Genomic DNA, 144,179 nt, shown 5'->3' on the forward strand with positions numbered 1-144,179 from the left:
ATCGTCAGTCGATCGCGGGAAAATGTGTTGTTAAAGGTATTAATTGTACATGACACATAATGAAGTTAATGAAGTAATTCTAGTCAAAATATTAAACTTTTTGCTGCTTAAAATGGCTCAATTAGTTCAGTATCCATTTAAATTTGGTTTTACAGCTTTCACACTTTCCTACTGGTTACTGAAAGTTCAACATACCTCATGGCAAAGAACTCTCTGAAGCTCTGGGGAGGAAGAAAAATGCTTGACAGGTGGAGCAAACCATTTTTGAGGCAAAAGTATGTGGGTTGTATTTTTTTCCTTGATAAATTATACTAAGTAGGACTACTGTATGGTTAGCTAGCTTGGTTAGCTAGCTTAGTTAGCTAGCTTGTTAAATAAGGAACTTCAGGAAATAAATCTTTCCATCTCTCAAATTTGGGTGGTGCTTGGATGAATTTTAGGCCTCAACACACGCTGGTATAAAATTTAAACATTGAAAACCCCATTTTTATTATCCAATTACACCAAGTACAGACATACATCAGGTCAAGGATGCCCAACGTTTTTTTTTTCCTATAGAAAATGTTTAAAATCATAACCAGAGACCGCACTGCCTGACATTTTCGTCGCGGCATAATGAGCGAAGATTGAGGTCAGGGTAAACCCCAGCATAAAGTGGATGCACGAGTAAAAATCCCAAGATACGGAACTGAGCGCGATTGCGGAGCTACGCTAAGTGGTTCATAATCAGCACGTTGCAGCTTCTGATCTCGTATTACAGCGACAAATTGCATCGATGATAGAGGAAATGAAGGTGGGATTTATGACAGCGGAGTCAACGGCCAAAGCAAATGACTTCAATCTTTCCCGGGAGAATGACTGAGCTCACATTTGTAGATGTGGCGATAACAGTGGAAATAAAGGCGTAATTTACGACGTCGGGCTATTTCGTCCTGGATGCTGTTGGCTGCGCGCACAGGCTCTTACGTTTCAAACAGTGCAAAGAATTATTGAAGCTCTGAAAAAAATCAAATAAAAAAACGCATTCGGGTTTGATTGCAAAATGAGAAATGAAGAAATAAGTGAGTGGAGTTTTGTTAAGCTCAGACAGCAGATAAAGTGATTTAAATGTTTTTTTTTGTTGTATTCCGGGTTAATGTCACTGGTTTGTTTACTACAATGTCTGAGTGTTTCCGTGATGACTGCGCCAGAGTGGACAGAGCGTCTGACCCAGCGTCCCGGAGCCACGTACAATGCCAATGTGAATGAAGCGCACTGTCGAAAGGGGACAAGACAGGATTTCCAGTCTGAAAAACAGTGATTGTTCCTGCTTTGCAAGGTCTTGGAGGAGCTGGGAACTATTCACCTTGAAAAATGTAGCATGATGTACTTTTACAATTTTGGTTCTCAATAGTCACTCAAACAGGCAAAAATAAAAGGCAGAACTTGAGATACAACTAGTTATTTGGTGTTGAAACTTGCTCCATTATTTAACCCAGGGGTCTGCAACCTGCAGCTCTGGACCCACAAGTGGCTCTTTAGTCCCTCTCCATTGGATCTCTAAAAAAATATTTTAGAAATTAATATATTTTTTAACCTATTTCATTTTTTGATAAAATATTCTTCGAATGAATTAACGATTTAAACAAAAAATAATAAATATTCAAAAAATGTCAGTCCAAATTTATGTTGTCAGAGAGATGAAAGGTAGATGAAGTTTTTAAAAACATCTAAAAATGTCCAAAAAGTGACCAAAAAAAGTCCAAAAAGATCCAAAATGAGTAGAAAATGACCATATAATGTACACAAAATTGCCCCCCCAAAAAGTTAGAAAATTAATCAAATAAAATACAATGAACTAAAGTAAAGAAAAGCAGACTCACAAAGTAACCATAAAATGCCCAAAAACAAAAGGAAGTCAGAAAATTAACATAAAACGTCTTTAGAATTGCCCGTCAAAAAAAATAAAAATAAAAAATCAAAATAAAAAAAATCTAAAATCCCCCCCCCCCCAAAAAAAACAAAGATTGTCATATATCATTATATCATACACAAAATTGCCAAAAAATAGTAAAAGATAAATAAAAAAAAAACATGAAAAAAATTAGCACAAAAAAAGAAGTCCAAAAAGGAGAGAGGCAATTTTTATTTATTTTTTTAAGAATATTCCCTAGCCTAAAATGGCTCTGTTGCCAATAACAGACCCAACTGTATGCGCTGCCATCTCTCAGTTGTCTTTTTCCGAAGAGGAGGAAATTAGCTACGCAGTGTGACAGTGGCACTATTCAGGACATATGTGGATTAGGTGGTGCTGCTGAGAGTTGCTGGGAAGTCAGCTTGCAGAACGGAGTGTGTCATGTGCAACTCAACACATTGCCAAGTGCACTGGGCCACTATTATGGCAGCCAGAACCAACAGGAACCTTCCTCGCTGCCAGGCAAGAAGGAAATAACACCATGGAGGAGGAAAGTGCTGCCTTACAGTACAGCAGTTAGCAAAACAACCAAAGAGTTATGCCCGTTTATGGTTGAGGTAATGGAGAAAATACACCTTACAAGTTCATCAAAGCGCTTTACATTTTGACTACCCATTCACCTACTGCTGACGCATCATGTCACATGATGATGTAACCACCATGCCGCCCCAGACGTACATCATGACTTCAATGCAAATCTAAAAGCAAACACATTAGCATCACATTGACAGCACAGATAAGGAGACTTTCAGTACAATCAGTTGCACCCATGGATGAATCACTGGTAGACCAGAAGTGGATGTAAACAAAAGCTACACCTCGACAGTGTTCTTATGAAATGAATGCTCCGTCACCACAACAGAGTTAAAGTGTTTAATTTGTAATAAAATCAACATACATAACATACTTAAGTTTTTGTGTTATATGTAATAGCTGACCTCTCACCATGTTTACACACCGATAAGCATGCATCAGCAATAACAATTCTTAATAAAATGAGAACAAGGCACTTAAAATGTGGACTTTTTCCATCTTATTAAAAAAAAAAAAAAAAAAAAAAAAGAGCACCGGCAATTCGTCTTTGAACGCATTTAAGTCGGGTGATGACTGTAAAACTGTACAATATAAAATTAGTTTTTTTTGTTTGTTTGTTTTTTTAATAAGTGGGCAAAACAACTGATGGAATAAACCATTTCACGTACACCAGACTACATGTTTAGGTTTTGAAGGGGGGGGGGGGGGGGGGGGGGGGATACTTCATTCATAGTGAAATGTATCTAACCACAACATAATGACATCAATTACTTTCAAACCACCAGCAACACACATCACAGCAAAGACGAGTTTTCAAACGAGTCGGATTGTTTTGCACATTACGGCGTGAATTCTAAATTCTTTGGAAATTATGACATATGCGTGAACACGGGGGGAGCCCCGCGCACGTCACGTGAGGGCGGCACGCTGCCAAAGATCAATACGTTTCCCTGCCTTGCCGCTAATGCAGGTACAGATGGTTGCGCATGGCTGAACAAAGCCAGACACAGTCAGACATGGCCAAGGTGTTGCATCAGGGAAGTGTGACCTTGACCAGACCACAAAGATTGGAGATTAAAACGTGTGGTTTACTTCTCCGGCTGCGCAAGCATGCGCTTGTGCGTACGTTGCGAAAGGGAACCCTCGTCACCATCTGCGGGGTGTGCCATTTTATTCTTATCTCCTTTTCGCACTCCTCTCTCGCGGGGGCTCCGGAGGAGGTTTCCCCACATTGCCCCCAGCACTGAAATAGGCCTCGAAATAATCAAAAGGGAGGGAAATCCAGACGTGCTTAACAGGAAGTCTGGTCTTCAGCGTGACATCGAAAAATGAAACATTTGTGGTATTGCGAAAGTGCCCGTGTGATAGCCCGGTAACGAAAGTTCAGCAGAAAGATAACAGCTCGCACAGTCACACCATATCAGGTGATAGGAAGAAGCTGAACAAGGTGAGTCATGGGAAAATAGAAAAACATTTTGTGGCTCAAGCTCCCATTAACCTGGCCCATTAATATCTGCACTTGATTATCACACAGCATCTTCAAACAAGCAGAATGTCAAAGGCAAAAACAACATTTCAACACATTCCTTGTATTATTTCCACCCCATTTGTGGTTTGCCGCACTTGAAATGGCAAGAGCCAGCCTCGAAAACAAATGACAAGAAAAGACCTGCTGAGGCTCAGCTGAAATCCCTGTCAGGGAAGATGAGGGGGGCGACGAGGGTCCACAGATACAGGCTGAGACCCAGCCAGCTGGAGCACACCTTCAACCACACGGCCGGCATGCTGCTCCGCATGGCTTGGGTGCTGGTGTCGGGGCTGTGAGAGGTAAAAGCACCGTTAAGTGAAAAGCTATCAAATTCATGCATAAACACACTTATTATATAAGCATAGTGGAGAGGAGGCCTTTATCTGAAATGGGAATGCCTTTGCAAACCAAGCTGCTTGTGCGCCCTCTGGTGGACAACATTTTAGCTACAATTCTCTTGGTTGTAAAATGTGGCATCACCTTCTCGCAATTTACATAGTTTTACAATTTTTCAAACAACATTAAAGTGTTTTAGGATCATAGTTTGTTGTCGAATCCTACTTACAAGTACCAGTTGGTGAGAGTCATCATGATGTATAGCGACGCCAGAGCCAGGTGAAAGTGGAAGGCCGAGTAGCTGTAAGTCACCCCATCCTCCTCATTATCTACAGCCCTGCGCACGCCGTCCTCTCCCACAACGCCCTCTCCGGCCTCGCCGCCGCTTTCCTCCGTTTGCAGCAGCTTGTTGACCTGAGTGTTGCTGGACGAGCGAATACTGGGACACAAAGAAGGAAGATAAAGCGGGGTCAAATATACGACAAATGTAACAAAACAGCCTATCTGGAGACGCAAACCTGGCGTAGAGGGTGCAGAAGAAAAAGATGAGCAAGCCAACAATGCTCTGAGCATCCCACCACTGCAAGTGGCCCGGTGTGCTCTCATTGGCTGTGGGCGTGCTGACATTCGAAACTAGACTCAATAGGCTGGGGTTACACTTGCGATCTAAAACATCAGACCAAACACAAACACACGATGGATTAAAAGATTGTGGGAATTAACACATGTGCTACCTTATGAATCTGCAGAAGTGCATTGGTGGGCTTTTTAGCTCCAATTCAAGCAGACATATTAACGCAGAAGTCACATCAAAAATTCTTATTTGCTATACCATAACCGGTACAATATGCCCCACTAGTCTAAACACAATGTTTTGATTTATATTGCTTTTGTGGAATAAAAATTAAGACTGAATCCAGCATTTTTCATACAACCAAGGAGGTGGACATTTTATGCAGCACTGCCACCTGCTGTCGACTTGAACTGACATCCAAGCGCCCACAGGTGAACATCATCGGACCAAAACCTGGAAAAATGTCTTATTCCACAAACGCAACATTAATCAGAGCCGTGTTTAGACCAGTAGTGGTACATGGAGAATATTTATGCAAAGAAAAAACTTGACCAACTACTTTGGCATGACATCAAATAAGGCAAATAAATTTAAATGGCACAAAAAGGTCTGTACAGCTAAAATCACACAGAAATCCAACATTGATTTTATGAACTTTTATAAACGCATATTGGTGGTGTGGTCTGATTCTGAACCACTGCTGAGCCCAATCTCAATTAAAAAAAAAAAAAAAAAAAAAAAAAAAACGGACTGGTTGCATTCGGAAGGGCATTCGGCAAAAAAACTGTGCCAAAAAATATCATGAGTGACTTGCTGTGGCACCACTAATGGGACACAAGCTTTAAGTCACAACGACACTTTTGTAAATGCAACTGCCCTCTGCATATGTTCTAGTTTTTTTTTTTTTTTTTTTTAGCTGTATTTATTTATATTGTGAAGTCTTATTTTATTGACCCTAACATAAGCAACTCTTATGTTTCTTCTCGGAATGCAGAAAACCCCAATCGGGTCTAATTTAATTTTGTAAAACAATATTTCAGTTTTATCCCTCAGTTCCTTGAGTTTTGAAATGCACTTTGCACATGTAACAAGTATTTCCATTTATCTAAATAGGTCACGACTTAATGACTATGGCACCACTCATTGATTACCCCTGCTTTAGAATTTTTATCTTCAGCCTGCTGAACAATTTCCAGAGCTTTATAAACATATACAACCATTAGGATGTTTGCTGTGGGGGGAGTCAACTGCTGAGTATCCGAAATCGCCAGGAATCCACTGAATTTAATTAGCCACTGTGCGAGACTCACTTGGATTGTTGGTCAGTGCGGACCAAGTGACGTACATGGTGTAGAGAGAGATGAGAGAAGCCTGCAGCAGGCCAGAGTAAGGTTGGGCTTCCTGCAAGCAACACAGTAAACATTAACTCTGTACAACAACAGGACATTTTATGAGCCATGCAAATTTTAATCTGAAACCTGTTTTCCTCACAGTTATGTACACAAAGGTTTTGACTAAAAATGGGAAATAATTTTATGTTGTGCCTTGAGATAAATGATTTAGCTAAAAAAAAAAATTGGAAAACAAAAATATATATATGTTTTCAGAAATGAGTTACCTGAACTTTGGGCAGGATGGAGACAATAGAGACGATGACACAGAAGATAAGGTTGAGGCTGATGACAACCTTGTGCTCTGTGCAGTCGTCCGGCTGCGTGTAGTAAACATAAAACAACACGACGGCGGTGAAAGCCAGGGCGTAGTTCAGGAAGGTGAAAGACAGCAGGCCTGGCAATCACATGAAAATGTGGGTCAATTCATGTTTATGGAACATTTACGGCGCTTGATTCCAGTTAAGGAAGTAATCAGAAATTGAATTGCTATACCTGCATACCAGCACTTGTTGTCATTATTTTCAGCATTTTCTACCCACGATTGGTTCCAGGAGTAGGCAAAGTCGATGAGGAGAATGAGCTGAATGATAATGAATAAGAGCGAGCCCACTAGTCCAAAATAGTACCACACTGTAAAGCAAGAAACAAACAGCTGATAACAACACAACTGTTTAAAATATATATGAAAGGAGGCTGTTACTAAATCAAGGAATTTTGTTCGCACCCGTATTGAATGTTGGATCCGAGATGAAAAAGGCTCCCACTGTAATTCCAACTAGGATCAGAAATTTAAAGAACCAGAAACTGAAAAATAAACAGTTAAAAACGCACAGTCAATGGTGCAAATTCACATTTTACCACACTGCTAGTCTATTGTAAACATTTGATATATTTCTACAAAAAAAAAAAAAAAAGCAAGGAGTGCCCAAACCGCCAACAAGGGGTAGCGATGTAACATTTAAATTTAAAGTCATTTCTTTTTACACTGTTTACAGTGGAAGGAGGAGCGCTTTACTGTCATGGCGCGCGGAGGCACTCAACAAACTTTTAGTCAGACAATCTGAAACATACACTCCAACACCAACACAGAATATAGAATTCACCAAGTATGTGTTGTGAAAGTTAGCAGAAGTATGTATGTCATAAAGGAATCAACGTACAACGATCTTGGGAATGTGTTGAGGATGACAACTCGGGGTTGTCTTTTGACCAGCAACTGACAACTGACATGCCATTCTGGTAAGGAGTGCTTGTATATCACTCCATAGATTATTATTTTACAAAAAGCCATTCCTAAATGTTGTGTTATCTGCTTTTTAAGAGTAAAACCACTGTTCAGATGTTTGAGGTGTCCCAAAAGCAAACATATTTGCATCAAAGTCACTTTTTTGCTTGATACATTTTACACAAAGTTTTTTTTTCTCCCCAGATAAAGTGAAAAGGGGCTGAATTCTGTATTTTTGTTATTGGTGAAAGAGGAGATTCGATACATAAATAATCATAGGCCATAGTATTTTGTGGGTCTTTGAAAAAAAATGCTCTTAAATGACCATTCTGATGACTGAAAATATCCGGCAACATTTACCCGTTTTGAATAGACGCACGCGGGTCTTTGCTGCTCTTGACACGAATCATGATGATGAAGAAGAGAAAGAAGAAGCAGGTCATGGCAAAGCAAATGCGATAGACAGATTTGTAGCCCACGATGACATCACAGTTGAACTGGTTTTCAATGCCAGGTATAGTGCTTCCACCCAAGCAAAAGCCTGGGATCTGGAAAAAACAAAAAACAAAAATCAAATCAACAAGAATAATTGTGCTCCAACAACGGCTCTCACTTTGCGCAGCTGCGTTTCCATTCCGGGAAGGATCATGATGGCTGACACGAAGGTCCCAAGCAGCAAAAAGAAGCTGAAAACCAGCCGTGTGACGGTGGAGTTATTGGAGGAGGGACAGCAGCCACACAGAAGACATGGTGCGGAGCCACACAGACAGGAAGCCTGTAAGATTGCAGAAAACACCAAGTGTGAGAAAACATTCTTGTAATTTGACAATTCAGGTCAAACGTCATCCAAAATACAGTAAAGCTTGCATTTAAAGAATTGTATTAGTATTGACATACAAGAAGGTGCTGCTAATTTCTGTAAAACCAGGGCATATCCGTAAAGCTAATTTGATTGACAGATTAATGTGACGATGAATAATTTGACGTGACTACAACCGCTAAGATCGCCACCTGTTGGTCATTGGTCAGAAGGGCGTTTTACAAGTATTTCTCTATCGTCATTCAAGAAAATTATGTTGTTGTTTTTTAAACCGTAAACGAGACATGGGTATGCAGACTCTGCTAAAATCCCAATAACGTACTGGTCAAAACATATATTATAAGCGCTTTAAATTGAACTCAAAATCGTGCAAATTGATGGCGACGGCTAGCTTGTTAAGCTAACTTCCTGGAAATATGAGAAGTCAAATTTGCGTTTTCCCCTCCCTAAATTTCATAAACTATCTCACGTTCATTATCTTGATAAACGCGAACAAATTATTACTTGAAAAAAACTCAGTGCTCACACTACATACGAATGAGTCGTTTTTCGGTGGCGTCGTGTGTTCCGAAGCCTCGACTGAGTTTGGGCTAAAACATTCAAGAAAGACTACAAAATTGAAACGAAATACTTACACAGCTGGCTAAAGAACATAGTGCCAAACAGGCTCCCATGATGCCGTCAAAATGCTGAGGTTAGCTGTATATTCTCGCCGCCTTCGGTAAACAGCTGTCTGAAGACAAACAGGGTGAATGTCGTTTTTGTTTCTATCTGGAGGAAGGAAGGCACACAAGTGTTCTGTTCACTGTTCAGTAAAATGTCGCCACCTACTGGCTGGAAAATTAAATAACGGGTCGTACATCACCAATGTAAAGCAAATGTTTTTAGTATGGTACAAGACCTCGCTATTTTTAATACATTTATTTTAATTTTTGTATGTATTAAAATTTAAACAGTAGTACTCGCTCGCTCACTCATATGGAGGACCAAAACTGCCAAAATTCAAAATAAATAAATTACTAAATAAATAGATAAATAAATGACTAAATAAAAAAAAAAACCCACACACACTAAATAAATAAAGAAATAAATAAAGAAATAAATTCCTTTTTAACACAGTTTTGTTAAAACGGGTGATGTCAGGCATGTGGAAAAAGTTAAAGCGTTTAATTTTGTGTTTAAAAGTTAAGAAGTGAGGCTTTTCCTGTGACGTCTCTTCACATTGCTGTTTATTACGGCTTCACAGCTCGCTCCGATTGGTCGATTTGGACCAATCAACGTTAAGAGGCCAGTAAACGTCACGGATCCGATTGTGGGCGCGAGGCTGCTCATTTGGCGGGTTGAACAGAGACAATAACCTGAAAGAAGAACCTCCTTGGAGTACTTCAAAGTTACACGGGTAGGTGACAACAATACGTGACCGTTAAAATAAGCTCTCAGACCGCTCGCTTTTTGTGTTGAGAGGCTACAAGTGTATACTGAAAAAGTTTGTGACTCTTAAAATGAAGTCAACTTCAGGTAACGTATGGAATGGACCGTGTTGGCATGGCAGCCGTGCACGAGACGACAATGGAACGTTAACACCTGGACCAAAACGCCATATTTGATTCGATTTGCTCGGCTTACTACATATCGGTCAAACCTTTAGTAGTCAAAATTCGTTCACATGTGTTTGTGAAAATGAGCCTTGCATTTCAATTGCCCGCATTTGCAAGCAACCGTTGTTGTTTGTCTCCAACGTACAGACAAGTTGGGGCGCCGTTGAAATGGAGGACTATGTTTTGACTTGTTCCAAACAACACAGTGATTTGAGTAGTCTTCGTAACAGTCGTCATAGTAAAACTTGGCTATATGATGCCATGTTTGGATTCAGTAGGCCACAACGAGACTTATTTGAAGGCATGCGTGACTACATTTTCGTTAAAACACGAGGTCTTTGAGCACACTTGCTACACGGCTACGCCAGCAGAAAGGCAATGGAGAACTAGATAGTCGTTATTGTAGAACTTGTAGAAAGTTATATCTATGACTTGTTTTAATTTCCATGTGTTTATTCTTTTCACCAGTGGTTCCATACCGGCAATTTCTCATCTGAAATGGCACAAATTGAAGGTGAGTGCAATATAATGGATTGGACTACACTGCCATGTTGTTTGAAAGCAATACCTTTTACAAATGTTTTTTTGTAGAATATCTACAGCAACCTTGAATTATTTATCTGATTTCTACCCCTCTGGAGTCACTTGTTGGTCTGTTAGGTTTCTCACATGGCAAAAATAAAAAATACTATCCAAAACAAACTTTACTGTAATTTAGTTTTTACTTTAACTAGAAAACTGCTTTGGCACAGCTGAGTAGGTTGTTTTTTGACCTCTCTTGCAAATCACTGACCCATGACTGATAGCCAAAAGCCAACTTAACCCCTTAATCATGGCCAGTTGGTCACTTGGAATCAATGGCTGCTCTGTCTTCTCCAGCAGTGTACCGTAGTTCATGTTTCTTTCTAGTAAAAGTCAAGGCATGAAATATCCCAAGGAGTTGCCATTGTATTGATGTCAGCTCCAACACTTGTTTTGCAGACATCCAAGTTAAGGAGCTGAACAAGCGTGCGTCGGGTCACGCGTTTGAGCTCATTCTGAGACCAACCTCCCCTGATGCAAAAGCGCAATTTCCGCTGTCCCCTGTCAACAAGAAGGAAACCTCGCTGGATGAGATTATGAAGAAGCTGGAGGCTGCTGAAGAGAGACGCAAGGTATATTCATTCAACATGAGTGGTTCAAAGAACTGGATGCACATTTGACTATATTCACTGGATCAAATATTGGGGAAAATGATCCAATAATGTTTAATTATTTTACAGCTTAACATAGTGGTAGGAAAAAAAAAAGACATTGGATCTGCAAGAGTTGTCTTTGGTTATGCTGGTAAAATATGAATGGAGGTAAAAACAAACACTTGCCTTGCACTTGATGGACTCAATAGTACTTTGGATCTCTTTCTCAGAATCATGAGGCTGAATTGCTGAAAAACCTTGCGGAGAAACGAGAGCATGAGAAGGAAGTGATCCGGAGGGCCATAGACGAATGCTCCAACTTCAGCAAGAATACTCTGGAGAAGCTGACCCAAAAAATGGTGGCTGCACAAGAGAGACACAAGGTATGTTCACAACACAAATTGATAAGTCAACCAAATACTGTACAAGTTAAACAAAAATATCATTTTGTCTTTTTGCCAGGTCCATGAGGCTGAAGTGCTGAAAAATCTCGCCGAAAAAAGAGAGCGTGAGAAGGAAGTGCTCCAGAGGGCGATGGATGAAGGCTGCAACTTCAGCAAGACCACTCAGGAGAAGCTTACTCAGAAGATGCTTGCTGCAGAGGAGAGATACAAGGCAAGTTCAGAAACCACACAAATTGATTCACATAACAAAATCTCCGTCTAACACGGACATCTGTCTTTGTTAGAGCCACGAGGCTGAAGTGCTGAAGCAGTTGGCTGAGAAACGAGAGCACGAGAGAGAAGTGCTCCAGCGGGCCTTGGACGATTGTTGCAACTTCAGCAAGAGCACTCAGGAGAAGCTGAATCAGAAGATGGAGGCCAACAAAGACAACCGCGATGCGCGATTGGCTGCTCTCGATAAGAAGCTCAAGGATAAGGTACGTGCTGGTGAGGTCACTCTTTAAAGTTGCAAATAAAATGAGGCACAAGAAGACATCTAAATTTTGTTTTGAAACAGGACAAGAAGATTGAGGAATTGAAGAAGACAAGGGAGTGAATGAAGACGGAAGAAAAAAATGTTTTCGTACAATTTCAAAAATAAGCTTTGCATTACATTTATTGTAATAGTTCCTGCTTAACATTTTGTGCCTGTTTTTACGCAATTAGTTCCTGTTGGCAGCTGATAACACTGTATTTTGGTGTAAACTGTTTTTCTATTGGTGGGCATTCCAATTAGTAAACTGGGCCATATAATCAGCACTTCTGATATGTTTTATATTTAAAGTTGCAGGTACTGTTCATGTCTTTCTTTTTGTACCTTGAGACTTTTTTTTTTTTTTTTTTGGTAATCACACTAATAAAGTTGATATGACCATAATATTGTGATGATTTTTATTTTTAAGCTCTGAGCTATTTTCCTCAAGCTCAATAGTTTCACACTGCTGACACCTAGTGGCAGCAGCACAGGGGAGGATTTACCTTCCCTTTCAAGAAAAGTCATGAGTTGGTTGAACTTCTTAGTATTTTCATTACTTTTCCCTCTTTTTTTTTATTACTTTTTTTTTTTAATTTATTGAGCATGATTTATATATTTAACTATTGTTCCAGGGAAGAGGCAGGAAAAAAGGAAGATAAATGTGTGGGCCAAAAAAAGACCACATTGAAACATGAAAGTCTTGTGGTTCTTAGTAACAAAACTGAAAAATACCCAATGATTTTGAACGGTAACACGTACTTTTATTGTAGTCTTTTACAGGTATTAGTGGCAGTTATGTAATTTAATTAAACTACAGGATATCGTTAGGATGTACACCCATCTTGTAGTCTAGCTCTGTGCAGACATGCACAGCTTTTAGTGATTTTTTATTTTTTTTTAAAGATCATTAAGGATCGCAGAAAATAGTGGCACATAAACCTTGTTCAGAACATAACCTGTGTCAAGAAAGAAGTCAGTTAAAATCTGGTCACCCTGTGGGCAACTTGCAGAATATTGGATTCCGGAACATCAGATCAATCTTTTTAGAGAAACCGAACCGTTGACACCCAACCTGCCAAACAGCACTGTTGAGTGAGTACTTAAATCTTGCAAGTGCTCACAAGTTTAAGGCATGTAGACTTGACGTTTAATTTGCCCCAGGGCAACTGCAGCTGGCTGTTAAGTCAATATGTCTGATGCGTGTCTTGTTATAATAAATGGTTATTGCGGAATTTAAGATGAGTCATTATTTCTGACTTGCCCATTTTGCCCCCAAATTTCCACTTAATATTACCGGTAAGTGTTATTAACACTTTTCTTTTTTTAAATATGTAAACTGACTGCAAGCAGACATATGCATACAGATAGCCTAGCTGACATAGTGGACAATGACAGGGTGGACATTTTTGGCTAAGTTAGCATTTAATGAGCGAATATGGACCTTCACCTAGCAAAATGATTTATGGTAGTTAGCAAGCTAACCTTAACAAATATATTTCAGTTTTCTGAGGGATCTTTACTGTATTTCAATTGATGCGTCACTACGATAGAGTGGACGCGTTATCGCTCTAACTACATCCAGCTACATGTATAATATAAAAAAAATCCAAAACATAAGTCTAAATATTCTGCAACTATCCACTATTTCAGCTTCAAATGAAGAGAGACAAAGTGCTGATCTCTTGACAGGGTGGACAGCAATTTCAGGGAAATGCAAAAAATGACTCACTAAATAAAATGTGGACAATAAAACAAAGTAAAAAAAAAACAAAAAAAAACTATTACTTAAACACTAATTACACACACATGATGGGACATGCCAAAAACATATCCAATGAAAAAAGGTATACATTTATGGAAAAAAAAAATTGAAGGGACTCATTGTATTTGTACGTGTGCAAATATTTGACCACAGCTTCATGATTCTGTGACAGTTGCATGTTGACTAAATAATTGTGATGAGAAGAACAGGAAAGACAACTTATAATATTGACTCATATTAATGTGCTAGTAATCCAGCTTTTTATATGCAATGCTAATTTCACTTTACTGTTTGACTTCTCCTTGTGGTGGACAATCATTGAAGCATTATCAGCCTATATGTTCCAGTTTTGCCTGTTGCATACCAGTCATGCTTGCATGCCTTATTTTCATAGTTAAGTCACTGGTCACACTAAATGCTTAGAAATCCACAATGTTAACAGAAAAACAGTTTCCCTGACTTGAGCGAGGACAATGCTGACCTCTGACAGAGACAGACAAAAGAGACATTGTTACTGAATGCCAAGCGCAAGAATGACAGAACGAGATCTTGTTGGCATCCAATGTCACCAAGACGGCTTGTTACATTTCTTGTTGAGCAAACATTATGTCTCCAATTTTGAATTTGGCTGCATTTCCAATTTCATGACAAGTCTTATTAAAACAATTTGAAACCTTGAGGGATATTTGCATGTCGCTACTTTGCCATTTTTCTATATAATTAAGATTTGTCAGAACTATATTTTTCAATCACATTTGGCACATTTTTTTTTAAAATAACTGCATATTTAAATTAATTTTAAAAACATCTTCAAGCCTTTACACAGCATCCCTAGCATCAACATGCAAACTCCTATGGGGATGCTGCAACATGCAACCTCCCCAGTATAGCGGCTAATTGTAGCTATAGGCAGATGTGCGAACCACAAGGTCAAAATAAAATCTTGACTTTGAACATTACATTAGTTGGTACACTTGATGACTTCACATGATTGTAAATGTGTCATCGAAGTGCAACAAATCATTATGCCTGTGGTGAAATGTCCCTGTGGTGTGTTGTGGGCGGGTTGATTATCCGCACAGCAGCTCTCATTGGCAGAAATGGAACATACCGCGAAAGGAGGTCTGAGCTTGTCTTCTGATTGGTTGTATGAGCCGTCTGTCAGAAGACCTTGACATCCTCTTGGAGTCTGCGCCCTACCGCCAAGCACTGTTCCAGCCACGGCCATCCTCCATCCGTGTAACTCGTCGCACAATGTTTTTAATAATTTATCAGGCTGTCAGCCCTTCGTCGTCGGCAAATTCGAAGACTTTGGATTGATACCACCATCTACAGGTATGTGGGTCTTTTGTGGTTTGCTTCCACCGGTTTCGGATGATAAAAAGCAATATTTCCGCCTCGAGCACTAAAACCCCACAAGTGAGGGGTTATCTCAGTAATTCCACGCTAAACGCCCTATCGCCATCGTGGGATGCGCGCGGGGAGCAGAATTAGACCTCCCTACTGTGATAAAGTGTAGATTAAAAAAAGAAAGAAAGAAAAAAGAATGGATTTTGAATTTGCGGGCGTCTATCAGGTGCACGATTTGCCGAATAGAATTTAATGAGTGCAACAGGCCCGCCTCGTTGCACGGTGCAACACTAATGTATGCTTAATTTCTGTCTATTATATACACCATGTTTCCTTTATTAGAAATCAGAGGCGTGCACGTACACAACCTTTTGTTGGGAGAAAAGGGTGTGGACGTCGGATGCTTATTGTTACGTAATCTCTCATTCACTACTGTACGCGCTTCCCACTCAAACGGGACTCACGCACACATACAAGCATGCACAGGAAATTCATGAGACAGTGTTGTCCGATTAACAGGTCCGCTAGCAATAAACAGCCATTGATCTAATGAGATCCCACTTCGCTAGCTGCATCGTAATAATGAGTTTGGATCAGAACCAAATTCTACACCTACATACTGTAAAGTCCATTACATTACCCACCTCATGTGATTGACTGGATTTTGTCATTTAAAGAAACTGTAAATTCAGACTTGCTTCTAAATACATGTTTGAAGATAATTGCTACAAACGTGAAAATACTGAGAAATATGTAGAACTAAAATTGTGCGGATATAGCATTTCTGTGCTTTCGTTTATTTATTTTCGTTAGTGTAAATCAAAATGGCTGGCCAGCGGGTGTCAACTGGTGTCTGTTGGATCAGAATTGGATTTGGCTATGGTGACCGTCGGGATGTGAATGCATAATAAAGTTTCTAGACAAACTAGCATCCATTTTTTCAGGTCTTAGTCATGGAATTTGTGACCTGGCTTAGTAAAATGAGTCACACTGAGATTCACATTTTAGAAATGAGGTGTTGGCATAATTAAAAAGTGAATGTTCTCACCCGTTGTGCTATGCTACTCATAGGGCTTATTTTTCATTACATCATAACAACAAATGTGAATAGGGTGATAAGTCAGGCCCTCTTTGGGGTACATGCCCACCAATGCCCTAAGCTAGCATGTTGAATGTCATCAGTGAATGTGTGCGGATGCCAAGAAAACAAAAAAAAAACAAAAAAACAGGGATGCCGGTATATTGTGCTACATATGTACAACACCGTAAATTACTGCTAGGGAACTGGGAGTAAGCTTTTACAATTAATTCCCCCCCCCCCCCCCCCCCCCCCTTTTCAACCAGTATATATTGCTAGCATACGCTTTGGCATTAACAAAAGCATAAACCTCATGAAAATCGGTTGAGAAATGAGCAAGTTGACGTATTTTCATTATCCATGAATGGCTTTTGATGAAAAAGCTGCCCCTCCCAACATGGTGCACACGTGCCACAGAGGCACAGGCATTAGCCATTTTGCTACAACGTGCTGGGTGAAAGCAGCAGAGGTTTGACCTACTGAACACGTTGTGATTATCAATTTATTCATTTATTCATGCTGTACAGTTCAGCAACTTATTATTTATCATGAGGTAAAAATGTCCATCTATGTACAGGGGCATTTTTGTCTGTAGATAATGTAGATGTTTTATGTAAATGTTGACATCCCAATTCACAAAATTCAAAACTGCTTGCTCGGGCACATTTTCAGAACACTTTACCAGCTTGACATATACTGTGACTCCCAGGCAGGTTGAGCAGGAACCATGTCAGCTGTGTGGCAATACTTTACCTGGTAAACACGAATGGCATCATTTTGTTAGCTGGCTGCCAATTAGGAGCTGCAAACTAGTTGAGGAACCCTACTTGGGTGATAAAGCAGCTGCCTATGTGGCGGCGAGCTGTCCGGTAAGCATCAAGGAAATTTTTTTGAGACCTTTCGCTGGCTCCTGTAACGACACCGCAGCATGGCATGACGAATAAAGAGACAAAAGCATCGATCTCCTATCACAATAATCATTGTCTGATTATATAACATCCATTGTATTCAATGACAATTGACAATATTGTTGGAGTAAAGCATTCAACATGCATTCGAATATTAGCATTCAGCTTTCAGCATTCACACGCAATTTCTCTAGAAATTGCACATTGTCTAATTGTGGGAATGCTGAAAGCATCCCACATATTGTTATTCAGATTTTTATTTTCCTCACTTTTTTGCCGAGAAACAACTCCCATATTATACTTCCGATTTACAGCATTCAAATTTCAACTTGCTTCAAAACGTCACGCCTTCCGGGGGTATATATGGCCTGATTCCACGTTACTTACAGTTCTCGCACAATTTAAAGTTAAAGATCAAGTTTTCCACATTCATTTTCAATGGGACTTACATTGAACTTTGCCCACTTACATACATATAACTGATCATCATTACTAGCTCTCAGTGGCGCACTTGGTTAAGTGTGCTGTCCACTAATCAGCAGGTCCTGGGTTCGAATCCCACCGCCGACTGTACATTGCAAATATGTAAAATGGCAACTGAAATGATTGGCTTTCATCAGATGCCTATTTTTAAAATACGCCATTAGCCATTGAATTTGTACAGGGCAATTGAGCTCAGCCATGGAGAACTTGGGTTCAAACCCCGCTTGGACCTCATTTTAGGACATTCGATGGTTTGGTACCAACTGAGTATCATATCAGGAAATGGATGATAATTTCTCTGAAAATGATTAAATCCAACCTTAGACAGATTGCAGTTCCAAGTTTTCCTTTTTATTAATTTATCTTTCAACTTCAATGAAAACGTAATTTTCACATAATTTATCTTTCAATTTACTTCACAAGCATTCAGCTTTCAGCATTCCCATGCAATTTCTCCAGAAATTGCACTTAGTCTAGTTATAATGAAAAGTTTGCCACTTTCTAACCCGCTGTGCCCTTCCTTCCCCCTCGTCTCTCTGCTCGCAGATTTCCATGGCGACGGTGGTGATGGAGCAGATCGGCCGCCTGTTCATCAACGCCCAGCAGCTGCGCCAGATCCCTCAGCTGCTGGAGTCGGCCTTCCCCACGCTGCCTTGCACCGTCAAGGTGTCCGACGTTCCCTGGGTCTTCCAAGAGCGTCACATCCTCACCGGCTACAGGCAGCCGGACCACAGCTGGCGCTACTACTTCCTCACCCTCTTCCAAAGGCACAACGAGACCATCAACGTATGGACCCATCTGCTGGCCGCCCTCATCATCCTGGTCAAGTGGCAGGAGGTCTCGCAGACGGTCGATTTTTTGCGAGACCCTCACGCTCAGCCCCTCTTCATCATCCTCCTCACCGCCTTCACCTACCTCTCCTTCAGCGCCCTCGCTCACCTGTTGTCCGCCAAATCCGAGCTCTCGCACTACACCTTCTACTTCCTCGACTACGTGGGGGTGGCCGTCTACCAGTACGGCTGCGCGTTGACGCACTACTACTACGCCATCGAGGAGGCTTGGCACGCCAGGGTGCAAGGGCTGTTTCTGCCCGCCGCCGCCTTCCTGGCGTGGCTCACGTGCTTCGGCTGCTGCTACGGCAAATACGCCAGTCCCACGCTGCCCAAGATGACCCACAAGCTTTTCCAAGTGGTGCCCTCGGCCTTGGCTTACTGTTTGGACATCAGTCCCGTGGTTCACCGCATCTACGCCAGCTACCAGGAAGGCTCCTCCGACCTGGTGGTGGTCTACCACCTCTACCAAGTGCTCTTTTTCCTCATCGGCGCCTACTTTTTTTCCTGCCCGCACCCGGAGAGCTGGTTCCCGGGGAAGTGTGACTTCATCGGGCAGGGCCACCAGATCTTTCACGTGTTCGTCGTGTTCAGCACGCTGCTGCAGATCGAAGCGCTGCGGATAGACTTCAGCGAGCGCCGGCCGCTCTACGAGCGACTCCACGGCGACCTCGCTCACGACGCCGTGGCGCTCTTCATCTTCACCGCCTGCTGCAGTGCTCTCACTGCTTTTTACGTGCGCAAGCGTGTGCACGCTTCTCTCCATGAAAAATACACTTAAATGCAAAGTTACAGGGCCTTGCCAAAGTATTGGCCCCACCATTGAACTTTTTGACCTTTTGCCACATTCAAACATAAACATGAGTTAGGACTGGGTTAAAAAAATAAAAAAAATAATTTAATAATTGATAATTAAGGATTTTTCCCATTTATATGTCCAATTATTGAATTATGAAAATATTTTAATTTTAATATATATTTTAAAAAATTGAATAATTGATATTGAATCGATTTTCATTTTCGAGCCTGATATTGATACATAAAGCCATGAATCGATTATTTTAATATCTCTTTTCCCCATAAATTAATTAAAAAAAAGAATTTTAAAGGCCAAATTTTTTTTGTATCTTACAATTTTCTTGAAATTTACTGTTCACATGAATTTAAATGTATTTTCTTGACAATTAAGAATTTTTTCCCATTTTATATGTCCAATTATTGTATTATGAAAATATTTTCATCTCATCCTTGCTAATGTCAATGTTTGTGTAACACTTAAGTGATTATATCACGTTTAACCAGTTAATGCATCCACAAAATTTTATTTGGAATATGTTTGTGGAGTTTTTATCATGTTCTTGATATTTAAGAAGAATTGGTGTTCTAGAATGAATCAATATTCTTTTAACATACCTCTGAGACCATTTTTACTGAGACTAGATTACACACAGGTGGCCTATCAGTCATTTAGGTCAACATTGGATCATTCAGAAATCATCAGGGAACTTCTGGAGTCAATTGGCTGCACTGAGTGAAAAAGGGGTGAATAATTTTACACACTACTGTACTTTTCAGTTATTGAAAATAAAAGTTTAAAATATGCATACATTTTGTTCCACTTTGTGATAATTCGTCACAAAAACAAAACAAATATATCGTTATGGCTGAAGCCTGAAATGTGGCAGGAGTTCACAAAGTTAAAGGGGGTTAAGACTTTTGCAAGGTACTGTACATCTCAAGTCTCTCAACAGTAACCAGTAATTTTACTGTTATATATTATTTTGTAATAGTGACTCTGCCAAACTACAGTGAACAGTTTACAGGCCGTTTATTAGTCAGCAAGGGGTTAGTTGAATCCCACAGGCGCACATATTATAATTTCACATTTATTTGGATCACGTTGACTTTGTGTGTGCTTGTAACCGTTCTTGATATGACGTCTCAACATGTGCTTATGACATTTGTTTTTCTCAGAGATTCAATGTCATTCAAGAGACTGATTTAAGGAACCTAACTGTTTTGCTTACGGAACTCTTTTGGCCCCGTTTATGTATCATAATGGACATATGTTGGTTGTCTACAACCATGTATTTTTTAGTTGAAGGTGTTTCCCCCCCCGATCCAAAAATGCACGTTTTCTCCAGCTGTACAGAAAAAAAAAAAGTGTAATGGACTCACAGTGATAGTTTATTGCAAACAAACATCACATTTGAAAGTTTATGAACAAGGTTAATTATTAAATTAATTGTTCTTCCTATCCCGTATTAATGTGCCCTTGACACTTGCCTCTTCTATGCGAAAAACACTTATGTCCATTTTTGTCATTTTTTTTTTTACATTTTTGGGATGAAACTGAATGTAGACATCCCAAAAATGTATTTAAAAAAAAGAAAATTTGACGTGTTTTTCACATAGCAGCGACGATATGCTTCTTTTCATATTTTCTATTAACAGTCCAAAAGTACTGGAGGCAAGGTCAATAAGAGCTCCTGATGTCATGTGACTTTCTCTGAACACGCCCCCCTGCGGTGGGAAATTATTGTTAATGGGCTACAATGTCGTGAAGGGCAAAAACTAGCGTTTGTCAACTTTCCGCCCAAGAGCAATGACAGTTCTTGGCCACACCGCTAATGTGGAATTACCTCCTCTTACTGGTGAGTGCTTTCAAATCGGATCATGCAAATGCTTTACTAGTTTGTAACAGCACAAATGAACGAAACAGATTATTTCCCTTACATTTTGCGTGTGCTAACAGTTAGCATCTGCTGATTTAGCCACCAAGTACAAAGTGTAACATTGGCTAGCATTGGTTCCTCTTTTGGTAGCCTGGACTGGAGCATGCTCGATCTTCTCGATGTGGCAGCTGGTCCACAGCAGCTGGCAATCATTGTTCAAATGTGGCGTGTGCCGTTTAGTTAAAGTGGCGGATTCGTTTTCTATCATGCCAAAATGGCATTTGGGACGCGTGACGTCAACGTCAGGATCTCTATTACTTGGGTTTTGATGTCCAGTATACTAAAGATATTTGTACGTCAGATCAAAAGATGAGGATGAGACAAAAGTTCAGAGTTCCAGCTTTTATGTCATGGTGTTTATTTACGTCTCGATGTGTTTAACAACTCAGGACATAGCACCTTTTGTTTGAAGCCACTCACTTTTCTCTTTCAGTTCTTGTTCTTTCTGGGGGTTTTATTCCTAAAGCGGCCTCTTCAAGAAGTAAAATGTATGCTCTATTGGGTTAAGGTCTGGTGATTGACTTGGCCAGTCCAACACATTTCACCCCTGATGAAGTCCTTTGTTTTGTTGGCTGTGTTTTGGGTCATTAGCTTCTCTTCTCTTGCCCTAGTTTGGATTCATTTTTCAATAAACTGCCAGACAAGATGGTTTTGTAGACTTCCAAATTCATTCTTCTGCGTCCATTATGAGTTGATATGAATGAATAGCATGACATAAAAGCAGGATTTCTGCTATTTATCTTTTGATCTGAAATGGCAAACGTCTTCAGTATGCAACAAAAACAACGGAATTGACCTTGCCGTTCCAATACTTTTGGTGGCGACCGTACGTCACAGCAGAGCAAACCTATTTCCGAAACAAAACATCGTACCTCTTAAAAGCTACATTTAATGTGATGTTTGGTGTTGTGAGGTTTTTATTCTAGCAAATACATACACAAAGGGCTGCAAGTTCAGCTTTTGCCTTTTCACATTCCATGGCATCGAGGCTTGTATGTGCACTATGCTCTACTTTTGATATGATTTTCTTTTTGTATGATGACATTGTACGTGCCTCTTCGCATGTCTATCTCGATGTAATGTGGCCGTTATGGTGTGATAGCTTTCCCTGCACTGTAAGCATTACGCGTTCCTCCCGAAAATCTGCCATTTATCACTTTGCTCTGCGCCGAGCAGCACTCGGAGATGAATGCCTATTTTTTTCAGACGGAACGCAGCACATTTCTATTTTGCTTCGTGCTTTCAAACATTTCATGTATGAAGAGATCACTATGACTACAATTTTTGTTTCGTGTTGCTCCGAAGCATCCATTTGTTTTGGCTTTTGCCGCAGATATGATTCACTGATAATGTTTTAGCTTGCAAAATGTTACATGTAATCTCAGAAAATGAGTTTCATTTCATTCAGCGCAGCACTCTGCTCTTGATGGTGTTTAATGAATGTGTTTTTTTTCAACACTGATGGCACTACTGAACGGTAATTTCAGAGATGACTTAAATGTCTTGAGAGAAGCGCATATGGTGGGTTGAACTGAGAATCAGTTGACTCGTCATGCACTGCCCGAATCAACACTGTACATACTGTGGCTGACCACGTTGGCTATGTTTACATGCATGATGTTTTTTTTTTTAAATACAGTTATTGTGGTGTTCTACTATTTGTGTTAACATTTTAACACATTGAGTAACCTGAGGGGGTTAAAAAAAAGCCCCAAAAGATATTTCTTTTGATGCCTCTAAGTCATACATGGGAATATTTTATATGTTGGAACCAGTTATTTATTTCAAGTTAAAATACTCAATCCACGAAATTACCATTGACTTCACATTGTTTTTGTACCAGTGTTTTGAGTAATGAGCAGATTTGTGAGCAGTATTTTCTGCTGCAATTGACACATTGTCACCTATTATGTAAATTGCATGTTGTGAAAATAAGAACTGGAACATGGGCGGTACTGTGTAAAAGTGAATGTGTTAACAAAGCCTCTAATGACGCCACCCAGGTTTGCCTTCATGATAGAAAGCAGGGTGAGAGAGAGCAGAATGTCTTCTGCCTCTTGACTGTGTGACTGACTGTACTAATGTTTAAGAAAAGTAAAGTATTGCATTAACCTCCATCTTCCCAGGTGTCGTTGTATTTTGTTTTTAAAAACTATCAAGATATCCAACAAGAAACGTGAAACTAAGAAGTAATAATTATACAGAGGAAACGCAGGACTCCTGTTGTAAAAGTCGGGATCACGTGAGCGAAAGCGTGGAGCTGATTGGCCGAATGAAAGCCAAGATCTTATTGGCCGAAAGACAAGACCAAATGCGTCAAGACGTAAATACGACAAAGGACCAAAAAATAAATAAAAAATTGCGGACTCTTGTAAATCTGTATATTTTATAAAATTACATATCAATAAATGTAAATTATAAATTCAATGCCTTTCTTCAAATTATTTTTGATTGGAATCGACACATTTTATGGTTCTTAAATTGATAAATAAATGTCAATCAATAATTGCTTTTCATGCAAACACACACACACACACACATACACACACACACACACACATATATATATATATATATATATATATATATATATATATATATATATATATATATATATAAACAATAACCCATGGATTGCTTTGGAATGTATTTTTTTCCATTATTTTTTCTTTCCCCCTTATTTTAATTGTTATATAACTTACATGTATTTCATCGTTGCATAAGTTTGTAAGACATGTTCATTGGACTTACTAATCTTTGTATAACTGTTTTATTTAAAAAATAAAATAAAATAGCATGTCCCTCAAAAAGGGAAAGCAAACTTATAGATAGAAATTTTCAGGCGATAACACGAGTTAAGTTATGTACTGAATTGTTACCTTAATTGTTTAGGTGTCAAGAAATGTGAGGCTTACTCCGAGCAAGCAAAATAAATAAACAAGGTCAAAATTTTCTTAATCATTTACGTGTCCATTCTATATATGCGAGTTTGAACAAGAGCAAGCTATTTTGTCAATCTTATCACTTTCAAAAAGGCCTGTGAATGTATTGTGGCCAATCGCCTCACTACCACCAGAGGGCAGCCTTGTAATTTGGTGTAATTTAAGACGACGAAATCTGAAAAAAAAACAAACGTTTTTCAACACGCCCCCCCCCCCCCCCTTTTTTTGTTTTTTTTCAAAATATTACTCAAAGGTAATTGTTTTTAAGTCATCATTATTAATCCCAAAACCTGTCGCCTGGGTGGGTTGAATCATGAATACCCTACAGACAGCATTAATTTGCCCCATTTAAAGCTTAGGAGACTGGCCCTCAATGTATCCCCATTGAATGTGATTAGTTTACAATATTCTACACTCAGGCAGTGCCAACTATACTAACAGATAGTGATAATTGCCTTACAGCCTGTTTCCTGTCCTTTATCAATTGCTTCCACCAGAATCCATCAATTTTCGTATGCCTGCTTCTGCCGCAGCTCCATTTTCACTCTTTTGTGGCTCCACTTTCACCCACTTTTCCAGCGAGCAAAGCCGTTGCTCCTCATGTATCTATGTGCGTTGCACGGTGCCTTTTTTTCAAGGTTTCCAGGATCAACATTGGCAGGTCTGCATTTCATGTGCCCCCATTCAGTCTGAGGTCAGGCCTGTGTTAATTTAAGGGCTGGTAGTTAGGGTCCATCGTTATATATATACTGTACTCTTGCATATTCCCTTAGGGGCTGAATTTACAAAAAGATAACCTCCCTTTTTCATCTTCGCCCCCGCGCTACTAGCTTCACCAATCAGCCCGCCCGCCAGTGGAGTCCATTTATCATGAGCTGGTTGTGGAGATACTGGAGGAAGGTGGAGGTGAGGAGGGAGGCACGTAGACCCTATCTCAATATGTCTCTCCTGACAAAACCTGCAGCCTCTCAAGGATAATGAATTCCCTCTTCCTGTCCTTTAACCTCTTCTTGGAGAACATGGCTAAGTCTCGCAACATTCTCGGATAACCACGTAGAGAGAAACTTTTGGGATTTGTGTGATCGCAGCAGCCTCAGAGCGAAAACATGATTTTTTTAAAAAAATTTTTGGTTTAGCACAGTACATTTAAATGTTGATAAAATTATGATACAAATTCAGTTTTTCTCAAAACAAATTCAGTTTGCTGGGTACTTTAGATAGAGCTATTGATCGCAGTTACGCAGATCTCCTCTTTGACCAATCAGCAACTTCGTTTATAGGCATGTGACACGTGTGCTCTCCAGAAAGTTTCTGAAAGTTTCATCTTTCTTTAGAGAAGAAGTCAACCCCCAAAAAATTTCTTCACAATATGTTCTATGGGGTCTCACTAGTCACTAGTGAAATTTGCAGATGCCGCTGATAGTAGCTTGCTGCCGTACAACGGTGAGTCTGCCCAGAAACATCCCGGACAGGCCAAAATAAATCTTTCGGACTATAACTTTAATTTTCAGTGAGGATCAAATACAATTTCAGAGAAATTGATTTCATAATTTTGAATTCATTTTCAAGTGGACTGCACCTCAGTTCCAAATGACTAAATTCAAATTCAAACTGTACAAATCAGATTAAGTTTTTTAATGCAATAATTCAAAGTGAACTATACAAATAAATGATTCAAATTCAGTTTCTGGGGGCGCTACCCACGGGGGGGGGGGGGGGGGGGGGGGGATAGAAGCATAGAATGATCAAAAATGTCTTTGGTCAGATGGCAAATTAATTTCAAAACAAACAAAGTAGTCTCACCCAAACCTTTCAGGCTGTCCAACACCTACAATATTTTTAGGCTCCCATTCCAAAATCCATCACCTGTAAAGAATTCCCCTCCTTCCTCCTGTTTGTGCCACGTTAAAAGCTTTCTCAAAGGCACCAGATGGCTCAATATTCTTCTGTTGAAGTCTCGATACACTTCCTTGGCTCATTCCTCTCCCTTGATACACACCATTTAATTACTCAAGCGGCTGCTACACTGCTTTCAAATGAAATTGTTTTGACTTCACATATATAATTTAAGATATGTTTTCACAGTACTCCCAACTCACATCCTGAACGATCAAAAAGGAACAGAAGAAAAACATACTTATTTCCTCCTCGCGTGCCTATCACTCGGAAACAATGCAAACAATGTGACAAGTCTATCTTGACGAAATCTAAATGGAAGTGTCCGAATGTGTGCAGAGGCCACTGCCATAGTTTGGAGCTCACATCTGGCTGGATCGACACAACATGATGGATGGTGCTCAGAAGAGCGGCGGTCTAGGCCTGATAAAAAAATGCAGTTTTTGCCAAACTGTTTCTGATTTTAGTTTTATGCCATTAATTTGTTGGAGTAATGCTTTTGCCTGTTTTGAGCATCGTGGTGACAATTCAACATTTGGAAAATATATATACTGTATAGTGCAGAAGTTGCCAACTTGTATAAATAAGTCAAATATATTCTGATAGTTTGGGCAGTGAAAACAAATACATATCTTGTCATGACTAGGGTCATGCAAGGGTTATGTTTGATACTGTCATGACTAGGGTCATGCAAGGGTTATGCTTACTGTCAAGACTAGGGTCATGCAAGGGTTATTTTTACTGTCATGACTAGGGTCATGCAAGGGTTATGCTTACTGTCAAGACTAGGGTCATGCAAGGGTTATGTTTACTGTCATGACTAGGGTCATGCAAGGGTTATGTTTGGGTCATGACCGTGAGGTCAAGTGCCTGTTACCCACATGTCTGGCCACAACCAATCAGATTGATTCGCTGTCTATATAAGCCTGTCTGAGAAGTATGAGTTTTTGTCGGATTATTACCTCTGTTCCTCTGTGCAACTCCACAGCCCAAGTTAGCTTAGTGTCTTGTGATTCTTGATACCTTTTCGTTGTTTCTCGTCTCGTCAAGTTGGCAAGGTGTGATAACCACCGCAGTGGCCAAAACATTCCTAATTAAAATTAAAGCACACTAATAAACCACAGGGTTCTAGAACTGCACACATGGAATACCACCTTGTCATTCTAACAGATGTGCCATGACGACGACTATTTTTGTGGCAATTCTAGTATCGTGATATGATCACAATATTGCCGTTATCGTTACGTCCCGATCAGACTAAGTTTCCCTAGTGGATGTTTACCTTTACTGAACATTGATATTAGCATTACATCGCCACTGACAAAATTATATTCACAGTAATGCCTTGAGGTACATTTTAGATATAGGACTGACTTACTTTTTGTAAACAGCAAATAAATGTCAACCAAAACAGCAGATTAAAGTATATTCTGTTCTCAATTTAAGTTGGATACATGTAAATATTTGATTCATATTTAACATAGTGGCATGGTGGTCGATTGGTTAAAACTTTACAACTGTAGAACAAGAAAACTTAACTTGCAACTCTTTACTATACTTTTCCATTACATCTGATACCATAACACATCCGCACACCCCAATGCACTTTGTTTGTGATGCTCAAGGAAGTCATTGCCTAAAAAAAAAACATGGATCAGCACAGATGGCAAAATATTCATGATGCACCTTTAAAAAGTCCACATAAACATCTTTTCATCCAGGTGTACAGATGCGGTTTTAATTTGCTTTCTATTAATCCGATGGTCTCCTCAGTGGCAGGCCACAAACTGCTCGCTTGCCTTTGGCATGAAGGTCTGCTGACAAAGTATTGGTATTCTTCTGTGGGCGCAGCTCTCTGGGCTAAATATTTATGCAGGAGACTGGCATTCGCTGATAAGGAATATGGCTCCATTTATGATAACACAGTGGAATTCAGACAGAATATTTAATCAAACAGTAGAGTTTGTACATCTGGAAATGAAAGGTTTAAAAAAAAAAAAAAAACATAAAGCCAAAGCCTTTTCATCCAGGCAGGAGAGGAATCGCAAGCGTTTACTGACCATTGAGCAGTTGGTGTAATAATTACACAAAACATGGTGAATTATACCACAATAAAGCTTTTCAAAAAGATATTGGATACAAGAATGAAATATGTGCAGTATTTCTTTGGCTGCTACACAAAAAGTGAGCAAAACCATGCATGCTTTCAAACCTCTATTCAAACATTTCGCTGCTGCTGGACTTCTTTTGAAAAATGTTCAAAAAAAAATCTTTTTATTTACTGTGGTCCAGCTTGGTTTTATGCTTCCGGCTGAACATACTACATGATTTCTGTCTTTTTTCCAATTGAGTGTGTGCTGTAAAATGTCTTATTTGGGTATGTTTTGGTCTTGTAAGTGACCATGGAAAAAAAAAAAAAAACAGCCATTTTTTTGGTTGTAATTGCAGAAAAGATCAATATGTGAGCATGTAGGTAGAGAAGGTGCATACAGGTTGATAGATTATTTTTAATTAAAAGGTCTAACTGGCAGCAAAAAACTAGATAAACTTATGTTTTGAATGAATCATTCATGATTCAGTCAAAAATAGATGTAGAGGATGAAATGTTTGGTTTTCATTTTGTGATGAGAAATGTGTACGAGTAATAACTATGGTAGACTGTGTTTAATCATGTTCATCCATTTCCGATCTAGTTCGTAAATCTCTGCTTTGTGATACTCAAAATCTCAACATGGAATACCGTCTGTTCTTATATGCACATAGTATTGCGAAATCTTTACGATATTAATAACAATAATAGATTTAGAAGTTTATTTCAAACATACATAAAATAAAAATTGTGAGGTGAAAACTTGGCAAATATAATTATTATTGATAATGATAATAATAATAAGAATATATTAATTTGATAGCTTTCCATCTTCACATGTAAACACCCCTGATTCCGTTTCTGCTGATAAATATTAGAGATGGGCTAGCACCGAAAACTAGATATCGGTATCGGGCCAATACCCGGCCTTATTTCAAGGTACGACTGTGACCATTTCATGATCATAAACTAGAAATTAGTAATTAGAAGGTGAAAAATTGCTATTAATTTTCTATAAAATGCTATATTTGGGAAATGTAGGTCTTTCTTCAAAGTAATTATCATTGTTTTTTGGGGGGAATTTTTATGTATAAAAGTACTTGTGGTATCGGTACTTGGTGTCGGTGACTATTAAGAGTTTATTACTCGTACTAGTATTGGTCTGGGGAAAAAAGAAAGTCCTATCAAACATCAAATTGGCATTTATGATGTTATTCTTCTCTAATGATGTCAAAGTGGATGGTTTAAAAAAAAAAAAAAAAAAAAAAATCACGCCTTACTTTATTTCATTGACAAATTTCTGCCATTACTTCTCAGCCAGACAACGTGGTGTTAGTCAAAATCAGTCAAATTTGGTGTTGACATTATGATAACATCCGTTAAGTCCCTTTCACGACAGGATTGTTTGCACAGATTATAGGTTCTTACCAGCCTTTACTCTAGAATCAGAGCCAAAATCCGGCTGGTGAGCCTCGAGTATGCGTCCGGTGTTACTTTCACTAAGAGGCTGCTGAGAATGTGAGCCTTCAAATCTTGGCACCTCGAGCCCTCTTGAGACAGATGGCTGAGGGAGTTAAGGGAACGGTAGAGAGTATCAGATCAGACGTGACTGTGAATTAAAGCATTGGTGATTGACACTTTTGGGAAGGATTCATTTCACTGCTCATAAAAGTGGCAGAGGCCTGATTTACATCCTTTTGCCTTGTGAAAACGGGCATCATCAGAAAACGCTGCACAGCTGGAAATAAAGCAGATGAAAATCACAAACCGGTGATCCGATGAGACTTGCTGTGTTTGAACTACAAATTCAGGCTTAATAAGTCAGCTGTTTAAAATTCAATGCTGGTGGACTCTGTAGGGTTTACCTCATTCTTTAGCCAATCCCTTTTCATCTCCCCTGGGAGTCAGAGGAAAGGGCATCAAGATCATTAGGGAATTATCTCGGACTTTGTTTGATCATCACTGCAGTCTCGTTTGTTGTTGTTTTTACAATTATATTACTGCATGGTTCAGTTTTAATATGACTGCGACCGTGACAAAAGTTCAGGTACATCAAAGGAGGAGCAAGAAAAACAGAAGTACAGAATTAAGCAGTGCTTGCTACATCTCCTGAATGAGGCAAATATCACTTGAACATGGTATCATACAAATTTACACTAATGTCAAATAAACAGATTGAAAGCTTGAGCTTGGTTCATTTTTATTCCACCTGGCAGCTGCTTTTTATTGTGTGAGTAACTCATGACAACAACAACAAAACATGCATCCATCATTTATGCACAAACCTTCTGTTGTACTTATTCTCATTTTCCAGGTTAATGGATTAGTGAAAGTCCAAGTCTGGCACAAGGCGTGATGTAACTCTGCACAGGGGCAGACTAGACATTGTTTTGGTATTTTTGCAGATACAGTACATGCAGCTTTTTTTTCTTTTAACAGCTTTGAGCAGTTTAAAACATGCAACAAGTGAACTTGATTCACCACCAACTGAAGCATGCACATATGTGTCAAGTCACATTTGAACATCACTAAGATTTTAAAAAAAAGTTGTTTGAAATTACTAGACAACAGAAGGCGACACTGTCAAGAAAGCCGGGGCACACCCATATTGACAAATGTCAGTATACTCACTTAAAATGTTTGCTTTGTTCTTGTTTTTCTTTATCTTATTCTGTTTTGCACGACCGATTTCTGTTTCATGTACAGCACTTTGTATACAGCAATGTTTCTTTTAAAGTGCTTTATAAATAAAGTTGAGTTGAGTTTTTCGAATAATTTGTCTCGCAAATCATTCGCTGCAATAAAAAAAATAAATGGAGAAGAATTTTCAAATGCGGTGTACATACCAGATATGCTAACAGTTAGCTTAGCTTCTATTACTAGTCTTTCTGCTTTGTATTTTTTCTTGTCATATGTGGGCTCTCTCACATTATTGTAGGTTAATCGTTCCTAAAACTCAGGTAACATTTTAAAAGTTTTAGGTGTGTAGCACATTTAAGAAAGTGTACTTTCACTCTAAAAAGCAAATAATATATTTTGTTCCTCAAGTGCCTTTTCTTTCTCCAAGGACTGTCCACTTGTTAAAACTTTTACTAATACAGTGCTGCATTGTTGAGCAGCGATTCAAAAAATAAAAATAAATAAATCTTTGGAATTGTCAGTATTTTATTGTGTGTCTCTCTCAATTGCAGAGTTTATTTCAGAAAAAGCAGCAGAAACATTGATTGAAAACCGTTTAAAGAGGATAACAGCTTCCCAGGCTGCCTCGGAGGTTTTTTGTTTCAGTTTTGATATTACACAGGAGGAAGGTCAGGCCTGTGGGTCACCGTCCCTCAAATCACTGAAGCGCTGCTTATCACACACTGTAAAGTCTTGAGTGTTTGCTCAACAGTACAAGAAGGCTCTTGAAAAAAAGATGAGGGATCAGAGAGATGGTCAACAAAGAGAGAGTTGAAAAGTTGTCTGACACTTATGTATTCACTGCAACAAAAACCTTACTTTGAAATGCAAACAACTTATGTGGGAAAGTTTACCTGACTATCCACCATAAAGTTATACATCTTGCAGTATTCATTTCTATTATACAGTCTATGGAAAAATGTCATAGTAACCCTTGCCATAAAAAAGAAAAAAAGTCACTCTTGGGCCCTCCACGTCACCTCCACATATCGAAAAGACCATTTGCTAATGCTAATGCGACTTAATCCTGTCATCTTGTCCTCCAGCAGAATAACACCTGCCAAAAATAGAGCGCGCACCTGAGCTGCGGGGCTTCTCGACGGCAAGACGAGCGGCTGATGACACTTGATTTCCTGCCATGAACGCGAGTTGTTTTGTTTATCAGATCGGCACGACTGGTTTGCTTGTTACTCGCGATATTGAATTCTTTAACAGCTGCTTGCAGACAAAAGGGGCAAAACAACGCTCAAGTGTTGGGCTTGTTCACACTGCATACATAATTTATATTTACTTTGCGTCTGTGCTGCTGTTTGTACATCGTCTGCTCTGTGTGCTTTTCCATGCGCACGATTGCATCACTTTTTTTTTATTGTGAGCAAAAGTTCAAACAGTAATCAGTCTGATGGTGAGTATGGCCTTCGTTACCATGACGACCAGGGGAGGAGCTTTTCGTGACTTTGCAATTTTGGCAATATAGTGACTTTTCTGACTTTTTCTTTTTTTTAAATCAATATCAGAAGGCGGCCATTTTGTTACCTGCTGTCGAGTAAAAATGACATTACAGATGCTAGGTAACAACCAATCACAGCTCAGCTTAAAAAACAAACAAAAACAAAACAAAACAAAACAGGTGAGCTGTGATTGGTTGTTGCCTGAACCCTGAGTAATTGTGATGTCATCTTCAGTCGACAGAAAGTGGTAATATGGCCGCCACTTGAGATGGATAAAACTGCTGGTTTTTGCTTCGTAACTCATATTCCATAAATGTAATATTAATCATAATGTCATGTTTAGACTAGTGAGGTCATGTATAACATATTATTGTCAAGAAATGTTGAAGGTTTACTTCCCCTTTAAGGTTTTAATAACAAGTGCCTCCTAAAAAAATAGTTGCTCTCCAACTACCATAATGACCAAAATTAAAATATATTAAAATTGTAATCCATTATACATTAGATTTTCTCCCCCAAAAAAGTATTATTTAAAAAGTATTTTGAACCCACTGTTACATGCAGTTTTAACATTAGCACGGCATTCAACTACTACTTTCCTTTTCATGGCAATACAGCAATTACAGTGACATAAAGATACAAAACAATCAAAACAAACCACAAATAAGAAAAACTGTAGCGCTCATTTGACATGTCATATGACATCCTGTCAACCTGTATATATATATGCATCTGAGGGCCAGGGCCAATGTAACAACCTTCAAGCTTGTGATGCCTCCGAGGCAATTTTGTGAGGATTTCATTCTTCACTCTGAGAAAGGTTTTTTTTTTTTTTTTTCAGACTCCAAAAGGCCCGTTTGGTTCAGCAGGCATTTGAGAGACGTAGCCTGAAAATGCACAAGCCAGTGGAAGGATAAGAAAAATGTCCACACTCACCGCCTCAACTCTCCTAAAGCTAAATCGCAAGTTCCATTTATCCAATGCCCGCTGTGGCATACCTTTTTATAACTTTTAATGTGTGTGTGCATTGATTGATTGAATATGCTAACATCCTGGAAGTGCTCTGATGCTGATATTATGACATTTTCCATGAAAATTTTATATAGTCACAGGAGTGCCAAAATTAATAGGAATAAATGTTCTCTTTTATTGAATGTCTTTGTATGTCTGCATTTGTAAATGTTCTCTTTTATTGATTGCGTTTGTATTTCCTATTAATTTTAGCACTCCTATGACTCCATACTGTATGTGTGAAGACCTAGACACTCCTGAAATAACTAATTTGCTCAAAATTATTATTATTAAATGTTATTAGAGTTTGGGGGTATCTTAATATGACCACAAAACTTGGTTGACAAAATGTACAGGGGGGCGGGGCAGTTACCTGAGTAATCAATGAAAAAAAATCAATAGTATAATTGTTACATTTAAAGTGTACCTAAATTATTATATATTTGATAAAATGCTTCACAGAAAGTATGAAAAAATTGCCTGTTGAGTTGAAAAACGTTTTATGATGGTGTGCTCAGTACAGGTGTGATACCGTTGTCACAAGAGGCTTTCTGCAGGATCTCTTATCTCACTTTTGCATTGTCCTCACTCTTTGTGTCAGAGAGTGTTCCAGACAGTGGCTGCGATCATCACATGGTGATTGCATCTAATAAAGCTGCACATGCCCTCACGAGCATTCATCTTTAACCTGCCACACTTGTGGGCGACAACATTCATTTTGTCTGCGTGATGAGGCGGTGCGGGGCGCAATATGACTCAACTATGACTGCGGCGGGGCGCTCAATCGCCCGGCAAGGACAAGAGGAAATACTGTGTAAACAACATTGCTGCTTTGAGCTGCGTTGTTGTGGGGACCCGAACAGGAACACAAATAACAGCAATTCTAAATGGATATGGCGACTCTGTATTAAGCACCCACCAGATGGCAATGTTTTCCATTCTTTGTAATATTAACAATATCATCATATATTCCTTTTGCCGTTTTTATTTTGTTCATGAAAGTCTACAGTTATGATTGAACCCTATGAACTCCGCCTTAGCAACAAGTGGCATACGCTATATTTTTAATGTGACAATTGATCATTTATTTCGAGTCTGCAAGCATGTAGAGACCTAAATAAACCCTAAATCCCAGTTGATTTTCAAAGAGCAGAGGCAATCACGCGAGAAACCCGCCCCTTCACAATGACATTTCTCCCCATAAGCTCAACAAATCTGTTTCAAAATCCTTCCAAACACTGGCCTCTCAGACTTACAGGCACTGTTGCCATGGAAGCCAAAGCAATATCTTGTCTCCCCCCCCCAATTGAATTACGGGCCTAATGAACAGCACATTTCATTACGGCCTCCAAACCAGATCAGATCCGCTCAGCCCTGAAAGAATCAAGGGCCTTAAAGGTTGACAATGTTGGCAAAGGTATTGGGACACCTGCTTGTTGCAGTTGCCCTCCGACTGTTAGAACCAGTGACGCCGCTAACACGCAAACTAACGCATTAATATTCCTATTCAAGTAATCGCACAGCAAATTGGTGAGTGTTAAATGTCCAGTGTTTGATCAAATATGCAGTAAGCAGTGTTATTTTAACACCGTCAGAATAAATTTCCTTTACTACACACTAGCTTCAACAACACTATACTAAAACATAAGAGATAAAACTGTCAATAATCCTTCTTTTATCCAGCAAAATCCAAACTGGTCCATAGTCTCATTTTCATTTAGTTGCCAATATCACCACGATGACATTGCACCTTTCTTAGTCATACTTAATACGTTGTGCTTACTTACACTTTTTTTTTTTTTTTTTTTTGGACCAGCTTTCCCTTTGATAACACATAAAACGTTACAGCACTGCCAAAATAAGCTCCCACACATGCGGTATATCTCAAACTATGAATGCTGCTGTATAGACACGCATGCTACACACAAGGCCAGTGCGTGGGTGAAGTACAAGAAGCTGTAGTGGGCGGCTATTATGGAATTGAAATATTTCATAGCATGCGGATTGCCACTGGAGGCTGCTCAATAACCACGACACAGGACTCAGCATCCACTTGCCAAAAATTCAAAGTGGGAGGACTACTTGCATACAAAAACGGTAATTATCGTCTTCTACTGTCTTAGTGGGCCTTCTCGTGTTACTTGGCACACAGCACTGCCGCTTAGTCACAACCACATCCTTTTTACTTAAAGGGATGCTTGACTCATTTAGCCATTTTCAGCAGTAAAAAGTTAATATTTTGTCCAAAATTATTTGATAACATTTTTCATGAACATTTAATACCTTTAAAAACTAATTTTGCCACTTGCTGTCGACTGAAAATGACATCACCTGTGCTGAGGAAGTAGGTAACGACCAATCATTGCTCAGTTTGCTGAACAAACCCAGAAAACGGGTGAGCCATGTTTGGTTATCTTCAGTCGACAGCAAGTACAAAAATTAGATTTTAAAGGCATTAATTGTTTATGAAAAATACTGGTTATCAAATTAATCCTGGACAAAATAATTTTTTACTGTTGATAATGGCTCAATGAGTCAAGTATCCCTTTAAATTATATTTAAATGACCCGGAAGCGTAATCATGGCGGAGTAATTTACACATGCTGTGAGTGTCTGACAGCTTGTCTTACTTGACGCTGCTACAACAGAAAAAAATATTCTCCACACAGGCAGCAGGGGGCGCTAGTAGGCCAGAAACTGTGAAAGGAAGTTGGTTGTTTCCACAGAGAGCAGAAGTTGCGGTCCTCTTTTATAACCCCCTTTTTTCTCAAAATGCACACACACGGGTAGGCATACGCACGCACACACACACGAAGACTAATGGGGTGAAAGGAACTCATCCTCAATGGGTTTTTTTTTTGGGTGTGTGTGTGCAGACCAGTCAAAATGTCCACACAAAAAAAGATGGAAGTCAGTGGGGCTCCACACACACACAAAAACAGAACGTATGCTGAAACCCAAACACCGCATGAGCATCTGTTGTGCAGTTGCTGTCACAAACCCGCAAATTATTTTTTGCCGATAGCCGACGAGTCCGTTTCTGAGTGCACTCTAAAGTGGGCCACCATTTGCCGGGATGAAAAACATTTCCTTTCCCCACTAGTACGTCTCCTAACTGAACAAGGAATGGATGCGTGTCCACTCTTGTTAGAAGTTGAGCTTGAATTGTTGAGTATTGAATGGAACAACAACAGATTCTCACCGCTTTCTGAATTATTATCGCACCTTGAGGGTTCTGTTTATCATTCTCTTTCGTCCTCTCAAGATATCTCCTTGAGAAGTTCAGTGATTATATAAATGACGTGGGCTTTGAATGGAATTATTACTGTGCAACATCTTAATAGCGCCTCATCTATTCTTAATTGATCTCCAGGAAGGTATCATTTTGATGAAAAGGTCAGGAAAGAACATAAAGAACATGCCATCATTTATAAAGATGAAACCAAAGCGGGTTAACCTTTTTTGGGCATGAGTGATAATAACACAGCAACACTTTAATTGTTGAGTGCTTTGTTGAAAATGTTATCTTACAGAAAGGGTAGTGACTCAAATACAAGGAAAATGGATATGTCTTGTCGACTGAAAACATTTGCGCTTGACACCAAAAGATGAATAAAAGACTAGAGATCAACATTGAAATTATAATTCCATGTCTTAGCTGTGCTCCTTTTGTTTGCGCGCACCAAATTTTTATGTAAACAAAAGTCGTTATTCATGTCTTTATTGACAGACTCAAGGTCCAGATAAAAAACGCACACACAATAAATAGTTAGAAACTGAAATAAAAAAAAAATGCACAGAGATGTGAGCTCAGTGATTACGATACATACAAAAGTTTGCTTCAATCTTATATATATATTAAAAAAAATAAAATAAAAATGGAGTACTATCTTGCCTCACTTACATCATGACATATCTAAACTCCATCAGCCGGAACATAAATTTATACATAAAATTCCAAAGCAAAGCTGGAAAGGTGGGAACATCGCAATTCACAAACATTTGGCCTGCACTTTCCCACCTTGGATTCCTTAAGAGTAACCAACATGAAAACAATAGACAATACTTTACACAATCATCTCGCGGGCCGGATTAAACCCCTTTGCGGGCCCGTTCCGGCCCCCGGGCCTTATGTTTGACACCACTCCTTTAAGCAATGGTTATTTCAACACAAATGGTGAAGCACATAGAAATTAGTCTTTAATATATTCTAATAATAATATAAAATACTAATATTACTGCATCTACGTCTGTATTATACCTTCTATTTAATTATTTAATGTATGTTTTCATAAAGTAAATTATGGTTGGTTCCTATTTAAAAACACATTACAAACATTTTTTGTTTGTTTTTTAATTGCGTTTTTGTTCATTTCAATGGGGAAAGATGTACTTTAAAAGGCATAATGTGAATTATATTTTCCTCCTTTCTCTTTCAATACATTTTTGGGGGATAAGAAATGGTGCTTTGCATAGATAGACAAGGTTGGGAATCACTGGTGTATGACATATGATACAACAATTTGCTCCAAGTATTTTCATATAAATACTTCTGACATCATTTGCATTTTAAAGCGGGAATCATAATCAATCAGTTGTAGCATTGTAATTTTGTACAAATGACCTCTGTTGAATGCAATTTGTAGTAGCGGTGTGGCGGGATTTTAAACATCGCCATGCCTACACGCACACACACACAAGCGCACTCCTGAAACGAGCAGCTTTACGAGGCAGGAAGTTTGCGCCTTTCTTGTCATGACTGTTGGAGAAAGAGCGGGTATCATAATGAGGCACGTCATTAAAAGCGGGCTAATGGCTGATCTTTAACGCCAAGCCTGGGATGTCTCGGCAGGCATCTGCGCTCTGCCCTGATTGCTATCTCAGCTTCGGCTTCACTTAACTTCACATTAAATTGTCTTCGCTTCTGTCGTCTTTCAGCTGGCCAGGAAGGAGAAGACAGCTCGCATATTAACCGAGGCAAAGGGATGTGTTCACTTTCCCTTCCCGCTGTGCCTTTATATGAGATTTTATAGGCTTGTTTGCGATTGGCTCCCATATCTTTCACATTGTAAGAGCAACACAAGTGTGCACATAAAGCAACAGGCGCATAAAACCTAAATATGCATCAAGACAAACTTCTCTAGCGAGGAGAACGTAATGTGAAATGAGCATGCCGAGTAATGAGAAGATGAAAAAAAAGGACTCCATGCATAACGTACCCTTTGAAAAAAGATGAGAATATTTACTCTGGGAAATTCTCCAGCAATCCAGGGCTGTAATTCAACGGCAAACAGAACAAAAGGAATCGTGAGTCACATTTCTTATCCCTGAGAACAGGAACGGAGGCTGGATGATGGCACGTAATCCTTCCATACTTGCCATTGTTTCACTCACTCGTTTAGCCATGCTTCCATTGTGACTTAGTGGTACTCGGAGGTTTTTGCTTGGGGTCGCAACACTGTCCTATTCAATATGGATGATTGCATGGACTGGATTTCTGTGGAAATATTGGAATTTTATAGCGTGACCTGTTTCGAGCCTCGGAAGACATTTTGAAAGTGTTCGTTCGTGACCCTGTCCCTGCCTGTCTGCTCATAATTAGTTTTGGAATCAGTCAATATAGAAGGAAATATTATCCAAGGATGCTGCTCTTTTGGTCGAACTATCCTTGAGCATGACAGTAGGTATTACAAACTACTTTACTTGGTATTAGTCGTAATATCGCCGGCTGGTAGATAAGGTAGCTTTGGTATGGTGCTAATCTCGTGTCATTCTGATGAAATGTCTTCTTTTGAGTGGCATCGGCTGTCTGGTTGGCCGTCGTCACATATGATAAGGTCACCTATATTAGTCCCACACACACGAAAAATAAACAAAAACAAAAAAAAGTGCTGTGTTATTAAAACACAGAAATGATCATTTCGGTATTTCTTGGATGAAAATGTTGATTGACACTGTCAGGAAGTTTTATTATATATTAACATTTTGAACCTCTCTTACAGCTAATTAGGGGTGTTAAAAGAAATCGATTCTGCAATATATCGCGATATTAAATCGCGCAATTCTCGAATCGATTCAATAGGCGGCTGAATCGATTTTTAAACTTCCATTTTCAATGTAAAAATATTCAACAAAAACTTCATACTTCGGGTTAGGGTTCACACTTTAAGCATGGAAGAATGTTATATTAATGGAAGATTAAACATTAATATTTTATTTCAATGCTGTTCAAACATGAAACAGATTACAACCTGTATAAGACTTAAGTTTCAGATAAATAAAGAATACATTTTCATACAAATCTTACACTGGACAAGAGTACTGATTAGTATTTTCTAAATTTGAAGTAAAAAAAAAAAATTGCAACAATCGACTTATAAATTCGCATCGGGATTAATCGGTATCGAATCGAATCGTGACCTGTGAATCGTGATACGAATCGAATCGTCAGTTACTAGGCAATTCACACCCCTACAGCTAATAATATTAATGATACATGATGGAATCAAAGAAAGAAGAAAGAAATAGTACGAAATCCAAACCAATGCTTCCCATAGGAAATAATGTAAATCAAATGAATCCATTCCAGAACCACAAAATATTAACACATCATACATTTTAGCTTTACATACAAAAACAATGTGGACCAAATATAAATTACTGATGCAGTGGATAAATCAAGATTTATTGAAGACTCCTGATATCGTATACAAGAGGGAAGCGATTTTATGTGGAATGAAATTTCACTTTTCTTTGAAAAAGCTGAAAATATTTACTCTGGGAGTAAATATTCCGAGTTCTTTCTTGAATTCTGAAGTGATTCTTTCTCAAATGGCTAGCATTTGGTGCTTACTTTCACGTTGCATAAAAAGGGTTCAAGGACAGCGATGTGTTCCAACTCCATTTAATAACAAGCGTGTCAGTCTGCCCGCCAACATGCTGGTTGGTGCAACATCGTGCTGTCAAAGGTCAGGCTTTGAAAATGAAAGTACGTCAGGATAATAACAGTTTCAGCACAGTTTCTTTGTCCACATGTTGGCCTATTTAGCAGTACACTCAAACCATTTTGTGCTTGTTTATCACGTGCAACTGCTAAATATGCCCAAGAAATTACGGTGAAAATTGTGTCACGAAACGGCAAGCTTTTATTTTGAAGGGCTGACTTTTAAAAGCATGTTACACTGGTGTTGCCTAAGTGTTGCAGGGCAGACTGGGAGGCTTATGGCCTTGAGTTATAAGCTTCGACTTGTTGCACCTTATGAAATTCTTGGGATGAACATGCATTTCCCAGATTTCAGGAAATGAATGGACGAGTCATGTTTTTTTTGTACGAAAACTGAACAGGCAAAATTTAGGTGAAAAAAAAAAAAAATCCTATGAACCACGTCATATGAAAACTGAGAATCTAGCTTTTAATCACTACATATTGTTTTTTCACCCGTGACTTCAAGAGTTGATTCAAGAGTAAACTTCCATTTTTTGATAAAGCCTTCACAGTCGGGGATGACGCAGGCATGCCCTGGCTCATCTCTTATTTCGGCTGCCATGGGCTTTGGCATCTCCCTTGATGCACTGAGCTTCCCTTCCTCTCCTCTCTTATTCTTCTTAGCTCTATAATGACATCACAGCTATTTTGACAGCAATTCTTAGGTGTGCTGTTGGCTCATCACCATCCTTGTATCATGTTCACATTTATCACATTTTAGTTACTTTACTTCAAGATTAGTGTGACATTTGTCTAAAAGTGTCTTTCTTATTTAATCCTCTAAAATATCTCTTAATTTTCCTGTTTTGTCAGAGCTTGAAAACACTGCTTGAGTTATCCTTTTAGTGATCTTGTAGCTCTCATGGATGCAGCAGGAAAAAAAAAAGAAGATAAAATATAGATGCAATGAGAGTAAATCAAGTGTCCAGCCATGTTAACTGTGCACTAACAAGTTATCCCCCTCTCATTTTGTCATGCAAGTCCGGGCTACTGTGCGACTTCATGCTGTTAAAACACATCAGGATTGGACTCGGAGGCGCACAGTGATGCTCACATAAGGAACCGCCCACACATGATATGAAATTGTCTATGACTTGGTGTAAAACTGCAGGAAAGGAAGAAAAGGATGAGGATGAGCGATGGAGGAAGCAGAGATGCATACAGGCGAGACGGAGAGATGTATGGAACAACACTGCCAGAAGGGGTGTTTTTATGTTTGTAGAACAGTCAAACACTTTTTCCATGCAATTATCAAGCATGTCCTGCAGCAACACACTGGCTTGGTTAACTGGCCAAGATAGCGCTTGGTATGTAGTACACTGACAGCACAATGATTCAGTGCTACAATGTATCTCGCTAATTTCTTTTCCAGAAAGGAAAACATCCCCTTCGCTGGAAGTTGTCTGCTGTACAAACATTCATATCAATTTCATCTGTCAGTCATTACAGTACTGTGACATTTTCTGACACATTTGCCTTTGCTGTGTCTCATATTAAAGCTGTAACATCAACTCCCTGCTCTCATTAGACGATTTGTTCTGAGACACTTTCCATCGGAACTCGCCTGACACACCTGTCAGCCAAATGAAGACAGACGAACCGTGGGAAAGCCTCAATAATTGGTTTTCTTGCCTGTGAGTGAACACTTATTTTTTACTTGAATAAACTATCCCATGCATTGCATTGTTAGTAGATTGGTACATTTTTCTTTGATAATCAGGTACCTGAGAACCAGGTTTATGCTCATAATGGGCATTTTAGCGGTTTAGAATGTTCAAATAATTCAAGATAATTGGAAAATAGATGCTGCACATGCTAATTAAGTCACAAAATAGAGGGAAAAGCTACTGTGTTACTGCAGTAATGACTTGAAATAGTGACAGGAACAGTCAAAGTATGGACACGGCAGAGTAGTTGGACAATTGATAATAATTCATATGACTGTTTAATAAATATTTCTTGCACACTAGTTGTTGGAAATATATATATATATATATATATATATATATATATATATATATATATATGTAATATCATCTAAACATCACAATATGTTATCACGATATGAATGTCACAATACGATAATTATCACGATATTGTGGGGAGTTTGGTGAAATTTAAAAAAGGTCACAATATTGTAAAAAAAAATGAGCTCATACTAAAAAAAAAAAAAAAAAAAAAAAAAAAAAAAAAAAAACACAATATACTATATAGTGTTTATGTACATAACAGCAATGTATAGAAACCACCTACAATCTCTAATAACACTTAATATTGAGGCCCTTATGCACGCACACGAGCATATTACGTTCCCCTTCATCTGACAATTAGCGTAGATTTTAAAGATAGAAGGGCCAAAACATCCCTAATGAAAATTAAATTACATAAAAAAAACAACTAGCCACGAGAGGGTGCTAGAACTGCACAAATGGAGATCAACTTGACTTTTTTGACTTTCAACAGATATGCTGCTTTTAAATATTGTGGACATGACGGCGACGATATTGCAGCAGTTTTAATATCATGATATTGGACTTATCATTACATCCCTTATATATATATATATATATATATATATATATATATATATATATATATATATATATATATATATATATATATATATATATATTTACCATATTTGCCAAAGGAAACAGTAGTCAAATGGCCACCACTACACTGTAGACTTACGGTAGTTGTGTTTTCAGGCTGCTTGTGCCCCGTCGTGCTATGCAGAATGAAAGTTTCAGTGCTTTCTCTGCCTAGCGAGTAAGCCGAGTGGCACCACCTAAGCCCCGCGTCTTCTAACATTAGCGTGTGCAAAGGGAAATGCGTGTTATTGTGGCTCGGCGTCTGGCGTGGCTTTAATAATGCAGCGATTGCCATATGTAAATGATTCGAGTGAAGCCGGTCGTCACGACGGGGGAAGCAATTTGAAAGATGAAGCCGCTACAGGCGTTTTTAAGATGAACAACAAATTCGGTGCAAGAACAATATGCAGGGGTGCTAAAATATTCAGCATAGCCCGCAAACACTCTTCTCCTTGGGCTACTGTGCTCTAAAAAATGCACCAACTGGTGACAATGGCATATGTGAACTTCACACATTATATACTTGCATGAAAAACTATTATTTTCCCTTTTTGCTTAATTTAAAAACAGACTTTCCAAGAAGTGGAACAAACGCAAGAACACAAATATTTAAAGGGCACATGAGGAGAAATTCAAACGTATAAATGATAGTGTTCTTTTCTTTGCTTTACTGGGCTTTGTAATGAAGCGCAATTGCGAGCCGCTGCGATTTGACGCAAATCGCCTCCGTCAGCACTATCGGCCCCATTTCAATGTGGTTAGAGCCACTGGAAATGAGTTCCAAGCGCACGTTCCACTAGTTCTTTAAAAATGCATAGGATTAAGGAGGAATTGTTTTGCGCTGCATCAATCAAGCGCCAACGAGTGAGTAAAAGGACAGAAGGGACAAGAAAATTGGAGTGAGACAACTTCCAAAGATGGTGCATTAGCATTTTTAGAGTCTCATATGCTTACTTTCTTAAAGTAAAGCCAGCACTGTGTGGAGATCATAGATTCATCTGACAAAAACAATAACGGCGTATCAATATTGCGTCAAACAGACCAAGATGCAATACATCAGATACAACAATTTTATTGTGCATGGACTTTTATAATAAATCACAATGACTATTTGTCTTACATGTTATCCTTGTTGTCATCTGCAGGGTGCGTGCAGAGCATGCTCACATTTGTATGACTTTATGATGATATTTGATGATTAAACACAGCAATTACTACAATTTATTCAGACATCTGTGAGCAAATATTCCATTAGGAGTTTTGTGAAGGCCTTTTTGTAGAGTTAAATCAAATTATGCCCACTGAAGGACCGAGTTTCAAAGACTTCAATTTCAAATTAGCACTTACTAAGCGAATATGCCAGCAATTATGTATGACAATATTTTCAATATCAGAAGGTAGCAATTTGACATCACACTCATAAAGGGTCACAACTGTTGACAAGCAATAAATAAACCTTGTATGCATTGCAAATGACGTTTCATTTCTGAGTTGCCTTTTGCAGCATGTTTACCGTCATTATCAAGCGGCAGTGTGAAACGCCGTCCTCGCAGTTGGGCCGCAACTGGCTGAACGTGAGCAGATTACAGTCTGAAATCTCACAAGTCATCTTTTACTTCTGTCATATCATCAGTGCGATATATGGGCAAAATTTCATATCTCGATAAAGATAATTTTATTTCCTATAATGATATACTGCAGGCGGACTCATTTGCAGGGCCTATTTTAGTTCATAGTTTACTATACCCGCCAACGATATTCAAGTCAAGTCAAGTCAGGTCAGGTCAGGTCAAGTCAAGTCAAGTCAAGTCATCTTTATTTATATAGCACTATTCCTACTGCATTTGATGAAATTTACAATTGAATGTGCTAACAAGAGCACTATCAGTGTTTATTTCAACAAGTATGGGATCATAAATAGTTCAATTGGGCAAAATGACAAAAGTACCAATAGGCAAGTGTATATATAACATTTGATTTTAATACACGCTGTTAAGACAGCAAGCTCCTTAGCACTTCCTGTTAGTACTTTTATTTTGAAACCTATTCACACCACTTCCGGGAGTTTTTTTTTTTTTTTTTAATTAGATGTATTCTGGCAAAGTTTTTTTTTTCTTTTCTGTAATGCAAATCCTGTGAATGTAATCATGAAGGAGTTATGTACAATATGTCAAAACGCTCCATATTATTCTTGACTGTTGGTTTTTACTTCAGCAAGTCGAATTTTATGCAGCTATTCACTTTGTCTTCTATGTAAACCAGACTTTATTTTTATTTATTTATTTATTTTTTTAAGGCATTTACATTTAATAATGTTCTCTGTAATTGGAGTCAAATCACCTGATCCCAAACAGCTTACAGGACTTTTGAACTTATGTTTTTTTTTTTGGTTTGTTTTTTAGTAAGCCTAATTATGCACAAAATAGCTACCTGATTCCCACGACACATTTAGGAAGGTTGGGGCAAGGGCTATAGAAGAACCAATTAAATTTTAAACCAGGGTATTTTTCAACATTCTTCTTTACTCCTCAGTAAATAATTAAAAAGCAGCATTCTACTGAATATCATCCAATTTCAAGTACTACATATCCTGCTCAAGCTTTCAGGTGAGCTGGCCTATCCTGGCGTGAGTGTCAAGGTACACCTGGATTGGTTTATTGGAATATTCACCTGCTGGGACCACATCAGAAGTCGCTAGCTTAGTTTGGATTCAACGAGAGGAGAGGAGACGGTCAAGCAAGTTGGCAGTGTTCACGCCCATAACGGTGCAATTTCTCCACCCCCCCCCCCCCTTTTTTTTTTTTTTTTTTATTCCACAACACAAGTACATAGCAGGACTTGCAAGAATTTTCTGCCTGCTGTTATCCATCTATTCTTTGCCAATCTAACAAACATACCTTTTCAATATTTCATTTTCATTCACACATTTTTTAAACAGTGAGCCATCACTGCTGCAGCCACAGAATATAATTATAACATTCTGAAATGACGTTAGACTGAAAATGTCACAATGTAGATACAATCCAATAGAACACTGAATAATGAATAATGAGTCATGCATTTTGGACAATGAAATAATGTAAGTCAGTGGAAAGATTGCAATCGGGTTCACTGGGAGCAGTCCTGTGGTCACATTCTCACCTTGGGTATTGAAAATACCATTTATATTAATAACATATCTCAGTGCATTAAATCACATCACGCTATGTAATGGGAAATTTTCAATTTGTTATAGTATAGCTTGCAATAATTTCAGCGTGTTCCTTGGCAATCAATAGTGAATTTTTACCGCAACTGGCGTGAAACATCTGAATGCATTTCAACAGCGTTCGACAAGCTAATGGAAAATGTAGTGAGCTAAGCTACAAGCTGTTGTACTTTAAATGTAGCTTAACTACACTGAAGAGAAGTTTGACAAACAAAGCTACAACTAAAAACAAACACACTGACAGCTCTGTGTTACTATTTACATAACAGAATAGTTTGTACTAAACAACTAATGCATTATAGTCAAATCAATTCAACTGTAGCTATTTTACATAAACAACAAACAGTAACAGATGGGGGGAAACCATTCAGTCACATTGTTGAGCTTGAACACGTAAAAGCACATTTTTGATTGTTGTTTTTTTTTTATGCAAGGAATGGCAGTGGCGTTAACATACAAGTGACATTTTTTAAAAGAACAAAGATAGAAGACATGTGGGAAGCTGCAAGAGGAAAGTAACCAATTTCAATTTCCTTCAAACTGTGAGCACAATATTACACTGATAGCATGAATTGAATGGCAAGCTGCTGTTTGACAAGATAAAGCAAATGAGAATTCAGTCCAAAATAAAAAACAAAAATGTGCTTGCTTAATTTCTGATCCTTTGAAGCCGTATTTGTGTTCCCAGCACAAGTCTAAAGCAAAGTAGTTTAATTTTCTGCATGGGTGGAGTAGAAAAAGTTTTTTTGTGCCGTTGTGGGAGAGAACACATTGGACTCACTTGCTGACAAATAAAAACGGCTTCACTCATTACCTTTAAATTCAGCCCACAACGTCTTTGACATTACAGAAGCAAAAATCTTACATTTATAAGGAATTGCAATCATACCTCCACTGGTGGATGATGCAAAGATGTGCAAAACTTTTAAGTCACCTTTTAACTTTGCTGCTTGAAAAATGGAACAATGGAACCGTTTATTTTCCAGAATCATGACACCACCCTTCTGTTAGTCCACCTCCATGACCCAGAAAGTAGCCGCCTGCTAACTACCAAACAGATGGACAACATAATACCACGCATGCCATACATTCGAAACACAATTAGTATGCTTTTTTTTTTCTTTCTTTTTTTACAGTTGGCTTGTGCATTGCAACTTGAAGAGGTTTAGTTTATTTATATTGACAACACATTCACTGCTTCTGCGTTGAAAAATAAAAACTATTATTACTGTCAAAAAGTACATAAGAAAACAATCCACATTGATTTGCTTGAATGGGCAGCTGAAGTTGATATTCATCAAAAATGGTGGTTTAGGTTATGTTGACATAGTCGCCCCCTGCAGGATTAAAACTGCATTCACTATCACATATTTAGTTCCATTGTTTCTGACTGACCTCGTAACAAGGATAAAACGCAGTCTTCAATTATTTGGCTGGAGGAGTACACGTGAATGGACCATGGTAGATATACAGTAGATGAAAGCTTTTGAAGCCACAGAGGCTGATGTGATGAAAACCCACAATTCAAAATGTGAGCACCAGATGAGCTTTTAGGGTAAATGATAATGTGTTTTCTCCCTCACAATATCAGGAAATATTAGCCTCACAAAAGTGAGAGCCACTTTTATCGGCTTCCGCCTTTCACATTGAGTTGCCAGCCAAATAATTCTATCGTGTTTTTTTTTTTTTAATATAGTTGTTTTCCTTTTTTTCTTACTTTGCAGCAAATGTTTACACCGTCTATCCTTTGTTTATCCCATCTTTTTTTTTTTTTTGGCCACCATTCCATTTCTCACATCGTGCTCATCGTCGGAGGAAATTGTGCCAGCCTGCTGCTTTCTACCGTCATCAACAGCATCAATTTGCCTTCCTGTACTTACTTGGCAGACCTTGGGGTCGATAAAATTGTTTTGTAAACCTCTTCTTTTTACCTGCGTCTGCATTAAGGAATCCATTTAGCTTCTGAATAGCCGCGTTTTTAACAGTACAAACTGGCCTATTAAATATGGATTCTGCAAACCCACTGCAGGTCATCAAGGAGACACATAGGGACAATTCGAGTGCAATCTCCCACAACAGGCTTCCAGTGTCCAACTATGCATTTACCCAGTACTTGAAGCACTCTTGGCTAAAAATACAAAATCCAAATTCCTCCTGACTGAACGCTTGGCAAAGTGTTTGGCTGGAGGACACGGTGTCATTTAGCCCCTCTGTTCGTACTCTCAGAGGCACTACCGCAGCTCTGACCCATCTGGCTCCACCTTACCACTGGGAGCTGATTCATTCTTCCTGGCCAAAAGGAATAGCTCCTTATGACCCCGTATTGATGACCGAGGCCTCAAAAAAAAAAAAAAAAAAAAAAAAAAAAAATAGTAGTTGTGGCAGCCTAAGAAAAGTCAATATTTAAACAACAATCATCAGTCACTTCTCTACTCAATATTCAATATTGGACTTGCATATACAGTGAACCACTGTATATTCATGATTGGGTATTTGCAAATTCGGCTATTTGCAGAATTTTTAGAAAATGGAAAAAACTCATAATTGAGATTTTCAGCAATTTGGCTCCAAAAAAATTCCAAATTATTTTTTTAGGACAACTACAACATCAACTACTAATTAATTGTTTTATATAGAGCTTCTTCCATATGCAAAAATGCAAAAAACAATAAAATAGCAACAGTTTTTTGTTTTTTTTAATTCATAAAGTCTCCATGAACAAAATTGAGTTTCAGAAGAAAATCGTGTGACTTGTGATTGCTCCACTTTCTATTTGGTGTCCAAGGTCTTGCTGATTTTTGGTTCTGAATGCGAAAATGGGATTGTGCTGTTGTTCAGTGCAGAGATGGATTTTTTTTTTCTACAGTTGTGCACCACCCCATAAACCTGATAAATCCTAAACTAGTGCAGTTGAAGAAATCTGCGACAATAATAATTTAAAAAAAAAGTCATTATTGTAAATGAATAAAAAATATTGCTAAGCAGATTTTTAAATATACTGACAAATTGATTTTAGCATATTAATAATTCAAAGTTGAAGAGTGTCAAAGTGGCCCTTGAAGTCTTCGTTTTTTTCTTTCTGTATGCTGCCTCGAGAGGAAAACGTTTGGACACCCCTGGTATGCAATATGAATATACTTTGGGAGTCCAGTTTAGAGGTTACAGTGGTTAAAAATCTCCAGCTGCAACAAACGTGTTTATCTACTGTAGCCTATGATGTCATGCAGTGAATCTCGCGCTGTCGTCTTGTTAGCCTGCGGTGGGATTTAAACAGCCAGCATGAACGCAGCACTGAACTCTCTTGGCAGATAAAAACGTCTGCCCTTCACCATCGGCACTTCAATGTGCATCGAGCAGTACTTAGTTCAGGTGATGTCCTGAATATCCGCACACCATCCGCTGTTAACGAAGACTTACACTCCGCCATGTTGGTTTCTACCTGAGGCAGCTGTGCGGTCTTGACCAGAGCGCATCCCTGATTTCACGTTATGTTATCCTGACTTTCAGCTCAAATATCTTGAGAAGAGACTGGACATTAGCAACAGGCTAGCTTGCGGCTGTCATGTAGCACTAGTGTAATCGTTGAATTCCACGTTAGTCAATAAAGTCAAATTCTGAGTTGAATAAACATAATTTGTGTGTGCCTGCCAAAAGAGCTTGATCTTGTACGTTTTTAGTGCACAAGATGGCCATCACCTTCCAATGCTACATTAGCATGTAGCCTGCCTCTCTTCCCACTTCACTTTAGTTGCAATGGCTATTTCACCCACTCGAGCTTTGTGATTTAGCAAAATATTATTTGGCCTTCGTGGAGTCCCAGCGTAGCAGAAAGCTACAGTTCAAAGAGGTCCGAAAGAAGCTCAGTGAGCTTTACTCACCAGCCACCATCAATTCTCTGTCATATCTTATTTTTAAGTGCAAGCACTAAACTCAAGATACACACAACGCCAACAGGAACAACATGAACAAGAATTGGTGTTGGGAAGATGTTGCCATGCAGGGTGCTATTGCAAGACAATAGAGGCGCTTTGCTGTACTGTATTTTTAAGGGTTGTCCCATATTATTAATGTAAGGATATCCAGATACTAACTGTTGGTTGGAATTGGAGCAGAAGGATTGTAATAATCTTAGACTGTTAGATTTACTCTTTATTACAAAATCAATAAAACCACATAATTGTTTTAAAAACCCAATGATAGCCGCCACCCTGACTGGATGTACTGGCTTCTATGGATCTCACTCTGCCTCATCGATCCTTCCCTCCTTCCTCTCTTTAGTTTTTCCTCTGGTCTCTTGAGATCTCGCTAATTTGTTGGAATTTAGAGGCTTCCGGGGTTGGCGTAAGACTTTGATTTTGTAACCATGGGGAAGGCAGGAAGTGTTTGGTCGGTGCTGGATTTCACTTTGATTTATCTTTCTTTTCTCTTTATTTTTTCTGACCTTTTCTCTGGTCTCCTGACCATTTGAACCTCACGACTCTGGCAAGATTCTGAAGTACCTGGTTAAGGCGAAGGGTAATGGGATATTTACAAGGTTTTAGGTGAATTAATGAGTATAAATTTATACGTATTTGCACGCACACGCACGCACGCAAACGCACACACACACAAAAAAAAAAAAAAAAAAAAAAAAAAAGAGCAATGATGATAAGACGTTGAATCGGTAAGACTACCGAATGAACAATTCTGAGCTCTTTAAAAAAAAAAAAAAAACAAAGTAAGGATATCCAAACATCACGATAAGATATTATCATGATATGAAGGTCACAATACGATAATTATCATGATATTTTGGGAGGTAGGTGATATTAAAAGATCACAATATTGTAAAAAAAAACAAAAAAACAAAAAAAAGCTCATACTAAAAAAAGCACAATATTGTGCTTTTGTACATAACAGCAATGCATATAAACCACCTACAATCTCTAATAGGTCGCTTGCACATCGTAATGCATCATGGGAATTTTTCCTTCGGGCGCCATATTGGGTGTCCGCCGGTTCACAAGGTACACTCGCGAGTTACACGGTAGAGCTTATCAACCTGATGTCATTTTCGCAGTATTTTCACGATTTACCGGAAGATCAAAAACAACGATACAGGCAGAAGGTGTCTCTGTGTGGCGGGATTGATCCTAATTACGTCCTGACCAAGGGTGATTTTTTTTTGATGGAGAAAGCTTGCTGGCCAAATGTGACTTCTCTGGACATCTTTCACTACCTCGTGTTGACAACATGCTCCATAACACGCCAACAAATCCCCGGAGGCTTACAATTATTTTGTAAGCGGGTGGATACAGAGTGTAAACTTTAACATCGCATCAGAAGAAACGGTTGCTGTTGCACGTAAGTAAACCACATGGTGTTGGTAATTCTGCACACAAAAATGTTGATTTGTTCTCAGGCTTCCTGTTATCATTGTGTTTACATGCACAGCTGGGTTTACCTGATGTGGTTTTTCTAATAATTTTATAACAGGCAAATATGGCAGAGCGTATAAGAATAAAAAGTAACTATGCACAGCCTCCCCGTGGCTTAATTAAATTTAATGCTACCCTTTCACTAGTTACATGTTACTTAATCAACTTATTCTAAATGGTTAAGGTTAACCACTCTCAGAGGACGTATTTTTAGTTTCAGTTTCCAGTACAATAAAACGTGTTCATGGTAACTACTGAGCATACTGACAGCTTTTCTTATGATCTCACGGTTAAGGAGGCTGTCACAACACCCAATTTCTGTCTGGTGCCGGATGGCAACAATTCCCATCACTTGTCACGACAACACCAATATTATTACCAGGTATGTATGGCTTTACTTTTTGTAGTTTCTTATTTAATTCTATGTTTCATATTTTCATTACAATGTTTGTAATATTTTCAGATTCAGGCACAGATGAGTTTAACTGGACGGACTTCTGCGACTTTGTGGTGTGGACAAAGTGTGATTGAGCGAGTCCACCCAGATCGCTCGTTTTGGCCAGTTGGAAAAGCCAGAGTTTTTTCCCCCAAAATCCCCTCCTTACCTGAACTGCTCGGGAGAGCATTTACTAGATCAGCAGTGGACTTCCAGTGTTCCTGCTCAGCCGCTGTCACCTACCACTTGCTCATGTACTTAAAAGATGCGGAATAAAGTAGCTTTTTGTGCTGCAGCAGATTGTAAAATCAAATGATATCACTTGAAGTGTGCCAATCTAGACTGCCAAAAGGACAGTGGTTTTGTGACAAGTGTGAAACAAGGATTATTGGGAAAACTAACACAGTACTGGTACTTGTCTTACATTAAACAAATTTAAAAGAGAGCAACTTTTTCCTCTGTACATAGCATAATGAAAGTCATTGCGTACCCCATCAACATTACATCATACCGTCATCTCAGGATGGTAGGCACCTGTGCTAAAATAAACTACATTAATTAACAGTTCAATTTTATCCCTGAAATTACTACATCTAATCATTATTCACTTCATTTTTTGTGCTTTTAGAAATAATAAAGATTTATGCCATTACTTTAAGAGGGACCATATTGCACATTGAGTCAAATCCTGTCATTTGTCTTATGTATAGCTTTGTAAACAAACCCAACAATAGAATTTGTATAAACGCTGCCTTTATTAGCGCCAAACAAACAGTCGCATGTTGTCCTCCTCCAATGCTTTGATGCTCGCCTTCGTTTCCATCATGTCATTGGCAATCAAGTCGGTGTGGCATGAGATCCCTAAAGAAAAAAATAAAGAAAAAATCACAAAAAAATACGGTACCAGTAATAGGTTTAATATAGTAAAGTAGTATAGTTTTTTTGTCAGTGTAAAAGAAATGTACACATTTTGTTGCATTTTTTAATGTATGAACATTGCTACAGGCAAATACTTATTTCTATAAACACTTCCAAATGTCTCTAAAATATAAGGTGCGTGTACACACACAAACAAACACATACATTCACTCATGCATACAATATATCATGTAATGAATTCTGAGTGGCATACCAGAGTCAATGATGTCAGCAGTACTTGAGGGTACAGGTTACTGGAGCCATCTGGCTGCATAACTGCAACAATCTCTGCCACTTCGAGTCGTCTTTTCTTTGCTTGTCTCTCCTGTGCACGTTCATATCTTGGCACCGACTGGGCTGAGACATAGATGTTGTAACTTGGGACCCAACTTTAATGTTGGAGCCCAGTCGGGATGATTGGACAGAAAAACGGGCGCAGGGCGACCTGTTAAAATAAACAAATATATAAACAAATAAAATATGGAAAGACTGGTTATTTTGCCGCAGTAGGGTGGCCGTGAATAAGTTCTTTAGCATGATGTGTAGGCTACCGGGGGTCTGTTTACTTGCATCACCCCCTTCTGTCTCTTTTTTTTCCAAGTTTACATTTTGCCACCAAAAAACATGTTATCGGCATTAAGAGCCCAAGACTAATCAATCCAATTTCAGCAGTAAACACTTTGCACTGGCACTACTTGGGTGAAAATGTTCGATGTTAGCTTTCGGCTAACGTCCGCTAGCCAGCTTGTATTACCGAACTTACTTGCTCATGAATCCAAAACATAAGCAACTTGCCCATATATGCGCGGTCGAAACGTTATTAATCCTCATGCATTACATTAAATAAAGGTAAATAATCTTACCGCTCACAAAGTGATCACTGCACACACGAGCCCAAAGTAACGACTTCCCTCCGGAGTCCGCACTCCTCTGTCTCCAGGCCCTGGTTCCTAATTATTTTCGGAATTCGGCAGAAAGGCCGACCATTTTCCCCCTGGGCTTTGTTCGAACAGCCAACGATGCAGCAACAATGTACCATTTTAAACGCAGACAACAAACGTGATAGATACGTGTTAGACCGAATCGCTACGTAAATGGAGGCCACCCAGCATGGCGACTACGAGAAATCCGAGGCGGAAGTGACGACACGTGCAAGCGACCTATAACAATATTGAGGCACTTACTTGCTAATGCAAGCACACATTGATCGCTTCACAAGCAAATTAGGTTCCCCTTCATCTGACAATTAGCATAGATTTTAAACATAAAAGGCCAAAACATCCCTAATGAAAATTAAATTGCACTAATAAACTAGCCACTAGAGGGTGCTAGAACTGCACAAATGGAAAGCAACCTGACTTTTTTAACAGATGTGTTCCTTTTAAATATTGTGAACATGACGACGACGATATTGTGTTTGAATATCACGATATCACGATATTGCCCTTATCGTTACATCCCTAATTATTAAGGGTTCAATCATTAATATAGGCAAACATAATTAATTCCTTTTTAGTAGAGTGTCAATTATTCATCGGAATTCTCTATTGGTGGTGAGGCTCAAATAGTTTATTGTTGCAAATAATGCGTGTAGTGCACAAGTCAAGCACGCGCACACGCTTAGCTCTGATTTGCATTCCCCACATTTCAATTTATTTGGCTTCAATGCAGTTTGTGTCAAAAAGCTCACTTGCATGCTTTTTAAATAAATAAATAAATAAATAAATAATACTAAGACAAGAAGTCTAAATTTGTTTATATTGTTGCTGTAATTATACAGCATGTGACAAATTCTGCAAGTCTGTGTTTATCCTACTAATTGGAGTAGTGGTTATGTGCGCCCACGTGCGTACGTGCGCATTCAGAAATATACAAATGCAAGCAGGAATCAAAGCTTGACAAGTGACTGCTAAAAAAAAAGTTGACCATCTGTGACAAAGAAAACTCTTCCAGTTTTAGTGCAGTTCTGAACTGGTTCTCAATTAGTTGTGGCGCAATTGTACTTTTCATTGAGTTGACAGCTGTGCAGCCCAGCACCATTCACAGTGTCAGCAACAAAAGAGAAATGAATAACCACAGAAGGAACACTCATACATCTTCATACTGCTTATTAGCGTCAGCTTTCACACTCCACATGGCAAACGATGTAAAGTCTGGTTCATACCATGTCAACATAACGTGACCACTCCCCTTCTGTCAACCTTATTGTGGTAATGCCGTTGATGTTATGAAAGTGCTAATCTGTTACCTCTACCAAAGCAAGTTACACTGGTACAGTATAGTAATTGTTGTTTCTTAATTTATTAGTTGACTATAATTATGTACAGTAAAAGCAAAGTCGTATTTGGGTTGGAAAAATTGGTGACTTTCCATTTGGATATTGTCATGACCGTGTTGCCTGTGTATTATTTGGGGCCAGGGTTATGTTTGGGTCATGACCGTGTGGTCAAATGTCTGTTTTGAAGTGATGTAACAGCATCTAGTTTCAACTGGTAATACACGATGTGATGTCAGGAGCTATGTGATGTCAAGAATCTTTAATCTCTTTATCTAGTCAACAGCCAATCAGAGTCCATGTCAGTCCTGTTACCCACATGTCGAGCCACAACCAATCAGGTCGATTCACTGTCTATATAAGCTAACTGACAAGTGTGGTTTTTGTCGGATAATTACCTCTGTTCAACTCTCGTTGTTTCTCGTCTAGTCAAGTTTGTTCCACGTCTCTCAATGTGAATAAATAGTTAAAACCTTATTTGTGTCTGCGCTTTGGGATCCAACCTCAGCACAAAACAGATATTGAATGTAAATTGAAAGCAATGAAAAATGATGGTTGGTCTAAAACTTGAATCCTTAATCCCTTACACACAGCACATTGTTGAGTACACTAAAAAGAGAATAGTTGAACCAATTTAAGATTATACATTGAATTGTTGACCAACTTAAAGCAAATTGCTTCAATTGGTAACACACGATTGAATTAAGTTAATCCAAAAGTTAAACCAAGGTGAATATATTATGTTTAATTAATTATGAGTTCATTAAACTTAATATATTCACTGTAGATTAAGTTGGTCAACAATTCAATTTGTAATATTAAATTGGTTCAACTATTCTCCTCTTTTTTTTTTAAGAGTGTATACAGTACCCAAAGTGCCTAATTTATCCGTAACTTGCGATCACACTCCATTAGAACGCAATAGGAAAATATCATTGACAGGCTGCACAGTGTTCAACATGAAATTGTAATAGCAGATTCTTCCAGAGTGACCATTTTAGTGTATGCCAGCATGTAACGAGATGTTGCATGTGTTATCAAGGGAAAGGCAGAAAAGCCCAACGGGGACCATCAGAGGCGACAAGGTTCAGTCCAGGCTTTCATTTCGATCTATGCAGAAAAATCACGGGGCTTTGAATGGAATATTGTGCGTCCCTCTCACACTATCATACGCTGAGATGAACCCCACCACCTGCTGTGTTTAGATTAACTTCATATTCCCGCTTCTACGGCTGAAGCAAGCCACTCTTATCATCCCACCCGGCATGTTGTTAACTCCTTCAGCTGATAAATGTGACTCGCAGCTTCCAGTCTTCCTAATTCTGCCATGCTTCAAAAGCACCGCCGCGTGAATAAATTAGAATCGGTATCGCAAAAGCAGCACAGAGGAAGAGAAACTGAAGAGCGCAGCTTTGTGAAATAGACTTCGATCACCCGTTATCCCATCTTGGTTTCGCTCTGTTGTGTACTTCAAAAGGGATTTTGGCTTTCCAAAGATGTCTATTATTCTTCTTGTTTGGTTCTTTTGAATAGCTAATGTAAAAGCAGGCTTTCAAACGTGTTATGGGAGTCATACTAAAACAAAGAAACCACTAAGAATGCCGTAGGGAATCATATTCGATTGAAGCGGACGAATTGTTGCCATAAAGTTGTGCAATCAAAGACTTTTATTTATTTGATTCCGGTCCATCAGTATCTGCAATATTGTATTTAATACAACAGGATATTTTGTTCACATGATTGGTTGGCAGTTCTTGTGAATTAAAAACAATATTTTTCAATTTATTGCTGAGGGATACTTAATTAAACATAAATTCTGAATGACAGCCAGTGACATTTTCAAAAACTAGACTGTGAGGTTTACCTGTTTGACATCTACTATTAAACACGACACACAAAGGAGAGAAGACACTCAGTTCAAGGCTCGCATGGAGAGGAACTGACTGATACAATTTACTACTGCACTCTCTGAAGAATCCTCTGCTCACCCTCTCTTTTTATTTGGTTTCCACGTGGCCACGCCCCTAGTTACATGGGTGTTCCAACCCTAAAAATGCAAACGCAAGGCATAGTTGGAACACTTGTTTGTCAATGTGTTGTGCATGTGAATGGGAGATTACTGAGTACATGCGTGGTCAAGTTTGCAATCATTTCTTAACAGAAAACAGGTGACTTCAGCAGACTGGCTCGAACCATTCTGCTGCGTTAGATGTTGTGGTTCTTCAGCTTCTTTACCAAAGTATTCTTCTTTGTAAACAGAAGAAATTCTTCATTGTAGCAAATGTATAATGTATTATTTAAAATGATTCCTACATAGACTAAAATAAAAATAGGACTTGACAATTTCAACAGGATAAAAACTCAATATAATCCAACATTTTCTGCTCCCACTGTTCTTGTTCTGCGACTTTCTCAAACTGAAATAGTGCCGCGAAACATTAAGACTCGTTCATCTCATCGTCTGCCTCCTGTCTATTTATCACATCAAGGCCAGCAATGATTTTCTCCTATTAACTCTTAACTCACAAACTATTAGAGGCTTATGCATTAAACCTCAGCACTTCCTGAGGTGAAGGAGGAAAAGGTTCTTTATGCCCTGTCATTTGTTTAAACGGCCTAAGTCATCCGTCACTGATAATTAGACCTCAGAGAGTCGTATAAAGACCTGCAAAAGAAATGGTGGAGCAGATCATGAGGAAAGTGTTTGTGACATCAGAGGAGCGTGCATATGTGTGTGTGTGTGTGTGTGTGTGTGTGTGTGTGTGTGTGTGTGTGTGTGTGTAAAAGAGGCAGTGCAACCGACCAGACACACAAAATAGAAAAAGAAAGTCATTATCCACTATGAATCTTCATTTTCCTCCTGACAGCATTCTCCTTATCTTCCATGCTGATGAATTTCCCACTAATAAAACAATTACATTAAGGGACAAAACAGTGGATTCAAAGACATTACTCATGTTTGGCACTAACATTTGTCTGCTGTTTCACTATCTTGTTCTAATAGACAAATCTTTAATTATATACTTCATGCACCAATGACAAATAATGATTCGTTTGCTTCCTGTCACTTTTAAGATACTAGTGTACATACAAATCAACAGTTAGTTTGTAAGCTCGTTCCAATGGCTTCTGACAGCTACAAAAATATGCCTCGTTTAAGACCGCGTCACACGCTGTCTGACATGTCCGCTTTGGACGCCATATGGTGTAGATAAAGCGCTATAAAAAATGCCGTCCATTTACCAATGGGGGGGAAGCGGTCTACGCCAAACCATTATAATTGGTGACCAACAGAAAGGCTGCAACTCTGTACCGGTTTTGATGCTATAGGCTTAACCCTATATTGGCAAATGTATCATATTAAATACAAGACATTTTGAGCCCTTTATTTCATGAGTATAGTATTTCCCCCCCATTAAAATCCTGACGTATATAATCTGACACATGCATTGCACGGATAATCCATTAGAGGGCAGTATCACCCAGTTGATGGCTTATCCAGTGACCTTGCAAGATTGCCCCAATTGAGAAAGGAGAGACACCTATACTTATTAATAGTAGGAAATGTTCTTCCTGATTTTTGGAAATACTAATACGTTTGATATGTCAGTTTATTATTAGATTTTTGACAGTTATAAACGTATGAATATGAAGCACTGTGACCGGATCTATCAAATATGACATATCAAAAGTTATATGAGGAAGTTTATTTAAAACAAAAAATGTGTTCTTTGTTCAAAAGGACTGATAAACACTCTATTTACATAGAATCAGAATTTTCTCTCATATATTTCATGGTTCAGGATTTATAGGGTTAATTTGACAAATTAGGTTGAATTTAATCTTCGCCATCACTCTTCCAGAAGTAGACTCAAGGGTCCACAGCCTCCTAATGGCTACAGTTTCAGGCTTTTTCACACCGGGTGACACGGCATGTGATACAAGGCTTGTGCTGCATTTCTGGACAGGTCCTATTTTTCTTGAAAAGGGCATCACAAAGTGCTCAAGCAATGATACATCCATGCTCATTTTGGCCTCCTTGATGTCCATTCCCCAACTGAATATGACATGCACACAATTGTTGTTTGGTCCAAAAGTGCAAAAGAAGAATTCATCCCTTTGAGCTTTATTTTCTACCATTTTAAAAACAGAAGAACACAATTTAGCAATGAATCTGCTGAGGATTTATAATCACTGATTTTTGTCTCGATATGAACGACGAGGAAACATTTGCCGCAATTGTGTAAAAAGAAACATTTTAATGCTAATGAAGGGTGAGTAATTGCAGCATGCGGCAGTTGTTTTATCTGAGGGTGCTAAATGCACAATTGAGTATAATTAAAGTTTAAAGAGGCCAATGAGAGGAAGACCTGACGGTATCAGCGTGAGACCAGCCATGCAGTTTGTCAACTTCCTCACAACAGCAACAAAACGTTGCTGTACAAGCTGTTGGAAGCACAATGGGAGATGATGAAAATAAAAATTTTCATCTTGCGTCCCCACCCACATCACTCCAAGTGCCCCCTGGCACATTGATTCGGAGATGAAGGAGAGCCTCAGCCTCAGCGTGATCTTAAACGCGATGACACAGGACTCGGTGTCTGATTTTTTTGGACAGGTGCATGCTGGGTGATTTATGTGGCATCCTTATGCAGGTCCCCGGGAGCAAATATTGACTGTTTATTTCTCCAAGCTCAAGGCAACGGGGGATGCGGCAATTTCTTTATTTTTGGACCTGAGATAAATTGATCCCTGCAAGATGCAAACAAAGCAACCCCGCCCACCACGTTCTGCTAATCTCACGTTAGAAAGAAAAGACCTAAAAGTGAACAACTGGCAGCTCTTAATCCAGAAAGTCACAATGCACAGGTTGTGTTTAGCCACCACGTCGCCTGTTGAAAGAAACCACATCATGTCCAGTCAGATGGGGTCTGATTATCTTTCTCTATAATTTGCCCTTTTAAAGAGACAATAGCAGCACATCTATGTGGCTGACCAGATTTTGTTTGGTTGTTGGTGATGGGATTTGCAAAAGCTCAATCAGCCAGACCAAACAATTATTATACAAAGGACAGAATCAGGGCTTCAGGCTTGATGAATGATTTCAAAAGTCAAACAATAGAATCAGAACAATGCGGGGTTAGCTAAATCCGCTGTTTGTGTTGAGTATTATTTTACATTGCTAACCCTGCTGGGAAATTGCTACTATAGTGGCACATGTTCTGCTTTTCACGCAGCAATCTGGGGTTGGTTGGTGTGTTTTGAGATGGATTACGCATAATTTACATAACTAATTTCCGTGAAACTACGTTGAGGAATGGCAAGCAGAAACCAATGATGTGATGCTTCAATTTATTTCAACTTTTATTACTATTATTATTGTTATCAGTATTATTACTATTATCTCTCAGTAAAATCACGACGTATGCCGCTATAAACGTTAAATGACGTCAACTACGTTTTTTACTTCATTTGTTTTCTCAGTGCAACGTCTAAGTGCAGCGCTGCCTGGTCAATGTGTTGTGGAATCAAAAACACCAACTATGGCCAGCAGATGGAAGCGTTGTATTTCTTTTCGTGAACGATCAAAGCCTTTGTCATATCAAAGTTTTTTTTTTGATAACGTGTGGCAGTAAAAGAGTTATTATTACTACAGTCTTCATGCATTGGTGCCACGACCAAGCAAATCCATCAGATTGATTGCTCGGACATGTCAATCGGTTTACAGTATGCCAAAAATGTATAGTGACAGGCAGCCTTCCACTAGATGGCAGAAGGTACAGCGAACCTGTGAATCCACCTGTTCCCATTCATATAACAAGCAAAGCATATCAGCAACCTTGACATTTTTCTTATGTGCCTTGGCTGAATAAACGTTGGGAAATTAATGCTGCTTTAGAAAAATACTTAAGTGTTTCAGGCCCATATAACACAGTGTTTAGCTAAACTATCTGGTGTTGACATATGGGTGAAATAAACAAGGCAAATTACACAAATGTACAAGCTGGCCTTCACTAAAACAACCTTTTCTTCTCTGTTTTCTGTTTGTGCATTGCTCCTGTTTTAAGCTGTTCAAAAGCAACACGCAGACTTATGTTCCGGAAGCATTAATATTCGGAGAGACAAGGCGGTGTAGCAAAACTCTGCGTCCGTCTGATGTTTTTGTTATTTCATAATTAAACAGCGGGGCCTATTAGGGAGCAGACAGCAGCACTCAGGAACACAGCCAAACGTACGCAGCATCTTAATGTGAACTTTGATGTGTCAGGAAAACGATATTTCAAACTAATCCCTGTAAATTATCTTTTTTTTTTTTTTAAATAAGTGGTGGGAACTCCATTTGAAGTGACAACAGAATCCTACTTTCAAGGGGATACATTACTGATATGAAAATATATCTATATAAATGCTACAGACAGTTTAATGAAACAATTTAGATTTCTGATCAATTGTGTAAAGTTAAAATTTATTTTGTTTTAAAGTCAACTTCTAAGCAGCCTTACATTCGCATACAATAACTGCCTACATGGAATATCACTCATGATGTGGTATGCTTTGGACTACAAGCTTTTCCTTTCTTTCCTCCCTGATGGTTGTCTCTTCTCATTTTCATATTATTGAAAATATCTTTTGACCCAACTCGACTAACATCTACTGTTACTATATGTCAAGGGTGAATGATAAGGTTTCTTATCAGGGTGTCATCCCGCATTAAGTTAAATCCTCACAGTTTTCCAATAAAACTGTGTAAACAGCAGATTGCCCCCATGCGGCTTCAACAGCAGAATAAGATAAGCATAACGACTCTGCCACACTTCAAAGCAGGCTCATTTAAATATTAAATCAGACCACATCATTAATTAAAAAGTAATGGCACGGCTACAAAATTCTCATCTGTGAGCATTTTAAGTGCCAGCAAATGCAAGGCCAGAAACACTTTCTGTGAGAGAGAGAGCGAGGGGGGGTTCAAAAACATAAACATGATAAATACTAATTAGCCCCTCTTATTGAAGTGCACTCTTAAATGACTGACATGCAGAGGAAGCAGTATTTACATTTATAAATAACTCATCTCCAAGGAGCAGTTAATTTCCTTTGGGCATGCGGAAGTTCTGATCAGAACTTTCGACTTTAGATGGTTTTCTACGAAGACGCAAGTATGTTTGGCCCCCGAAAAAAAACAGTTACCTCTGTCAAGCGCAAATCAAAGACAAGCGGTTATATTTTGGTCGCCATTTGCTGCTAACAGAACATTTTATGAGGCTTTGTAAGGGGAAAATCTACAGTACTACTCTACATTTTGGATGGATTTGAATGAAAGGACCATTATCTTGGTCTCAGGCAAATCACATACAATCCAGACCTCAAAGTCAAACAATCCATTTTGCAGTTGTTTGAAAGTTTTTGCACGACATTCACATGGTGTTGATAAGCATGTCTGCTACTATGCTCGCTCCTCCGAAAACATGCATGTTAGGTTAACTGCAGACTCTAAATTGCTTATAAAAGTGAATGAGTGTGAATGATTGTTGGCTTATATGTGCCCTGCTATTAACTGTCAATGAGTTCAAGGTGTCTTCTGCTTCCTTACCCAGAACCCGAATGTAGTCACTGCACTTTTCTGGAAAAAGTCCAATAAATGAAAAATCCAATTTCATTAAAATCTATCGACACCCGAGACCCTTGTGAGGAATAAGCGGTCAAGAAAATGGATGGATGGATGTATCGATACTAAACGGTGCCCAAAGAATTTTACAATATCTGACATTGATGTATTTGAAAATTGCTGCTGATTATAACTCAGTTTACTGACTTAAAAAGGATTACTTTAACTTATTTGCTGCCAAAAACGTGTAAATACATTCTATTTTAAATGTTTTAAGTGTCCCAAAGACGTATTTATACGTTTTTTTTTATGTTAGAGCATACAGAAGGCTTTGATGCAGCCTCAACTGCAGAAACTGTTGTAGAAATGGTAGTTATTACACAAACGACTAGCAGGTGGCAGCAGAGCAAAGGTGATCAACCAGGGCCATGCTGAAAACAAGCTCAATTACTCACAATTCTAATTAGATTTGTGAAAAATGATTGAACTTAGCTATATTCTAATTCTTGCAAAACGGAGATACAAATTCACTTTTTTTCCTGATGAAAGAAAATACTTTAACCACAATCTAAAAAGAGAATTGTTGAACCAACTTAAGTTTAAAAATAGAATTGTTGGCAAACTTCTAAAAAAAAAATACTTTAAATGGTAACACGATTGAATTAAGTTCATCCAAAGTGAATATATTAAGTTTAATGAACCTTAAACTTATATATTTAGCAATTCTCTTTTTAGAGTGCAGGCACTTGTACGGAAATCAGGATCCGCCCGCATTTGTGCCACACGGCAGGTGCACTGTTCACGAAAATAGAGAAACCTTGTTAATCCTTTAGCACTTCACTCCACGTCAGCGTTGGCACTTGGCAGCATACATTAAACCTCCTTTCCACCAGAGTAAATGTAAGATGGCATGTTTAAGGCTTTTTTTAGGGGCCTTGTATATTCCTGGAAACAAACAGATGGTAATAAAGAAAGAAAAATGACATGGTTGGAAACTGCTAAACCTCCTTGGCCGTAAAGCTCCGTGACTGCTGGTGACAGGATGAGCAAGACACTGAGATAAGTTGGAAAGAGAAGAATAAATGAGGACATTTTGCAATACCACCACTGGCAGACACAGATACTGTATTTACATGCACAATACTAAGCACCCTGGGAAATGTGCTCGGGTCAGACAGAAATGATTGCTGTTAAATGAGACAGACTGAAGATGCTCCGTCCTTCAAATAGCAACAGAGAATCTGAATCTCACACATATTCTTGCCAATTATGATGCTGGGTGACATGCTCGTAGTTGCTTCCTAAGGACCTGGCTTGGCTCTAACATTGGTATTTTTTTATATACCTGTGATTAGGACAAAGAGAAATAGACTGCAGAAAGTTCAGTTACAATCACTGAGCCTTTCAAAATGCCCACTCAGATAAATTCTTTTGGTTTCCTGAAAAGGAATGGTTTTAGAGATGAGAGAATGTTCCTTGGGAATTTATTTTCTTTGATATAAGTCAAAGTGAACGAAAAAACAGAACATCAACCACTAACAGACTGCCTGTCTCTCTCATTTACTTAGCATGTGCGCTGTCCCACGCATTTAAAATCATATTAAGTATTCTAAATGAAATTATTTTCCTAGCTCGACCAAATAGTGTATTCTCTATGAGGTTGGCCTACAGGGAAGGTCCTTGGATAAATGTCAGCCAGTTCAAAAACACTGTGGGTATTAATAATACTTTTTCATCATTAACAAAAAGAATTAAAAAAGGGTCCATGTATCTACATGACACAGGAAGTAAAGCAAATGAAAAATGGTGTCCTGCTGGTGAGATTTAAAAGTCTCTATGACGGGCCATTAAACATTCCCAGATTCACAGAGTTACAAAACAAAGGCGCGTTCAGAATTTAGATTTTTCTATGTCGCATCACTCAGTCAAAAAAAAAAGTTTGATGATACTGGTGAAATGTCGAGAGAATCGAAAAAAAAAAACCTACTTTAAAGTTTAAATATGGTATTAATATGAAACAGTTGAAATGTCATTTCTGATGAACCGCAAGCGAATAATAGTGAAAGTCCAACCATTTGCACCAAAGTAAAGTATGGACTACAGACAGGTCAAAGTGTGACGCAAGAAAAATAACATTGCATTCGATTACATCATTTTTTGAACTGAATCTGAAGCTTGAATGGCCTATTTGATCCACTTTTCATTGGTTTCATTTCATGAGTTAAATCAATCCTTTACCAACAGGATGCTGATTCAAACATGTTCTAAAAAGTTGACTTATCCCTGTATAAGTTTGCAAAATGGTCATTGTGTGACAGCTGGAGACCTGAAATAATGGCAGAAAGTTTAACATTGGCAATTGCTGGATTTTCTTCCATTCATGCATCCAATTGGGAGGGCCCCTGGTGTTGTTTCTGAGCCTGCCTAAAGTGTGATTTAATGCCATATTTGGGTTTGGCTAGAGACCCCGGGTTTGGATCTGAAAAGTCTCTCCATGCCGCAGACCTGGGAATAAAGAATAATGCAAAATGGACCTCTGGCCAAATGGACTGCTTGCAAATTTATTGGGTCCGACCCTGGTGTGGCACATATTACTGGCTAAAAGAGAGTTTCACAATCAATCTCAAAGACGACCAGATTTGGAATGGAGTATTTGGGTCAATATTACTATAAAGTGCCTTTGATGTCCTCACCAGAATCACTCAGCCATCTTGAAAATGTAGCAAAAATAATAAAACCGAGGTCTTTTTATAAGTGGAAAAAGAGATTCACATGCACATACTAGTACAGTAAGTCTCTTAAAAAATGTTTCCTTTATACATATTTTTTTCCATCTGCACAAACTGCACATGATTTTGGAATTTCAGCTCAATACAGATTGTATACAGTGACTAAATGATACTAAATCAAAACATTTTTCATATATGGTAGTTGTTTAATTTTCCACAAGTTAGCTGATAAAATTAGTCTGTTTTTATCATATACTGTATATTCTATTTTTATTCTATTTACATGTTTCATGTGTCTGAAACTGCTGCCCACTCTCACTTATAGTGGACTCCCCCTTAAAAACATAAAAAAAAAATTTTCTTTAAATCAGATATTTTCAGTAATATTACGATGCTGAAATAGTGGATAGTTACAGAATAAACACTTAACATATATTTCATAGTTGCCATATATTATGTGCGTAATTGGATGTTGTTCAGCTTAACATGTCCACTCTGTTATAGAAAAATTTAGTAATATATATATATATATATATATATATATATAAAAACTTCTATATATGTGAAATATATTTGTTAAACAGTACAGTCAGATAACTGAATCACGTTGCTGAGTCAAGTTCCACCATGTTCTAATAAAATGTTAACATTAGCAAAAAATGTCCAACCTGCCATTGTTTACCCTGTCAGCAAGCTTACATAGCTCACTGCTTGCACTTAATTTATTTCCAACTTTCACCCAAAGTCAGCTGAAATGAGCTCAAGTGAACTCGTAACTCAGAACAGGATAGACAGTATAGAAAATGGAAGGATGGAAGGAAAATGTCAACCTTTTTTTTTTTTAATAGAGATGTCTCAAAGGAACCTGATGGGGATATTGACTTACTTTCTGCTGTATACATAATGTAACATAGGTGGAACATAACTCTTAATGTTTTATATTCAAGGCCGGGGCGGGATCACAGACTTATTTGCAATCACAATAGATGAATAATACATTGACCATTATAGGAAGAACAGCAAATTGAATGTTATGCATTATTTATATACTGAGAACCTACACCAAGCCTTGAATAGTCATTATTGTATCTATTGCACGTCTGTTATGTACACTCCAAGAAAAATATGTAACCAAGCAAAAATTGTGCTCAAATACAGTGGTTGACAAGCTTTTTCCACCCTTTGTAGGGAAGGTTTGCTCAGTTACAGAGAATAACAAAAAAACAAAAAAAAAAACGACAAAACGCTCTGTGGTAGTGAGTGAAAACATGAAAAGCAGCTAGCTAGTAAACAGCCTACACTAGAGGCTCCATTTTTTTGCCCTTTGCAAATATAGAGCAAAACACAGTTTACCTGTGTGCAGGTAGAAAGGACCATTAACTCAATTGTGTGCAGTTGTGAGAGGGAACACAACCAACTGCCAGCCCATCTTGGTAGCTCCCTTCATTCAATTTATATCGAGCACAGAGAGAACTGCAAGGCGTAGCACGGTCTGCCAAATTCCCAAAAATGGTCAACTAGATGAGCTTAAACTAGTAAAAACAACAACATGATTCAGCCACCAGTTTTGGGCCTAAAGTTAACGAAATGTTCCCTCTGCAATCGATGAGCTCCGAAATCAATGTTTGATCTTTGTCAAATCTGTTGTATTTTCCGATAGCTACCCTGGCCAGTGATTGATCTCTCACGTCAAGTGGTGTGGAGAGTCAAAATGCAGCTGTGCCCAATTAACGTCGATCCCAGGTTAATATAAACAAAACAAAAACACTCCATGGCGATGAATAGAAATCTATAGGGATGATTAGAGTGTCCCAAACTTGCATAAGGGCCTGAAAAAAATTTGTGAAAAATAACTGGCTCATTGGACTGCCCTTTTTAATCACGTCAAAAATGATATCTTAGGTTAGTAAATCCAGATGGGACCTCTAAACCTGTGTTCTACAAAGTTTCTCAACCTGTTTTCAGTAGCATTTTAATTTAACGGTACAAGTGTGTCTATTCTTATTAACACAAATTCCTTCCTTGCTATCATTGTCACCCTTTTGTATCAGCATAAAAACAAAAGCATAAAAGCCACTTGAGCTAGAAGTGTCACAATATATGATTTACTCATTAGATAAAAAAGATCTTCCTTGAAGACAAGAATGACAGCCATTTGAAGTGCAGGTTTTTGAACAACTTCAGAGTCAAATCAAAGGTAAACAAAATAGCAAATAGCATTTGACTGTAGCGGTTCTACTGCAAGAATGATATAAAGTAAATATAAACCATATAAAAACATCATTGGCAATTTTAAAGTGTCTTTCTCCAGTGAAAAAAGAAAAACCCAGAAATCACAGAAAATCTCAACGACCATAAGGTACATTTATCAACTTGCTCACCTCAACAAGAGTTGAATTTACAGACCTTTTCAGAAAGCAAAAAGTGAAATGATTGCAACTTATATAAAGCGCATCATGTGAACATACCAATTATGATCAGAGGACATTTAATCCAAACCTCTTATGGGTCTTAATGGCAGTGACTGGACCAATGAGAGGGTCTAAACTGATTGTTTCAATGAAAGTACTCTGTGGTTTGAAGTACTACACAATGGACTATGCAATTGCGTTTTGTATGAGTAATCACTTTAAGTGCACTTGGGAAATGATTGCATAAAGGATGCCTGCAACGTTGTTCTAATGAAGACTTGTTGAAATGTATTAATCATAAATGGTAGCACTTTGTGTAGTTTTGCTCTGTATTCTAAAGTCACGTCAAAAACTCATACATTTCAGACTTCAGCCTGCCTTACAAGACCTCACTTCTGCCAGCTTCAAATGATTGCTTTTCACTTGGCGCAACACCAATTCCAAGAGCATCAACCTCAATGTCATGCCAGAACCAAAAATCAGACAGGATACGTGAGTAGGAAAACAGAGAAAGAACTTGACGAAGAAGCCTTGACCATGAAACCTCAGGCTAGATGCACAAAACATGGAAGACAGCTAGAAACCTCGACATGTTGACAAATTTGTCAATCCAGTTAGGACAATGCACATGTCTATATGACAGAATAAAGGACTATATCCCAGCTGAACAAAAAACGGATCATACATGACAAAATAAGCGTAACTCTAGAGGACCATAAAAAAAAAAAAGTGTGACTAATACAAGACCATAGCAACTGCATAGAAACTGAGAACATAATCAGGGACAAATACAGGACCATAGTAACTGACAACAACAAAAGAGACAAATACAAGGTTATATATCGTCACTATCCTGCGAAAAACACTTGTGTCCATTTTTGTCTTTTGTATGTTTATAGGATGAAACTGAATGCAGACATAAAAAAACAAAAACAAAAACATGGACAAAAGTGTTTTTCACAGTACAGCGATAATATGACATAAGCATGATTAATACAGGACCACAGCAGCTGCATAGCAACTGACAACATCACAAGGGACATATACAGGGTCATGTATGACAAAACAAGCATGGCTAATAGAGGACCATAAAAATGAGTCAGTAATACAGGACCACAGCAATTGCATAGCAACTGACAACATCATAAGGGACAAATACAGGATCATATATGACAAAACAAGCATGACTAATAGAGGACCATAAAAATGAGTCACTAATACAGGACCACAGCAATTGCATGGCAACTGACACCATCATAAGGGACAAATACAGGACCACATACAGGATCATATATGACAAAATAAGCGTGACTAATAGAAGACCACAGTAACTGTATAGCAACTGACAGCATCACAAGGGACCCAACCCAAAACACAGTCACAACACGGTGTTAAGAGAAGACAAATGGGGGAAGAAAAAAAAGTGTTGCGAACATTCAGCAGAAGATGGGAGTGTTTGTGTTTTCACATTTTTACATCAAGCGCTGTTGACATCTTGTTCACAGTTTGGAGATAAATAAGTTGTGAGTGGAAAGTGAGTCGCAGTCATTATACATTGTATATTGAATGTACACCTACAATAACAAGCCAACAAGGTCATGTACCCTTCTGCGATGAGCTGGAGTCGTGGTGTCTTTATTAAAAGCACCGACTATGACTTTCACCTTGTGCGTGCACCCAGGGGACAGTGTCCCTCTGGCATACGTGGTTATTGTATCATTTCATCCAGCTAAGTGAAAGTCAATCTGCGGTTCTTACTGTACTTTGCACCTCTCAGCTGCAGAGTAATTGGGAGTTATGTGAGCCCACCCTCTCCTTTGAACATAAATCAGCCTTCTAACGCTTTTGCTTTTTCTTAATTATTCCCATTAGGTGCAGGAGCATGTATCACTGTCTATGTAATCGATCGGCAGATTGACCAGGATGTGCGAAGTGACTTTGGCAAGGTGTTATCAGCCCCCGTGCGAGAGGCGCAAACAAATGAGATGATATTCATCCCTGTCTCACTCTGCCAATACTAAGCACAGTCTTAATAGTTTGCTGTAATTCTTGAAATTAAAAGGGACTTGATGTCCACAAGTGTAATCAATAAGTTTGTTGCCGCATTCAGGAGCTTTATCCCAATGGGTCAATGCGTTGTGGTGATACAGACAAAGCTGTATCATTTTAGAGGTGAAGGATACCGTGTTCCCTCTCTGCTGCTCAATGGTCCTTACTAATTCAGAAAACAATCGATTGGAAATGTAATTTTTCAGCTGGACAATATATATTTGTTTAATTGGGTGCCAAGAAACACTCAAAGATTATCATTGCAAGAAGAACTATTATCTGCATTGTCACGAACACATTCATTGAATATGTCCTCTGCATTTAAGCCTTCACAGTCGTCAATACAACACAGCCAACATTTTAGGTTAGTGGCGGATAATGAAGCAGGGGGTGACTTGGTGTCTGGGGAGCAGATCAGGTTGTTGAGGCACACCACACACCATGTATGGGGTAACATATTGCTTTTTTTTTTGCCCCAAATCTTCTGACAATCAACAAATTTGAGCCAAAATCTCAGCATCATATTGCTGTATGTGAGGAGTCTATTTTCCAATTGTTGAAATGATCTATCAATGGGTTAAACTGTTGGATGGATCCCTAATTTGAATGTTCATTGTCAATCTTAAAAGATGCAGACCCTATTTTACTTCCTTCCTAATTGCAGAACAATTGCAAACAGCAAACAAGCCATAAGTCAGCCATGAAAACCTGAAATCCATGGACTGTTAGTTTCAATCTACTGCACATATTTTTGAACTGAATGAGCCACAGATCATAAAACCAGCATAATCATAAAAACAGCACTTGGCTGTTGTTTATCTACAATATTACGGTGAGACTTGATTAGGCTCAGCTCATGTGACAGATTGGTCGTCTACGAATGTTGAAAACTGGACTTCTTTTGTTTGTTTGTTTATCCAAAAGGTTCCCTCTGCCTGGCAGAGAAACAGGTGGGCTCTTGATGATGGTCATATGCACATTGTTAACAAATCCAGTATGCCATTTATTGCTCTAACATTGGTAATAACGAAAAATGTAATGATTAAGATTGTTGCCAACTCCATTTAAGATCGAAAAGGCATGGTGAGCAACCTGTGGCGTCCACAAATCACTTGTGCGGACCACTCAGCTAAAAGCTCAGCTACTAACTCAACGGCCAGAATCTTCTCTTGAAGGCTATGCAGAGTGAGATCTTTACAAACATACGCGTGCGCAACGCAAGCTAGCATCAGTTACACGAGAAGATAAGCGTACAAAAAACAAGGCTACCCACAATATGTATTCGCATGTGTAATCAGAAGTCACGCTGTGAACTCTTTACAACCGGAAAACATAGCTACAATACCATCCATCCGTTCTCGAGTGAGGCTCGATGATTTTCCAATGAACAACTGAGAATTTCTAGCCTCCATTCCATGTCAGATTGATCAACTGTCCTTGAGCATGATACTGCATGACACTACTGGAAGTGGACCATATTTGCCATTAGCGAGCTTCATATGATGATAAAAAGTTAAATAAAATTATTATGCTGGAGGACTTTTCACACTATAGTAAAGTTTTCATCTTTCTTTCTTTTTTTTTTTTTTTTTTTAACCTTATCTTATACCAAAGGATCTCCGCGGTCGGCCTCTCTGCAGTGGCATATGTTGCTATGTTAAGACAGACATCTCCAGAGGAGTGTTTGAATCTTTTATAGCACCAAGGTGACTTCTGCCGCGTTGAATGGTACCCTTACGATAAGATAACACAGCAGCACAGAGCCACAGTGCCCCAGATACAAGTTAAAGAGGTACAAGTTTAGCAAGCACAGCACCTGCACCCTATCAAAAGCATGCATTAGATTGAGGCATCATTCTGTTGGTACACTTTAACCTATTTTCTCAGGTTGAACTGAGAATTGTATATAAAAACAGTCATAGACTGAAATGGTAGTCACGGAGTATCCCTGTTAACTTTTTTGTTAACCCTGTTAACAAAATGCTAAATTATTTCTGTGAGATGTACAGGGTAGGGCAAGGGCCAAGATAGAAACGGTTACATTCAAGGACTATTTTATTTTGTTATTTTTTTGTTGTTGTTTCCATCACAATTGACATTGCTGTCGAACATGCGGCTAGCATGTCTTTCTTACGTGACTTTGAGCCTTTATGATCTCCCTGTGCATGCTTTGGATTTCTCCAGCAGTTCAGCTGTGATCCTGAACAAAATAATCAATAAATTTGATGTCCTATGCAAGTGAAAGGCCATTTACTAATTTATGAATGTCTTCTTCTCATTTTTTGGTAATTCTTAAACACTTTGTGAAGCACAATTACCACCACCTACAGGACTGGAGTGGAACTGTATTTTGAGTCTCCCACAAGTGGGTGTGGGTTTTAAGACTGACCGTTTTACTTTACTTCTTATAACTATTTTCACTTTTCATTAAAAACAAAAACAAGGTCTGATTTGTATATTCAATTTCTATGAACTATTACCATGTATTTTCACACAATCCAATCGCCGAGAGGTACAAACAAGATTCCCCTAATGATAAAACATCAACAGTTCACTGAAAAGGAAAGAATCCGTACTGAATTATTAATAAAATATTTGGGGGGTTTTTCCCATTTTTTTTTAAATGGCAGGTGGTCAAACACATTTGTTCAGCATTGTACATATACATAAATGTACAAAATATTGCTAAATGTACCAGGGTTTTTAATTATAAATTTTAGCAGTAGCCGTCTTTGATGTAATGTATAACAAATCGTCACTTTCCAATAAAAATCCTGTACCGCACCATGATGACTATTTGGACTTTTTAACCTAATTAGATTGTATGTTACCCTGCATGTTCCAAAAATAGCATTTCCATTTATGACCACACCTTCTTTCACTTTGTTTTGAAAGCAACTTATTCTTTTTTGTCTGTTAATTTGAGGCGAAGTAATTTGGCCCGGCGTAAACCAAAATCACAACATGGTTAGACATATTGACAAACTGAGTCACTGCGGTGTTCTTTAAAAAAAGGAGCAGGAAAATAGTGTCCTCCTAATGACTCCTAAAGACTCAAGACGTCTTATTAGTTATTTGACATCCTGATATTTAAACGAGACAGCCAAACAACTGCATCAGTAAAAGTGGACCCTGCTGACACTCACAGTCTTTATCTGCTGAATTCAAAAAAGGGTGTCAGGTTAGAAACGCTTATTGCACCTTTTGTTCCATATGAAACCCTGTAAACTACCGTACATTGTTATTCCAAGGCGCTACATGGATAATTAGGTCCTGCCTTCCCCTGAGCGGTCGCTCACATTGCCACATCTTTGTCATTGGGCCGCAGGCAGCATTCCTTACGCTAAAGTTGTGGTTGCTGTGGCAGGATGTAATTTTGTGCCGCACAGCGGGAGATGATTGCTACAATGGCTTCTCTCGGACAGAACATGTCAGCCTCAACCAGACAGAAAGAAGATTGCTTGAAATTGGCGGCCGTATAGTACATCTGTATCAGAGGGTAAAATGTGGCTAGACAGCAGTCAATAGGCCATCTGTCAATAGGACCCAGCCGCTGAATGCTATCTGGAATGTATCCACATTTTCGTTCATGCACTAGCCTTACTCAAAAATTAAATACAATCAATTTTGTTTCCAAATTTTACACACAACACCCCATTTTCTATTATGGAAAAAAAAGAAAGCCTCGGGTGCATCCTGTTTCCACTGCTTATCCTTTAGACATTTCTACAGCTTAATTGGAGTTCACCTGTCAAAAATTCAGCTAATTGGACAAGATTTGGGAAGGCACACACCTGTGTTTTTAAGGTCTTGTTGACAGTGCATGTTACAGCGCAAACCGAGCATGAAGTTAAAAGGAACTGCCTGTAGACCTCCAAGACAGGCGAGAATACCAGATTGGATGTTTGGAAGAGACCAAACACCGTTAATCACCTAGCCAATAGAATCATGGTGGTGTCATTTTTACTGTGGCAATGGTTTTCAGCGCAGGAGCAGGTCACTGGATGAATGCAGAAATGTACAGAGACATCCTTGATGAAAACCTGCTCTTGCAGTGCTCTTGCAGTTAAAGACAGTTGGTTCGTCTAACTCATTCACTCCCAGCCATTTTCACCCCTTCGCTCCTGGCTATTTTACTAGATTTTGAAAGGCCCACAGAATATTGTATTCTATTGCTATAAAAACATGCAACCTACCAAAGAAAGATTAGAGTCTATTCTTTCATCAGGAAAAAAAAAAAAAGTATGTATCTATCTGTTCCCGTTTTGCAGCAATTAGCATTAGAATATAGCTAAGTTTTATCATTATTCATAAATCTGTTTAAAACAATGGGGAAAAAAAGCCTTTTTGCAACATGGCCTTGGTTGATCCCGTATACTCTGCTGCCACCTGCTGGCCGTTTTTGTAATAACTACCATTGCATTAAGCATTCTCTTCAGTTCAGAGGCTGCATCAAAGCTTTCAGATAGCATGAAAAAAAACAAATTAAAAAAACGTATAAATATGTTTTTGGGACCATGGTAATATTTAAAATAGAACGTATTTCTAAATTTTTGGGAGCAAATGAGTAAAGCAGGACAATGTCTTTTAGCACACAGCTCAAATATCAAAGAGTGGCTTCAGCACAACTCTGTGAATGTTTTTGAGTGGCCCAGCCAGAGCCCAGACTTGAATCTGATGAAATATCTCTGGAGAGGTCTTCCATCCATCCAGCCTAAGAGCTGTGGAGAATTGGTGCAAAGAGGAAGGGTCAAAACTGACCAAAAATAAGTATGCCGAACTTCTAGCATCATATTCAAAAATACTTGAGGCCCTAATTGCTGCCACAGGTTCATCAAGGAAGTGATTAACGGGCTTTTATTTGAATCATCTGTGCCTGATGTTCATTCGAGAGAACACTGAGAACTTACATGACAGTTAATGTTTGAGAATGACATGTTCAGTCGGTTATTTTTTTAGGTGACAAAAATAATAATAATAAATGCAAGCAAACTTAAGAAGCATCCTCCACCTAAAAAAAATGTAGTCACTAGCAACAAAGCCTTGCCAGATGTGTCACACACACTTAAATTATCGCAGATGATTTTTGTCATTACAAAGTTTAAAGGTCATTCCTTCAGTCCATTAAATAATTACACGCACGTCTGCTCACTGTACTTACAAGCAAATCCCCCCCCAGGAAGAAGTAGGACGGCGGCCATTAAGCGAGTCACTGTTTATACTTTAGAAAGCTCGTCACGGGATGTCGCCTCAACTTGCTCGCATGCTGGCTAGATGAATCCAGATCAATAGTAATTAATGCTAATCGATTCAGATCAATATTCTCCACCCTCAGTTGAGTGGATCTAACTCACACAATTAATGAGGTGAAAATAGACATATGAGTGCTGCCAGCATTGCTGCAGATGTTGAAGGGATGGACGGGGCTTGTCAGTGCTCAGACCATACATGGCACACGGCATCAAATTGGTCAGCATGCCTGTTATCACAGAATGAAGCCTCCTTCTGAACATGACGCACAATACAGACAGTAAGGACATGGATTACTGGAACCATGTCCTGTGGTCTGATGAGACCAACTCATCTTTGCTGATTCAGATGGTGTCAAGCATCTCTCTGAAAACTGGGCGGTATCATCCATCACCTGATACACCATGGCCTTCAAATGACCCCAAAGACAGAAATCAAGAGGGGTGAAATCAAGAAGAAAATATACATTATGCATTTTTTTTATGCATGAAAATTTGCGGCCGACTATGTATAATCAGGGGGAAAACATGCAGTTAGTCAATAACAATTGCCAAGGACAAGTACAAGAATAAAACCTCTAAGGTATTATTTCCTTGCTCTAAGCTCTATCAATAATACACTCCGGCATGCTTGGACTTTAATCAATACATCCATTTGGGTCCAACGGCCCGTTTGTTTGTTGGTGATCGTTTTTGTTTGTTTCCATACTGGTCTGTCAAAATATTGCTTTCCGTTGAAGCAGTGCAGTTTTTGACACTTGTGAGCAGCCCCAATAAAGGGTGTTAAGAAGAAGAATGAATATTTCGACTTAAACTTGGAGTCAACAAAGGGAACGGTTTAACACTAAAATAGATGCTAGCAAATGGTGTTTCAATCAGATCAACAAACCAATGTCCTGGAACTGATTGTATTTTTTTATCTTAGTGATTTCAATGTATTTTGCCATAAGCCTAAAGAAAAAACTAAACGAATCACCCTCTGTAGAAACATCAACCACAAATGAAAAAAAAAAAAAAAAAAAAAAATACTTTTTCCATCTTTAGAGTCCCAAGAGCTTCACTGCAAGAATCAACACTTTTCCTGGAAAAGTTATTCCAGCATCAAATAACAAGGAATGCTATATCGCATGATTCCTTTCACATTCTTAACTCTTTTACTGCCTGACGTTATCAAAGAAAAACTTTGATATGACAAAGGCTTTGATCATTGACGAACAAAGATACAATGCTTCCATCTGCTGGCCATAGTTTAGAGTGTTTTAGATTCCACAACCCATTGACCAGGCAGCGCACTTAGACGTTGCACTGAGAATTATTTTTTTTTAAATTGTTGACGATATTTAACGTTTATGGCAACATACGTCGTGATTTTACTGATCGTTATTAAACGTTTTTGGCCATCAAAGAGTTAATACTTTATGTGTCTTTTTGGAGTAAGGCTTGACTTGACTTATGAATACTAACTGCAAGTTTTCTCACTGACGGCACTCGAACCTTGTTCCACAAAATGATCTTATAAATGAGATCTAATAGAAGAAATGTTTAAATTAGAGTACAGTATTCCTTTGAATATGCGTGTGTGCAATTAGGTTAAAATCTCCATGCACCTGCTGATCCAATTTGACTGTTTTTGATTGCTTGCACAACAGGGAGGCGGCTGCTGCTGCTTCACAAGGACATTTTGGCCCAGTGGAATGGATAGGCGCAAAGCCAGTGCGAGGAATAGAATAATGACTTCAAACACCTTTGGAAAGAGACACAGAGCATATTAAAACGGGTCACTCGGTGCCTTGTTTGTGTCAACTGGTCCAAACAATTAGTGTTCCGCTGGAGCCTTGAAAGAATTTCATTTCAGCGAGCATTATCATATTATCTGTCGGAATAATGTATCAAGTTGTTTTTTTTCTGGATTAAAGAAATGGACGTCAGCCTCACATTTCACGGCTCTTTGATAGCTTTCTCAGAAAAGTAATGGAGCCTTTACAGAGAAAATGGAAATAGAGAGGCAAAGCACATGCCACATATACATGAATACCCGCATTATTCAGCTTTTGATTTCTCCCCAGAGACGAGCCGCATCATTATGAGCACGGTGTGCATTGTGTCTTGAGAAGATATTGGAAAACGCTGCAGCTTAGATAAGACCGGTCAAGTAAGCACTCAGTAGGAGAGGAGTGAAAAGTAGATGCTTATTTATTTTTTTTCTCACTATGTAGAGTGCATATCTGCAGTAAGAAATGATTGATTCATCAAGGTGGGCAATTCAATAGTCATCACATCAACCTGACCTTGAAAACAGGGCAGCACGGTTGAAATGGTGCTAAGGAACAAGAGTGAGGTGGACGCAACATTGTCATTCCGTATGCATCAGGTCTATCGGAGAAGTTCAGAAGGTCTTTTAACTGGGGCTGACAGTCCATTAAAAGTTTTTATCATAATTAATCACATGATTTCAAGAATGAACTAGTGATTCATCTGAAATTAATGACACATTTTATATATATATTGTAAATAGTGTTGTTCCGATACCGTTTTTTGGCCCCCGATACCGATGCCCAACTTTGCAGTATCGGCCGATACCGATACCATACCGATACTTACGTTTTTTTTTTCCTCAACATGAAAAAGCTGTCCTGCTATTGGTTCAGAGCATTCAAGGGAACATGTCACATACCAGTGAATGTCGTGCACCAGCAAGACACAAGATGCTGCATCCAAAATCCTATATTAGTGTTGGAACTAATGGTATCGGCATGTTACTTGTGAGTACTCACCGATACCGATACCACTGTTTTAATGCAGTATCGGCACCTCTTCCGATACCAGTATCGGTATCGGAACAACACTAGCTGTAAATGGACAAAAAGTGAAGTTTTTCATACTCTTGTTACTTAAAAGTGGAAAACTATGTTAACCTGAAACAAATGTTTGTACCTCTTAGTTAATTGATACAGAAATTTCAATTCAATTCATAAATTTATTTGAAGTTAACATGATATACTGTACTGTAAAAATTAGTGTGAAAAATTGATTTGTGTTGAAGTCCTTTTTCTGTCACTAGATGGCATTCGCGTCTCATGTTAGACACTGGTGACATTAACAGTGTATTTTTCTTTTCATTGGCTCCTCTACTCTAGCTTTCAGCTTTTTAAACATTGTGTATATGAGCTAATTTAGCTGCAGTGCAGTACAGTGCTATGGGTGTTAAAAAAAAATCGATTCGGCGATATATCGCGATACTACATCGCGCGATTCTCGAATCGATTCAATTTTTTTTTTTTTTTTTTTTTTTTTTAAGAGCTCAGAATTGTTCATTCGGTAGTCTTACCGATTCAACGTCTTATCATCATTGCCTTTTTTTCTTTCTTTTTTTTGTGTGTGTGAATCGATTTTTAAACTTCCATTTTTAATGGAAAAATATTCAACAAAACGTCTGACTTCGGGTTAGGATTCACACCTTGAGCATGGAAGAATGTTATATGAACGGAACATTAAGCCTTAATATTTTATTTTAATGCTGTTCAAACATGAAACAGATTACAACCTCTATAAGACTGAAATTTCAGATAAATAAATAATACATTTTCATATAAATCTTACACTCTACAAGCTTACTGATTAGTATTTTCTAAATTTGAATGAAAAAAATAGCAACAATCGACTTATAAATTCGTATCGGGATTAATCGGTATCGAATCGAATCGTGACCTGTGAATCGTGATAAGAATCGAATCGTCAGGTACTAGGCAATTCACACCCCTAGTGCATTTCTAGAGGGTAATGCGTGGACGTGTCTGCTGTGTCGTGACTGGAATTCCCCAATTACAGGCGTTCCAAATAAGGCACGTGTATTCATCGTTTAAAAAAAAAAATAAAAAAATGTTCAACAACTTGTTTTATGCTGTCAAGTGCATTGAGAAATGCACCAATGTATATATATTGGGGAAGAACAGATGCCTTCTTCTCCAGGTCACGACTCACAGTTTCCTCCCTGCACCTCAAAGAGAAACAGCCCACTTTCAGGTGCCTCGACCACCATTGCTACAACTGAATGGAATATTAATGACGGTAATTCCACCCAAGTGATTGCTATTGGTGTGCACAGGCCACTCTTCAATGCATCTTAACAACTGTTGTGTCAGGTCTGCTGTCTCAGCACCCTGAGATCTGCCCCCGTGTCTGCGATTGTGCTTTGCAGGTTCGGTGTATTGGAGTTGCCAGCAACTGAATGCTATTTTCTTAATTACTGCTGCCCCTTTCTTAAGACGCTCCAGGATGCCAAGTCATTGCCACATCATCTACGCTCTATGTCGAGTTCGTGTATGTAGCTACCTAGCCTTAAGAGCTCCTGAAATACATTTTGGATTACTTTCTTAGTCTGTTGTATTCTGTTTCTCCTCATCGCTGGCTGTCGCCATGATGCCTTTTTTTACTGGGGGAACTTTCCAATCAACCAGAAACAGTTGGATGAGACTCAATGAAAAGAAAACACATCAAAACAGAGCAGAAACTTCAAATATTGTATAAAAGCGGTTCAAGATGATAGATCATTCTTTGTTGTCAAAAGATAAGTCCCACTCAGTCATCTATTTCAAAGTCCACACAAAGAGAAGCAAATGAGTGAAATGCGTTTTTATGATATTGCTACTGGCATCGCAATTTATTAAAATACATTCCTCTCTAATGGTGGTTTCTGTAATATTGTACTCTGTTTGTTGTTAAATAAAAGGCTAAAAGCAATAAACAACATAAAAAGAAACTGCTCCCTTTGACATTATATTTGTTTGAACAGCCTCGTCTATCTCTTGTATTTGTATTTTTATTTTTAAGAAAAGTAAATGAGGATTATTCAGCAGTCAGCCAGTATGCTCACGACTTTACGGTAACTTTTGGTTGCTTATGGTAATAGCTATTTTTAATAAATGCCTGCTGCAGTACCGGAACAAAGTCAGCTCTTCATTTGATCAGTGGCCTAACAGCTTCAGCAGTATCATATAAGCCAAAGGGTCTCACACTTTTTTTTCCCCCTCAAAATGTATCCCCTTAATCATTTTTCAGCAAGAAACCCGGGCCCCCATGCAAACATCTTTGATGAAAACATGCTTTGAGCTACCATACTGTACCCTCATTTCACCATTTCATTTATTAAACCAACAACCTTGTCAAACATCCTTTTAGAAGCGCTAACTAAAATCATGTCGCACTACTGCTATGTTTCAACCACGAGATTGAAACTCATGCGCACCGAAAACAAACATTCATGTGACTCGGAAAGCAATTAATATTGAACAGAGGTGGCTTCCGTCATCTGCAATCTGTCAATATTTCAAGCTGACCCAAACTGTAATCATCAATCCATTACCGTTATTTTAACCAGGCTTCCGTCATCGCTAAATTACAGACGCTATTTTAGGGCCGACAGTAAATTTCATGGTCGCAGTTCGTCAACGTTTTTTTTAACGACGCTTTTCATCTTGCTAAATAAAATTTTGCCATAACTAATTTGCATGTGACATTGTTTGTTATGTTACTATTCTTATCCTCACTAATGTCGCTACATATATGTGCACGCTTTGTAACTGCTGTGAATACTACCGAGCATGGCCAAGGACTCAATATTTTTATGCTGCATTCGAGGATGGTCGGAAGTCGGATAGCTATTCAATAACCTGCCAGACGTAAAATGTAAATAAAAATCAATATTGACGGAATGCCCACCTCTGATACTAAACATATTAAAAACACTCAACAATTTATTTACATTTTTTTTCTACTTCAGCTATTTTTTATGACCATCTTATTTTTAATTCATTTCAATTTTTATTTAGCACAGTTTAAAAACAGCACAAGGAGGGAATGAAGCTGAAATGGCTTATACAAGATTCAGCGGAAGTCTTCTAACCACCCTGGTCATTCGATTCAGGTGTGTTGGAGGAGGGACACCTCTAAGGTATGCAGGACTGCAGCTCTCGAGAACCTGAGTTTGAGACCCTAGGTTTTAATCTCGACCGATTGCTGAGCTTAGCATGATTATTCGGTTGTTAAATTCAACATGACAACTATCGCACAATAAATTTTGCTGGCAATCTGCATTTTTTGGGGGGCACAAACAAGGGCATGCCCCACCAGACATAGCAGATGGCACATTGGTGCATTAGTTTGGGAGTAATTTCTCGCCATTGTTAAAATATATAATATCAAGTTTGTCCAATCAGAATGGAGTGTTTAGTGCAACAACGATGAAAATTATTGGAAGACGATGTCATGAAAGAAGAAAAACAGTTTGAAACTGAAAGTTTTTTTTCTTCCAACACTTTTTTGAAGTAGCTATATTCTTTCCACTCCACTGGTAGATTCAAACTGAATCAATTTTCACCATTAAACTCATAGCAATTTGAACTTGCTCATTCGACAGCGAGACGGACACCGGGGAGTTTGTGATGCATCATCCGTGTAAAGGCCTGTAAAAGGGGCTATTATCCATTATGTCTGTATGTTCGGGTTTATTGCAAAGTGATATTTGCTCTCGTTTAGAGTTGATCTATTATCGCAGACCAAAACAGCTGTGCGGAAATGAGGTACCAAACCGATTCGCGTTTTTTTTTTTTTTTTTTTTTTTGCATGAGCATACGCACATTGTTATTCATCTGGGCCTGAAAATGGAGTGCTAAGCCTGGATGCTCACAGCCTAAAGGGACGGAAATCTAACATGGAAATAGCTCATATATGTCTTGGACAAAATCATTGCCTCTCTTTGTAGTGTACTGTAATGGCCTGTAGCAGCCAATTGAGCATTATACTTGGCAATAGACTATGTTTTCTGCTGTTCCATCAAATTTTGTTGGTAAAGCCTTCTACTCTCTAAATTGTACCATAAAATACAGCAATTTGTCTTTTTACTGCACAACATGGAGTTAAAAATTGTATTTCTCTATCAAGCCTTCCAATTTGCATAAAACTACTTTGCAAAGACCAAACAGTGATTTGAAGTGTCAGCTTCAGAAGCAACCAAATGCAGCGACTTCCAATCAGGGTGCCATGACAGCTCAATTGGGGGTGCCAAATGCAGCGACTTCCAATCAGGGTGCCATGACAGCTCATGGGGGTGCTGGGGAAATTAGCTAATGAGCCCCAAAAACATTATTTTAAATTACAAATGAGATACAAGTGTAATTTGTTCTGTTAAATCATCTTGACTGAATACAAATTAAATTAATTTGTTTTAGCCTCCCCCAGATGTTAAAGGGTTCATGTTTAAGGCATGGATACATTTGTCCGACGATTCATTTTTTTTTTTTTTATGAATTATTATGTGGTGTGATCAAAAAGAAATAACCAATTTGGGACTTGCATTTTTTTTTTTTAAATACATTTAAAGACAGGAGTTTAAAGGGTGTTCCAAAATGGTTGACCCCATTCTAAATGCCCATATCTCGGAAACTACTTGATGGATCTTAATGAAACTAAAAAATTGTGAAGAAGGCATGCTGCACTGTCTTCGGTGACTGAGTCCGAGCATACTCTAACACGCAAAATGCCTTTTCTTTTGAAGTGAACGGCATTTCTTAACCTGAAAAGATAGAAACGTTATACACAAAAACCTGAAACGTTTCTACACAAGCTGTGAAAATTTGAGGTACTTCCAACGAAAATTGTCAAAATTATTGGCCTATGAAATGGGGTCAAAACATTTTGGAACACCCTGTATATCATCCACAAGAATGTCAAGAAATCATGGGAACAGCTATCGAACAACAATGGAAAAAAATGTTAGCCTTTTAGCAACTGGTATGTAGTGGTTATATTCGAACATCATGTAGTATGAAATGGAAAAAAAAATAATCCAACTCAATTGCATTTTCATTATTTTACTTGCGTGGCTAGCTAGTTCGTTTTATTTAGATGACTACCAGTAATTGTTAGCCTCATAACTTTGACAGATATTTTTGGTTAAACAGCAACATCATTAGGGGATGGGGGAGGCGTGTATCCACACATCCACATTACGCACAGTAAGTGTTGCTTTACAAAGCAAGCACCTGTGGCGCTGGAGAAGCACACATCAGGAGCCAAATCAGTTTGCTCTCCTCTCCCCGCTGTTACGCCTGCGCTGCAGCTGCACGCTCTTTATTAAAGTCATCATGGGTCTTTTCTGTTGATCTTTTCATAGAAGAGTCTCTGGAGTAGAACGTCTGTCAGGGGAATCAACTCACAATAACTCCCTGTGACTTGCTGTGTGTTATTAATATGGCACATGCACTTGACCTTTTGCTATTGTTGTGCCTTATTCTACTGTCTGCTGCTAATGCCATTGTGGCACACAGACATACAGAAGACCTAAACTCAGTCTGGGGCATATTTGTTATTGGTTTGGGAGAGGAAAAAAAAAAAAAGAATCACAATCACTCGGTCCAAGTAAACTGCTATTTCTTCATGCTTTTCTGCCTTCAAAGTTGGTTCTTCCCACCTCATTCACAAAGTCACTCAACTAATGGAATTATAGTGTTGCGTACAAATGTGTTTAACATTTTTGCTTTAAACAGATTGTAAATTCAAGGGCTAAAAATAATGGAATTTAGGAAATATTTAACCCAACACTATTTCTGCTTATTTCTTGGTAAAGTTATTACGGTGGCTTGAAAAAACAAAACAAAAAAAATCAGAAATTGTTTTGGGCATGTTTGTGCCACTTTTACCATGCTTAAACCCGATACAGTATATAATAAATCAAACGACGATGATACCTCAGCATAAAGCAGGGCTGTCCAAACTTATTAGAGTCAGAGTTCAAAACCAGGTCAGCTGTTTTAGGATTGCCAACTAGACTGTCAAGATGGCACACATTTTCAGAAAAAGGCTTTTTACTGCTACAATTACGTACTTTGTCATTAAGTAATACAGATGAGTTGAACAAAATGCACTTTTGTGCCTGCAATTAAAGATCAAGCGAGGACTGGTGGTACAAAAATGGATGGATGAAGGTTGGGTGGATTTGGTGTCATTTGCTCAAACTTACTGTGTTAAATGTCAAACTGAAGGAAATAAAGATGGAAGCAAAATCAAACACATTTCACCCAACGCTTTGAAATGTATCACGGCCAGACATCAAGTGCCTCTTCAAAAAATTCTGCTTGATTTTCGGCCCTTCAATCATAGCAGAGATTCCTTTTTCATTTGAAAATTGAAGCTCAGTGAAATATTTATTTTCATCAAAGCCTTAATACATTTTTCACAAAATCATCATTGGTGAGTGATAGTGACGAATGATTTTTCTATTTTCATAGACGAAGACATGGTGAACATCAACACAATCATTCTCAGCCTAATTACCATCACGGCCACAAATTACGAAATAACAGTGAGTTGTTTATTTTTGAATCATCCATCCATTTTTGTACATCTTATCCTCATTAGGGTCAAACTGGAAATGCTGGCGTCGGTTGAGACGCGGGTTCCTCTAAATTGAAGCTCTTATCGGTTGACGTGATGCATTTATGAAATGTAATCTTCCCAAGAATGTTCATTTTCATGCATTCCACTACAGGAAGAAATGACTGACCTTACATACTTCATCAATAATGATTCCAGAATCGATTTTGCCTCTGAATTGTAAAATATTTTTCAATTTTGTTTACTTTATTAATTAGAGAGAGAGAGAGAGAGAGAGAGAGAGAGAGAGAGAAAGAGAGAAAGAGAGAAAGAGAGAAAGAGAGAGAGAGAGAGAGAGAGAAGCGTAAATGTAAAAACCGTGCTGTTTTGAATGATTTGGTACGAGCTGGATTAGTGAATGTTGTTGACGGAAAGCAAATATTATCAAACATTTACTGAGCGTCAGTATGTGCTGACGCCGACACTGGAGCTCAGCCCAGCTGGGGATCGTCAGTCCACAGTGTGCTCCTAGGCTGCCCTATGTTCCCGTTTCATCTACAGAAAGCCTTGAGAGAACATGAGAAACGTAAAGGCCCAGGAGGGAACATAAACCACCAGCCAAACCATACTGAAAAACCCCTAAACCATGGATGGAAGTAGCATGGGCATCCCAAGAAAGAAGCAATACAAATTAGGTCCACGCGTAGATGCTTGTGAGTGAAATTCCCCACAGAGGCCAAAACAAGTTTTTAACTCCCTGAACAGAAAATAATCAACTGCAGAATTGTTATATTTGAACTTGTACGAAAGCACGCCGGTGATCCCCAAAGAGGTTGAATGCATGGAACTACAACTGTAAGACTTGCTTTCAGATATGGAGATGGAAATGTGACCCCTTTAGCACACCACGCTGGCATGCAGCCAACACTCAGCTGCATCTTTGCCCTGCTAAAACGTAATTTTATAACATGACAATCCAGTCAAATGTAATATTGCTCTTGTTTGGCATCCTGTTAGGTATGAAAACGATTGAAAAAAAAAAATCGCAAGTTTTGTCAGCAGCTTAAATTAACTGGAGGTGCTGCCGCTATCATTATTTATAGCTCTACAGTATTGATATTATGTCTGGCTTGATATCAAATTTGCGTCACATTTTATTAGCTACGTCAAGAGAAAGGTAGAGAAATATGTTTTGTTTTTTTGTTTTTTAAAGCATTCAAGCTGAAGTAAATTAGTGTTCATTCTGCCTGTTATGTAATCGTTAAAGTCATGAAAAATATAAAAATGTTTGATTCAGTGCCTACTGCTGTGACTATTTATTTTTCTATTCTGTTTAGAAACAAAAACTATAGCGGTCATTCACAAAACTATATTGAAATACAGTCTGATCATTTGCAATATATGAAGATTAAAGCATTTACCTACTACACATATATCAAAACATGGACCTATTAGCTTACAATCAATCACAGCTCGATGATTAATAGATGGGCTTTAGATTCCAAGCACAAGGGCTTTTGGCTGACTTATTTATAAGTACCTACTAGGGATGTAACAATATCCAAACATCATGATACAATATCACGATATGAAACTCATGATATAATAATTATGGCAATAATGTGGGAAGATTGGCGATATTAAAAAAGGTCACAATATTGTTAAAAAAATAAAAAAGAGCTCATACTAAAACAAAAACATTATTGTGCTTTAGTACACAACAGCAATGCATATAAACAACCTACAATCTCTAATAACACTTAATATTGAGGCACTTACTTGCTAATGAATGCACATATTGAGTTCCTCCACATATTGACTCGGTTCACAAACACATTACGTTCCCCTTTATCTGACCATTGGATTGTAAACATAGAAGGGTCAAAACATGCCTTGTGAAAATTAAACCACTTAAAAAAAAATAAATAAATAAATAAAAATAGCCACCATAGGGTGCTAGAACTGCACAAATGAAATAAACTGTCGTTTTATTTTAACAGATGTGCTGCTTTTAATATCGTGGCATGACGACGACAATATTGTGGCAGTTTTAAAATCGCGATTTCACTATATAGCCGTTATCGTTACATCCCTAGTAACTACGCTAACACTTCCAAATATGGGCACGTTTGGCAACCGGTCATTTCACGTTGCTGTGTGACTTTGGTACATTGACTGAGTGCGGTGTCAAAACGGCTTAAGGATTAGGTTTGTTTGGAGCACTAAAATACTGTGGCTAGCAAACAAGCTAACAGTAGTCTCTGATTCACACAATTTTCCTTTTGAGAAGAGGGGGGAAAAAAGTAAGCTATAGCAACCTCACAGATGCTGCTTTTAACTTTATGACCCAAATAGTGCATTAGAATACTCATAAATTTTTATCTGAAAGAGCCGTGGGTGGTGATAATAATGCCAATTACTACACACACTCGCATTATCTTTTAACATTTGATACCTCTTGTCATAAATTAGCTCCATTATCAACATAAAACAGTTTTGCTCAATTTATATTGCATATTTTTTCATCTGTTTGTTTGTCCCATCTGCTAATTGAACCGACCCTTCATGACATGTTCTATGGGCTCTTTGCACAGCTCGACTACTTCCTGAACTTAAGACCACACCTTTGTTCCCAGTCTTTCATGAGCGGACAAATTGATTAATCCAGGTGTTTATGGCCATTGTCGTTGTGGTTACTGAGGTCAGGCACACCTGGATTAATCAGCTTGTCCACTCAAGAAAGACAGGAAATGAAGGAGTGGTGTTGAGTTCAGGAAGTAGTGGATTTGTGCAATTGTCAGTCCATTAAAATCTGTTATTGTGATTAATCCCGTTTTACGAAATCAACTCACAATTAATCGCAAATTAATCCCAGCTTTTGTCTTTGTGCTAAATGTCACCATATGGAGCATCAGAGACATGTTGATGCAGTTTTTATGGTCACCAAAATGTTCTGTTATGGTTGTCACATAGTGCGGTCGGTCATTTTATGCTATTTAATGGATCCATTATTCCCTCTTTCACCCGATGCTATTGGTTAAACCTCTTCAAACAAGGTCTAGTTCCCTTTTATATTTCTGCAATATTTACTGTTCATTAAATTTTTCTATTCTGCTTAAGTGGATCTTTTCAAACTCTGAACCGAGGACAACCGCTTTCCACAATATTTGGTCTTGTTTTGCTCAGAGAGCCCTCACAAAATGGACAACAGCGGTGACCAATGGCAATCTGATGGGGTGAAATTACATCAAATTAAACTGTGTTTGTAGCACATTAGCCCTAAAATGGCCCTACCTAAAAGTAATCTATGCAAAGATTACATTACAACAAACCACTCTTTTAACAGTCAAATTATTTTGGATCAATTTCTTAACTGTGGTTCACTGTAAACATGTATTTTTAGATTAATCAAAGATTCAAGGCCCATGGGCCAGATCTCGTCATGTGTTTTATTTTGAAAGCTTGCCGTGTTTCACGATCCACAAGCCTAGTCTGGAAACAACCACAGTGTAGCTCTGCTTCTGGCAAGCAGCTGCACTTTCCTTTATCAAGTTTATCTGCTCAAAATAAGACAAACCATTAATTCCTAAAAATAAAATATTTAGGCTGATGTTTAAATTTTAATGCTATTAAATATATCTGTTTACACAATAGATAAGCATCTTATTTTGTAGTTTGTTAGCTAACTACCCAATGTAATGGCTTGTAATGGCCCATGATGATACTTCCTACACTTACTTGTGTACTGCTATAAATGAGAGTGTCAAAGGTCACTTATCCACATGTACCGTCATTTCATATACGTAGGTTCTTGCTCACCCATGACCCTAATCACGGCCCGCGCAAATGGAAAATACGTGTGGATACTTTGCTACGATTAACAAAGCCTACCGTTCGCATGCAGGTGAATCAAGTTAATGTTGGAATTACTGACTAGGGTCACACTTCTTGCAGGCAAGTCAAAGGTCTCCATCCGCTCCTCCATTCTCTGCGCGCTGGAAAACACCCACATGGAGCTCAAACACACTCCATCATGATCCCAGATGACCTTTCAGATAAAACATTGTCCACTGACTTGTACTCACCTATGACATTCTTCTTGCTTCCGAGTTGAAGAGTACATTCATGCAGGTTACTGATGGAAAAAAACAAAAAAAACAAAAAAAAAACAAAAAAAACACAGTTTGCCTAATGAACCCATTAACATGCAACAGCAAATGCAAAAACACCCCAGGTCATATGTGCTACAGAGTATGATTAGTACTACTTGTTCATCAGATTGTACGGTGTCCTAGCGGGGGCCACATTAGCGCTGCTCTGCTGCGGTATGATTAAAGGATAATGGGACAACAGCAATGTCTTACAAGCCAATAATGGAGGCTCTCAGTCGATAAGTATAGATCGGGGAGTCATCTCATTAATGACTGACACTAAACCTCACGTTAGTTTTGTCTTAGAGCAACAAAGCAGTCTGAAATAAAACTTATTTATCGTATACGATGTAAGATTGACGACATGTTGGTTTACCGCTGGAGCGGTTAAAGCAACGTGTGAGAAAACAATTGAATGGCCAACTAAATAAGACAAAGGCATTGAGCAACATTATGTCAGGGTGAGAACAGTAATAAGTAAAAAGTATTTCACAGATTTTACGTTGGGATTTGTGTGAGTGTCAGGGTTACCTGTTTGACATCTATTAACTCATTTGCTCCCAATAACGTGTAAATACGTTTTTTTCCAATGTTCTAAGTGTCCCAAAGACGTATTTATACGTTTTTTTCCCGTTTTTTTTTTTTAATGCTAGAGCATACAGAAGGCTTTGATTCAGCCTCTCAACTGCAAAGAACGGTTGCAGTAATGGCAGTTATTACACAAACGGCCAGCAGGTGGCAGCAGAGCTAAGATCAACCAGGGCCATGTAGAAAAAAAGCTCAATTACTTACAATTTTAAATAGATTTGTGAAAACTGATGAAACTTAGCTCTCTTCTAATGCTAATTGCTGCAAAACGGAAACAGATAGAAACATACTTTTTTTCCTGATGAAAAAAAGAGACTTTAATCTTTCTTTTGATAGGTTCCATGCTTTTATAGACATAAAACACAATATTCTGTGGCCCTTGCAAAATCAGTCAAAGTCCAGTAAAACAGCCGGGAGCGAACGGGACTACTTCTGTGAAAATGGCTGGGAGTGAATGAGTTAAACACGACAAAAAAAAAAGAAGAGAGAAGACACTCAGTTCAGGGCTTGCGAGGAGAGAGGAGAGGAACTGACTGATACAATTCACTCCTGCACTCTCTGAAGATTACTCTCCTCACCCTCTCTATTTATTTGCTTTTCCACGCCTTTTCCCCGCCCCAAGTTACATGTGTAAGGCAAAGTTGGAACACAGTGTACTTCTTTGTCTATGTGTTGTGCATCTGAGTGGAAGATTACAGAGTACATGTGTGGTCAAGTTTGCAATAATTCAACAGAAAACTGACGGCCTCAGCAGACTGGCTCGAACTATTCTGCTGTGTTAGATGTTGTGGTTCTTCAGCTTGGGCTCATCTTCAAATAGCCAGGCTATGTGAATGTGAGTGGGAACAGAGCAAAGCATTCTTCATTGCAAGCAGAAGCAGTCCTTCATGGCAGCAAATATATGATAACATATATGGCTAGGCTATGTGAATGTGTGTGCAAAGCAAAGCATTCTTCATTGAAGCAAATGTATGATAACTTATTATTTACAATTATTCCTACAGTGAGTCTGAGAAAAAACAGACTGGTCATCTGACATTTAGTTGCAGATGCCAGATTGCTAATTTTTCATTTTATAATCTTATATTTTATTAACCCAACATTTTGTTCCCTTTATAGCTGATTCATAACTGATCTTCTGGTGTACAATAAAGCACCAAGCGTTAGTTTATCTTCAAAGGAGAATGCAGTTCAATATTCTACAAAAGAGAGCACTTAGTTGCAAGATTAATTTTATATCTCCCAAAAATGTTTTTTGCATAAAAATCTAATCTCTCATTAATGATAGTGGTTTAAAACTGATTCGACTCATATGCATATGAGTCATTTTAAAAGTGAAACTGTCTCGGGCGGCTTTCAACAACATGTTTTGTTTTTTTTATATGCAGAGTCTGCACAACTTCTTGAGGATTATCAATTTTCTACAAAGAAATTAATGCTGTAAATTCTTGGACCATGATGTTGAAATGAAACCATTGGACTATGGTTGAAAATAATGTTTGGAAAATCACTTTCATTTGCATACAAATGCATCATGTAATTCTGACAAACGTAACCAAGAGGAACCATCATTTAATGATTGCGGTTTGACATATTGTGTGTTTCTGCCACCACCCACTAATCCCCGGTAAATGCTGCCGACACACAGGCTTGTCAGCGCATGGAAAGGTTATGATTAGCTTTAACTTGACACTAGTCCGCTCTGTTTACAAGATTTTCCCTTCCTTTCATTATTCTTCTCATTAATAACAAAAGTGGCCTGAGGCACCTTCCTTCTATTTAAGCTGCTTATTTATTCCCAAGGACAAACATTGTGGATACCTTTGTATGATTTACAAATATATTTTTTTTTTCATCAAGATGGCCAAAGTGAGAATAAGCATTAAACAAGACAATAATATTATGTTACACACAGTGATGCCAGTTACGTGTTGCTAAGTAGCGAGTTACTCTGACAAAATGCACATTTTAGAGTAACGATTCATCTAAACGTGTTACTGTTTCCACGCAAGTAATCAGATTACACAGTTTTGTTTTGTTTTTTTAAATACATAGGCTACTATTGTAGGTCTAGTATCCACTAATTATATTATATAGGTCGTGCTGCGCCTTCCAGGGGTCTGACATATTTCGCCGGCATCGTTCTGCTACGGGTAGCCGAAAGAGAACTTTGTGAACGTAGTAATTGGCAGGAGTCTTGTGAAGTAATCTCCCAGAGGCACCGTAGTGCGCGTGTTTCAAAATACATGTACTGTACTGCAAACTTATGTCATTGAATTCAATTAGTTCCCCACTAGATGGCACCAAATTCTACACACTGTCACTTTAAATTAAACTTGAATGACTGTTTTTTTAATGTATTTATATTAATAAAAAAACAAATTTATGTTAAGTGAAATCCTGAAAAGAATTATAAGTCAAAAATGTCTTTATTTTATATGTAATAAAACTGGGTGTTGTTTTTAAGTTAAGCAGGGTTATTGGCACATGCTGAATTTTGCGCAATTTTGCAGTGACTGACATGCATTTTGTGGCCGAGTGATTTTGACAGCCGTCTGTCGGAGTGCACGTGACAAGGCAGCTGGTTGTTTGACTTGAATATGCAGGTGCACGCTATAATTGAGGTGAGGCAGTATAAACACATCCTAATGGCTCGCCCACCCTCTGGGTGCACTCAGCATCGAGGCAGAGAAAGCCTCAGACCCTCGTGAAACAATGCTTGGAGAAAATTAGTCGTATTATTGATGAGCTCTTCTCGGATGGTTTGCTCATTCAGTGTACAGATGGCAGGGTCTTAATTGTATTTTATTTTTTACAAGGATCGATTGAATTTCCTCAGATATATTGTTTGGGGAGGTAGGGAATACCTGAGTGTAAAAAAAGAAAGTGATCTAAACATATTTCTTATTCAACTATCGTATTTCAAACAATAACTTTTTTTTTTTTTTTTTTTTAAATTCTAGAAATATTTTTGGGATTCCGAATAGACTTGTGAGATCCACGTTTATTTTCTCCACCCACTCAGTGGGAAAAACATTCAGAAAGTGATTACCATGACCGCCAAACTTGCTGTCATCAGAAAATTGGCCAACACATTTTTCAAGGTTTTTTGTAGGGATAGACCGATTATTGGCCGGGCCGATTATCAGTGCCGATATTTGGTATTTTGACAAATATTGGCATCTGCCTTTTTACGATTCTGGGGGCCTTTGTAGCTGGTATCTCACTGAGCGGTGAATCCTTGCGAACGTAGCAAATTTTGGGTTTTCATCAGGATTTGTAAAATGTTCACAGACAGTTTTTACTTGTCCAAAAGAAATTTTGAACATGTTCTTACAGCTTTTCACTGTCTGCGAAGATCTTTTCAAACCTTTTATGAACCCTGATGAAAACCCAAAATGAGCTACATTTGTAAGCATTTGTTGCTCAGTGAGATACAGGGTACTTTTCATTTATGGATTTGTTTAAATTCCGCTTTATAAAAGATGATGCTAAGACTGGAAACTCCCTACAATATTTTTTAGAAATTAACTTTTTTTTTTTTTTTTAAATTAAGAAATTATGTTGACATTCCTCAAAAGTTTATTTGCAGTATAAAACTTTAGGGCGCTATCTACTTGCTTAGTTTTTAATTTAGTTTAACACATGCTGATGACGCTGGAAGCTTGTAATAATTTTCAAACAAAGCTGTTTATTCCTTATATTTTTAAAATTAAAAGAAAAACCTTCCAAGTTTTAAAAATTTGAAAAGTTGTTTATCGGTTATCGGCCTCCTTGACTACCAATAATCGGTATCGGTCTAATTTTTTTTTTGCCCCATAGGAAATAATGAAAAAATAAATCCTCCATGCCAGTCACTATCAGAAAACATTTGATTTGAGCATTTTTAACTGTCACATAATTGTATAACATAAAAAAAAAAAAAAAAAACGATACATTTTGCACTTTCCTGTGACTGTCATGACATGGGCCAGTGGTATTCGTGCACATTAATTGCAATCACAATTCTGCATTAAATAATAAACATTAGAAAGACAAACATTGTTATCTGCTAAATCTCTACGTGCTTCCACCATTTATGCCTCAGAGATGAGTAAATGTGGACTTGTTACAAGAAGTTACAAAATAAATACAATTATAAGCAGGAATAATTAGAGGAATCAAGTGTCGCCAACGAGTCAGGGCAGCGACTGTCTCGGTGGACAACAGCTGAGAAAGTGTGATAAGATACTCGCCAGGCTTACAGAAAGAGGAAGTGTGGGGAATTAGGAGCTGCACAGTAAAGGAGAATTTTTCTATCCAATTTGAGCATGTATAAGTGCTCTCATTACTGTATGACGGAACAATGATAAATGCTAATCTTGACGCTTAGGTTCAACAAAGGCATATAAAATAAATACAGACAGAAAAATACATGGACTGTACATAGTTTCGCATGACATTTCAGTGAAATATCTTTACCCTACAATTTTAAGCATATCCCATTGTGCCTTGCATAACAACGCGTCTTATTTTAGCACAGGTGAAACCGCGTAGGAGTGTTTTTGTTTTTTTTTAAAGAGCACATTCCCTGCGTTTATATGCAATTCAGCCATCAGGGTTTTAACACAAATCTAATTTATCTCACTCGGCTTCCCTGCTGACCTCTTGGCTTCAGAATTTATCGCAATATGTTCACATTTTTACGTATCAAGTAGACCTCAACTAAATCTCTAAATCTCTGTAGGAGCTTATCAGAACTTATTATGATATTACTATACTTTACTGATTATTTGAATAATAATTATACAACATCCGAGCATCCGGGTTTGTTCATCCCTTTTTTTTTTTTTTCCTTTAAACTGTACATATTAGAAATTAGAACAAACCACTCCCAAAAAAAAAGTAGCTTCTTTGGCCTCTGAAAAAAAAAAAGTTGTACTTGAACCATTTTAAAACATTGTATTATTACAAAAATTAACGTGTGTAATAAGACTGTTCGATTATGGGGAAAATAATAATCATGATTATTTTGGCAATAAATAAAATCCCGATTATTCAAATGATTATTTTTCTGGTACAAAATAAGAAAATGTTTCAGCATTTAAAAATATTAAGACCAATTAAAAAAAATAGAAACACCATAATTATGTAAGTTCCTTTTGTACCAAAGTGAATTTGTAATATTTATTTAGTTATGTTGGCAAAAACGAAGTTGGAGTGCAGCTTGTGTACTGTGCAGTAGGACGATTTTGTTTTTTGTTGATACAAACAAGAAAATGTTTAAACATAAAAAAGAAATACAAAAATATTAAGACAAATAAAATTATTTGAAACATAATTATGCAAGTTCCTTTTGGATGAAACATTTAATAAACTAGTTATTTTAAAATAAAAATAAAAAGTTAAATAAATTTAAACAACTCGTAAATTTGTATTAATAATCTATTTTTAACGATTATTCTGATTTTGTAATTGTGGAGCGTAACAATTGAAATTGTAATTGAATTTCGATTAATTGCACAGCCCTAGCATGTAATATTATGATAAAAGGAAATGCTGAGATTCCCTTTGGAAGTGACAAGGGTGGACAACGGACAGGATCAGGAACAAGCTGGAGAAAAGTGAGGGACAGTGGATATATTGGTCGAGGGATGCTGAAAATGGAGCCGCCAGCTAGGAGGCAAAGTGGAAGACGAGAAAAGATTTATGGATGTGGGGAGAAGGAGAGTTGCAGGTAGCTGGAGTTAGAGCGGCAAATGCAGAGGACTGGCTGAGAATGATACAAGGACGAGATTTGCTGTGGCAAACCCTGAATGGAGGAAAACTGAAAGCCAACGAAGATTTGTCAGACAGATAAGTACAAATTATTAAGGGTAAAATCAAATTAGTGAAACTTGTTTTTTTGTTTTTAAACCTCATGAAACAAACTAATGAAACTGGCCTGTTGAATGTGTATTTTGGCAAGTTGACATCACCCTGAGCGGCCTTATCAAAGTTTTCCTGTGCACTCTGTTTTCACAGCGGCACTCTCGTCCCTACATGCTTTTCTGCTGCATTGTGGCGGACATGGAAGAATGACTGGCTAAAAGAAATTACCTTGGATCCGCTAAGAAGAATAAAAATAAAAAAAATAAAATAAATCAAAGCAAGTGTTTGTCACCGAGTACAAAAGGTAGACCAGGTATAAAATTATCTTACTGTTTTTAAACAGAGTATGTTCTTTCTTAGAGAACTGGATGTCTTCTGACTCAGAAGTCCAACCATGCGATAATGAGAGTTGACAGAGTTTCCAGATAACTTCCATTTCCATCCTCTGCATGCAAATTTATTATCTCACTGACTCTTTGCAAGACTGATAATTTCCTACACAATCCATTCTTCTCTTGAAATATACGTAGACTGAGTCCTATCATGACAGGCTGTGCCTGTCAATAGGGGGTAGTGCAGCATTATTGCTAACAGACTAACGTATAAATGTTCGAGATCTGGTGTTGGTGTCACCTTGTGTGACTAAAGGTCACCATAATACAGGCAATTAACTCTGACAATCACTTTGCTAACTACACTAAGTGCAATTTCTGGAGAAACTGCGTGGAAATGATGAAAGCTGAATGCTAAGATTTGACTACATGTGGAATGCTTATGAAGTAAATTGAGAGATAAATTATGAAATTATGATCTCCTAGTTAGTGGGCAATGCACTTCACCAACTGTGCCACCGAGTAGCCTTAGACACCTGGTAATGATGATAAGTTATACGTATGGAAGTGGGTGTGGAAAGTGATACTTAGAAAAAGTTCAATGTCTGTCCCATTGAAAATGAATGAGGAAAAGTTTATGTTAAACGTTAAATTGTGCAAATACTGTAAGTAATGTGGAATCAGATGATATATATACCCAGTGAGGTGTGAATTTTTGAAGCTAGTTGGAATTTGAACAGTGTAAATTGGAAGTATTATGTGGGAGTTGTTATGCAGCAAAAAAAAAGTGCGGAGAACTAGACCAAATGCATGTGGAAGGCTTATGAAGTAAATTGAGAGACAAATTATGAAATCCTAACATCCTGCTTATTGGACAATACCAACTGTGCCACCGAGCAGTATCATGCTTCAGCATTCCCACAATGAAAATCACAAGAACATATGTGGGAATGCTGAAGCACAATTAACACAATTAATAGCGAGTAAACTGGGGAAAAAGCAACAAATTACAGGGGACGTATAATGAGCACTACAATTCAATAAAACATTTTTTTTTCCTCTCTTTTTTTGCCAGCATGCTTACGGCACAAAAAATGAAAAGCAGGTATAAAATTTTTTTTTTAATTTTGAACTATTTCTTTTAATGCTCCATTTCAAGCCCCTCAAATGTGTATTCTTTCTGATTTTCTATCCACTAAAGCAGGCAAATTAACTTTATGACAATCATGGACATCAGCTTGGATTTAGAAATAGTGATCAACATTTCTTTCTGTTTCGTTCTGGCAAAACACAAACAACAAAATGTGTTCAATTCCTAATTTTATATGACAGAACACAAGTATTTATTATGACCATGCATCTCGTACATTTCCTGAATGAAAATTACTTTGCACTGGATTTTTTTTTTTCCCAAATTAATGTCATTCTATCCACGAAAATGAATTAAGGGGGTAACAATAAAATTGCATCATGGTGATGTCCCAGATGCTGGAGGATCTCTGACCCCTCGCTTGTGATTTTGATTAAATTTGGGGAGATGACGCATGCCGCTGCTGCAACAGATTGTAATCACTACTCAAACCGACTTAATGAGGAGAGTACATTTGTCATTTTATAATCCATTTTTGTCCCTCTTGTTACACAATCAGTTATTTGCTCACTAGGACGACCATTATAATTTTAATGACTTTTGAGGAAATTTTGAGGCTCAGTTTTGGTACAGATACAAAAACCTTAATACATAACCTACACACATACTCATAGATGTGCTATATTTAGGGGTGTCAGGTGATTAAAATTTTTAATCATAATTAATCGCACAACTTCAATAGTTAACTCACGATTAATCATATATTTTATATCTGTTCTAAATGTACAATAAAATATTGATTTTCTAAGTTTCACACTTTTGTTAACATAAAAGTGGAAATAAATTTTAAACTAATCGTAATATGGCTGCATCTTTTAGTTATTGATACAGTATTTTCATAATAATTCATAACATTGAGTTAAAATTAAAAAGATGTACTAACTGTACTGTAAAAAACGAGTGTGATATTGATTTGTGAGGTCATTTTTCTGCCACTAGATGGCATAATTGCATTTGTAAGACGGTGACAGCTCAGTGAATTTTCTTCTCATAATAAGTGCTATCTAATTTTTATTATGAAGTACCTATTATTAAATTTATTCCTGCTAAATTTTGACATGTCCGTGTTTGCTGAATTTCAACTGGAATTCCCCCAGTACAGACTTTCCAAGAAAGGGGCGGTAATTAATCGCGCATTAAAAAAAATTAGTGGCGTTAAAGGAACTTTAAATTAACTCAAAATTAGCTGCTAAATTCCTGTTAGCCGCTAGCTAATTATTTCACTTAGCTGATTCTCCAAGAGCAGAAGACTACACAAAGCAGCCTCAGAAAAGATTGTGAAAGACTGACAACCTCTTTCTATGGTGACAGATGACGGCTACAAATAGAAACCCGTAATGGAGCGAAAAGCAGTGCACAGCTCTAAAGCTCCTGTGCGTCAAGGTAGCAAGCTAGCTGCTTAGCTGTCAGCGCAATGTCACCGTCGTTTCAGGTCTATTGAAACATGTTATGGTCCCGCTGTCAGAACCTACTTGGACAACAGATTTATAACGTGGGATTCCGCGCCTCAGTCCCGCTGAGACTGCAGAAGCTCGACTTCTCGCTGAAATGCAGTCCCTGAGTCAAACCTCAGCACCTTCATCATCTACGTCCAGCTATGCCCCAGCTTCCGCAACTATTTCAAGATCGTCTGCAGGGACTACTGAATCCACAGCTGCAGAATAAGGGTGTCGAACAGTACTTATAAGTTCATTTCTCAGTGAATAATGCAGATGACTGAAGATGGGTGTCTGACATTATACCATTTGGTGCTGGCTCAAATTAGCACGATAGATCAGAGTGAGCAATCTGTTGTTAAAAATATTGATTTACAGGAACACTGTAATTAAATATCATATGTAAGAAAGTCACATCAGTGACACAACAGAAAGGAGGGAGTGTTTTCTAAAGATGCTGCTTCACTATTAGTACCTACCATATTTTCCGCACTATATGGCGCACCGCATTATAAGGCGCACCTTCAATGAATGACATATTTAAAAAAAAAAAAAAATCATATATAAGGAGATACAGTAGAGCCTGGGGTTACGTTATGCATCCATTAGATGGTGCCGCGCGAAAGGGAATGTCAACAAAACAGTCAGATAGGTCAGTCAAACTTTATCAATAGATTACAAACCAGCTTTCTGATAACTCCATTCACTCCCAAAATGAATAAACAGCTGTTTTATTATTTTCTTTGAGGTAAAGTATTAGGATTAGCTAGTGATCCAAGATGACGGGATCTTCTGCGCATGCGTGTCACCGATCGTGCAGGCTCACCGATAGCGTCTTGACAGCGAGACCTGTTGCGACTCAATATTGATCCATATACACGCACTGGATTATAAGGCGCATGGCCGGCTTTTGAAAAAAATGAAGGCTCTTAGGTGCGCCTTATAGTGCGGAAAATACGGTATATGTTTTATTGCCACCATATGTTACCACAAGCCGAGTGTTTACATTTCAAGCAGCCACAATATGAATGGAGACGGTGAAAACGATGCATAATAAAGGGCTAAATTAATTCTTACTCGTCGCACCAAAGGAGAATTCCCATATGGAGTTGACTGTGACTGAATTAAATGCACAGATGTTTTAGCATCTGGCTCATCCTTTTGGCATTTGCCAAGGCAGAATACATCACCAATGAGGAGGACTGAACATGATCTTCAACCCATTTGTGTGTCTACAATTAGTCTCTTCTTCAAAAGGTCACACTCTTAGACAGTGGAATTTTTAATGACAACAATGTGGTCCAGGTCGGCTAGGTATCAGGGGAACGACAGTACAGAATATGCAAAAGAATTAGAGCCATGCTGATAAGAATAAAAGAGTCACATTTTGGATGGGGAAACTACCAGAAAACTCATCCATCCATCCATCCATCCATCCAATTGAAAAAGCATAGGACCTAAAATACAAGCTTGGTGTCCCTCTCAGTACTTCCTTCCTTCCATCCATCCATCCATCCATCCAATTGAAAAAGCATAGGACCTAAAATACAAGCTTGGTGTCCCTCTCAGTACTTCCTTCCTTCCATCCATCCATCCATCCATCTATCCATCTAATTGAAAAAGCATGGGACCTAAAATACAGCCTTGGCATCCCTCTCAGTACTCCCATCTATACATCCATCCATTTCAAAAGGTAAGACACAAAATGAATGAGCGGAAATTGTGATAAGCCTATCAAGCTGCAATCAGAATTCTTGGTACAACAGCAAAAGAAACGGTTGTTTTCAAATAAAATTACATTTGATTGGAATATTGCAGTATTATCGAAGGGGGCCTTACCGATCTCAATAAATTGAATGTTGATTAACCTTAAGTAACCCTGTTTAGAAGATCTTTGAATTTAGCATGCAAAGAGTATTTTATGGTGCAATATACCAGACTCAATCCTCCAGTATCAGTAGGTTTTTCTTATATTTTTGTACTTGGACTGTCGGGAGAGGTAAAATTTCTCTAAAATGTTTTTTTCTGTGTGTATGAATGAGTCTGAATGATGGGTGGTGTGCAGCAGTGCACTGTGGATTGCACCGGACGACTAGCTCGAGGCAGAAAAGCAGACTATTTTATTTTAAAAGGCAGATACATTACACCTTGACCATAAGTGTTATGGCGAAACAGAAGGATTTCAGTTTGAAGGAACGTCCTATGAAAATATGAACCACTAAGTCCTGAAAAGACACATTGATGATGATAAAGTCCATGTCTCATTCAAAATGATTTGTATTGTAAAATGTCAATATGTCACTTGTTTTTTTAGGTTTCTACTTTTTTCAGCAGGGTTCTAAACAACTTGGGCTCTCCATTCCAAATGTTGCCGAGACAGCCCTTCTCTCTTCATCATCTGTTCTCTTTATCACCTGTTCTGTAATTCTGCTCCTGCCCTGTGGCTTCCACGTCCAACTCCTGCGTTGTGACCTCCTGAGTATGTGACCTATCCACTTCCATTCCCTTCTCCGGATTAGAATTTTTATTGTGTCATGTTTGGAGAGATCCCACATGGTAAGAGATGGTGTTGGGCAAGTATATTCCCAGGAGGCGTCTGAGGCACATGTTGATGAAGGTCTGCAGCTTATTGAGTATGGTGGTGGTGGTTTTCCAGGTCTGAGCCAAAACGTTGGGTGAGTTTGGTCTTGAGTGACAGGTTTTTACCATCTTCCAGATACTGTTAAGCATGTTGAATGTTGTCACACCTTTCTGATCAAAGCTTGGACAGCATCTTCTACAGAAATGCTCCCAACATATTTGAAGCTATGTACTTTCTGTAATACGTTTTGCTCTTGCTGTAGATATGGATCACCTTGTTTTTTGTTTGAGCTTGGGGCCAGTGACCTCATCTCGTAAAAGCCTAAAGCTACTGAAACAGTACAGATTAGCATGCACAAAAACTATGCCACATAACACAACTTTTATGCTAGTTTTGCAAACTTTATCAAGTTTGAAAACGACATATTTCCAAGAGTTGATCGCTGAATACCAAGTGTCATAAAAAATAATGCAATAACTGAAATAAATCAATAAAACTGTTCAGCAACATAATCATGAAAAATGATGGTTTCGCAGTAATCTTTGGGTCAATTGTTAATGTTATGTCAAGAAGAAAAAACACTATTGGAATATCTGATGGTTTTGGTGTGCAGTGTATTATATAGCGCTTACCAGAAAGAACTGGAAACATGATTTTCCTTAGCCCCCGTCTGAGAATGGGTAGGTGAAAGTTCCAGAAATTATTTCTGCTGTCCTCACGGTTTGTTACCGTCTGAATCTCTTCTTCTTTGCAGCACCAAAGCAGACTGTGATAGATGAACACACAAACGATTCAGTGACTGCTGTGCAGAAGAGGCACAAAAGCTCCTGTGGCAGGCTGTCAGTGTTTCCGACTCTTCAGAAGGGAAAGCGGCTATTAGCTGTTCTACAAGTTGCCACCTTCATTTACAGTGTTTATTTTTTTTTCTTGGTGAGTATAATAGACGAGTCAAATACAGTGAGATTTAAGTTGTCGAATGGTGGTGTCAAAAGTGTCAAAAAGTTTTTGTTGCTCATCAATTCAATGAAAATAGTCACTTGCAGGGTAACTACATTTGCAACATTACAGGCCATGTTTCCTCAGTAATGGCACAATGTGTCCTCTGGTGGACCTTTCAGGATAAGACTATTTCCACAACAGTCATATTTTTTTCAGAGTGATAGTCTTAGCAAAAGTCATTCTCGCATCAAATTGTTAGACTGACCGTCTTATTGGTGAACCTGCTGCTGGGAACAATAGTTAGCTCAAGAAGGAGCGTCCTCAGGAAGGTCCTGGAGCACAATGGGCTCTTTGCACAAATCCACTACTTCCTGAACGCAACACCAGTCCTTCATTTCCTGTCTTTCACGAGTGGACAAGCTGATTAATCCAGGTGTGCCTGATCTCAGTAACTACAACAACATTGGCCAGACACACCTGGATTAATCAGTTTGTCCACTCATGAAAGACAGGAAACAAAAACGTGGTATTCAGTTCAGGAAGTAGTCGAGCCCATTAGGAGACTTTGTGGCACGGGCTCTACATCAGCTTTTTGTCATCTGTTAACAAGTCCAAAGACCACAGTATGAATATTCACAGCACAGCAACCAATTTTCATTTATTGTAACAAGCAGGAGGTAGTTGAAGGACAGGCTCTGGGCTAGCTTTTACTCATGCTAGCTTCTGCTGCTAGCTAGAACTGCTAGCTTTGACTGCTCGATACTACAGATAGCTTCTATTGCTATCTACTCCTAGGCTACTATCTTCTTCTGTATGCGGCTATTACCACATTTAGTAAAACGTCATCCTCACTCCTGCTTGTTTTCCCTTTCCCTTCAATTTGTTATCAGTACAAGCTGCATTATTTTGTATATATGCTTTCAGTTTGACATTTTGGTGAACACACACATTTAGTCTCTTGCCAAAGATGAACAGGAACACTAATTGGGGTTGCCAACCGGCAGTTATCTTTGCTTTGCACAAACACTGGATTTAGGAAGCAATGTAACCAGCCAAGAAACAATCAGTAGAGCAAGAGCACCTCTGTGTAAAACTTTGCACGCACACACATTCACCTTTAATGGGTGTAACAACAATAAGTGCAGAAGTTGGTTCCTGATTTGCGCTAAACTAACAATGTGAAAACGAATTTAACGTGTGATGGTGTAATAAGAATGTGAGGGTGAAAAAAAGAGGTACAAATTAAAGAAAAACCTTCAGAAACATCACAAGCCTTGTCACAGAGAGAGCAGGGAATTGAAAAAGATCGAGCGAAGGCTGTTTCTTCAAAACATTTTCTGCTAAACTAATCATCACAGAGGTACATCATCTTCGCAAGTCCTACTCAAAAGCACCAAATCACATAAAAGCATTAATGTATGCTTCTTTTTACTTCCCCAGGTATGAATAAGGTATGAAGGTAATAAGTCATTCTTACAGCATTGTGTTTTATAAATTTGCTAATAATAATAATAATAATAATAAAATCCAAGTTAGTGCTAAAATAAGCATAAAACGTGTTGTTAGTTTGAACATTTTTATTTTTAAACATATATTATTTTATCAGTTATTTATGAAGCAGAAACTATCTAACATAGTGTTCTACATGTATATAAGTTCTTTTTTTTTTCATGTTGTCATCATTAGTGTAAAAAAAAAAAGACAAACCGAGAGTCCAGGATGTATTTGCCTGACTGTCTTGCCCAAAGACAGCCGGGTTAGACTCCAGTTCACCCGTTACCCTAATGAGGACAAGTGCCATAGGAAATGTTTGGAGAACTGAGGCTACGTTTGCAGCTTTAAAAATAAGCTAGAACAGGTATACTTTTTTTTTTCTCCCCATAAGGGTGGTTTAAAAACTACAACAACAACAACTCTAAACACAAATACAACTGTATTGCATTTGAACTCTTTGTAAAAAAAAGATAGCTGGATATTACACAAGCTGATTCAACCAATAAAAACGTATACTGTAACTGTACAATCCAGTGCGATTCAGGTTTTGCTTTGAACAAAGTGTTTCCACTATACTACAAAGCCTTAGTGTCCGTGTAAGTTCTGATTTTTGAGTACTGTCTGTTTCCTTTCCTTTGGGGGCGCAATGGACACTCACCCACCACAGAAGTGGGATATTTGCAGCTTCCAAGAATTGTGTACAGATCCTAATAAGATCCCTGTGTATTCAAAATGCCATCAGAAAATGCACCTGTGTTTGTTGTCTATAACGTGCGCCTGCCAATAACATAACCGTACTGCCATCATGGGCCAGACGCGCTGTCTGCCATCTGCCCTGTACAGTGAAAACCAGGATTCATCCGTGACGACAACACCTCTCCAAAGTGCCAGATGCCAACAACGTGAGCATTTGCCCACTCAAGTATGTTACTATGATCAACTGCAGTAATGTTGAGACCCGGATGATGACGAGCTGCATGCAGATGAGCTTCCCTGACACGTTTTCTGGCATTTTGTGCAGAAATTCCTTGGTTATGCAAACAGATTGTTGTGGCAGCTGCTTGATTTTTCTGGTCGCAGCTGATCTTGGAGGTGAACATACTGGATGTGGTCTGCAGTTAGTCTGGTTGGATGTACGTCCACATTTTCTGAAATGCCTTTGTAAATGCCTTGTAGAGGAGAAATTCCTCTAGTCGGGATGCCAATTGCACGCACAAAGAAGCCAATTGCACGCACAAAGAAGGTGACATCTGCGGCATTGTGCTATGTGATAAATTTGCACATTTTATTGGAGCTGTTTATCATGCCAAGGATTTCACCTTTTTTATACTAAATTTTGAACTGGGTCAATCGACTTCTGGAGAGACAGCATCGGCATATAAATTAAAGTAAAACCAAATAATCTAAATAATACCAAATAATTACCAAACAAATACAATTACTTAATTAATCAGCAAAAATTATATATTCCTCAACAATATCACTTTCACTAAAACAACAAATTCAATCGGTGGCATACTGAAATGTGGACTTTTGTGAGCATTTTTAGGCAGACAGATGACAGCTAATGACATGGCAACAAGTGTCGGCAAAACACCATTAACATCCCGATGAATAGGCCCAGCAACATTTCACCCTGCAGAAGCGGGTCCTGCTGGACCTCACAGGGAGATTTATTGGAAGTCGGTGAGCGGGTGTATGATTCTTTCACACCTCTCTCTTGTGACACTGATGTATGAGACTTGAGGAAGTGTCATGGGGGCATTGCGTGTTGAATCACATCACTTCCCTTCTGCTGCTATGGAGTACAGACACATCTGAAGTTACACTAAATCTATACGAACATATATAGAACATAATTGCTGTCTGAATGTGAGACGGACACGATAATCACTCCCTCACCGTGCTAGTCGCTAACTACTGGATTTTAAAGTTGTGCTATTTTTAAGGGAGAAAGAAACAATGGATATGTTAACTGAACTCAACTTCTTCGCTCTGCGGGAGCCATACAGCATTATGTCACCTCAAGATTTAAGGTTTGGCTATTTATTTATTTATTTATTTTTTAAGACAATAACTACAAAAAAAAAAAGAAGAGTTAAGTTTGAGTCATAAATGTTTGGTTGGCCCACAACGGTATATGATAGCAACATAAGGTGTAATACAAACTTTAATGATGCAGTGTACTGAAAACATGGACTTATGAATATATTTAATTGCAAAAATTCAAATATGACTTGGAAGAATAATTAGCAGTGGATAATACACTCCACAAACTAAATATGCATAAACAATGTTCATCTAATCATTTTCCCCATCTTTCAAAGAGCCCCCATCATAACAGTGTGCAGGTAAAAAATGCAAAGCGGCATTCCTTTTTCAGACGATCAGACCGAGAAAGCACACACTGTGACTAAACTGCAAATAGCTTATAGAGCAGGGGTGTCAAACATACGGCCCGCGGGCCGGATCAGGCCCGCAAATGAGTTTAATCCGGCCCGCGAGATGATTTTGTAAAGTAAAAAAAAAAAAAAAAAAAAATTGTGATGTCGGACTAATTAATCAGCTGGCCACAATCAAAACATATAAATTTGTAATTTCACAAGCAGTCTTAAAATGAGCAATGCAACTTTGTAGGGGAATCGTCATCCTGGATGTCATTATTTTACACACAACTTAAACTACGGGTTGTTTAATTATTATTATTTTTTTGGACTCATACACCGACATAAATGTGTTAAATACGTCACAAATTCAATTACTGGTAACACAGATATGACAAGGATTAACATCCTTATAACATCATTAACTGCACCACGCAATGCATTCTGGGAACAGTATACTGTATATGCAAAACAGGTCGATTTAACACGTCCGGAAAGTGCCACATACCATTTGCATTTGTGTTATTTTTCGGAACAATATGATTACAGTTGAGCTCCGTAATTTAGGGCTGGTCCACGAAAATCTGCGTATAATTGACGGCAATCGTTTTTAAGTTATATACCGTTATTTTCCCGATGCGGCCCACTTGATAATATATTTTCCTCCATGTGGCACCTGAGCTAACATGAGTTTGACACCCCTGTTATAGAGCATCAACAGTGATGCAAGAGCAGCTGTGTAATTTCCTTCAGCGCATTCATGCTAATTTGCTTCCATCTGAAAAGGAAAAGAACAAAAAGTTCTGGAAGTCAACTAATTTATGCCAGAATCGCCACTTTTAATCCTTCAAAATGTGTTGCTCATACTTCGTTCACTTGAATGGTATAAAGTACATTCAAGTCAAAGTTATGCCTGACAAGGATTTGCTTTAGAGTGCTCTAATTTGGTTTAGGACACAAAATACATTTAAACTATCATTTTGTTTGGAACTATTTGGGGAGATATGAACACTTTACAGCCTTTGGGAATTATAGGAACTAGGGGTGTGAATTGCCTAGTACCTGACGATTCGATTCGTATCACGATTCACAGGTCACGATTCGATTCGATACCGATTAATCCCGATACGAATTTATAGGTCGATTGTTGCGATTTTTTTTCATTCAAATTTAGAAAATACTAATCAGTAAGCTTGTAGAGTGTAAGATTGATATGAAAATGTATTATTTATTTATCTGAAATTTCAGTCTTATAGAGGTTGTAATCTGTTTCATGTTTGAACAGCATTAAAATAAAATATTAAGGCTTAATGTTCCGTTCATATAACATTCTTCCATGCTCAAGGTGTGAATCCTAACCCGAAGTCAGACGTTTTGTTGAATATTTTTCCATTAAAAATGGACGTTTAAAAATCGATTCACACACACACACACACACACACACACACACACACACACAAAAAGGCAATGATGATAAGACGTTGAATCGGTAAGACTACCGAATGAACAATTCTGAGCTCTTTAAAAAAAAAAAAAAAAAAAAAAAAAGATTTTTTTTTAATTGAATCGATTCGAGAATCGCGCGATGTAGTATCGCCATATATCGCCGAATCGATTTTTTTTAAACACCCCTAATAGGAACACTTTTTACGAGCTAATTTCATTAAAATTGAGTAAAACAGGGCGGCAAGGTGAATGACTGGTTAGCACGTCCGCCTCCCAGTACTGAGGACTTTGGTTTGAGTCCAGGCTCCGGCCTTCCTGGGTGGAGTTTGCATGTTCTCCCCGTGTCTGCATGGGTCTTCTCCGGGTACTCCGGTCTCCTCCCACATTCCAAAGATATGCATGGCAGGTTAATTGGGCGCTCCGAAATGTCCCTCGGAATGCTTGTGCGATTGGCTGGCGACCAGTCCAGGGTGTACCAAGGTGTGCGGGGACTGCCCAAAGCCAGCAGAGATAGGCTCCAGCCTATCTGTGACCCTTGTGAGGAATGAGTGGTCAAGAAAATGGATGGATGGATTGAATAAAACATATTTGAATATTTGAATAAAACATTTTTAAATTATACGAAAATGTAATGCTTTCCTAAAACCGATCCAAAATAATTGGAAAGCACATTATTATTACATAATTTTAAAATGATAGTTTCAGCAGTTGTCAGTCAGACATTCTCAGCGGGCCAGCTCATATTTACGTCTGAATTCAGTTGGAATTTGTTCATTTGTGCTCAAAATGGTCAAATGTCACTGAAATTGAAAGTGTCTGCATGTCATGAGGCTGAATGGCCCTGAGCTGTGGTGGGATTAATTTTGCCTGACATTATCAAGCACAGTTGTCAATTGGGGTAAATGTTAGCATGAATGGTCATTTGTCTGTATGTCCTGATGAATTAGCTGGCGACCAATCCAGAATGTGGCCTACTTCTTGCCCCAAGTCTCTGTAATAGGCTCCAATTGCCCTTGATGCTAATAAGGACAAGTTATATATAAATTAGCTGGCTGGATGATCTATAATTTCACATTAAAAACATATTTTCCAACCCATGCAGATGAAATCTGTGGAAAATCACTGTGCAGGATACGCGAAAACAAAAATGTCGGGCTTTTGCTTTCCCAGAATCGATTAAGTGCCCAAAATGTTGATCATATTTCATATATGTACTGTACAACCTGTACCCATATAGACTTTCAAATTGATCAGCCACTTTCAATAATGAAGACACGCGGATATCATCCATCAAAGTCAAATATTGCACATAACTGATGACCACATGCTTTTAATGGATTATTTTCCCCCCCAGTATTGATCAGCATGTGACCAACTGTGTGTAAAATCCTTCAATATAATACAGTGGATAGTATAATAAACAATTTCCCAGTAGCAGAAGACTCAACAATGAAAATGAATAATATGCAGGGAGAGACGCATATGTGTGTGCAAGTAAACAGGAAAATATTCTGGCCTTGTGCTCCCACAGAGCCTCAGTTGAGGTTTGCGGATAACAAGTAGTCTATGTTGTTTGCTGCCGTGATTTACGCCGCTTCCCTTTGCTTACAAGGCCATGGCGGGATTATTATGGCTGCATACACGCTGATAACCTTGTTTTGCACTGAATACACAAATGTACACATTAGTCAGGTGGCTGTGCTCACCTTGTGACACCGGCTGCACATGCTCACGTTGGATCGCAAATGTCTCAATCTACATGGGCGTCCTATAATTGCAAAGGTTTTGTTTCTATTGCTGCACAGCATGATAGAATCTTTGTGCTGACAAAGGTTAAAAACAAAAACTAAAATTCAAAAAACAATTCCGTTAACAAAATAAAATAAAAATGCTTTTTAAAAAACGCAAACTAACTGAAATTACATTTTATGTTTACCATAATTGAGCAAAAATGACCTTCGTTTTAGTCTTTTGTAATTTAATACATGAGCCTTTGGGGATTATTTTATAAGTGATTTTAAGTATATTTATTTCGACATTAACCCGAATAAAGATGTTTGAAAATGTGTCACACAGAAGTGATGTCATCGAGCAGCAGCCAATAGAAAAGCACCTTCAGATGACGTCGCTCCGAGGCGACAAATCTGCCTGCTTGACTTTTGGCTCGGCTCGTCTGCTTTTTCATTTCACTCAGCTGAAATGCAATGCTAGGTAAAAAATGCATTGCTTTTCTTTTTTTTCATTTTACCATGATGTTTATTAAATATTACGCAAAAGTAATATACACAACCAGTTCAGGGTGTACCCCGTCTACTGCCCGAAGCCGGCTGGGATAGGCTCCAGCACCCCCGCGTCCCTTATGAGGAGTAAGCAGTCAAGAAAATGGATGGATGGATGGATGGATGGATGGATGGATGGATGGATGGATGGATGGATGGATGGAATTAATACACATTTTAAAAAATAATACTGAAACTAAACTAAAACTAAGCATTAAAAAAACTAAAACTAATAAAAAACTCACTAAATAAAGAAAAACAAAACTCAAAATGAAATAAGAACTAACTAAAATGAAAACTACAAAACTATAATATCCCCACCAAATGGCCGAGTTTGTGTCCAACCATGTGTGTGTCTCAACAAGAAAGATGAAGTGCCTATACCATGTAATCAAGTATTTTCGACATCCTCATGTTCCCTGCGCAGCAACATAACATCAATAATCAACATGATTGGCTCTTATGAAGCCTCAAAAGATGTACACAGTGTACTGCATCCCTACCAGTGACAGCCATTCACTAGATTGCCCTAAATGCAACCAGCGGGAGAGGGCTTGGACACCAGGCTCGAGATAAATCCCACTCATTTCCTGTGTTGACAGTCTGAGGCTGCTTCCTTGACTTGGTAAAATTAACGGTCCAGAACGTTATTTTCCCATCCAACATGCCTCCATCAATCATCCCGTGTGGGCTTCATCACTTTCAAAATGATGTGTCACTATTTCCTACAAAGGCAAAAACAACCATTTCTAGGCCCCCGAGCAAAGAAGTGAAGATGATGAGGTAAAGTTCTGGGCAAAAGGGACACAGTGAGGGGGAAAAAAATAAATAAAAAATCTTCTTAAATGTCAACCTTAAAGCTGCACTGGGAGTCAGACTGATGCGCTAGTCGGGTTAATGTGGCGACACACTCGCCTCTTCTGTCACAGACAAGTCGCTAATGACAATTGTTACAAAAGATGAAGTGACTATTCACATCGTTCTGACACTAAACTGTCGCCTCATTTCTAAAACGAATTGAAAAAGAAAAGTATTGATCATTTGTACTCAGAACTTGGATATTGATGCGGTAGTTATGTCATTCCATTGCTGTAAGACCATACCAGCCTGTATTCAGTTCCAAATTATTTATAAAATGGTCAAATACAGTATGTAAGTTTTAATGGGAATATTTTCGCTGAAGTGATTTTCCCCATATGTCAACTAGTGACTGCGTTCATAATGAGAAAAAAAAAAAAAGGGTAGAACCTTTCCACTCACATTAGCATTTTTGAAATACCAACAAAAAAATATAGCAACATCTATTCAACAATGTAATTTTTGAGCTTCTGAAGGGCTGACCTTGAGCCAATCACAAGAAGGAGTCATGCCAGTTATGTCAGTTATGACAAAACTCCTTTTCACTCAGCTTTCCTAAATTTTCTGTGCTTAAAAACCATCAAAGATGCTCAAAGCGCAAAACATACTTAAATAGCAAGGCCTCCACCATTTTTACACAAGTTGACCACAGTGCACTATTGTATTTATTAACGTGGTAGCTCTCACTGAGCAGCAAATACTTGCAAATGTTGGATTTGTCAACTTTTCTGACAAATTTTGGCAAAAATTTCTCTGTCATTAGAGACATTTAATGAATATTAGCGATGCTTCAATACAATTAGCAACATTTGCGTAAATGCTTCGGAAAACCTTTGCGAAAGGCAAATGGTCTTAGTTACTATTTGGGACAATATTGTGAAGATTAGCAACCATTTACCACTGTTTGGGAACCTTTGGGACCGATGGCCAACTCCTGGAGTAGTGGGAGAACCTATGGACCCAACACAATGAAATAGTCGGTGAACCTTCAACCATTCAGTTTTTGTTTTCTGCTGTCCACCATCTAAGATGGATTTCGATAATATGGAAATGAATTTCTGCCAGGAGGAGGCACAATGTGCTACTGCTGCTGAAAAATTGCTTTCTCTGCTGCTGAAGTTATTATCGTGCAACAAAAGAGAAAGAAAGAAGATGACAAAAGAGAACAAAGGGAGAAGAAAAGAGATTGTTTGGGTCAGAGAATTGTTGCAACAGAGGACAGACCTGGGTCGATATGAAAAACTGATCTCAATGAGTGGCGAATACTTGCGCACGAATGGGTCGACAATCATTTGAACCAACTTTGCTGACACGTCCAACCGTTGAAAATGTTTTTGAACCAACTTGCCAGTGATCGTAAAACAACTTCCTTACGACGAGTAAAATTGTTTGCCAACAACCTTTTACAAACCAATGGCATCACAAAGCTTTTTTTTTGAAAAGTTATTTCTACTTAGAACAAAGTATTACTGATGATACAAACATTTGAAGACTAGTGGATTCGTAATGAAGTTATCACAGTTTAGCATGATAGAGAAGTGGAATATAACTGCAGGCTGTGACTACCCTTGCGTTAAGTACAGAGTTCCTTTGCCGAGCGGGAAATTGCAAGTGCCAGGGAACAGAAGTGAATGACACCACGGAGGATGGTACGGAGAGGGAGCATGTAAAGCACATCCTCCCCCATTTCACTTCCCTGCCCAAACTCGCCCGCTCCCACATCACAGAACAGAACAGCGGGGCGGATGGGAAAGTGGAAGGAAGGAGGAATGTGATTTGAGGGCATCAAGCAGCGGAACTGACAGAGACGGATTCACTGTGGCCCAAGCATGGAATTGCTTTTCCTTTCCCCTGGAACTGAGTTGGAAGTGTAACGCTGCGGCTGCAAACAATCTTTAAACAGCAGCTTTTACCAAGTCCAAAAGTCAAAATGAAACCTCACAGGCAGGTAGGGAAAATGTCAAACTACGATGGGAAAGAGGTGACGGATTGCAATAATAGTTTTTTAAGCTCCCTGTTGTTTCAACAACCAATACAATTTAACATATTTTGTATTAGAAGTAAATTCTTACATCAGACTTTTAAACTCTGTAAACACACAAACACATAAGGTGTAATGTTCACAGCACCATGATGTGTAAAGTTTCGACACTCCAAATTGGAGGAGCAGGTAAAGAATGGCGGATGTTTCTCTCAGCCCGACACAAAATACTAACACGTAATTTGCACTTCACTTAAGGATCAAGTAACCAAGGTGATTCCAAAACAGTTGTCACTTTAAGGCCAATATTTGACTTAAAATAACAAGCAAAATCTATCTAAACATACCGCCTTTAATCAAAAGCTCAAGAATCCAGAATGCCAAACAATACACTACCAGGAAAACTCAGAACATTTCATGGTTCCCGTGAAAAAAAAAAAACACACCAAGAAACGCCGCCAGCTTCTCTGGGCCCAAGCTCATCTTGCCAAAGTGGAAAAAAGCGGTCTGATGAGCCCATATTTCAAAGTGTTTTTTTTTTTGGTTGTGTTGCAGACATCAAATTCCAAATTAATGAATATTTGCACAAAAAAATAATAATAAAATAAAATGTATCAGTTTGAAGGTTAAATATCTCGTCTTTGTAATCTAGTCACTTGAATATAAATTGAAAAGGATTTGCAAATCATTGCATTCAGATTTTATTTACGTATATTTTACGTGTATGTTCCAAATGTGTTTACGACAAGTAAAAACTGTCTGTGAACATGTTACAATTCCTGATGAAACCCCAAATGAGCTCCGTTCGCAAGGATTCATCGCTCAGTGAGATGCCAGCTTCATCGGCCTTTCAGATGCCGATATTTGTCAAAATGCCAAATATTGGCACCGATAATCGGCCCGGCCGATAATCGGTCTCTCTCTACTTGAATGTCTTGAATTATTATGACAAATATAAATCGATAATACAATTATTTTCATCAGTTTCTTATAGGGCACAAGCCCATATAAATGACACCCCAAATGAACAAGAATATTTGGCAAATTCATATGCATGCGGCCCAATATCTTCATGCCTTCTGTTTTATTTATAACTTTTCCTCATTATATACTGAAAATGTACAAATTCATACATTCTTTCACCCTCGTGATGCTCTCTGTGAGACAAAAAAAGATGGCTGCAGTATCACATCAGCATTGTGATCTCTGGCCTGTCCGAAATCGCAAAGAGACTTCCCGCCTGTCAAACTGAACTGCATTTTCCTCGAGCTACAATGTGGACATGCATTCATGTGTGAAATGGAGATGCCCCAGAACACACACACACACACACACACACACACACCCCCACACACACACACACACACACACACAAAGCATTATCAGCATAGTGTGTACGCACACCTCTGTTGTCAGACAGGATCCATTGCATTTGTGCCGAAAGAAGCTTCCTCGTTTGTCTGTGTGCATTTCCTTTGATTGAGAAGCAGCCCCATTGGTCAGAGCCACTGAAGCCTGCCGAGGAGACTGAAATTGAAAATGAGACAAACATCAGTGATGAACTTGCGGCCAAGAATTCCACACAGATTCACTTCATCTAATATAATGCTTAGGATTAGCACAACGAAGCACCTCAAACCTACCCCGAGAAATCACTTTATTATACGGAAATGTATCAAGAGGAGACAAGAAAAATATCATGGAGTGATGAGAGGATCACAGATATAGCATCCCTACCCCAAGCCACAATTTACTCATCCCTGGTAATTACTGTCAGAAAAAATAAAAACATGTCAAGCTCAATAACACTGTTCAACGTTGTCCACTATTTGGTCTCATTCCGGCAGATTAGCATCAAACATGGAGATAGATATGCCGCAGTGAATCTGGAACCATTACGCAGTGCTGAGAAACCGACTCACTTCAGTTTTCAAAAGAAAGAAAGCGGAGTAGCTCTTTTTTTAGTGGGCTATATGCCAATGAGTGACAGTTCTCCTTGTTAATTAACTGGTCATCGTTCTGTTAGTCGACATCTTGGACCTTGAACGAGTGCAAGCGGGGGCAGTACTTGACTTCATCCAATATTACCCCCCCCCCCCCCTTGGTCATTTCTTAACATATACCTACCTCTATGACAAGACTATCCAACATCTCTCTCTGAAATTTCACTGTTGTATATTTGTAATATTTTTGAATTACCCTATACCAGTGGTCTCCAAACTACGGGCCATTTGCGGCCCGCCGTCCATTTTTCAGCGGCCCGCGACATATGCTAAAAAGGGGCATTTGACTCAGTTCAAATAAAATAAACAAAACAAAAACGTTTGGAGATGGTCAAAATAAGAAGGGAGGGTATCGAAAAACAGGTGCCATTAAAGGTTATTTTAGTTAACTAAAGTTAATGAAAAAAACTAAAACTAAAATTCAAAACACAATATTGTTACCGAAATAAAAACGAAAATTCTTTTTAAAAAAACGAAAACTAACTGAAACTACATTTTAGGTTTACAAAACTAACTAAAACTAACTATAATTATGGCAAACATGTTTTAGTTTTTATTTTGATATAAACGGGAATAACGACGTTTGAAAGTATGTCACAGAGAAGTGACATCATCTAGCAGCAGCCAATAGAAAAGCACCTTCAGATGACGTCGCGCCAATGGTGTTTTTTAAATACAGCGCACAAGTAATACACATTTAAAAATAATAATAATAATAATACTAATACTGAAACTAAAACTAAACTAAAACTAAGCATTTTTTCAAGAACTAAACTAATAAAAACTAACAGAACCACCCTGAAAACAAACAAAAACTAACTAAAGCAGACAAACAAGATTTGTTAAAAAGATATATTAATTTAAACAACTCAAAATTTGTATTCATATTTTTTATTTATTTATTTTTTTACAATTATGCAGATTTTGTAATTGTGGAGTGTAATAGAAATTGAAATTGAATTGACGGCACTTAATTGATGAACAGCAAACCAACATTAAGTCTCAAGAGTCTTAAGAACTCATTCTGCGTATTAAACATCTACTCACTCAAAATGATATTATTGAGGCACTATGATTTTTACAGATTCTTTTGATGTTGTTTTACTTAGATTTCAAGTGAAATTAATACATGACTACGAGTTTACTTTCAGATTTCAAGTTAGTTTCAGTGGTAAATGAGCTTTCACTTGTTTAGCGCTTTTCTACCGTCAAGGTACTCAAAGCGTTTTCACACGGCCTCATCGTTCACCGACTGATGACGCAACATCAGGAGAAACTGGGGGTCTTGCTCAACGACACTTGATCATGGAGATGACCACTCGACTGCCTTAGCCATGCTCCCCTCATGACTGAACGCCTGCAATTAAGTAACTCTTAGAGCTTCATTTATCTTCATAAAACCGGAGTTACTTGCATAAAAGCAGGCAATCGGTTTCCAGGCTATTTTCAGTAAACTTACGTCAATACTAAAGTATTCACAATTAGCTTCAACATTCAGTGGGGACGCAATCACAAAGTCCAACCTTGAACTTGGGTTTATTAGCGAACCCATATGTGTAAACAGATGCATATGTTGTGAACAACCTGTTCTGTACTGTAATAAGAAAACAAAATATCAAAGAAATAACCATCTGTTAATGCATTTGATAAACAGTGAAGTATAAAAAAAAATTTCTTTTTTTTTTTTTTGTTCTATGTCGATATCAATAAGGATCAAATGCAGGCACCGTTTGACTAGAAGTTTAACAATGTATTTGAGTACAGATGAGAACCATTAAACCATTTATCAAAAAAAAAAAATTAAAACTTTTGTTAGTGACTCACATTGAAACATCACTGTTGTTTTTTGTTTGTTTTAACTATCATATTCCATTTACCATGAAAATTCTAAATCACAAGCTGAATGTTTCAACGTTAGCTTCGAGGTTGTCTTTTGAAAGCTAACTATACACGCCAACAACTGATAATTGTCTGATACGTCTGTATATTTTATTTATTAAAAAAAAATAAAAAAAAAAAATGAGCGTTAACGGAAATCCAAACAATTTGTTTCAGAAGTGAACTACCACTGACACTCCCCATAAGTGGCGTGGTGAAAAGGTAATACGCAGAAGTATAAACATGTCTGTGGATCATCTATTAGAGAGTTAATGTGTGTGTTGAAGTAGCTCTGGAGACGGCCCTTACATCATGTCCACTGCTCTGTGGTCCGGGGCAAGTCTTCAATGGAAAAGCCAGAGAGACAAATAAAGACAAATGGTTCTGTCTTCGGTGTAATTAGTTTCAAGTTTCGAAAAGACCAGACCACGGCACTACTACTGCCTCTCTCGGGACAGGACTCATAAAGCCGCAGACCAATTTGAGGCCAAGTTCCTCTCACATCGGCCGCGAATATAAAAAAAAATAGGACGTACGGTTTTCTGTAAAAAGGTTTTCTGAAGAAAGTTGACTTCAGAAAAGGGTAGCGAAAGTGAGAACTTTTTGAACGTGGGTTAGGAAGTGGTAGCGAGCTGCGAACACATCGTCACTGTCCAATTAAAACCCAATAACACCACTTTATGGTGTTTATGACTAACATAATTAGATTTGATGTGTTCTCATCCACATCTTGTTTAAATTAAGCCAAGCAACCAATGTTCTATAATAATATTTCTATTCAATTCTGCTGAATTGGAGAAGTTCAAAACCACAAAATGCACTGAGAAGACGTTTGTGGTTCGAATTCATCTAATAAAACCCATTTGCAGCGTGTTATAAAAGATGTTGCTTTAAGACTTTTATTTCTTACCCTGAACGTAGCATAAATACGACACCCAGTTTTTAAGTTGATGGGTTGATAGCTAATCCTTATTAGCATACATACCAACACCCGATTGTATACAAACTAAAAACACCAAAATTGAGATGTTTTTGTTAGTTGACGCAAATCAGAATGTTTAAATGGGAGATGGGACGTTGAAGTGTCAACTTCGGTTGACCAATTATTGATAGGTTTATATTAATACAGTATTTGTATTGGTATCGGTAAAGTATTATTAGTAGGCATTAGTGAGCAACAAATTAAAAAAAAAAAAAGAAAAGCTGATTATTAAAAATCCTTATAATCATATGATATATTGTACAACTATTGAAACAAACTAAAGATAATTAATAACTGGTTATTCTGCTAATTGCCAGCACTCAAAAGTACAAAAGTATCAGATGTGAAAACGTCAAATGAAGCATAGAAAACTATAATAAGTTAACTCAAATGTTCTAAGTTGTTTTCTGTTTTTTTGCTTTATGTATGCACTAAAATATGGTGGATTTATATCTTGGTGATATATAGTACTGACAATTTCTTCTGGATACTTGTAGAGAGTTTTGTTTTCCTCATATTTTAGTGCATTCAAAACAGCCATCAAATCTATCAATAAACTTTTTGAAAAATGATCAATAGCATTACTTATGCTAAAAATGCCGATGTACTGACACCAAAGCTAAAGCATAACTTACTTTTGAGTCTACTCTCAATCTTAGAACTTCGACTTTGTGGGTTGCTTTTGGAGCAGGTGAAGGACGGTTTCACGGCGCGGCCATCTTGGAAATAGGAGTTGGCGAACTTAAACGATAGAGTGCCCCCTGTATGTCAAAATAGAAACTACGCTTTTAAGCTACAGTACATTACTATATGTTCTTGTTCTATTCATTTGTGCGCTTTTAACTTCAAATGACCAAATACTGTAGTCAGCCTATGCTAGCTCTTTATGGCTGAAATAGGAATACTGCACTGACTTTACCATACAAGAAGGAACAAAGTGGTTGAGAAGTAGAATATTGAACTAGGTCCAGTGCATTGTGGGTAAAACCTCTAAAAGTAAAAAGGCTTTTAAGTGTTTGAAAAAATGTGGGTAAAGAAGTTCTATGTAAGTATGTGAGTAGATTGAAAAGAACTACCTGCGAATGTAGTGTTGTCATGTTTATTTTATTTATTTTTCTATTTATTTATTTATTTTTAGCAAGATTATGTAAATTCTGCAATTTAATAGGCCCGCTGCAGCATCACTGGTACATCTGAGAATAACATGAATATTTATAGAGTGTTATTATTTTTTTAAGCATTAACGTATGAATACATGCTCGAGAGGAATTAACCAATACAACTACAAAAAGAAAATAAATGCATGCAACCAACACATATGAGTAGAGAATGATGAAATGCTCAAGTGTTTGTCTGTTCTTCCTCTCAATACAAATGAGTTCTATCCTTAGGGAAAGTGCGAAATGAGGACACACAAGGGGAAAAGATGCTACGCAGTTTCTTATCAGTGCATGTTGTCTTGATGCAGCCTTGCTCAAGGTCCGCCGCCGCAATGGAGCCGTTGGACGTCAGGACACAGTGAGATGACGTGAGTGAGGCCTGGAGAAGGTACGGCAGCCATGGGACACCCCTACAGGTGCAGATGGTTTGATCCATTACAGAAAAGGAGCAGAAAAAGTAAGAAAAAGCAGAAATAAGAAATCACAAGTAAAGAAGAGAACTAGGAGTGGATGAGGATAGCATAAACCACCGTGAAGAAGACAGTCTTTGTGGATTGAAGGAGATAATCCAGTTTATCGAGGGTGGGGAACCTACAGCTCGTGGGCCTATGTGGCTCACGTTTCAATGTGATCAAATTAGTTGTTTTTTTTAACCACTGTTTTATGCATTTGGTCAAAAATGAGTCTGTGACTCGTTTAGACTTTGAAGAAAGACACACAAAACACATTGGTCAGTCCACCTCAGTGCTTCCTGGGCAGCCGTGAGGTGATGGTGCCACCATTGAGGTGGATTAAAAAAATAAATAAATAAAAATTCAGAGTGCAAATGCAAACCAGCAGGGGGACAGGATTTCATGCTGGTCACTCAGCCTGAGAGTGCTCTCTGAGTGATCCAAGGTCACCAGGCGCCACATTACAGAGGTAGGGGGGGATAAAATGAAGAACCTGAGCACTGCGTTGCCGTAGCATCGTGGCCGGCAACCATTTTATAGCTGGCCTGCTGAATGTCAACGGAGCCAACACAATGGAGAGACACAAGACGCCCACGTATGGGCAGTTACCAGTCAACGGAAAGCTGTTTTTATTTTCAATATCACATTGAGAGTACAGAGACAGAGTAAGATTTATTTACATGTTGAATAGTAATGAGTAAGTCTTACAAGCCAACTTTTAAGACTAACAAAATAGTTTGAATAATTTGACACTTTTTCCAATAGAATGTGTCAAATTGTTACTGGTGGCAATGTTTCATTGATTTTAATTTTACATTTACTGTCGTTATACAGTGAGTTTGTATGTGAAAAGGTCAAGAGGGTGTTTCATTGCTTGAACCAATTAAAATCAACAGTGGTTAACTGATTTCTAAAGGCTAACGCTGACTGTTGAAAACAGAATGATAAATCATCACCTGCACCGTTAATTTCAGTTGTATGCAGTGATGCCGGGAAACACATTATTCCAAAATGTGCACATTTTCCAGGAATGACTAATCTCATGCATTGTTTTTCCCAGACAGGAGGGGACTTGATTTCGAGCACTCCTATTATTAGGCACTCAACAAACAGCTGTGCATTATGGAGCACAAAAGGAAGTCAAACTCTGGTATGAACATTACGGGAGCCTTCAAATTCACATTTATGTCTGTCCTAGTGACGTGATGTGTGCGAATCTTATGCCACATAAACAACAATGGAGGAAAGAGAGATATTTCAGTTTTCAAACTGGAATTACAGTCACTATTTTTTCAGTTTGTGTCAAAAAATATGAAAATATTGTGCACTGTGTGCTGTTGACAAAGTGTTGTGTAGCACAGTTTACGTACATGCACTTTTGCTTGTTTTTAGTAAACTCAAAAAGCCGCTCTCTGTAACAATTTGGCCAAAAATATCTTTACAATAGCCTTTTTATTTGAGCATTTATTACTGAAACATCTAATTAGTATATTAACACCTTCGTTGTTCACAATGGGTGCTCCTGCAAGCCTCTGCAGTTTGGACTGGATTTGGGTTCAACATTTCTCGCCCTCTGTCTGAGAATGTGACGTCAAGTGCGCGTTGTGTACGTGAAGCAGTTAAAAAAATAAATAAATACATAAATAAATAAATAAATGAAAAAAAATAAAAATAAAAATAAAAGTGTGCAGTTTCATTTTTTGTCAACAGGTGGCAGTAGCACTGTTAAAAAAAAATGGACTTCCAATTAAGAAAAGTGGCAAAACCCGGTGTCATTTTTCTGTTAAGAGTGTTGCAGCATCTTAGTTATATTTATGAGCAAGCAATTAATAAAGTAACATAATGGTTGCAATTAAGTTAGTCTCTGAAAGGAATTAAGTCAATTAAGTACATGTACAAGGTTTGTTATGGAACAAAATGTTTGTCAATCTATTCATATTGCTGCTGAAATCATACATCGGGGGCTACTTTTGACAAATATGTCATTTGGATGCAATATTGTACCGTCACCTTTTTCGACCCCCCGACTACATGCCTCGTCTTTGCTCACAAGTTGGAAAATAAATTAAACTCGCCTGCGCCTGTTGACGTTTGTCAAGGATCGCCATGAAATAAGATTGATGTGAGTCATTGTTACTCGCCTGGTTTTTCTGCTCTAAATAAAGTGAAGGATAAAACAGTCCCTGCGATGGCTGACCTTTTTGATATAGGGCCATCTCTCACGTTTATGGCAGCTTTGTGATGCTTTATAGCTCCAACCTACAAGTGGTTCATGTTGACAAGCTTAAAAAACATGTGCAAAAAATATTTATGCTATACAAGAATGCTGGGTAATTGGAAACGTGCCAGTGCAAAACTATTAAGGACAACAAACAAACAGCAGACGCAATCTTTTGGGAGGGTTTATATAGCTTCATAATAAAATCCAAAGCTATTATAACCCTGCCCTGGACTGGTCATCAGTATAACACAGGGCACACCTAATTCACACTCTCATTTCTACCAGTGACTGCACAGATGTCAGGTGAACCACGACACCATCAGTGACTTGTCTACTGAAGTCAATAAAACTGAATTCACATGAAATATACTCACCACTGCCCCCTGGTGCTACATAAATGAACTTGAAACACCCCCAAACCATCCCAGAAGGATAACAATATTTCACGGAACAACCTCACTGGTCAGATCACTAAAATATTCAGACTTTTGATAGCAGCATTCTCCCTGGAGCAAAATGACCCTGGTGTCAGTTTTGAAACGAAACTTTGCTACCTCAAAAGTGTAACATCCTCAACCTTTGTCGTTTGTGCTCCACAACTTTTTTTAATTGGCAACAGCTGTCTTGTGTCGGCCATATTATGGCTCCTTTGGCTGGCTGATCTGGCCCAGCAAAACATGGCTGACATAAAGCTGCCTGAGTCACTGAAGGTGGTTATCTGCAGTGGGCTTCTTGTTGGGCCCACTGATCCTAGTTAGACAATCAAAGCATCCCCTCCCCTCCTGTTTCTCTGTTCATGTGAGCTGTTGAATGTTAGTGGACTGAGGCAAGCGTACGCAGATAAGAGCCCCTCAGACTATGGCAATGGAACCAGCGAGGAATCATGGCGGACGGCTCCATCTGGCCAGCGCCGCCGCTGCTGCCTCGCTCGGCTGACCACGATGCGGGAGCCACCTGTTGTCCGACTGCCACACTATCACACAAACAACACCCGGACTGTTGGACAACATTTGATGCCTTTTCTCACATTTCACACTGGGCGCTTTATGAAATCAACACAAACTGAGTGAATCTTTTCAGAGAACAGCTGTCTGACAGACATCTTGTGTATGAAGCACCATTTTAGTGCTAAAACAATATGACAAAATATGGAATGTTTGTCAAATAATGTCACATTTCAGAAAACTGGGGAGTTCCACCTGCTGACAATGAAAAGTTTAAAATATGAGTTAAATAAGTAGCAAGTAAGTAAAATGTAGTTTCCTATATGTATTCACCGAAATCTTTATTGAAAAACATTTAGATTTTTTTTTTCAAATTCAAGACATATCTTTTTTTTTTTTTTTTTTTTTTTTTTACTGGTTAACAAAATGAACATCACTTTAAAACAGCCACCTCTGTTTTCTTAAGATGGAACCCAGAGACAGCAGATACAATGAAAGCAGCAGAGGTCCCAGAATTGAACCCTGTGGAACACCATACATAAATGAATTCATATTGCACATATTCATTAGTTAGTCATTAGTTTGGTGAGTTAGTTTTTCGAGCAGGTTTGTTAGTTTTTATTTGGCCAAAAATGATTAATTTTAGTGTAGTTTTGATTAGTTTGAGTTTGTTTGTTTGTTTGTTTGTTTGTTATTTTAAATATATATATTAAATGCAAGATAAAGACAAACACTGAGTATGGTGTATTAAAGTAAATTAAAATTCTCAAAAGGCCGTTTCTTTCTCTGTTTGGAAGTACATCAATAACTAAATAAAAACATTTTATATGAACCCCGAAAGCTCATGTATGATATTAAGTGACAAAAATAAAAGTGAAGGATATTTTCTTTATAATTGAAGTTATTTTTATAGTTTTTTTTTTTTTAACTTAAAAAAAAAATATTATTATTTTTTTTTTCTCAGTTGCTTTGCAAAGAGCACTGATAACAGTGTGCATATTTTATTAGTATGTGACAGAGTCAAACACATTACACTGCATGGAAATTATTTATTCACCATTTAAGAAAATCTTTGTTTTGTTGCTTTACTGTTAAATGCTTGCTGTTTTTATTTTTAGATTTTAGTTTACATAGGATATGGAGTGCTGTGTTGCTCATCTCAAGTACAACACATTAAAAACAGTATCCTGATTTCTTTTTTTTGTTTTGTTTGTTTTTGTCATTTGTAGCATCTCTCACATTGTAAAAATCAGTTAAGATGCTAAAAATTAGTATGTGTGGATCCTGCTGTAGCTAATTGAGATGTTTGTTTTTTTTGTTTTTTTTCCCAGGGGCTCAAAGTTATGAATCCATACCTGGCATGTGGTGCCTTAACATAAAGCTAGCTTAACATATACCAATCTTGCTACAAGTTTGTGAAAGCCTGCGCAAAAATAAGTCACTATTACATATCAAGTCTCCTTAGCTATTTTTCAACCGGCAATAAGCTGTTCTGGAATCGCTATCGGTTATCGCTAGCTAACCTTAGCAACGCCAGCTGGCACCGCTAGCTCTCGGCACTTGCTGCCATTTTGAGGACGAGTCTCATCAGAAGGTGCATAGCTTGAAAAGTCAGCAGGGAAGCCAACAGCGGCTGACATCCATCTCGCCTCGACGAGGAGTGTAAGAAGAACACGAGCTCGGAGGAGGAATGACAAAGCTCAGCTGGATCTCAGCCCGGTGATAACTCAACTCGCCTAGGACAATTTGTTACACCGTCAGAATTAAATGATAAGATTCCAATTACTCGCTAATTTAAACCAAGGGGCAAGGATGAGCGGTTAAGGATGATGGAACACGCTGCAAAGGATTTCATGACCTAATAGATTTCTTCAGGTGAAATGAGGAAATGGAGGAAATCTTACAGACATTAAATAGGTAAAAGTATCACGTATTTGCAGGTAAAGTGAAGGGCACATGCATGCACCAATAGACTCCATATAAATCCACATGACCTGCACTGTCTTACAGCTGACACTGGGTGGTCTAGTCCTCTAATTAATCGGTCTTGTCTCTCCACTAAAGACTGGATCAGGTTGTCAGGACTGCTGCATTATTCAACATTGCGGTGGCTGAGAGAAGAAGCCTGTGGACTGGTGTCACCTTTCTCGACAAAGATGGAGAGAGAAAAGAATGGATGGAATAGTAGATGAGAGGTTAAAACAGTCCACGGTGCAGATCTCCACCAAGATCTGTGAGCTAAAGAGAAGAAACATAGTAGTGTGATACTTTTCATCTATGAATATTATTGTTCGTATGCAACCTTCTTCCTGGGTCGTGGCAGTTGACTTAAGACATTATAAATAGACGGGTGGTGACATTTTTTTTCTGGGGACAGACCGTTCCATTGACGGCACAGTGACTCAATCCAATCCATTTTCGACGGCTTACCCTGTTCAGTCATGTGTGAGCTGGAAACGATACCGGCGGACTGTCGCGCGGCACATAGAGACGCACTTTTACAACGACAGTAACTGAGTGGGATTGATCCCACAATGGGCGCATGGAAGTCAGCCATGTGTAACATTTCACTACCAGCGACGGGGCAGTGAAGTGACTCAGCAAAAATTCTGGTGTCCACACCTTTATCCATGATAGGCTATGCATGACAACTTCAAAATAAAATCTTCCCAAATACAGCAATAGAGACTTGGTACAGTTTTACTTTGAAGTTGCTTCTGGCTCTTCTTTTTAACTGGAATTGAGATAGTTAGCTTAAATTTACGAAATGTTTCCACCAACATAAACAAAACACCATCCTGAAATCATGATGACTCGCTAATTAAGGAGGTAAACAACAACAACAACAACAACAACAATTTAATACGCTAACGTTTTAAAATGCGGCACCTGTTCCAAGTGTTAGCCGTTAGCGTAGGCTGACCAAACGTCACATTTTGGCCAGGACAGCTTTGTTTTTGAATCTTTGGTCCCTCATTGTTTTGTCCCGCTATTACGCAGGTCCTGTTTTTGTACCATGTGTATGTATGTCAATCAGACTATCACACAGTTGTTGTTAATTTTGAAAATCTGGTCATCCAAGGTTAGCGCTGAGTGAGTGTCCCATCGGCTGGCAGGTCCATTAGACTTCTTTCAAAGGCAGTTTAATTACCCCAGAAGACTCTGCACACTTTGATGCTGACAACCTGACACGGTTGCAATTCCTACGGTATCATTTTTTAACAAACCAGGCTCAGTCGAATGTGCTGTTTTAGATGGCAAAACCACTCCTGTGGTTTTGACGTCAATTTGTCTCTTATCCCAAAAGTCTCACTTAATGTTTCTTCAGAGGTTTCCTTGGACCATGATCAGTGTCAACACAACTGTGTGATGGAAGATGATGGTACTGAATGAGCAGACGGGACGCTACCCCTTTCATGGGTGGGGGTGAGCTGCCATAATGAATTAAAGGCTGAATAATGAAAGCAAATAGTTTGAGACGCATCTTTAGCCAGATAGCAAAAGTGTTATGATTTCTTCCAAACGCCACCCTTCTACTATTTCACCAATCACATTTGGTACTGAGCATCTGGAAGATGTTGGGAATTAATGTGCAGACAAGTATGGAGGTTGGGGAGGGGGTTGTTGTTATCCTCCTGGGCCTGCCCACCGTTTGCCCTAGCAGTGTTTCTGTGCGCTTTGGCGCCATTGAACAAGTTGTTTTTTCGAGGCTCCCTGCGGTTTCTCGGCGCTGGAGTCCAAGTAATTCCTCGGCTTGTGTGTCCTTGGGGCTTGCTTATCTTGGAGGCGGGATGGGCCGGTCACCTTGCAGCGGCCGATTACATGCATGATCCTAACCCGGCCCAACCCAATCTTTAACGTCGGTCAGTCCCAGATTTGATGCTGCTCAGTGTTTATTTCCACAGATGGATCTGAGGTCTCCGGTTTTAGGTTGGCAGAGGATGCATTTACTGCACTATAAAACAGCCTGCTACGTAAATGTTTGCTTTTCCCTTTCCGACTGTCTTTGCTTGTCTTGCCGAGCATATGGTATATCACACCTGTTCTGGGATAATGAGATAATAATAAAACTTAATTAAAAAGAGGCCGGGCATAAATCATCACACTCTCACGAGCAGAACAAAAACTTGTCAAACCGCACGGGGCATTTGTGAGTGTCAATAGTTGATCTATGTTGCGTGCCCTTCGATTGGCCGGCAACCAGTTCAGGGTGCACCCCCGCCTACTGCCAGAAGACAGCTGGGACATGCTCCAGTATGACCCTCGTGAGGAGAACCGCTTCAGATAATGGATGGATAACACTATAAAGAACCAGGCAACATCGAATTGATTTTTGCCACAAACTGTGATCAAAACGGCTCCCTTTCACTCTTGGCAGAGGTGAAAATTGGGAGATTAAAAAAGAGGGAGATCAAATGGTGGTGCTTCAAGGAGGATTTGAATCACATCCGCAGGAGAAACCATAGGGAGGGTCCAAGACTCACAGTAGGAAGTATGTCCTGTTCTTTCTTCCTCTGTACAGACAGATCAGTTAGAAAGCCACTGATCTTTTTCTTTCTTTCTTTCTACTTGAATCTACATTTTTTGACACGCAATGATAAGGTGACAAGACAGTCCCGGGTTTTGAGCCTTGTGTTCGATGCCCTTCAGATTTTGGCAGCATTGTTTTTGGGTCATGTGTATGTCAATCACAAAGTTGTCATAGTGATTCATGTGTCAAACTAATGATCTCATTTGCTCCCAATAACGTGTAAATACGTTTTTTTTTTAATGTTTTAAGTGTCCCAAAGACGTATTTATACTTTTTTTTTTTTTTTTATGCTAGAGCATACAGAAGGCTTTGATACAGCCTCTCAACTGCAAAGAACGGTTGCAGAAATGGTAGTTATTACACAAACGGCCAGCAGGTGGCAGCAGAGCAAAGGAGATCAACCAGGGCCATGTAGAAAAAAAAGCTCAATTACTTGGAATTTTAAATAGATTTGTGAAAACTGATGAAACTTAGCTCTTATAATGCTAATTGCTGCAAAATGGAAACAGATAGAAACATACTTTTTTTTCCTGATAAAAGAAGAGACTTTAATCTTTCTTTTGATATGTTCCATCCTTTTATAGCTATAGAACACAATGTTCTGTGGGCCTCGCAAAATCAGTCAAAATCCAGTAAAACAGCCGGGAGCGAACGGGACCTGCTTCTGTGAAAATGGCTGGGAGTGAATGAGTTAAAAAGGAGCTTAACCGTTAAATTCCTTCCTATTTATCTTCACATTCACATTTCATTCATCTGAATCTCATCGCTAACAGGCGTGTTTTCATCATACTGGAACTAGAATTACCTTCTGCTTCAGTATCTAAGAATCATGGGAAATGCCTAATGTTAGTCTATGAGTCAGATTCAATACAAGCTGAGCTTTTCAGCCGACATGTTTCCAGCTAGCTTACAATAAGTCCCGGAACCCAGCAAAAAAAGGTTGAATAATGGTGAGTGCATTGTCTTGTTTAGCACTTTTGACTGTCACCCAATATAGCATTTAGCATAGCTAAAGCAATAACACAACCATCAGTTACCAGATTGACTAGCAATTCAATTTATTCTAAATAGTTCCTGGTGAGAATTTATTGTATATTTGATTTTTAGCGAAACTGGTAGTGTCCCAGTTTTTAAGTTAAAAAATCTGGTCAATGATAAATTGACAACACGCAATATTTCCCCATCTTGCTCTTTTATTGTTAAACTTCCTTCAGAACAAACAACTCTTGTCTTCTCTCCATCCCGCTATGTAAATACACACTTTTCGTCACAAACACAATGCTCAGAAACACAGTAGTCATGTACCATTGGTTCATACAGAAAACAGGTGAAGTCAACAGAACTCTCGTGGCAGTCAAAGCGCAGTCATCGTGAAAAGCTTTGGAATGGCTAAAGTACGGCGCACTCACATGGTGGGAGGAGCTGCTGAAAAGCACAGCGGGGTGGGGCTGGGGGCGGGGTCGTCTTTTTGAAATGACCACCGAGTCAAACATGCTGCACTCAAATGGACGTGGTTGTTAAAACCGCAGATTAACTTAAGAAAAATGTCATTTACAGGACATTCAACTTTATGGTTATGGAGTAGTCACAATTGGGCAAACATAGTATACTATTCACAAAGTATTCACATGACAATGTACAGCTTGTATATATATACACATTCTCTCCAGCCGTCACAAAATGTATTCAGGCACTTGCTGCTTGAATCCAGTGATCGTGTACAGTACGTTTTGATCACTGGCTAAACAGTAGCTACCTCATTCACCTTCCAGCCTCGTCCTGTGAGTGCACATTATTTTTCTTCCGTGCAGCTGCAAAATGTTCACCTAGCTGCCATTTGTCAGCTTCTGTGGCTTTCAGGGGTCTATTAGGGCACGTCCAGGAAAAAGCTGCTCTTTATGCTGTTTGGGGAGATATGCTAGCTAGAGCATTTTAAAGGGTGATGATGGATGATAATGGTTGGTCACAGATAACCGTTTCCTGCGTTTGGAGGAAAATATGTGGAAAACTGAGAATAATTCCCTCGCGGTGAATTCATGTTTTAAAAATGGGTTTCAGACATGTTTGCACTGCTCTAATGATGTTTGTGTAGAATTACCAGTGATGAGATTGAGGCCCAAATGTGATATTTCTTTTACTTTTTATATGATGACAAAAAAAAGAAGAAAAAAGTTTGTATCTTTTCTATTGATGTTTGTCTTTTGGCCAATTTATTATCATTACTTATTTTTATTTATTTATTTACGTCACACCTATTAAACCTATTAGGAACCATTAGCTAAGCTTTGTTAAGCTAACTGCTTACTTCCATAAAGTGTTAGCAGTATTTTGTTATTCTTTTTGAACATTCTTTTAAAACATCGCTTACAAATGATCAGTACTATCCAATATTAATTTACCTTAGATGCGATGACACCTTGAAGGCCAGTTAGCTAGCTCGATAATTAGCTTAGCTAAGATAAATAGAAAAAATGTATTAGCACTTTTCAAAACAGTTTTACTTTGGTGTACTCACGTAAATGTGAATTTTCAATCCAGTTGGTTTCATTCTGTCATTTGTTCATTCTGTTTCAGCACTGCATGGAAAATAATTTAAGTATAAAGCACAAGGCAGCTTTTAAAACTGTTGTAATATGTACAGGATGCTAGCGCTAAAGACGCTAAATGTAGGTGTTAGTCGAACCAATTATAGTAGAGTGATTATTGTCCACTTTCTTTTTAATTGTAGTTGTTATTTGGAGTTATTTTAAGCCACAATGAACAACAATAATCCTTCATGCCCCATTTTCCAAAATACTTCAACAGTACAACCCAATGCAAAGGCCTCTCAAATATAACCAAATAATCAAAATATATGTTTTCATTCAACTGCTATAGTTGAAGAAAACCCTTTTATACACCTTTTTCTTTCCCACTGGATATGCGATACAATCAGCGAAATACATACTGAATGTAGGTATAAATCAAGATAAAGCATAAAAACAAAAGTAAAGAGCGTATTCAAGTCAGTCATAGGGTTTGGCACTGCAACAGTAATGAGTCCAAGCAAAAGATGATCTGTGTGGCCAACACAAGATGGAGAAAAATGGAAAATCTCTTGTCTAGACTTGGTCTGATTTTGTCTTATTGTCAGAGAATAAGGCAGTTTATGGTATGCTAGTTAATTCATGCCACAAGCACAGTGAACTGCTCTTTGTGTATATATAAGTAGCTCTTGGCGGGAAAAGAAAAGGTCCATGTAGAGAGAATGTTGTTGGAACTTGAGAATCGGCTCCATTCTCTTCACTGTTGAATGAAACGATGAACCACGGCCAAGGTGACCCCACTTAACAATAACACGGGTCAATTTTGTCGTTCATAGTAGGTTTTCTTCTTCTTTTTTGGGAGCCTTGGCACAACAGAGCTTTAAGTACAGAGGCGAAAGCACAAAAATATTAAAAAAGGTCAAACGGCACCACAAGAAGGAAATCACAGCTGTACATTAAAGGTTAAAATTCAGAACCACATTTTTTTTTTCTTCATTCATGTTCATTTTCAGTTCTTTCAAGAGCACAGGTCCAAGCAGTGACGGAGACGAGCCTCCACACGACCTTAAATCAAGCATGTGAGATACTTGTTCAGCATTTAGTTGCTATCTCCCCTCAAAGCAGTCCAAGTACTCCAGGATGAGGTCATAGCAGAATCGATACTGGTCCTGAGAACAAACACAAATCGTTCTTCAAGTGGCACGACATTGTGAGGCGCCTCCCTGCATTATTTACAAACTTCTCACCAGGGATTCCACCATGTTGGGTTTGCAGTTGCGCAGTGTTTTGACTGCGTAGAAGATGTCCACCATGTTCTGGTACTGGATCATCTCCAGGAGAATGTTGCAGGCACAGAAGGTCCCGCTGCGACCGCCACCATTACTGGGGAGGAGGAGGATGCCACATGGAAGAAACGTCAACGTTTTTCCAAAAGACAAAGCAGTTGTCTTGTTACACTTTTCCACTGCGCAGGACCTTCCTTACATTTTCATTGGTAAAATAAACATTCTTTTTTTTTTTTTTTTTGTGTGTGTATGTGTGCGTGCGTTTGCGTGCGCGCGTTTGCGTGCGTTTGCGTGCGTGCGTGCGTTTGCGTGTGTGCGTTTGCGTGCGTGCGTGTGCGTGCGTGCAAATACGTATAAATTTATACTCATTCATTCACCTAAAACCTTATAAATATCCCATTACCCTTCGCCTTAACCAGGTACTTCAGAATCTTGCCAGAGTCGTGAGATTTAAATGGTCAGGAGACCAGAGAAAAGGTCAGAAAAAAAAAAGAAATAAAGAGAAAAGAAAGGTAAATCAAAGTGACATTCAGCACCGACCAAACACTTCCTGCCTTCCCCATGATTACAAAATCAAAGTCTTACGCCAACCCCGGAAGCCTCTAAATTCCAGCAAATTTAGCGAGATCTCAAGAGCCCAGAGGAAAAACTAAAGAGAGGAAGGAGGGAAGGATCGATAAGGCAGAGTGAGATCAATAGAAGCCAGTACATCCAATCCATCAAAGTGAAGTCCAGCACCAACAAGACCCCTCCTGCGTGGTTACAAAACCGGAGTCTTATGCCAACCCCAGAAACCTCATACTTCTAATAAATTAAGATCTCAAGTGACCAGAGGAAAAACTAAAGAGAGGAAGGAGGGAAGGATAGATAAAGCAAAGTGAGAACCACAGACACCAGCACCAACTGATTCAAGGGGCTGTGGGAGGGAGAGGGTACTTCTGTTGAGTTTCAGTAGATGCTGGTGCGACGGATCTGGCATGCATAAGGACCACCACCAAAGAAAGAAGCCGTCAACCGCGGTCCAGCAAAGCGAGCACCCCCCCCCCCCCCCCCGGAATCCCCAGGCCGCGGCAGCACCAAGGCCACCCCCCAAGCCACCCGAGAGGACACCGGTCGGCGAGCCGACCCAGACACCCGGAACACCCCCGCCCCAGCCCCGGCCCACACCCCCGAGCCCAAGGCCGCAGAACGAGGCCCAGCGGGCCCCCACAGCGCCCCACCGGTCCCCAGCCCCCATCCCCCCACGACCCCCCCGCACCCCACCCAAACCCGCCATCCACCACGACCCAGGCCCCACCACCCCCGACCCCCAAACCCCCGAACACACCCCGACCCCCAGCACGCAACCCCCCACCCACCCATACCTCCACCCCCCCCAAACAAGCCGCCCCCCCCCGACGGCCGCCAAAATAAACATTCTTAATACATATCATCGCTGTTCTGTGAAAAATACTTACCGGCATGTACATTTTTTTAATTTTTACATTTTTAGGACGTCTGCATTCAGTTTCATCCCATAGACGTAAATTTAAAAAAAAATTAAAAAAAATGGACATAAGTGTTTTTCATAACGAGGATATGCTTAAATTGCGATGAATTGAAATTCGGCTTTTATTTAGGGATATAAAAATGTGTATGTCAGTTGATGTGTGCAGTTTTAATGTTGCATTCCAGTACAAGTGTCATGGCTGGACTATGAATAATTAATAGGTACAGTAACCAGGACTTATATAATTGCCGCTATGTAATATTGTATTAACATACTTTGCATATTGATAAATTACAAATGGAGTTCATCACACTTTTTTTTTGTAACTTTGGGGGTCCCGACCACACTCTTAGTGGCCTCTTTATTAATCAATATAAATAAATCTATATATTTTTATTTATTTATATATATACACACACATACACATACAGTAAAAAAAAAAAAAGATATATATACAAAAAAACACTATTAGCTATATGGTTACCCCAGAAAAAGAAAATATGGGGAAAATATGTCTAAGACTTGAAATATATATTAAAATAAATACTGACCAAAAATAAATAACAAAAAAATCAGGCAATATGCAAATTTGCGGGTAGTGAACACCAAGTATGCAGTCCGACTGTAGTTTTTAGTAAGTTGTAATATCACCATTCATCACTAGATGGCAAACATGGCTTAGTTGCACTAATAACTTTAATACAACGTAAGTAGGCATAATATTTTTTTTTTTGACATGCATGGCAAACATACAACATCAATGATATTCCAATTTTGAGTGAGTTGATTGCTTCAAACCTTTTGTTGTTGAGTTAAGGTTGAGGATATATTTATACATGCATTGAGAAATATTTTATGAAAAATGAAATATACTAAGAACGCATATTTCGTCCATATTTAAAAGATGATTTTTGTCATACATCTGCCCCAGTAACAGTGATGACAAATTGTGGCCCCTCCATTATTTAAGTTGCCCAACCCTGTTCCAGCTCACAGGATCTCTATTAAACTAAACCACTTAAGTTAGCAAACATGGCTACCGTAGATGAAGGGCTGATTGGAATGTCACGATGTGATGACAAAGTACGATTAATCTGATGACCCTCTTAACTCATTGACTGCCATTGACAGAAAAAGACGTCAAATAATGCATTTTTGCTGGGCTGGCAGTGAATGTGTTAAACACAATGTGCCAATATATTTTGTGATTATATTGCAGCATCCTTTTTTCCTTTTTTCTTTTTTTAAGGCAAATTTTGCTTAAAAATCCGTCAATTTTGGTTACATCTCATCTTAACTCATTGATTGCCATTGACGGAAAAAGACGTCAAATAAGGGATTTTTGCTGGGCTGGCAGTGAATGTGTTAAAAAGAGAATATTGGACATGTGTCACGACGTGAAGAGGTAGGACCCAGACGCAGGATAAGGTAGGCCACAGAGGCAACAGGTTTTATTGCCGGGCAGCAGCAGTCTCCTCTCACACTGAGAGGAGAAAGGGGGAATCAAAAAGGTGGAGAACAAAAAACGCTCCACTGGGGAGGAAAAAACAGGCAAAAGGTATAGGGGACAACAAAAGGCGCTCCGCTAGGGAGGAAAAAGGCTCAAGGCAAAAAGGGGTAACTCAAGGCGCTCCGCTGGGGAGGACAAGGCACAAAAACAAGACAAGGCACAAAAGCAAGGCAAAACAAGGCAACAGGAACAAGTAACAAGGAACAAGGACTCCAGGACTGTGGGACGCTTCCATGCACTAACTGTGTGTGACACTTCGGCCCTGAGGGGAGAATGCAGGTGGCTTTTATTGTGAGTCTTGATTGGTGGCAGGTGGTGGTAATCATGGGCGGGGACCGGTAATTAGGGAGCGGCAGGAAGGGGAAGTGACTTGGGGTGAGAGGAGAGTTGGGATTTTCAAAACAAGACAGGAAACATGAACACAAAAATAAAAGCATGGGCCGTCACGCCGGTGGCGGCGTGACAGTACCCCCCCCTCAAGGGCCGGCTCCTGACGGCCCTTCAACATCAAAAAGTCCCAAAAACAAGGGCGGGCGGAAGGGGGCACGGAGGTGGGAACACGGCCCACCCATCCGTCCCAGACAAAAGGCAGTTCAGGAGGGCGTCCTCGACGCCCGACAAGAGAGTCCCAGCGGGGCCAGTCAGGAGGGCGTCCCCGACGCCCGACGAGGAGCAGAGGTGGCGGCGGGGTGTTCGCCGCCAGATGAGGAGCAGGAGGCGGCCGCTGGCCGGGCGCCGCCGGAACTGGTGCAGGCGATGGCGGCCGCTGGCCGGGCGCCGCCGGAACTGGTGCAGGCGATGGCGGCCGCTGGCCGGGCGCCGCCGGAACTGGTGCAGGCGATGGCGGCCGCTGGCCGGGCGCCGCCGGAACTGGTGCAGGCGATGGCGGCCGCTGGCCGGGCGCCGCCGGAACTGGTGCAGGCGATGGCGGCCGCTGGCCGGGCGCCGCCGGAACTGGTGCAGGCGATGGCGGCCGCTGGCCGGGCGCCGCCGGAACTGGTGCAGGCGATGGCGGCCGCTGGCCGAGCGCCGCCGGAACTGGAGCAGGCGATGGCGGCCGCTGGCCGGGCGCCGCCGGAACTGGTGCAGGCGATGGCGGCCGCTGGCCGGGCGCCGCCGGAACTGGTGCAGGCGATGGTGGCCGCTGGCCGGGCGCCGCCGGAACTGGTGCAGGCGATGGCGGCCGCTGGCCGGGCGCCGCCGGAACTGGTGCAGGCGATGGCGGCCGCTGGCCGGGCGCCGCCGGAACTGGTGCAGGCGATGGCGGCCGCTGGCCGGGCGCCGCCGGAACTGGTGCAAGAGAAGGCGGCCGCTGGCCGGGCGCCGCCGGTCGAGGAACCGGAGGTGGCGGCCGCAATCCATGCTCCGCCGGACGAGAAACAGGAGGTGGCGGCCGCAATCCATGCGCCGCCTGACGAGGAACAGGAGGTGGCGGCCCAGGCGAAGCGGCCAGGGGCTGCGGCGGCGGCCCAGGCGAAGCGGCCAGGGGCTGCGGCGGCAGCGGCCCAGGCGAAGCGGCCAGGGGCTGCGGCGGCAGCGGCCCAGGCGAAGCGGCCAGGGGCTGCGGCGGCAGCGGCCCAGGCGAAGCGGCCAGGGGCTGCGGCGGTAGCGGCCCAGGCGAAGCGGCCAGGGGCTGCGGCGGCAGCAGACAAGGTTCAGGGGCGAGAGGCTGCAGCAGACGAGGTTCAGGGGCGAGAGGCTGCAGCAGACGAGGTTCAGGGGCGAGAGGCTGCAGCAGACGAGGTTCAGGGGCGAGAGGCTGCAGCAGACGAGGTTCAGGGGCGAGAGGCTGCAGCAGACGAGGTTCAGGGGCGAGAGGCTGCAGCAGACGAGGTTCAGGGGCGAGAGGCTGCAGCAGACGAGGTTCAGGGGCGAGAGGCTGCAGCAGACGAGGTTCAGGGGCGAGAGGCTGCAGCAGACGAGGTTCAGGAGCGAGAGGCTGCAGCAGACGAGGTTCAGGAGCGAGAGGCTGCAGCAGACGAGGTTCAGGAGCGAGAGGCTCCAGCAGACGAGGTTCAGGAGCGAGAGGCTCCAGCAGACGAGGTTCAGGAGCGAGAGGCTCCAGCAGACGAGGTTCAGGAGCGAGAGGCTCCAGCAGACGAGGTTCAGGGGCGAGAGGCTGCAGCAGACGAGGTTCAGGAGCGAGAGGCTCCAGCAGACGAGGTTCAGGAGCGAGAGGCTCCAGCAGACGAGGTTCAGGGGCGAGAGGCTCCAGCAGACGAGGTTCAGGGGCGAGAGGCTGCAGCAGACGAGGTTCAGGAGCGAGAGGCTCCAGCAGACGAGGTTCAGGAGCGAGAGGCTCCAGCGGACGGGGTTCAGGGGCGAGAGGCTGCAGCAGACGAGGTTCAGGAGCGAGAGGCTCCAGCAGACGAGGTTCAGGAGCGAGAGGCTGCAGCAGACAAGGTTCAGGAGCGAGAGGCTCCAGCAGACAAGGTTCAGGAGCGAGAGGCTCCAGCAGACGAGGTTCAGGAGCGAGAGGCTCCAGCAGACGAGGTTCAGGAGCGAGAGGCTCCAGCAGACGAGGTTCAGGAGCGAGAGGCTCCAGCAGACGAGGTTCAGGAGCGAGAGGCTCCAGCAGACGAGGTTCAGGGGCGAGAGGCCAGTCCGACCCTTCACCCCAGTCGCCACGGTCCAAAGCCATCAACTCTTTTATCTCTGCAATGACTCGGGCGATGTCTTCAAGCCTCTGCCAGGTCTCCAAGTTGGACACTCCCGCTGGGTCCATGCTGGCCGAAGTGTACTGTCACGACGTGAAGAGGTAGGACCCAGACGCAGGATAAGGTAGGCCACAGAGGCAACAGGTTTTATTGCCGGGCAGCAGCAGTCTCCTCTCACACTGAGAGGAGAAAGGGGGAATCAAAAAGGTGGAGAACAAAAAACGCTCCACTGGGGAGGAAAAAACAGGCAAAAGGTATAGGGGACAACAAAAGGCGCTCCGCTAGGGAGGAAAAAGGCTCAAGGCAAAAAGGGGTAACTCAAGGCGCTCCGCTGGGGAGGACAAGGCACAAAAACAAGACAAGGCACAAAAGCAAGGCAAAACAAGGCAACAGGAACAAGTAACAAGGCACAAGGACTCCAGGACTGTGGGACGCTTCCATGCACTAACTGTGTGTGACACTTCGGCCCTGAGGGGAGAATGCAGGTGGCTTTTATTGTGAGTCTTGATTGGTGGCAGGTGGTGGTAATCATGGGCGGGGACCGGTAATTAGGGAGCGGCAGGAAGGGCAAGTGACCTGGGGTGAGAGGAGAGTTAGGATTTTCAAAACAAGACAGGAAACATGAACACAAAAATAAAAGCATGGGCCGTCACGCCGGTGGCGGCGTGACAACATGCGCACTGTCTGCACACGCTAATAGAAAAACGGGAAAAGCTGTTAGGGGGAAAAGTGAGAAATAAAGAATGCATCCTGGCATTTCCTCGAACCTTTTGCTCAGGTCATCACAAACCCAAGACAATATCAATAAAGTACTAAAGGACAATCCACTCGCACTCTCCTGAGGCAAACGCAGCAAAGGTAGCGAAAGCAACCAATAAAAGCAATTGGAAGCTAATCAATTGTTGTCAGCGCTGTGGCAGCGCTGTCGTGAGAAGCGTCACATTTTTTATGAAGTCGTAATTGATTTGATCTCCATAATCTCGTTCCCGGTTGTCGCCAGTAATACTGCGCGACACCGCTGAGTGATGCGCTTTCGTGTGACGGGTTGGCAACGCTCTGGACGGCCCATTCATATTCATCGGGATCAGGACGACGAACGTGGGGGTGGTCGCGCACGACGCAATTCAAACGGACGACATCGGCAACGGCGATACTTGTCCCGGATCGCGCGTCGGCGGCCGATTACTCACAGGCAGTGGACCACGGTGCGGCCTTCTCCGCACTCTCTTTGCCACTTGTGCACTTGAGCCAGCAGGTTGAGGAAAGCCTTCTTGGAGTCGGGAACGTCCCGATATGGCGACCAGCGAAGGAATTGGAACTGACACACCACCAGCTGGCCCTCTTGCAGCTGAAGATGACAAACAAAAAAAGTATCAGCATGAGGAGCGGACGTTGCGCCAATAGGAATTGACTCGGTGACACAGAGCGAATATATCAGCTAGAACGTTCCACCAAATGGCAATTCCGACTTGAACACAATTAGAGTCTGCTAAAAAAAGAACAAACCAAAAATGTTCCTTCTTACTCCATGAATTCATTTTTTATTTAAGCGTTTTCTTTCCTTATAATAGCGTGTTTTCGCTTATTGCATGATACCAGGGAGGGCAACCTTTCCTGACAAAAGAGCCAATTTAAGACAAATAAAACAATGTGGCTGGAGCTGCAAAACATTTGAACATTATGATGACCAAAACAATGTTGTTAGTCTAACGTACTTAGAGCCCAAGAGCTAATTAGAGTTGCACAACACCACAAAACTGTGCAGCATCCAATTCATTTTCTTCTATCCATCCATCATCCATCCATCCATCCATCCATCATTCATCCATCCATCCATCCATCATTCATCCATCCCATCCATTCATCCATCCATCCATCCATCCATCATTCATCCATCCGTCCATCCATTTTTTTGAACCGCTTGCTTCCCACAAGGGTCGTGGGGGTGCTGGAGCCTATCCCAGCTGGCTTCGGGCAGTAGGCGGGGTACACCCTGAACTGGTTGCCAGCCAATTGCCATTTTCCTCGACGTTGTTGTAATTTTTCCACATTTCCCTTTTCATATATTTTTAGACTTTTCTGCCTTTCTGTCAAATTTATGACATTTTCGGCAATTTTATGACATATGGTAATTTTGTATTTTTTTTCCCTTTTAAAAAAATAAATAAAAATTTCTGCCATTTTTGCTAGCAATTTTCTGACATTTTTGGCAAATGTGTCAGCATTTTATGGTATTTTGGGGGATTTCTTTTGTTTTTTCAACATTTTATTTTCTGCCTTTTTTTTTGTTCATTTGTTTTATTCTTGTTTATTTATTTATTTATTTATTTTTGTAATTCCAAAGCCTTTTTCTGGTACGTTTCTGCCGTTCTTCTTTTGTTTTTGGACATTTTATAGTTACTTTTTTTTTTCTTTTTAATGGAAATTTTACAGTAATTTTCTGCTTTTCTTCTTCCTTTTAGGATGTTTTATCATCACTTTTAGAACATTTTTAGGCAATTTTTAAAAAAACGTTTTCATCTACCTTTTGTCTTTTTTTCTCAGAACTTCAAAATTCGGACTTTGACATTTTTTAAATATGTAATTATTCATTTTTTCATTTAATCAATTCATTTAAAGAATATTTTATCTAAAAAAATAAAAATATGTAAAAAAAAAAAAAATTATTTCTACTTTTTTCAAATATTATTTTTTTTTAGAGATCCACAGGGAGCCAAAGGCGAGGGACTAAAGAGCCACATGTAGCTCCAGAGCAGCAGGTTGTATTTATTTTTAACCACTGATAAGTAACCTTACTTACTTTTGTGGCTGGAACGGATTAATTGCATTTCCATTCATTTCAATGGCAAATATTACCTTGATTTATGAATGTTACAAACAGGCTCACGTTGCCAACTAAGTTCACAACTTGAGATTTCACTGTATTAAAAAAAAAAAAAATTTAAACTAATAAAAACATAATAAAAACAATTAATAAAATGAAACTAAATAAAAACTAACTGAAATGAAAAATCCCAAACATAATCATAACCCAGGTATATGCTTAATGTAAGTTTACCTTAACATGCACTGATATATATTTTTTTAATTGCATAATTGCTGATCATTATATTGCAAGTCACTCTGCAATTCCTTCCTGACAAATGAAAGTATTCTTCTTTTGGCTCTCATGTATTTGCAGCTGCATCCAATTTTTTTTGTTTTTTTTGTTGCAACTGTCGTTTACTAGTTGTGTTTGAGCGTTCCCCAGGCTGCCTGCTGGCATTCTCAGCTGTGCTCAGTCAGCACAATGACTCGGAGATATATGGGTCTGCAGTAGCAAGTGGCACACCAACTGGAAATGTGTGTGTGACAGAGGGAGTTCTCTGCGTGTTCATAACCTTGCCCTCAAGACTCACCTAACACTTAAGGAGCAGTCGAGAAGTGTAAGTCATGCAAATTGGCTCCGCAAAGACATCAATGACACGGGGAGGAATTGCTTTACGGCCCTCACGCTGGCCTGTTTTTTCTTTCCCACACGCTTCTTAAAGCCACGCGTTCACGTGCTTACGCCGCATTTCCATTGGCTTTTTCCCTCCATACGGCACACGCGATTGTCACTTTGCTTGCAAAATTCCGCGTGCCCGAGCGAGAGAGGGTCAACACAAGGGCAGATGACAAAGGAGGTGAGGACGGCAATCACGACAGGAAGTTGTGGCGCCGCTTGCGAAAAAGCGGGGACACCTTGCATGCAGATTTTCTTTTGTAATTGCTTGACAGGGAGCAGAATTCATGCATGCGTTTATGCAGATTTCAGCGCATAAAATCTCACCTGCGTACGCACAATCAACATAATGAAGTGTGTGGGGGAAAAACATGAGCTCATGTATGCAAATTTTGGTTTGGTGGGAAAAGAGCAAATCTAAAACATTCCCTTAAAGACTATTTTTTTTTTTTTTTTAAGCATGACATGGCATTGTACAAATACAAAAGAAAACTGAGGCCTGAATTAATATCCTACGTAAGTTGTATTTACAGTATGTTTTGCATCGAGAAATATGCTCTCTAACACGTCATTGTAATGAAAAAACATCCATCTAGCCATTTCCTAAATCATTTAAAATGTCTAATTTAAAAACGTATACAAATATCATTGTAAGACATTATTTTCAGTCACATAAACATTCAAATCTTAAGACGTGTTACAATGCATTTTAACCTTACTGTGAGCAGATGTGGGCTGGACAAAAAAAAAGCAAAAAAAAAAAAAGCTGATTATTTTAAAGTAATGAATTTCATGGCAATTTTTTATGAATTTATTAACTAATTAATTAACAAATTAATTAACTCATTCACTCCCAGCCATTTTCACTGAAGCAACCCTTTTCGCTCCCGGCTGTTTTACTGGATTTTGACTGATTTTGCAAGGCCCACAGGATATTGTGTTAAATTGCTATAAAAAAAAAAATGGAACCTACAAAAAGAAATGTTAGAGCCTCTTCTTTCATCAGGGAAAAAAAAAGTATATTTGTAACAGTTTCCGTTTTGCTGCAATTAGCACAAGTTTAATCATTATTCACAAATCTGTTGAAAACAATTAGGAAAAACTGCTGGTTGCAACATGGCCCTGGTTGATCTCTTATACTCTGCTGCCACCTGCTAGCCGTTTTTTGTGATAACTGCCATTGCTTGAAGCGACCTCTTCAGGTCAGAAACTACATCAAAGCTTTCTGTACGCTCCAGCATAAAAAAAACAACAACGTATAAATACGTTTTTGGGTCCATGGAATCATGTTTTGGGGAGCGAATGAGTTAATTAATTTAATATTTTAACTTTTAAAATGGCCAGAAGATACGAGTATCGGCTACTTACCTTGAAATAAGGCCTGCTAACAGCCAGATACAAATGCCTTGTTACTCAATTTTTAGACAGATATTTTTTAAACATATTATTAAATAAGATTTGTGGTTTAACATGTAGGTTTATAGATCTCCCTCAGCCCGCAAACGCCGACATATGATATTCCCATGAAGGAAGAGGGAATTTTCATGGGCCTACTTTAAGTCACTGTGAGCAATTATTTGGTGGTCTCCTGATTGGTTTGACAGAATAAATCAAAGTAGACTTTGGTTCATCGTATCAGGAGGAATAAAAGTGAAATGACAAAGTGACTTTGAGAAAAACATTGAGAAAAATATGAAGCAGTTTCTATTAAGATCTTGTCTAGTTGAAGGCCATCAATTTATTAAATCTAAGTTGAATGCATTAGCATTCAACAGCTGTTTTGGTGAAAGTAATCCAAAACGTAGTTTTACACACAAAAAGACCCAGCAAAATAACATTGATATTCATTATTCATCCTGCCATTGTCTATATATTTCTATATTATCTACCCAGTTGACCTCATAACAGTTACGTGTGATAATCCGAGCTGACTTAGTTCAAGAGGTGGTCTACAATTAACCTACCATGAATGTTTTTAGACTGCGGGAGGAAGACGGCGTACCGAGAGAAAGCCTCCATAATATAATATATGTACTGTATAATGTACTGTATAATACATTGTATTTTTGAAGTAACTGCTATAATACAGTCGATGAATAACCTGACACAAATTTGTGGGCTGCATTTTCAAATTAATTTACAGAAGTTGAGAGATGCAGTCGAGTACGCGCGGTAAAGCACGATGAGATGAAGAGGCCAAGGCTGTCGAAATCCACCATCAACTTATGCATTCCGCCTTTCAGCTGGCACGCACACACAAAGTAGTTGTATAGAAATTCAAATCATTCCCCTCAGACTTCAGCTTTTTTTTTTTTTCTTTTTTCTTCTTCCCAGACAAGCCTACAGTACTTTGACTTTGAGATGACTCACGTATGGTCCACAGCTCATGCATTTCTAATAAGCTTATAATAATAAACTATCACGTGTGAACGGAGCAACATGACAAGTGCATGTGTTGCTTTTTTTTTTTTTTTTTTTTTTTCCTGATGATGCTCACCCTTGTGACGTTCTTGACCCGAAACAGGCGCGTGATGACATCTTCATCAGCTGACATGGAGAGGAACTCCACCTCCATGGGGCCATACTGCTGCAGACCGGGCTCCGGCCAGTACTGGACGCACGGCTACAGGTGGGACAACGACATCATTTCATGAGAACGGTAGCGTGGACACTTGCGCAGCCATTTGTATTTTTCTTTCCATAAGTTAGCCTAAAAGAACTGCACAACCTCCTAAATGGGAGCAGTACGGGGGTGGGAGTATTCTGGACAGGACAGGATTTTATTTGACTTTTTTTACTATGGTCCAGGACTGGGACGGGAGTGAAAATCCTGATTAATTACAGATTAGACAGACAGATTAGGAAGCTGGTCTAACATGACATATTTCATTCATAAATACGTGAACAGTTGGCATCAAACCCTCTGAATTATTACATCATATTTTGTTAATCATCAATTAAGACGGCTGTGATCACTCCCGCAGCGGCGTCGCACCCCCTCTCGCAGATCTGCCAGCCTGCGCTCATATGTGAAATTACCAACATTGGGTCTAACCTGCCCCTGCAGGATTTACGCCAGTAATGAAAACAGATTATCAAGATGGCCAGAATGTTCATGCCAAATCGTCTATTGAGTGATACTTCTTTGGGTACATTTATGAAATAAATAAATAAATAAATAAATAAATAGATAGTACATTTGAATAATCTGATAGAAATATACTTATGTCATTTTATTACCATTTGTGTTTAGTGGGCAAACTAAGGAAGTTTTCAAAGTGTGAGCTAATGAAGTATCCATTCGGATATAAAATACATCAATAAGAGCGATAAAGTGTGAGTGCGCCCAAGCAAACAGTCTTAACGGTGACAGTAAAGATGTTTTACACTCTAGGGTACGGTATAGCTTCGATAACTCAAGAGGCTGGCTAAAGAACTCGGATTTGTTTATCAGGCAATTAAAGCTAAAGCCTATAAAACCGAGGCAAAATAGCCCGTTCAAACATAAGCCTTTCAATTAATGAATTTGCTCTCCTTCTGGGAATGTGGCGACTCGCGCTATGACTGAGACCTCGTCGCATGTATTTGTCAAAACAAACAATTCAAGCTACAGTAGTTCGTCTTGTGTGAAGACGACTATCCAAAGTCCCCCTCAGCATCAAACAATGCCGCTTGCATCTGGTAGTTCAAGACACCAAAGTACACAACCAGTGGCCAGTGATAAATTATTCTCTTCCTAGTTCCGATACGAGACATCATGAACTCACATCAGAATATTTCAAATGTACAATCAAAACACTTAAGTATCCGCAGAACTTTGATATGAAGGGACGCAAAGAAGAAACGTATGCACAATGTATGTCAGCAATTATTTATGATATGTGAGGTGTGTCAGAAAAGTTTCATGACTGCATCACTTTTGTAGTTTAGATTTGAAATATACTGCATCTTTTGCTGCGCCAGTCGAGGAATTTTCTGACACTCTTTGTATGATAAGATTCAAAGTCAAGTCAAGTCAAGTCAAGTCAAGTCAAGTCAAGTCAAGTCAAGTCAAGTCAAGTCATGTCTATTTATATAGCCCTTAATCACACAAGTCAAGTCATGTCTATTTATATAGCCCTTAATCACACAATAGTGTCAAAGGGCTTCACATGCCCACAGTTGACAAATACCAATGACATCCTCTGATCGAACCACAAAAGGGAAAGGAAAAACTAAAAAAAAAAAATCAGGTGAAAAAAACAAGAAAAGAGCGTGATAGCGTGTTTCTGACTATAAAACTTTTAAAGAGGAAGTCAACCACCCCCCCCAAAAAAATTCTTGACACTAATATGTTATTATGCGTTCTCAATAGTGTAAGCAAAATCCCGCCATTTTTAATCACTATCGGGGGGGGCGGCCATTTTGCCACTTGCTGTCGACTGAAGATGACATCACAGTTGCTCAGAGCTCATGCAACAACCAATCACAGATCACCTGTTTTCTGAAACTGGCTAATCACAGCTCATCTGTTTTCTGAAGCTGAGCTGTGATTGGTTGTGTCAGTCGACAGCAAGTGGCAAAATGACCGCCTCCTAAAATGGACACAAACGGCTGGATTTTGCTGCATAACTCATAGCCTATTCCGCAAATGTTATATTAATCAGAATGTCATGTTTAGGCTGTGAGGTCACACAAAACATAATATTGTCAAGAAATATATAAGGTTGACTTCCACTTTAACTCATTCGCTCCCAGTCATTTTCACAGACGCAATCCCGTTCGCTCCCAGCTGTTTTACTGGATTTTGACTGATTTTGCAAGGTCCACAGAATACTGTGTTCTATTGCTATTTTTAAAAAAAACAAAAAAACATGGAACCTATCAAAAGAAAGATTAAAGTCTCTTCTTTCATCAGGGAAAAAAAAGTATATTTCTATCTATTTCCGTTTTGCAGCAATTAGCATTAGAATATAGCTAAGTTTAATCAATTTTCATAAATCTATTTAGAATTGTGAGTAATTGAGCTTTTTTTGGTTGATCTCCTTTGCTCTGCTGCCACCTACTGGCCGTTTGTGAAATAACTACCATTTCTG

General features: G+C 39.1%; 4 protein-coding genes and 2 long non-coding RNA genes across 11 annotated transcripts in view; 2 read left to right on the forward strand and 4 right to left on the reverse strand.

Moving 5' to 3' along the window:
• Nucleotides 1-2,813: 2,813 nt before the first annotated feature.
• On the reverse strand, nucleotides 2,814-9,284 carry serinc2l (serine incorporator 2, like). The gene is made up of 10 exons (XM_077525911.1): nucleotides 9,001-9,284; nucleotides 8,159-8,320; nucleotides 7,906-8,093; nucleotides 7,045-7,124; nucleotides 6,813-6,950; nucleotides 6,545-6,714; nucleotides 6,237-6,327; nucleotides 4,871-5,018; nucleotides 4,582-4,791; nucleotides 2,814-4,306 (listed from the first exon to the last, which is right to left on the reverse strand). The coding sequence occupies exons 1-10, from the start codon at nucleotides 9,037-9,039 to the stop codon at nucleotides 4,168-4,170; spliced, it is 1,365 nt and encodes a 454-aa protein (XP_077382037.1). The 5' UTR covers nucleotides 9,040-9,284; the 3' UTR covers nucleotides 2,814-4,167.
• A 343-nt stretch (nucleotides 9,285-9,627) lies between these two features.
• On the forward strand, nucleotides 9,628-12,458 carry LOC144021786 (stathmin-like). Its single transcript, XM_077525913.1, has 7 exons — nucleotides 9,628-9,764; nucleotides 10,432-10,477; nucleotides 10,945-11,117; nucleotides 11,369-11,521; nucleotides 11,601-11,753; nucleotides 11,827-12,018; nucleotides 12,099-12,458. Exons 2-7 carry the CDS (start codon nucleotides 10,462-10,464, stop codon nucleotides 12,135-12,137), a joined length of 726 nt encoding a protein of 241 aa, XP_077382039.1. The 5' UTR covers nucleotides 9,628-9,764; nucleotides 10,432-10,461; the 3' UTR covers nucleotides 12,138-12,458.
• A 2,561-nt stretch (nucleotides 12,459-15,019) lies between these two features.
• On the forward strand, nucleotides 15,020-23,319 carry paqr7b (progestin and adipoQ receptor family member VII, b). The gene is made up of 2 exons (XM_077525912.1): nucleotides 15,020-15,153; nucleotides 18,184-23,319. The coding sequence occupies exon 2, from the start codon at nucleotides 18,190-18,192 to the stop codon at nucleotides 19,246-19,248; it is 1,059 nt and encodes a 352-aa protein (XP_077382038.1). The 5' UTR covers nucleotides 15,020-15,153; nucleotides 18,184-18,189; the 3' UTR covers nucleotides 19,249-23,319.
• Nucleotides 23,320-37,043: 13,724 nt separating this feature from the next.
• On the reverse strand, nucleotides 37,044-117,651 carry LOC144021787 (uncharacterized). 3 transcript variants are annotated; one of them, XR_013284177.1, is made up of 8 exons: nucleotides 117,481-117,651; nucleotides 113,387-113,509; nucleotides 101,234-101,367; nucleotides 88,599-88,648; nucleotides 88,405-88,508; nucleotides 38,665-38,767; nucleotides 38,490-38,543; nucleotides 37,044-38,029 (listed from the first exon to the last, which is right to left on the reverse strand). It is a non-coding gene; the product is annotated as an uncharacterized LOC144021787 (long non-coding RNA). The 3 variants fall into 3 exon arrangements; XR_013284175.1 differs by lacking the exons at nucleotides 37,044-38,029; nucleotides 38,490-38,543; nucleotides 38,665-38,767 and having other exon boundaries at nucleotides 88,121-88,508; nucleotides 117,481-117,632; XR_013284176.1 differs by lacking the exons at nucleotides 37,044-38,029; nucleotides 38,490-38,543; nucleotides 38,665-38,767; nucleotides 113,387-113,509; nucleotides 117,481-117,651 and adding an exon at nucleotides 101,806-101,939 and having other exon boundaries at nucleotides 88,121-88,508.
• LOC144022361 (uncharacterized) lies at nucleotides 52,036-54,003 on the reverse strand. Its single transcript, XR_013284307.1, has 3 exons — nucleotides 53,689-54,003; nucleotides 53,040-53,270; nucleotides 52,036-52,768 (listed from the first exon to the last, which is right to left on the reverse strand). It is a non-coding gene; the product is annotated as an uncharacterized LOC144022361 (long non-coding RNA).
• A 9,677-nt stretch (nucleotides 117,652-127,328) lies between the features above and the next one.
• ptprub (protein tyrosine phosphatase receptor type Ub) overlaps nucleotides 127,329-144,179 on the reverse strand; it is a 225,356-nt gene continuing 208,505 nt past the window's right edge. For all 4 annotated transcript variants that reach the window (XM_077526325.1, XM_077526328.1, XM_077526327.1 and 1 more), the window contains 4 exons: nucleotides 141,602-141,727; nucleotides 136,811-136,968; nucleotides 129,926-130,061; nucleotides 127,329-129,847 (listed from right to left, as the gene is read on the reverse strand). In XM_077526325.1, coding sequence (XP_077382451.1) covers nucleotides 129,785-129,847; nucleotides 129,926-130,061; nucleotides 136,811-136,968; nucleotides 141,602-141,727 — 483 coding nt within the window. In that variant the 3' untranslated portion in view covers nucleotides 127,329-129,784. The remainder of the gene's footprint in view (nucleotides 129,848-129,925; nucleotides 130,062-136,810; nucleotides 136,969-141,601; nucleotides 141,728-144,179) is intronic.

The sequence above is a fragment of the Festucalex cinctus genome, chromosome 7 (assembly GCF_051991245.1).
Source record: "Festucalex cinctus isolate MCC-2025b chromosome 7, RoL_Fcin_1.0, whole genome shotgun sequence".
In the NCBI taxonomy this organism is placed as follows: domain Eukaryota; kingdom Metazoa; phylum Chordata; class Actinopteri; order Syngnathiformes; family Syngnathidae; genus Festucalex; species Festucalex cinctus.

Coding starts and splice junctions, on each gene's coding strand:
- serinc2l (XM_077525911.1), bottom strand. CDS start 9,039: ATGGGAGCCTGTTTGGCACTATGTTCTTTAGCCAGCTGT. Junction 8,321..9,000: donor TATGTTCTTTAGCCAGCTGT/GTAAGTATTTCG, acceptor GCAATCTTACAG/GCTTCCTGTCTGTGTGGCTC. Junction 8,094..8,158: donor TGGAAACGCAGCTGCGCAAA/GTGAGAGCCGTT, acceptor TGTTTTTTCCAG/ATCCCAGGCTTTTGCTTGGG.
- paqr7b (XM_077525912.1), top strand. CDS start 18,190: ATGGCGACGGTGGTGATGGAGCAGATCGGCCGCCTGTTCATCAACGCC.
- LOC144021786 (XM_077525913.1), top strand. Junction 11,522..11,600: donor CTGCACAAGAGAGACACAAG/GTATGTTCACAA, acceptor TCTTTTTGCCAG/GTCCATGAGGCTGAAGTGCT. Junction 11,754..11,826: donor CTGCAGAGGAGAGATACAAG/GCAAGTTCAGAA, acceptor TGTCTTTGTTAG/AGCCACGAGGCTGAAGTGCT.